Consider the following 102,351-nt stretch of genomic DNA (forward strand, 5'->3'; position numbering starts at 1 on the left):
CATGGTGGGGCACACCTATAATCCCAGCTACTCTGGAGGCTGAGGCAGGAGAAGAGAACTGCTTGAACCATCCCCATGGGGATGGTCACTGTCTGGACACCTACAGGGTGTTCAGGAAAAAAACACGTGGCAAGAGACCTAACCGCAACATGCAGAAGACAGCTACTGAAGGATGCTATTTAAGAGAAGAAAGAGAAGGCCGGGCGCGGTGGCTCACGCCTGTAATCCCAGCACTTTGGGAGGCCGAGGCGGGTGGATCACGAGGTCAAGAGATCGAGACCATCCTGGTCAACATGGTGAAACCCTGTGTCTACAAAAAATACAAAACATTAGCTGGGCATGGTGGCGCGTGCCTGTCATCCCAGCTACTCGGGAGGCTGAGGCAGGAGAATTGCCTGAACCCAGGAGGCGGAGGTTGCGGTGAGCTGAGATCGCGCCATTGCACTCCAGCCTGGGTAACAAGAGTGAAACTCCGTCTCAAAAAACAAAAAAAAAAAAGAGAGAAGAAAGAGGATGTCTCCAAAGGAGATGGAAGGGTTCTAGAAATGCAGAGAACAGAGCTGGCCCCAGGGGTGGGGAGGCCCAGGAAGGCAGATTTCTCCTTAATCACAAGGAAAGAAAGAACAGTTTCTAGCAACAGAGAGGCTCCGGCTTCATGAGCTGCACAGCCTCAGGCCCAGAGCACCTATCACTGAGCGTGTTCCACCGTCCTGCAGGGAGGGAGGCAGGCTGCAGGAGGTTCAGACTCCCCAAAAGAGGAATGCACGGAAGCTTCTTTCCCTGCTGTCCACCTTAGTCAGCTCAGGCTGCCATCATACAATGGCATTGCCAGGTGCAGTAAGGCACACTTGTAATCTCAGCACTTTGGGAGGCTGAAGCAGAAGGATCACTTGAGCCCAGGAGTTCAAGACCAGCCTGGACATCATAGCAAGATCGCATCTCAAAAAAAAAAAAAAAGCCAAGCATGGTGGCACGCACCTGTAGTCCCAGCCACTTGGGATGCTGACACAGGAGGATCCCCTGAGTCCAGGTGTTTGAGGCTGCAGGGAGCCATGATGGTGCCACCGCACCCCAGCCCAGGTGACAAAACAATACCTTGTCCCTAAAATAAATAAATAAATAAAATGCCACAGACTGGGTGTTTAAACAACAGGAATTTATTTCTCATGTTTGTGGAGACGGGGAAGTCCAAGATCCAGACGGCTTCTCACTGTGTCCTCACACAGTAAGAGAGAATGGAAGCAAGTTCCCTGGTATCTCTTCATAGAAGGGCACTAATCCAATCTTGAGGGCCCCACCCTCATGACCTCATCAAATCCCAATCACCTCCGAAAGGCCCCGTTTCCAATACCATCACATTCGGCAGTAGGAATTTGACACACAAATTCTAAGGGGACACAATTCAGTCCCTAGCAAAATGCCCCAATGGGTGTCTGCCTTGCCTCTCATAACTGCTCCCCACACCAGCAAAAGGGGGTTCCAACCTCCATGCTAGCTTCCAAGAGTGATTTATTTATGTTTATTTATTTATTTTTGAGATTGAGTTTTGCTCTTGTCACCCAGGCTGGAATGCAATGGTGCGATCTTGGCTCACTGCGACCTCCGCCTCCTAAGTTCAAGCAATTCTCCTGCCTTAGCCTCCCAAAGTGCTGGGATTACAGGCGTGAGCCACCATGCCCAAATGATTCCAGGGGTTATTAAGGAGACACTGAATGAACCTGTGTGTTGGGATGGAGTTGGGTGTGGGAACAGTGGGAATAAGGCAGCTGGAGTCCCTGGCCTGGGGATACCCCCACCTGTGTTCCTACACACCCGAAGCTGGTGAATGAGGCCCAAAGAACCAGAGCCATAGGCGAAGCAGGTTTTTTCTGCCCAGGGACTGCCCCAGCGTCCTTCCCGCCCCTTCCCAGATAGTGAGGAGAGAACTGCTTCCTTCTTTCAGTCGCTTTTGTTATCAAAACACTTCTTAAGACTGAGATTATTTAATGATTCATGTGTTTTAGCCAACGCACCACTTCTAGCCTTCCCATTGCTCCTGCCTGGTGTTGAGTGGAGGCCGGGGTCTCCCTTCATGGGTGCCTGGGGTGGCTCCGAGGCCCCCACTTGGGCTGCTGACCTAGCCTGTGGCCCAAGGGTCCATCTCTATGTAGAAGTATGGACAGATGGCCGAAACACCCTGACATTTCTTTTTAACTTGTAAAATTTTGGTACAGTGTGTTACATTTCTTAAGACAACAAGAGCTATTGTATCGACCTCTTTTTTTGTAAAAATGAAAGCAAATTTACAGGCATAGAGAGCCGTGCATTTGTATCAGCAGAGCAAAAGGTCTGGGAGAAGGACCACCCAGCCAGCTGCAGGGTTCACCGTCTCAGGGACGAGGATTGGTAAAGGCAGGGTGGGCGACCTCCCGTCCTTAACTGACACATCTGCATCACCGGGAATTCTCCTCACAGGCTCATTTCACACCACGAAGCCTCGTTTTATGTGTTAGAGTTCTCCAGAGAAACAGAGTAGGAGATAGAAATATAGAAACACACACACATATATATTCTACATATGTTTACATATATTTATATGTAGAAGAGAAACAGAACCAGCAGGAGATACAGAGGCACATGCGCACACACATATGTATATATTCTATGCATGTTTACAGAGAATAGAAGCAGAACCTATAGGAGATGTTATATATATAACTACATATATATGTAAATAAATATATAATACATAACTATAACTACATGTAATATATATAACTATATATTATATAGTTATATATAATAGTTAGAACTAGTTATAAATAGATATATAGATATTATAAAATATATAAATGCAGCCAAGTGCAATGGCTCACACCTGTAATCCCAGCACTTTGGGAGGCTGAGGCAGGCAGATCACCTGAGGTCAGGAGTTCGAGACCACCCTGACCAACATGGAAAAACCCTGTCTCTACTAAAAATACAAAATTAGCCAGGCATGGTGGTATATGCCTGTAATCCCAGCTACTCGGGAGGCTGAGGCAGGAGAATTACTTGAACCGGGGAGGTAGAGGTTGCAATGAGCCGAGATCATGCCATTGCACTCCAGCCTGGGCAACACGATCAAAACTCTGTCTCAAAATATATATATATATATAGTCAGGCAAGGTGCTCTTGCCTGTAATCCCAGCACTTTGGGAGGCTGAGTTGGGCGGATCACCCGAGGTCAGGAATTCAAGACCAGTCATGGCCAACAAGGTGAAAACCCATCTCTACTGAAAATACAAAAATTAACCAGATGTGGTGGTGGGCGCCTATAATCCCAGGTACTTGGGAGGCTGAGGCAGGAGAATTGCTTGAACCTGGGAGGCGGAGGTTGCAGTGAGCTGAGATCACACCACTGTACTCCAGCCTGGGCGACAGTGAGACTTGGTCTCAAAATAAATAAATAAATATATACTTACATATGGATATTTCCTATTGGTTCTGTTTCTATTTTATATATAAACATGTATAGAATATATGTGTCTATATGTATAACTATATATGTGCTTATATATTACCACATATAGTTTTATATATTATATGTACCTACCCCATATATATATATATATATATATATATATATATATATATATATAATTTTTTTTTTGAGACACCCAGGCCAGATTGCAGTGGTGTGGTCTCAGCTCACTGAAACCTCTGCCTCCATGGTTCAAACAATTCTTGTGTCTCAGCCTCCTGAGTAGTTGGGATCACAGGTGCACACTTGAACCTGGGAGGCGGAGGTTGCAGTGAGCCGAGATTGTACCACTGCACTCCAGCCTGGGCAACAAGAACAAAACTTTCTCTCTCTCTCTCTCTCTCTCTCTCTATATATATATATATATATATATATATATATATAGCTGGGCACGGTGGCCATCACACATTTTTTAAGATGGAGTTTCGATCTTGTTGCCCAGGCTGGAGAGCAATGGTGCGATCTCAATTCACCGAAACCTCCACCTCTCAGATTCAAGTGATTCTCCTGCCTCAGCCTCCCGAGTAGCTGGGATTCAGGCATGTGCCACCACACCCAGCTAATTTTGTATTTTTAGTAGACACAGGGTTTCTCCATGTTGGTAAAGCTGGTCTCAAACTCTCAACCTCAGGTGATCTGCCCACCTCAGCCTTCCAAAGTGTGGGATTACAGGTATGAGCCACTGTGCCTGGCCTACACACACACAGACACACACACACACACACACACACACACACACACACACACATCCTCTCGCTATATTAGAGAGAGAGATCTCTTAGAAGATACTGGCTTACACAATTATTCATGACGTCTCAGCAAGTTGGAGACCCAGGAGAGCCATGCAGTCAGTTGTTCCAGTCCAAGTGAAGGCCTGAGAGCCAGGAGCCCTGATAGCACAGCTTCCAGCCCGCAGGCCGGAGCTGATGCCCGGCTGCTGCAGTTGGGCAGACTACCCTCTGTCCTAGCCAGCCTTTTGTTCTCTGCCGGTCCTCAGTCGATTGGATGGGCCCACCCACGTTAGAGAGGACAATCCACCTTATCCTACTGATTCCAATGTTAATTTCATCCAGAAATGCCCTCACAGACACACCCAGAATAATGCCTGTCCAAATGTGTGGGCATCATGTAGCCCAGTCAAGTGGACACATAAAATCACCAGCACACTTTAACTTCCAGCTTGGAAGAAATACAGGGAGTAGGGAATGAGTTGAACAATGTCAAGAGCAGCAACAGACCCAGGAGACAGGGATCGGGACATCTGGCCCAGTCCTCTCTTGGGGCACTGTCACCAAAGAGGGGCACACCAGACTAAACCTCAAGGGCACAGCGATCGGACGTAGGACACCGCACCAGAATGCACAAACCAGCTGTAAAGATAATTTTGAGCCTGACCAACACGGCGAAACTGCGTCCCTACTAAAAATTAAAAAAATTAAAATAAATCAGCCAGGTGGCATACACCTATAAGCCCAGCTACTCAGGAGGCTGAGACAAGAGAATCGCTTGAACCTGGGAGGCAGAGGTTGCAGAGCCAAGATCGTGCCACTGCACTCCAGCCTGGGTGACAAAGCAAGACTCTGTCTCAAAAAAAAATTTTTTTTTTTTTTTAGATAATTTTGAGCCTGGCCGGGCGCGGTGGCTCACACCTGTAATCCCAGCACTTTGGGAGGCCGAGGTGGGTGGATCACGAGGTCAAGAGATCGAGACCATCCTGGTCAACATGGTGAAACCCCGTCTCTACTAAACATACAAAAAATTAGCTGGGCATGGTGGCGCACGCCTGTAACCCCAGCTACTCAGGAGGCTGAGGCAGGAGAATCGCCTGAACCCAGGAGGCGGAGGTTACGGTGAGCCGAGATACGCCATTGCACTCCAGCCTGGGTAACAAGAGCGAAACTCCGTCTCAAAAAAAAAAAAAAAAAAAAAAAAAAAGGTAATTTTGAGCCTGGTTCACATGACAAAACCTCATCTCTACTAAAAATACAAAAAAAAAAAAAAATTAGCCAGATGGCACATGCCTGTAATGCCAGCTACTGAGGAGGCTGAGGCAGGAGAATCACTTGAACCCAGGAGGCAGAGGTTGCAGTGAGCTGAGATTGAGCCACTGTACTCCAGCCAGGGTGACAGAGAAGACTCTATCTCAAAGAAAAAAAAAAGTAAGTACAGGCGCAGCTCACACCTGTATTCCCGGCACTTTGGGAGGCCAAGGCAGGTGGATCACCTGAGGTCAGGAGTTCAAGATCATCCTGGCCAACATGGTGAAACACCCTTCTCTATTAAAAATACAAAAATTAGCTGGGCGTGATGATCACACCTGTAGTCCCAATTACTCGGGAGGCTGAGGCGCGAGAATCACTTGAACCTGGGAGGTGGAGGTTGTGGTGAGCTGAGATGGTGCCATTGCACTATATCCTGGGTGACAAGAGCAAAACTACATCACACACACAAAAAAACTTTTGGGTTCACTAAGAACATCTTAACAAAATCTTGTTTTAGATCAACTAAAAATCTAGAAAATGTACATTGCCAGTTGACTAAAGCAGGTTATAACACAGGGCATTTTGTTTTGTTACCACCAGATGAAACCACATGAAGGTCACTCAGTCAGGCTCTTGCCTGTAATCCCAGCACTTTGGGAGGCCAAGGTGGGAGGATCACGTAAGCCAGGAGTTCAAGACCAGGCTAGGCAACATAGCAAGACCCTGTCTCTACAAAGAATTTAAAAATTAGCTGAGTGTGGTGGTGTGCACCTGTGGTCCCTGCTACTTGAGAGGTTGAGGTGGGAGGATTGCTTGAACCCAGGAGGTCAATGCTGCAGTGAGCCATTATCACAGCACTACACTCTAGCCTGGGCAACAGAATGAGAAGCCATCCAAAAAAGAAAGAAGAGAAAGAAAATTGAAAAGGAAAGGAAAGGAGAGAAGGAAGGAAGGGAGGGAGAGAAGAAGGGAGGGAGGGAGGGAGGAAGGAAGGAAGGAAGGGGGATTTTATTTAGGACCGGGCACCGTGGCTCACTCCTGTAATCCCAGCACTTTGAGAGGCCAAGTCGGGCGGATCACCTGAGGTCAGAAGTTTGAGACCAGCATGGCCAACATGGAGAAACCCCATTTCTACTAAAAATACAAATATTAGCCAGGCGTGGTGGCGCATGCCTGTAATCCCAGCTACTGGGGAGGCTGAGGCAGGAGAATCGCTTGAATCCAGGAAGCAGAGGTTTCAGTGATCCGAGCCTGGGCAACAAAAGTGAAACTCTGTCTCAAAAAAAAAAAAAAAAAAAAAAATTAATCAGCATCTCCTAAGAACGATAACATTCTTATATGGCTCCCATCAGCCAGTGATCCAGTCATATAAGATCTCAGCTGGGAAAACTGAACTGAAACAAAACTCCAATATGCAATGCCTGGAAAAAGCTTCGGAGACTTTGCATTGATATTTAAAGGAAAATGGTATCAGTGGTAGAGATGTGAGGTTTCTGTTTATTTTTGCTTGTTTGTATCATCTGCTTTTCTTTAACACATGGCCTGTGTTTCTGTCATTTAAAAAATATATCTTAAAATATCCACATGCATTATAGGTGCTTTTTTTCTCCCTTAATTCTCAAGTCAAAAGAAAAGATGGGCCGGGCAGAGTGGCTTATACCTGTAATCCCAGCACTTGGGAGGCCGAGGTGGGCAGATCACGAGGTCAGGAGATTGAGACTATCCTGGCCAACACAGTGAAACCCCGACTCTACTAAAAATACAAAAAATTAGCTGGGCGTGGTGGCACGCTCTTGTAGTCCCAGCTACTCCAGAGGCTGAGGCAGGAGAATCACTAGAACCTGGGAAGCGGAGGTTGTAGTGAGCCAAGATTGTGCCACTGCACTCCAGCCTGGCGACAGTGAGACTCTGTTTCAAAAAAAAAAAAAAAAATTGCTGGGATGGAGAAAACTGGAAACAACTCAAACATTCATCAACTGATGACCAGGTGCAATGTGACATATCCTTACAATGGAATACTATTGGGCAATAGAAAGGACCCATCCCCAGACAGCTGCTGCAACACGGATGAAACTCAAAGACATGCTCAGGAAAAGAAGATGGACACATAGACCATATATTACATGGAGCATTTCAATGCAATATCCAGAAAAGGCAAAGCTATAAAGACAGACAGTAGATTAATGGTTGTCTGGGTAGGAGTTGTAGCAGAGACTGGAACTTTCTTTTTTTTTTTTTTTTTTTCGAGACAGAGTCTTGCTCTGTCACCCAGGGTGGAGTGCAGTGGCACGATCTTGGCTCACTGCAACCTCCACCTCCCGGTTCAAGTGATTCTCCCACCTCAGTCTCCCAAGTAGCTGGGATTACAGGCGCCTACCATCATGCCAGGCTAAAGTTTGCATTTTTGTACAGATGAGGGTTTCACTATGTTGGCCAGGCTGGTCTTGAACTTCTGACCTCAGGTGCCCCCCACCTCGGACTCCCAAATTGCTGGGATTACAGGCATGAGCCACCACTCCCAGCCAGAGACTGGAACATTTAAATGTGCATGAGAGATAAGATTGGGCAACATAATGAGATTCCGTCTCTACAAAAAATAGAAAAATTAGCTGGGTGTGATTTTTTTTTTTCAGGACATATCAGATATTATAGCTGGGTGTGCTACTACACACTTGTAGTCCCAGCTACTCAGAGGCTGAGTTGGGAGGAATGCTTGAGCCCAGGAGGGTCAAGGCTGCAATGAAACAGAGATTGTGCTACTGCACCCCAGCCTAAACAACAGAGCAAGACCCTGTCTCAGAGAGAGAGAGAGAGAGAGAGATCACATCAGGATGATGAAAATGATTTAAAACTGACTTATGGCGGTGGTGGCACCATAGTAGTTTAGTAAATTGACTATGATGAATGACGTGGCAAAATTGCTATGTTGCACACTTTAAAAGGGTGAATTATGATATGGAAAATATGCCTCGATAATGTTATTTTAAATGTTCACTGGATTAGACCACGTTGACTTATTAATTTATTTATTTATTGGGATGGAGTCTCACTCTGTCACCCAGGCTGCAGTGCAATGGTGTGATCTCGGCTCACTGCAACCTCTGCCTTCTGGATTTAAGTGATTCTCCTGCCTCAGCCTCCTGAGTAGCTGGGATTACAGGCACATGATATCACAACCAGCTAATTTTTGCATTTTTAGCAGGAATGGGGTTTCACCCTGTTGGCCAGGCTGGTCTCAAACTCCTGACCTCAAGTGATCCACCTAACCTGGCCTCTCAAAGTGCTGGGATTAGAGGGTTGAGACACCACATTCGATCTATTTTTTTTTCTTTTCTTTCTTTCTTTCTTTCTTTTTTTTTTTTTTTGAGACAAGGTCTCACTCTGTCACCCAGGCTGAAGCGCAGTGGCATGATCTCAGCTCACTGCAGCCTCAGTCTCCCAGGCTCAAGTAATTCTCCCATCTCAGCGTCCTGCGTAGCTGGGACTACCGGCACACCACCATTCCTGGCTAATTTTTAAATTTCTCATAGAGATAGGGTCTCACTATGTTGTCCAAGCTGGTCTCAAACTCCTGGACTCAAGTGATACTCCCACCTCGGCCTCCCAAAGTGCTGAGATTACAAGAATGAGCCACCACACCCAGCCCTGATTTGTTTGTGTGTGTGTGTGTGTGTGTGTGTGTGTGTGTTCATTCCAAAGAATTTTAAGTTTATCCCTGTGCTGGCCCTGGGATATGAGCGAGACAAACACCACCCCTTCCCAGAGGAATGCACAGCTCAGTCTGGGCAGAGCAAATACATGAGGATTCTAGGGCCAAGAAGAGGGCAGGGATATGATCACATGAGCTTAAGTTATGAGGCCCTATGTGCCTGCTGGAGACAGCATAGTCGTCTCACTCTGTTGCCCACGCTGGGTGCGGTAATGCAATCACAGCTCACTGCAGCCTCAAACTCCTGGGCTCAAGGGATCCTCCCACCTTAGTCTCCCAAATAACTGGGACTACAGGCATAACTGGGACTACAGGCTAGGTAATATTATTATCATCCCTACCTTACAGATCAGAAAACAGAAGCCTAGAAAGACTAAAACTATCACCCAGGGTCGCAGAGCTGGTCAGGAGCAGAGCCCAAAGGTGGACTCAGGGCCTTTACGTCAAAGCCCATGCATTTCAGAGGAACACGGGTCATTCCAACTCCAGAAGGTGTACACAGTTCCGGGTGGTTCAGTGAACGGGGGTGGAATTATATCAATCAGACAGAGGGATGGGGGCCCAGCGCGGTGGCTCACGTCTGTAATCCCAGCATTTTGGGAGGCCGAGGTGGGTGGATCACCTGAGGTCAGGAGTTCGAGACCAGCCTGGCCAACATGGCAAAACCTTGTCTCTACTAAAAATACAAAAATTAGGCTGGATGCAGTGGCCCATGCCTGTAATTCCAGCACTTTGGGAGGCCAAGATGGGTGGATCACAAGGTCAGCAGATTGAGACCATCCTGGCCACTATGGTGAAGTCCCATCTCTACTAAAAATGCAAAAAAAATTAGCTGGGTGTAGCATGTCTGTAATCCCAGCTACTCGGGAGGCTGAGGCACAAGAATGGCTTGAACCCAGGAGGCTGAGGTAGCAGTGAGCTGAGATTACGCCACTGCACTCCAGCCTGGGAGACAGGGAGACTTCATCTCAAAATAAAACAAACAAACAAAAAAAAAACTCAAAGGGACAGGAACTGGAATTTCCCTGAGCCCGCTGGCATCTGTTTTAATGCTTAAAAACTGCATCTTGGGTAACTTCCACCTGGAAAATAGGTACTTTACCAACACCTGTGGCTTGTATTGCTACTTTAACCAGGGGTTCTTTTGTTACCGACTCCCGTTTTTCTTTTTCGTTTTCTTCTTTTCCAGACAGAGTTTCACTCTGTTGCCCAGGCAGGAGTACAATGGCACGACTGTGGATCACTGCAGCCTCAAACTCCTGGGTTTAAGTGATCCTCCTGCCTCAGCCTCCAGAGTAGCTGGGACTACAGGTGCCATGCCACCATGCCCGGCTAATATTTTATTTTTTGTAGAGACAGGGGTCTCACTAATGTTGCTCAGGCTGGTCTCAAACTCCTGGACTCAAGCAGTATGCCCTCCTCAGCCTCCCAAGGTGCTGGGATTACAGGCGTGAGCCACCTCGCTCAGCTGTGACTGCTGTTTTTCTACCTTCACCTGTCTTGTCAGGTCCTCGGGTAAATTCTCATCCTCTGTTTCTCTCTTTGCTGAAACTGATTCTTTCTTGTGTTGAGTAGCCAGAAGGATCCCACATCCCTCCCTCGGGTCCTCCCATTTCTAACCCGTAGTATTGGCCCCATCTAGTGGTTAGATTCGGGAAGTACCCGAGGCTGCCTCTGCCACGCCCCTGGTGAGGCATGGTTTGGGAGAAACGGATGCTTCCTAGCCCTTCTCTCACAGGCAAAAACAGCAACGCTCTTCAGGTGACCAAAGGCCAGATATTCCTGATGTGTGTAAGCTACCCATCTAGAAAACATCTTAACTTTTTCATTTAATTATAAACTATTTCATCGAAGATAGAGGAGAGAACATACTCTCCATCCAGATTTAACAGAAATTACATTTTGCAATATTTACTTCGGATCTTTGTATCTTTTTTTTTTTTTTGAGACAAAGTCTCGCTCTGTTGTCCAAGCTGGAGTGCAGTGGCTCAATCATGGCTCACTGCAGCCTCAAACTCCCGGGCTCAAGCAACCTTCCTACCTGAGCTTCCCCAGTAGCTGGGACTATAGGCACACAACACCACATCCAGCTGCTTTTTGTAATTTTTGTGACATGTGCCTAGTTCTAGCTATTCATGAGGCTGAGGAGGGAGCATAGCTTGAGCCCAGGAGATTGAGGCTGCAGTAAGCCATGATCGTACCACTGCACTCCGGCCTGGGCAACAGAAAGAGACCCTGTCTCTGTCTCTGTCTCTCTCTCTCGCTCTCTCTCTCTGTCTCTCTCTCCTTTTTATTTATTTATTTATTTTTTGAGAGGGGAGGGAGTCTCTCTGTAGTCAAGGCTGGAGTGCAGTGGCACGATCTCAGCTAACTGCAACCTCCGCCTCCCAGGTCCCAGTTCAAACAATTCTCCTTCCTCAACCTCCCAAGTAGCTACAATTACCAGTATGCACCACCATGCCCAGCTAATTTTCATATCTTTAGTAGAGACAGGGTTTCGCCATGTTGGCCAGGCTGGTCTTGAACTCCTGACCTCATGATCTGCCCACCTCCATCTCCCAAAGTCCTGGGATTACAGGAATGAGCCACCATGCCCTGCCGACCCTGTCTCTTGGAAAAAAAAAAAAAAAAGTCCCTAAAGTCCCTATGGATACAACCCATCAACCTCCTCCTCCATCCTTGGACTGGTACCTTGCTGGTGTGGTGTGTGATCCTTTGGACAGCAGATGTTTTTCTTTCCCCACTATGTTTTGCTTTTTTTTTTTTTATTTTTTTGAGATGGAATTTTGCTCTTGGTACCCAGGCTGGAGTGCAATGGTGCAATCTCGGCTCACCGCAACCTCCGCCTCCTGGGTTCAGGCAATTCTCCTGCCTCAGCCTCCTGAGTAGCTGGGATTACAGGCACGCGCCACCATGCCCAGCTAATTTTTGTATTTTTAGTAGAGACGGGGTTTCACCATGTTGACCAGGATGGTCTCAATCTCTTGACCTCGTGATCCACTCCCCTCGGCCTCCCAAAGTGCTGGGATTACAGGCTTGAGCCACCGCGCCCGGCTGTGTTTTGCTTTTTAAGCAGGTTGACAGCCCTTGAGTCCACACCCATTGGGAGGTCAAAGCAGGTGGGCAAGTCTCAGGGTAAAAAGAAGCCAGCTCTGGGATAACCATATTCTGCATAGAGCTCACAGGTGAACAACTGAGCCTTGACTGAAAATAAATAATGGGAAGGTTCCACAGTCTGTAGCAGCATGGCCGGGCTTCAGACCAGTCATTCCCACACCCAGCACTTGGCCATCCAGTTTGTGATGAGTTTGGGGCTGGAGGTGGCACTTGGTAAGGGAACAATAGTGGGAGACCAGAGTAGTATAAACGCACAAGCCCAAAGAACTTTTTCAACAGCAGCAGCAACGTCCTTGGGGTGTATTTCAACAATATTGCACTTACAAAGAATTCTCCACGGGGCAGCAGGAAGAATTCTTATCTCAGGCAAGGTTGGGAGAGCTTGGAGGAATGAAGCTGGAGGGATTGTGAAAGTGAAGCAAGTGCCTGTACTTCCCCCAGCTCATCCCGCTGGACTGTAATTGCTAGAGACTTGCCCCTCTGCCCCCACCCCCTGACCAGATGGGCACCCTGGGAGTTGATGCCAAGTCTTTCTTATTCACTATTGAGTCCCAACACCCGACAAAGAGGAAGCCCCCAGCCACAAGTAGATGGACGATGCATTTCCAGCATGCGCAGGACAGATGATAGTGGCCCAGAGTTCAAGGAGAGAACTTCCTGGAAGTCTTGGCTCCCACACCAGCCACCCCACTATTTTATTTATTTATTTATTTATTTATTTTTGAGACGGATTCTCTGTTGCCCAGGCTGGCATGCAATGGTGCAATCTTGGCTCACTGCAACATCTGCCTCCTAGGTTCAAGCGATTCTCCTGCCTCAGCCTCGTGAGTGGTGTCCGCCAATACTCCCAGCTAATTTTTTGTATTTTTCGTAGAGACGGGGTTTCGCCCTGTTGGCCAGGCTGGTCTCGAACTCCTGACCTCATGATTCGCCCACCTTGGCCTCCCAAAGTGCTGGGATTACAGGTGTGAGTCACTGCGCCTGGCCACTGGCCACCCCCCTTATGATCTCCTGGTTCCTGCACGTCTGTCTCACTGTACTCACATCCCACACCATGGCCGCTTGTTCACTGGTCTGTCTTGAAAGCTCTCTGCTGACAGGCCTCCTCGCTCATCATCTCAAGTGACCTCAGACAACCCCATAAGGCAGGGACAACCATGCCACCAACGAGGAAATGGACCTAGAGGGGTTGGACAACCTGCCCAGGGTCATGTTCATGGTCATGGCAAAGGTGGAATTGAACCCCAGGCAGTGTGCTCCTCCCTGTTGGACTGTTGGGGGAAAGAGAGGCAGGACAGACAGTGGGGTGGAACCCTGTGTGTCCTGGCTCCAGCACTTTTTTTTTTTTGAGACTGAGTCTTGCTCTGCTGCCGGGGCTGGAGCGCAGTGGCATCATCTCGGCTCGCTGCAACCTCCACCTCGAGCGTTCAAGTGATTCTCCTGCCTCAGCCTCCCGAATAGCTGGGATTACAGGCATCTGCCACTATGCCTGGCTAATTTTTTGTATTTTTAGTACAGACAGGGTTTCACCATGTTGGTCAGGCTGGTCTTGAACTCCTGATCTCGTGATTCGCCCACCTTGGCCTCCCAAAGTGCTGGGATTACAGGCGTGAGCCACCGCAGCCATCCTCCAGCACTTTCTGTATGTATGGGAAGTCCCTTGGCGAAGTTATTTCATTTTCTGCATGTCACCTTCTTTGCCTGCACAATGCAGATTTCCACTGCTTCCTCACAGGGTTGCTTTGGATTTCAATGAGATAATGACTGGAACGCTCCCACAGCCTGAGCAAGCATGTCGTAAATAAAATACTATCTAGTAACAGGATTTGTAACAGTATAAAAAGTATACTAATCTACAGTGACAGAACGAGATCGGTGGTTGACAGGGAGGGAATGTGAGGGAGAGAAGAGAGGAAAGGATGACAAGATGGCACGAGGAATCTTCCGGCTGTGGTGAGTATGTTCACAACCTTGTTAGTGGCAATGGTTGCATGGGTGCGTACAAATGTCAAAATGTAGCAAATTGCACTGTTTTTTTCTTTTGAGATGAAATTTCACTCTTGTTGCCCAGGCTGGAATGCAGTGGCACCATCTCAGCTCATCACAACCTCTGCCTCCCAGGTTCAAGTGATTGTCCTAGCTCACTCTCCCACGTAGCTGGGATTACAGGTGCTCGCCACCACGCTCAACTAATTTTTGTATTTTTAGTAGATATGGGGTTTTGCCATGTTGGCCATGCTGGTCTCAAACTCCGGACCTCAGGTGATCCACTTGCCTCGGTCTCCCAAAGTTCAGGGATTAAAGGCTTGAGCCACAGCACCCAGCTGCAAATTGCACACTTGAAATATGTGCAGTTTTTTCTGTGTCAATTATACATCAATAAAGCAGTGTGGGCCAGGTGCGGTGGCTCACATCTATAATTCCAGCACTCTGGGAGGCCAAGGTGGGTGGATCACCTGAGGTCAGAGTTCGAGACCAGCCTGACCAACATAGTGAAATCCTGTCTCTACTAAAAATACAAAATTAGCCTGGTGTGGTGGTACATGCCTGTAATCCCAGCTATGCGGGAGGCTGAGGTAGGAGAATCGCTTGAACTTGAGAGGTAGAAGTTACAGTGAGTCAAGATCATGCCACTGCAGCACTCCAGCCTGGGCAACAAGAGTGAAACTCCAAAAAAAAAAAAAAAAAAAAAAAAAAAAAAAAGCAGTGTGAAAGCACATGTGGTATCCTATGATCTTAAGATTTCATAGAAATAGGGCTGGGCTCAGTGATTCACACCTGTAATCCCAGCACTTTGGGAGCCCGAGGCAGGTAGATCACCTGAGCTCAGGAGTTCAAGACCAGTCTGGGCAATATGGCGAAACCCTGTCTCTACTATAAACTACAAAAATTAGCCAGATGTGGTGACGAGTTCCTGCAGTCCCAACTACCCAGGAGGCTAAGGTGGGAGGATCGATTCAGCCTGGAGGTTAAGGCTGCAGTAAGCAGCCTTGTTTTTTTGGTTTTCTTTTTTTTTAAACAGGCTCTCAAACTCCTGGACTCAAGCAATCCACTCACCGTGGCCCTCCAAAGTATTGGGATTACAGGCATGAGCCACAGCACTCGGCAGAACTGTTGACATTTTAAATAATCTAGGCTTTTGAACTTTTTCTTTTTTTTTTTCTTTTTTTTCCTCCCATCTGGAGGTTACAGATAAGCCCAGCTGCAGGTCCTCAGACCTGCAGCTCACCAGCACCCTCTAGTGCCTCCTTGGTGTGAGCACATGAAGTCTCCTAGCTGTGGGCAGTTTCCCGTCTATCAGCACAAGGACACCTCTCTTTACAGTCCTCAAGTCTGACGCTGGGTGGGAAACCGGTGTGTGGACCCGGGGCGCTGTCTGTGGTCCTGAAAGTCACAATCAGCCACGAAACCAAAATCCAGAGCCCTCTGTCCAGCTGAATCATTCCTCCACGCCTTTCCCGGGCCCTCTTTCCATTGATGATGGCCTTGAGGAGTTCAGCTGGTAGTTTTGAATGTTTTGGATTGACTATTTAAATGTCGCAGGCAACGCTTCTGGAGCAATGATAGAGAGAGTAAACAGAATGGGGAACGAGCGTGAGATCAGTACTATGCTGGCCTTCCAGCAACTCAGGATGACAGCCACCACAGGCTCGGACAATTTATAAAAACCAAATATAGTCTTAAAACAGAATGTAGACGGCCAGGCGTGGTGGCTCACGCCTGTAATCCAAGCACTTTGGAGGCCAAGGCAGGCGGATCACCTGAGGTCGGGAGTTCAAGACCAGCCTGATCAACATGGTGAAACCCCGTCTTTAAAAAATTAAAAAAAAAAAAGAAAGAAAATGTAGACCTAAATACCTGGAATCACCCCCTTGGCAATATTTGTAATAAAAATATTAATATGAGGCCAGGCACAATGGCTTGCCCCTGCAGTCCCAGCACTTTTGGAGGCCGAGGCGGGTAGACCACTTGAAGCCAGGAGTTCAAGACCAGCCTGTGCAACATGGTGAAACCCCATCTCTACTAAAAATACAAAAATTCCCCAGGCATGGTGGCAGGCGCCTGTAATCTCAGTTACTTGGGAGGTTAAAGCATGAGAATTGCTTGGACTCGGGAAGCACAGTTTGCAGTGAGCCAAGATCGCACCACTGCACTCTAGCCTGGATGACAGAGTGAGACTCTGTCCCCCCCAAAAAATAATAATATGAACAGAGTCAACAATTTGAATGGAGTAGTGGACTCAAAAGCCATATTGTTGCTGAAAAAATGGCAGCATTTATTACATGAAGCTTCAAAGTGGTCCTGCAAGAGCTCTGGCATCTAAGGACATCTAAAGAAAATGTGAAACTCCCTGAGCTGCCTGGAGGCCAGTGTTATGGCAACTAATCCAAAGGAAAAGTCACATGTCCTCCCTGCCCTTTTGATTTAAGCAGTCTTCATTGCCCACAGCAATAAATTTCTTTTCTTTTCTTTCTTTTTCTTTTTTCTTTTTTCTTTTTTTTTTAAGACAGAGCCTCCCTCTGTTGTCCAGGCTGGAGGGCAGTGGTGCCATCTCATCTCCTTGCAACCTCCACCTCCTGGGCCAGACCATTCTCCTGCCTCAGCCTCCTGAGTAGCTGGGATTATAGGTGCCCACCACCATGCCCTGCTAATTTTTGTATTTTTAGTAGAGATGGAGTTTCACCATATTGGCCAGACTGGTCTCGAACTCTTGACCTCAAGTAACCCACCCACCATGGCCTCCCAAAGTGCTGGGATTACAGGCATGAGCCACTATGCCTGGCCCACAGCAGTAAATTTTCTAGATATGTTTTGCAGAACTCAAAGAACTGAAAAGGAAGTTATCACTCAAGGGCAAATTATCTTTCTTTTTTTCTTTTATTTTTATTTATTTATTTATTTTTTGAGATGGAATCTCTGTCACCCAGGCTGGAGTGCAGTGGCACGAGTAGGCTCACTGCAACCTCTGCCTCTGGCTTCAAGCAATTCTCCTGCCTCAGCCTCCTGAGTAGCTGGGACTACAGGCACGTGCCACCATGCCTAGCTAATTTTTATAGTAGAGCTAATTTTAGTAGAGCTGGGGTTTTGCCATGTTGGCCAGGCTGGTCTTGAACCCCTGACCTCAGGAGATCCGTTGCCTCAGCCTTCCAAAGTGCTGGGATTATAGGCATGAGTCACCATGCCCAGCCCAAGGGCTAATTATCTTAAGATACTACAAATGTCACCTGTAAATGTGTGAGAATTTTTTAAAAGGTACTATAAATTATACTAACTTTTGTTGATTTGAAATATATGTTGTTGCCGGGCACGGTAGCTCAAGCCTGTAATCCCAGCACTTTGGGAGGCCGAGGCGGGTGGATCACAAGGTCAAGAGATCGAGACCATCCTGGTCAACATGGTGAACCCCATCTCTACTAAAGACACAAAAAATTAGCTGGGCGTGGTGGCACGTGCCTGTAATCCCAGCTACTCAGGAGGCTGAGGCAGGAGAATTGCCTGAACCCAGGAGGCAGAGGTTGCGGTGAGCCGAGATCACGCCATTGCACTCCAGCCTGGGTAACAAGAGCGAAACTCCGTCTCAAACAAAAAACAAAAAAAAAGAAATATATGTTGTTTTGTTTAAAAATATTTGTGTGGTGGTGCACGCCTGTAGTTCCAGCTACTTGAGAGGCTGATGTGGGAGAATAGCTTGAGCCTAGAAGTCGGAGGTTGTAGTGAGCCAAGATTGAGCCACTGCACTCTTCCCAGGCAACAGAGCCAGACCCTGTCTCAAAAATAAAAACTGGAAAAGGAAAAAATTGTTAACTCTTTTAAAAGAGGAGGAATGGGCCAGGCACGGTAGCTCATGCCTGTAATCCCAACACCTTGGAAAGCCAAGATGGGCAGATCACGAGGTCAGGAGATCGAGACCATCCTGGCTAACACAGTGAAACCCTGTCTCTACTCAAAATACAAAAAATTAGTCAGGCATGGCCGGGTGTAGTGGCTTACACCTGTAATCCCAGCACTTCGGAGGGGCTGAGATGGGCAGATCACAAGGTCAGGAGGTTGAGATCAGCCTGGCCCATATGATGAGACCCCATCTCTACTAAAAATACAAAAATTAGCCACACATAGTGGTGGGCTCCTGTAATCCCAGCTACTTGGGAGGTGGATGCAGGAGAATCACTTGAACCCCGGGGGTGGAGTTTGCAGTGAGCCGAGGTCGTGCCACTGCACTCCAGCCTGGGCAACAGAGCAAGACTCTCACTAAGAAAAAAAAAAAAATTAGTTGGGCATAGTCGCATGTGCCTATAATCCCAGATACTCAGGAGGATAAGGCAGGAGAATTGCTTGAATCTGGGAGGCAGAGGTTGCAGTGAGCAGAGACTGTGCCACTGCACACCAGCCTGAGCGACAGAGTGAGACTCAGTCTCAAAAAATAAAATAAAATAGGAGGAACGGGGCACAAAACAATGTGAGGATCGTTACGTAGTTGGCGGGAACGGAGCAATTGCTGGGGCCACCCAGAGCACTCGCTGTGAGGGTCTGAAGGCCCTTTACCCTGCTGCTGTCTTCCCATGCTCCATGGATTTCAGTGGCAAGCTTTGAGATAAATGATCAAATGATAAATCAGGAAAACACCCACACGTTTTTTTTCTTTTTCTTTTTTCTTTTTTTTGGCACCAAATTTTAAAACGTGTGTGTTGAATGAAGAAACCCCCCTCAAAACAAGCTCTGTGTGAGCAACATGGCTGTTTATTCACCTGGGTACAGGTGGGCTAAGGCTGAAAACAGTATTTAACCCCGTTTTGTTTTGTTTTGTTTGAGACAGAGTACTGCTCCTTCCCCAAGGCTGGAGTGCAGTGGTACGATCTCAGCTCACTGCAACCTCTACCTCCTGGGGTTCAAGTGATTCCTCTGCCTCAGCCTCCCAGGTAGCTGGGACTACAGGTGCCCACTACCACACCCAGCTAATTTTGGTATTTTTAGTAGAGGTGGGGTTTTGCCATGTTGGCCAGGCTGGTCCTGAACTCCTGACCTCAGGTGATCCATCCACCTCAGCTTCCCAAAGTGCTGGGATTACAGGCATGAGTCACCGTGCCCGGCTAATACCCACACTTTTAAGGGAACAAAATGTTATCCAAGTAATTAGAGTAGCACAAACTAGGGGCAGAGAGACCCAGGCACAATGACCCCCAGCCCTGGCTCCTTGATCCAAGGTCAACCGTTGAGCTGATCACATCCTCTCTCTGCAAACTTGAAGTTGAACCAAGCGTGCAGGTATGGGAAGCTGCCAAACCTGAACCTCCTGTTGGCAATGCCCCAGCAACAGGGCCCCCAACTCCTGCCACTGAGTCCTACCTGACACCCCCAGGGACCCTGCTCGTCCTGAGATGTTGACCTCATTTTCACATTTTTGAGAGTCACCCTGAGTTCCTCTAACAAGTCCTACAAAAGCCCAAGTCAGGGGCAGCTTCTGTTGCTTGGAAACAAAGAACCTGAACTGATGGAATAATTGGCCACTGAGCGAGTGGGAGATGGACAGCAGGTGCTTAGGGAAATGTGGGGACTGGGGATCGATTACTGAGCCCATGTGGAGAAAATGCAGGGAGGCACCCCGCTTCCCATCACCCATCCAAAGTAACAAAGCAGCTAAGCCAATGTCACCTGGACCTCCCTGGGGACCAACTACCTCCAAGAGATCAGACCCAGCACCCTGGGAAGCTAATGCCTCAGACCAACCAATGGAGGGGTGACAGAGGCCAATATCCCACCACCACCACCACCCAGGGCAGAGCAGTGGCTCCTAATCCAAGTGAGACATCAAAAGCTATTCAAAGTTACCTTCACCGGGCATGGTGGCTCACGGCTGTAATTCCAACAGAGGCTGAAGCAGGAGGATTGCTTGAGCCCAGGAGTTCGAGACCAGCCTGGGCAGCACAATGAGACCCCATCTCTACAAAAAATAAAAACTTAGCTGGGCATGGTGGCACACGCCTATAGTCCCAGTTATTCAGGAGGTTGAGGTGGGAGGATCACTTTTGCCTCTGAGGTTGAAGCGCCGTGAGCCGTGATCACACCACTGCACTCCAGCCTGGGTGACAAGGTGAGAGCCTGTCTCTAAACACACAAACATATCAGTGCGATTTTGGTAAGCTGTAATAATTGGAATGATGACTTGATTCAGAATTTTTTTTGTTTTTCTGAGACAGAGACTCACTTTGTCGTCAGGCTGGAATGCGGTGGCCTGATCTCGGCTCACTGCAACCACTGCCTCTTGGATTCAAGCGATTGTCCTGCCTCAGCCTCCCCAGTAGCTGGGACTACAGGTGTGCACCACCATGCCCAGCTAATTTTTGTATATTTAGTAGAGACGGGGTTTCACCATATTGGGCCAGGATGGTCTCAAACCCCTGACCTCAGGTGATCCGCCTCCCAAAGTCCTGGGATTACAGGTGTGAGTCACCTCCCCTGGCCCATTGTGAGTTTAAATGATCAGAAAAGACTTGATTTTTGCACTTTAAGATAACACTGTTGGCTAGGCACGGTGGCTCATGCCTGTAATCCCAGCACTTTGGGAGGCTGAGGTGGGCAGATCACGAGGTCAAGAGATCGAGACCATCCTGGCCAACGTGGCGAAACCCCATCTCTACTAAAAATACAAAAAAAAAATTAGCCGGGCGTGGTGGCACACACCTGTGGTCCCAGCTACTTGGGAAGCTGAGGCGGAAGAATCGTTTGAACCCAGGAGGCGGAGGTTGCAGTGAGCCGAGATTGTGACATTGCACTCCAGCCTGGCGTCAGAGCAAGACTCCATCTCAAAAAAAAATAAAAAATAAAAAAATAAAGGATAACACTGTTGCATCGCTCTTCTAGTTACTCAGTGGAATCTAGATGTCATAGCAATTGAACCGCCCATCAGCCATGTATCAAACATATGAACAAGTCAGATGCTATGATCTTTTTTGTACTAGAACCCATATTTCCACTCCACTCTCATCAAATGTCATGTGAATGAAAGGTTTTTGTTTGGTTGTTTTTTTGCCTAACAGTCTTATTGATCATACTATCTTATTTCTCTGCAACAGAGATATGTATATCCTACAAATTAAAACCTAATATAGGCCGGGTGCAGCCTAAAACTATAAAACTTAACATAGTTTTTTGGTGACCACAAAGCCCTAAGTACTAAATATTTCTTTTTTTTTTTTTTTTGTGAGATGGAATTTCGCTCTTGTTACCCAGGCTGGAGTGCAATGGCGCAATCTCAGCTCACCACAACCTCCGCCTCCTGGGTTCAAGCAATTCTCCTGCCTCAGCCTTCCGAGTAGCTGGGACTACAGGCGTGCACCTCCATGACCAGCTAATTTTTTGTATTTTTAGTAGAGACGGGGTTTCACCATGTTGACCAGAATGGTCTCGATCTCTTGACCTCGTGATCCACCCACCTCAGCCTCCCAAAGTGTTGGGATTACAGGCGTGGGCCACCGCGCCTGGCCTAAATATTTCTTTTGGATTATTTTTAGTATACAATTGCTCAAAATAACATAAATGGGTTACAAAGTTTTTGTTAGTTTGAGACAGAGTCTTACTCTGCAGCCCAGGCTGGAGTGCAGTGGCATCATCTGGGCTCACTGCAACCTCCACTTCCCTGGTTGAAGTGATTCTCCTGCCTCAGCCTCCTTTTATATTTTTAGTAGAGACAGGGTTTTGCCATGTTGGCTACACTGGTCTCAGACTCCTGGCCTCAAGTGATCTACCTGCCTCAGTCTTCCAAGGTGCTAGGATTATAGGCACAAGCCACCACACCTGGTCAAATTTTTTTTTTTTTAAAGAAATTTATGGTGCTCGCTTCAGTAGCACATATACTAAAAATTGGAACGATACAGAGAAGATTAGCATGGACCCTGCGCAAGGATGACACGCCAATCCATTAAGTGTTCCATATATATATATATATATATTTTTTTTTTAATTATAAATTTAAAAAAAAGAAAGAAAAATAAATTTATGGCTGGGTGCAGTGGCTCACGCCTGTAATCCTAGCACTTTGGGAGGCCGAGGTGGTGGATTGCCTGAGCTCAGGAGTTCGAGACCAGCCTGAGCAACATGGCAAAAACCCATCTTATTTTAAAAAAAAAAGAAAGAAAGAAAGAAAGAAATTTCTTTCTCACAGTTCTGGAGGATGGGGAGCCCAAGATCAAGATGCCAGCAGATTTGGTGCCTGGTGAAAGCTGCCTTCTTGCTGTGTCCTCACAAGGCGGAAAGTGGAAGGGTCTACCTGGTTCCCTCAAGCCTTTTTTTTGAGACAGAATCTCACTCTGTTGCCCAGGCTGGAGTGCGGTGGCATGACATCTGCTCACTGCAACCTCCATCTCCCAGGTTCAACTGATTCTCCTGCTTCAGCCTCCTGAGCAGTTGGGATTACAGGCACCCAACACCACACCCGGCTAATTTTCATATTTTTTAGTAGAGACAGGGTTTCATCATGTTGGCCAGGCTGGTCTTGAACTCCTGGCCTTAAGTGATCCACCTGCCTCCCAAAATGCTGTGATAGATGGTGCCCAGCCCCTCATGCCCTTTTTATAAGGGCATAAATTCCATTAATGAGGGTAGAGCCCTCTTGGCCTAATCACCTCAGAAAAGGCCCCACCTCTTACCACCATCACAGTGGAGCTTGACCATGGCACCAGTCCACTTGTGTCTTGCAGGCATTGTGTGTATTTTGTTTGATGAATATAAGATACTGAGCTTTTGTAATTCCAGATCTAGCTAAACACCACTCATCAAATCCTGCCAGCACCTCAGTATAATCCTTAAAGACAACAAATATTTCCTTTGTGAGCTAAACTGTCTCTCCTGACTTGTGAATTTCACAGGATGGTTGAGAGGGTCAAAGGAGATGATAGTCCCAGCAAATGGATCCTACCGAACTCTTACTGTAGGCAGTGCTAAGTACTCTGCATGCGCCAGCTCACTGGTACCCCAACAACCCCAAGAAGGGACTATTGTGTTCCCCACTTTACAGATAGAGAAACAGAGTTCAGAAGGGTAGCATCACATTTCCAGAGCCACTCAGCTAGGAAGAGAGGGAACAAACCAGGCTGTGATTTACAATTTCAATTTACAATTTCTCCCTCCCAACTTCTGATGCTGCAAAGCCCCTGGAGACAGCAGAGCTGCCCCTGTGTCCCTTGTGGCTGCACCCTCACAAACATGCTGGACTCGCCCAAGGCAGCCTCTCAGTCCTCAGGGCCTGCTGGAGAAGCGTTTCCATTAGACAGCGCAGCACTGGGTGCCAGGCTGCTGGTTACATGGCCTTGGGAGAGGGGCTGGCACAGCCTGCCTTTTTCAGGCAGTGGTGGTGACATTCCTTGTGGTGGGACTTTCCCTGCCCTAGGCTAGCCCTCTTTAGCCTGGAGTATGTGACCCTCTGAGGTAGGCGAAGACTTCCCAAGCGTGCATAAGAGTGGAACACTCTGGCCCTGTCTCTACTAAAAATACAAAAATTAGCTGGGCATGGTGGGACGCACCTGTAATCCCAGCTACTCGGGAGGCTGAGGCAGGAGAATTGCTTGAACCCAGGAGGCGGAGGTTGCGGTGAGCCGAGATCGAACCATTGCATTCCAGCGTGGGTACCAAGAGCAAAACTCTCTCTCTCAAAAAAAAAAAAAAAAAAAAAAAAAAAAGAGTGGATCACTCTAAGGATCCTAATTCTAGAAACAACCTCTTTCCTCCCTGGCCGTGGCACCAGTGGCCCCAGCCGCCCCATGCTCCTTCTCATCTCCCCTTTCTGGAGATGCCCGGAAAGGGAAAAGTCTCTTTGTAATTTCCTCCTGTGGACATATGAAGTAAATGGAAAAGAAAAAGAGAATCTCCATCCATCCTATTAAGAGACAGATTTTCTGGCCAGGCACGGTGGCTCACGCCTGTAATCCCAGCACTTTGGAAGGCTGAGGTGAGTGGATCACCTGAGGTGAGGAGTTTGAGACCAGCCTGATCAATATGGTGAAACCCTGTCTCTACTAAAAATACAAAAATTAGCTGTGCATCATGGCAGGCACCTGTAATCCCATCTACTCAGGAGGCTGAGGCAGGAGAATCAGTTGAACCCTGGAGGTAGAGGTTGCAGTGAGCCAAGATCATGCCACTGCACTCTAGTCTGGGTGACAGGGCAAGACTCCATCTGAAAAAAAAGAGAGAGAGAGAGATACATTTTCCAAACATCTTTAGTTATTTAATTACTTATAAAAAGTTTGTGGGCTAGGTGAAGGGGCTCACATCTGTAACCTCAGCACTTTGGGAGGCTGAGGAAGGAGGATCACTTGAGATCAGGAGTTCAAGACCAGCCTGGCCAACATGGCAAAACCCCGTCTCTACTAAAAATACAAAAAATAGCTGGGCTTTGTGGTGCACATGTGTAATCTCAGCTATTAGGGAGGTTGAGACAGGAGAATTGCTTGAACCTAGGAGGCAGAGGCTGCAGTGAGCAGAGCCCATGCCTCTGCACTCCAGTCTGGGCAACAGAGTGGGCTTCTGTCTCAAAAAAAAAAAAGAGTTTGAGACACTTCCCACGGCCAACTTCTATTCATTTGCCCGCTGTCATTCCTGCCATCCAGCAAGGGGCCTGCCACCTAGCGCTGAATGAAAGAATGGACCGTGGGGTTTGAGTGTGGAAACCTGGGCAGGTCTGTCTTGGTGTCGCTGCATCCCCAGTGCTCAGCCTACGGCCCAGCACGGAGAGCTTATAAACTGTTTCAGGAAGAAGGCAGGCGGAGGGTGGGCAGACGCGAGAAATGCACCAGATAGCTCCCGGGAAGTGAAGGGAGGGATGACAAAGCAAAGCTTGAGGGCTCGGAGAAGCTCTCAAGAAAACAAACTCAGGCATGAGCCCGCGCCTGTAACCCCAGGCTCTGGAAAACCGAGGCGGCTGCAACGCTTGAGGTTAGGAGTTCGAGACCAACCTGGGCCACATGGCGAAACCCCGTCTCTACTAAAAACACAAAAATCAGCCGGACATGGTGGCGCATCCCTGTAGTCCCAGCTACTCGGGAGGCTGAGGCCGGAGAATCGCTTGAATCCGGGAGGCGGTGGCTGCAGCGAGCCGAGATCGTGCCACTGCACTCCAGTCGGGGAGACAGAGCCAGACCCTGTCCCCAAAATTATATATATATATGACGAGAAAAGAAAATAAGAAAGTTTTAAGAAAATTTTTAAAAGAAAGAAAAGGAAAACAAAAGAGTCACCGACACCTTCGAGCCACTTCACAAGGATAATAGCATCGCCCTCCTCTCCGTCCCTCACCAACATGGCCGCCCCCAGGGGGCTAAGCCGGTATGAGGGGCGGAAGTGACGCACAGCGGAAGTCCGTCCTGCCCGTCGGCCAAGGGTCCCCGAGCTCGGCGGCGGCTCTGGGCTGCGGGCTGCCAGGTGCGGGGGGATGTTGCAGGCCGGGCGGCTCCGGGGCGACGCTGCGTTGGCGCTGCTGCTGGCGGCCCGAGTGGTGGCGGCGTTCGAGCCCGTGACCGTGGGTCTCGCCATCGGGGCCGCGTCAGTCATCACTGGCTACCTGACCTACAATGACATCTACTGCCGCTTCGCCGAGTGCTGCCACGAGGAGCGGCCGCTCAACGCTTCGGGTACGCTGCGCGCGAGCGGCGGGTCGGTGCTGCTGGGGGCGCCGGGGCCTCTGTGACCCCTGGCGGGGCGCGGGCGCGCGGAGGGGCGGGCGCGCGGCCTCTAGACGGCGGTGGTCCCGGCTGGAGTGGGCGGGGAGCAGAGGCGGCGGCCCTGGAAACCGTTCCACCGTCCGCGGAAACGCGGTCCGGACTCCAGCCCTGGAAGCAGTGCCTTCGCAACCCGCCTCCAGATCGTGGGCCTCTGCCCAGCGCCTTTCTGAAGTTCCCATTCCTGGGGATCACAGGCTGAAGAAACGGAAAGTAACCGTGGCCGGCCCTTCTGCGCCTTGCCTACCCTATTAGGTGGCTTTTAGACGTGTGGCGTTGCCCACAAAGCCCACCTTGGGCCCCCGGTTTTCCTTCAGGCCAGCAGGGGTGGCTGGGAACAGAAAGCTGTCAGTCGAGCGATGGTTCCTATCTGCATGGATGAGCATTTAGCCTCACTGTCGGACGCCGAAGCGTTAAGGGCCTCCACATTATGCATTTCCTTGAAAGTGGCATCAGTGCGTCAGTGTCGTGCTGGCCCTAGGGTTTGGCAGACACCCTGCGGTGTCCCTGGATAATCGGTGCTTCTCGCTTTGACCAGCTGGGATAGTGCTGCATTGCTGATGCATTGTTAACGTCTGTTTCTCTCTCTGTTCTGGGGCCGTTCCTGCAGCCCTCAAGCTGGATTTGGAGCAGAAGCTGTTTGGACAGCATCTGGCCACGGAAGTGATTCTCAAGGCGCTGACTGGCTTCAGGAACAACAGAAATCCCAAGAAACCACTGACCCTTTCCTTACACGGCTGGGCTGGCACAGGCAAGAATTTTGTCAGTCAAATTGTGGCTGAAAATCTCCACCCAAAAGGTCTGAAGAGTAACTTTGTCCACCTGTTTGTATCGACTCTGCACTTCCCTCATGAGCAGAAGATAAAACTGTACCAGGCAAGAGAACCCGCTATTATCTCGTCCACAGGCCACTGGGACTGGTCTGGGTGACCTGCTCACTAACTCTGGCCTCTGCTTCTCTTTTTTTTGTGTTGCAATAGCTCCCGGCTCCACTGAGTTAAGGCACACTTAGTCCAGGTAGTTACAAAGCTCTCTTACAACCTTTCTCTTACTCGGTTCCAAAACAGTCCAGTGGGGTAGGGCACGTTATTCCCATGAAAAGATGAAGCCAAGGGCCGGGTGTGGTGGCTCACGCCTGTAATCCCAGCACTTTGGGAGGCCAAAGCGGGCAGATCACTTGAGGTCAGGAGTTGAGACCAGCCTGGACAACATGGTGAAACCCCGTCTCTACTAAAAGTACAAAAATTAGCCAGGCGCGGTGGTGGGTGCCTGTAATCCTAGCTACTTCGGCGGCTGAGGCAGGGGAATGGCTTGAATGCAGGAGGCAGAGGTTGCAGTGAGCCAAGATTGCACCACTGCACTCCAACCTGGGCGGCACAGTGGGACTCCCATCTCAAAAAAGAAGAAGATAGATGTGGTCAAGGCTGGGCGCAGTGGCTCATGCCTGTAATCCCAACACTTTGGGAGGCTGAGGTGGGTAGATCACTTGAGGTCAGGAGTTCAAGACCAGCCTGGCTAACATGGCAAAACCCTGTCTCAACTAAAAATACAAAACCAGCTGGGCGTGGTGGACCACATCTGTAATCCCAGCTACTCGGGAGGCTGAGGCAGGAGAATTGCTTGAACCTGGGAAGTGGAGGTTGCAATGAGCTGAGATTGTGCCACTGCACTCCAGCCTGGGCAACAAAGTGAAATTCTGTCTCAAAAAAAAAAAAAAAAAAAAGAAGAGCTGGAGCCTGGAGCCAAGAGAGGCAAGGTGACTTACTCCTTATAATCTTTGTGGCAGAGCGGGAACTTGAACCAAAATCTCCTCGCTCCCAGTAGACATGGTAGCCACCTTCTCCGGTGAGTAAAGGCATTCAGCATCCCCAGCAGTGCAGTTGGTGAGAGGGGCATTCAGTCTTCAGGAATTTCCTTGGGCATGGCTTCATTCAATTCTGCCCACCTCAGCTTTGCCTCTGCGCTCTCTCTGCAATGTAGCCTAGAGGTCTTCTTACTCCTAGACAGCTTTATTTCGTTTGTTCCTCCCATCCTTCACGTCCTTATCATTGTTTTCTTCAAAGGAAGCCTCAAAGAACTGAATCTTGAGACTGTTTCTCCTCTTGAGATCTTCTTTCCACATTTATTTTATATTAAGTTGTCTAGGAGGGTTAGTTCTCATTTAAATGAACGTTGCCCTTGTCAAGGTTAGCATTCCCACTGACAATGTAGCAAAACCCCATCTCTACAAAAAATAAGAAATTAGCCAGGTGTGGTGGCATGCACCTGTAGTCCTAGCTACTTGGGAGGCCAGGGTGGGAGGATCACTTGAGCCTGGGAGGCCGAGGCTACAGTGAAGCATGGTTGTGTCACTGCGGTCCAGTCTGGGTGATAGAGCAAGACTCTATCAAAAAAAAAAATTTCCTCCTGTTAGGTGGGGACTGAAAAAAGAAACAGAAACTTAACTGAACAAGGAAGTCGAAATATTTGCCATCCAAACTGGCATGAGACAGGGAAGACTGCCAAAAGGGAAGGGAGGGCTGGTCCGAAGGTAGTGAGTTATCTCAGTTGATTGTTCATAGTCAGTTACAGATCAAACTCCTTGTTCTACTCTTTCCCCCCTTCTCACTACTGCACTTGACTAGTCTGAAAAAAAAAAAAAAAAAAAAAAAAAAGGCCGGGCGCAGTGGCTCAAGCCTGTAATCCCAGCACTTTGGGAGGCCGAGGCGGGTGGATCACAAGGTCAAGAGATTGAGACCATCCCGGTCAACATAGCGAAGCCCCGTCTCTACTAAAAATACAAAAAATTAGCTGGGCATGGTGGCATGTGCCTGTAATCCCAGCTACTCAGGAGGCTGAGGCGGGAGAATTGCCTGAACCCAGGAGGCGGAGGTTGCGGTGAGCCGAGATCGCGCCATTGCACTCCAGCCTGGGTAACAAGAACAAAACTCCGTCCCAAAAAAAAAAAAAAAAAAGGGAGGATTTTCTTGTTTTCTGCATTCTTTTATAGATCTTCAGAAACAGAATGATAGAGATGGATGAGGGCATGTCTGGGGGAGCTTCATGGTACAGCCTTTCACACTTTTGGGTTGAGGGCTGGCTGCTTGAGTGCCTTTATGTTTGCTTCAGGGAAGCATCTGGAACAGATGCTTTTCATGAACTGTGGTCGAGTCAGCTCCGTTGGTCTGGGGCACCGTGCACTGTGCAGGTCTTCATCCAATTCATTCTTCCTCAGGATGTGTGGCAGTACAGACTTGAGACTGCAATCCAAGACAGATGAAAATTACGGATAGGTTCACAGTGAATGATCAGTATTTATGGATCTGGCTGTGTGGCTCATTCCTATAATCCCAGCACTTTGGGTGGGTGAGGTGGGTGGATCACCTGATGTCAGTAGTTCGAGACCAGCCTGGTCAGCATGGCAAGACCCCGTCTCCACTAAAAATACAAAAATTAGCCAGGTTTGGTGTGGGACGCCTGTAGTCACAGCTATATGGGGGCGCTGAGGCAGGAGAATCGCTTGAACCGGAGAGGTAGAGGTCGCGGTGAGCTGAGATGGTGCTGCTGCACTCCAGGATGGGGGACAGAGCGAGACTGTCTCAAAAAAAAAAAAAAAAAAAAAAAAAAAAATCACAGTTCTTGTACCTCTTACACCTTTAAAGGTTACATTTAATATATTGTTTGAGTTAGGAAAAAGCTTCCCTGCGCTTTAGCACCTGTCTGCCAATTTCTACTTTTTAGAGATGAGGTTTTGGAAAAGCTGCTGCCCAGTGAATGCGGGTGAGGGAGCAGTTCTGTACGCAGCGAGTGGGGTGAGGGTGCAGTTGTGAGAGCCGTGACCTCGACCTCCAGGGCAGGAGGAGCAGACGCGGCCTGTGCGCCTCTCGGTGCACCCTTTGAGCTTCGCGTCCTGTTTGTTCTTTCACGGCCGGTCCAGGTCCAGTTACAGAAGTGGATTCGCGGTAACGTGAGTGCGTGTGCGAACTCTGTTTTCATATTTGACGAGATGGACAAATTGCACCCTGGGATCATTGACGCAATCAAGCCGTTTCTAGACTACTACGAGCAGGTTGACGGAGTGTCTTACCGCAAAGCCATCTTCATCTTCCTCAGGTCAGCAGGAGGTGGTTTCTTGGAGAACGCAAGCACCTCATTCTCTCAGTGATAAAATGAGGTCCTCAGCACCATCAGCACTTTCTTTACCAGGACAGAAGTGCCTGCTGGGCACAAGGCACTTACCTACTGCTTCCCTTCTCCTTTGCTGATCTCAGCATGGCACACAGTGCGGGCAGGGGAAATGAACTAAAGAAATAATCGCTGATAGCAGGTGATTTTAGCCAGGAATGGTGGCATGGGCCTGTAGTCCCAGCTCCTTGGGAAGTTGAGGCAGGAGGATTGGTTGAGCCCAGGAGTTCCAAGTTTGATTGAGCTGTGATCATGCCACTGCACTCCAGCCTGGGGGACACATCGAGACCCCGACTCTAAAAATGAAATTGAAATGAAAGGTAATTTTATTAACTGCACATGTTGGTTTTTAGGATTATAAAGGCCTTATCCCAGCTAGTTGTGAAGAAACATTTTAAGTTCCTTGAGATTAGACACTTTTTTGTCTAGTAGCACTCAGTAAATATTCCTTGATGAAAAATAGATCTTCAGCCAGGCATGTTGGCTCACGCCTGTGATTCCAGCACTTTGGGAGGGTAAGGTGGGCAGATCACTTGAGGTCAGGAGTTCGAGACAGGCCTGGCCCACATGGTGAAACCCGATCTCTACTAAAAGTACAAAAATTAGCTGGGCGTGGTGGCACGCACCTGTAGTCCCAGCTACGCAGGGGGCTAAGGCAGAAGAATCACTTGAATCCAGGAGGTGGAGGTTGCAGTGAGCCAAGATTGCATCACTGCGCTCCAGCCTGGGTGACAGAGTGAGAAGACTCCATCTCAAAAAAAAAAAAGGGCATTGTGGCTCACACCTTCAATCCCAGCACTTTGGGAGGCCGAGGCAGGCGGATCACGAGGTCCAGAGATGGAGACCCTCCTGGCAACATGGTGAAACCCCATCTCTAGTAAAATACAAAAAATTAGTTGGGCATAGTGATGCATGCCTGTAGTCCCAGCTGCTCGGGAGGCTGAGGCAGGGGAATTGCTTGAACCGGGAGGCAGAGGTTGCAGTGAGCCAGGATCGCACCACTGCACTAACGTCAGGTGACGGAGCAAGACTCCATCTCAAAAAAAAAAAAAGATCTTAGAAGGGTTCATTTCTTGGTAGGACACAGAACTCTTAATATGTTATTTTAATCTTTATTTCTCTGGCAAACTCAGCAATGCAGGTGGGGACCTTATAACTAAGACGGCTCTGGACTTTTGGCGGGCTGGAAGAAAGCGGGAAGACATTCAGCTGAAGGACCTGGAACCTGTGCTGTCTGTCGGAGTCTTCAATAATAAACACAGTGAGTCTGCCAGGGTGAAGGAGCTCCTTAACTGCCTGGCAGTGTGCCGTCTTCTCTTTCATTGTTTCACAGAATCCCACAGAAAGCCACAGAATCCCACTGGACTTGCTGGCTTTGCTAAAGTTGGGAATTTTCTTAGGGCATTCTGTTCTAGAAACCAGTGAGTGAGCGTCCAGCTGAGTCTCACACGGGCTTGTTGGACACTGACAGAAAGACTCTCTCAAGGGGCACGGATGTGAGGAACATGCTGAGGGTTGGGATCGGAGCTTGTCCAGGTGGCGGTGGTGGTGGGAAACCCAGCTGTGTCTTGTTCTGCAGGTGGCCTGTGGCACAGTGGACTGATCGACAAAAACCTCATTGATTACTTTATCCCCTTCCTGCCCTTGGAGTACAGACATGTGAAAATGTGTGTGAGGGCCGAGATGAGGTCCCGTGGCTCTGCCATAGATGAAGACATTGTCTCGCGTGTGGCAGACGAAATGACGTTTTTCCCCAAAGATGAGAAGATCTACTCAGACAAGGGCTGCAAGACTGTGCAGTCACGGCTTGACTTCCACTGAGCTCCTATCCAGATGGGGAAGCGGGCAGCCGGGAGGCTCAGCACACCAGAGGCCTTGCCTTTTGGGATAACTCTGAAGACCCTTTGGAGTTTTGCCTGTTTGCACCTTAGACTTTCGTGATATAGAATTTTTTTTTTTTAATTTTTATTTTTTTTTTGAGACAGCGTCTCGCTTTGTCGTCCAAGCTGGAGCGCAGTGGTGCAATCCTCAACTTGCTGCAACCTCCACCTTTCGGTTTGAGTGATTCTCATGCCTCAGCCTCCCGAGTAGCTGGGATTTCAGGCATGAGCCACTTCGCCCAGCGAGGATATAGCATCTTAGAGTTGATTTTGGAAAACACGTGAATCTATGGCGTGTATTTGTCGTTTTTGCAAGATGACAGAAGTCCAGCTGTTCTTTGCAGCTGAGGGTGAACTTTTAAAATCCCCTTCACACTTAATGTACTCACTGACAGAAGTGCCTGGAAACAGCTGTGCATGGCCGGCCCGGCAGTGGTTTCTGACCCAGAGCACCTGCACCTGGGAAGCTGCTGTCAGAACTGAAGGAGTCCAGAGACCTGCTGCAGGCTTGGGGGCGCTGGGTTCCTACCAGCCAAAAACATCCTTTGGCTCTGTTCCGTTCTTTACACAGAGAGAGTTCAATGACTTGAAGTATATTCAGTTTAAAATCGGGGGTGGAGGTGCACACGGTGTCTGACCGGAGGACAGGCCGTGCCCACTGAGCGCTCTTGATCTGGGCTGACCTGTCTGTGTGTGGGGCGGAGCCTCCACCTAAGACCTCTGCAGGTCCCTCCCATCTGTCCATTGCTCTGGCTGCTAATACAACCCTGGTTGTGGAATCCTTCACCATCTCTCAGCTGGTATGAGCCCCAGCCTGCCTTGTGCCACATCTCAGCTTGGCTCACTGCTAGAGTCCCCCCAGCCACATCATCAGAGGTGAATCACAGTGAGACCGTTGGCTTTGGATTTGAGTCCTTGGTTCCCACGGTGAGATACTTAAGACTTCATACTTGGGTCAATCCTCTCACTTAAACGTTGTAGAACCAATTGAAATCCTAGGACGCGCTTATCCTGGAGAGATAACATGGGCCCAGGCTGAACAGTCAGCTTGCAGGTTCTGCATTGCCAAAGAAGTAAGAGCATTGTGTACTAGGAATGCTGGAGTTTTTGAGGATATGTATTTTTTAAATAGTTTTTACTTCTGAATCTTAAATAATGGAAACATAGGACATTGCTTATTTTAAAACGAGGGAAGGGCACAACGTGGAATGATTGTTTATTCCTTTCTCAGACACTCTTAAAACCATTTTTTATTGTTAAATTTGTGGTAATACATGGTCACAGCCGTGGATCAAACAAGATCTGTCTAAAGATGTGGCGGGTCCTGGGTGTCATCTGATGGCACCACCCTCTGTGGCAGCACCAGGCTGGACTGCCCTGATCCCTGGGAAGTGAGACTTAGATTCCGGCCAGTGCGAGTCACTGTATCTCCCATAATCGCAGCACAGCTGCAGACACAATCAGAACAACATGCAGCATTTTTACAAAAAAAAGATGGTAGAATTTGTGACATGGAAATGCCTTATAGTGTGTCACACTTAAGTCTTTAAAAAACACCAAGGTGAGGCTTAACACTTTTTACTACGTATCCTCAAAGTGGAGCTAAGTTATACTTTTCTAACCTGTTGGGCATCTGGTCCAGAGGAGACAAGATTTTCTCTGTTTACAATGATGCAATAAATACGTGTTCGCCACCTTTGGACTGCTGTTGCTGATTTGTAACTTGAAAAGGCCGTGGTTGATCATGACCCCGCCTCCCCACCAGCCTTGTAAGGTGTGGATGGGAGCTTTATTGACCTACTGAATATGAAATAATAAAGCCCAGATTTTATCATGTGAAATGTCACTTGCTAACTTCGTTTTTTTCTAGTTTATTTGGGATCAAAGTTCAGGATGAATTCCAGCAGCACAGCTGTTGAGACTTGCCATAACCTGGACAGGCGGGTGGGCAGTCAGAGTGATACAGAAGCAATATTTACCTTAAATACTGTTACCCCCAAATGGAAGTTAAATTAGCTGATGGATATTTCATCAAAGAGATGGACTTCCAACAAATACTTTCTCCCAAAATTAAGAGGAAATTGAGGTTCTGGTAAAGTATGATTCACCTCTTAACATCCTGAACCTGAGCCCAGGTGAGGAAACCTAACCATGGGGTCTCCCTGCCTGAAACTGGTAAACAAATCTTAGTTACGCTAATCTGATCTCGGTTGATGACACATAACCTGGTATCATCTCACATCAGTGAATAGCTAACACCCTTTCAAAGGATTGAGGATTAGCAGATTTACTAGAAACTTCAAACCCACATCATCATCACCTTACCCACTCCCTTAGGAATTTCTCAACAGAAGGTACTGAATTCCCAGGAGACCAACTTTCTAGGTCTGGTTCTGTCTAATGCAGTTCCTATTCCACCCCACACTGCCTCATCTACAAAGACAGAACCTTCCAAAATTGTCAGGGGACCCCTGTGTTCCCTAATTAGGGACTTCTGATGCCAGGGCCAGTCTTAAAATGAATGATTAGACCTAATCTGTGACTCCCAGGGGCATAGCAGGCTGATTGCAACTCAATACCAAGAACTTTCTAACGTGTGGAGCCATCTTTAGGTGGCCTGGGCTGCCCTAGGGGAACCCCATGCAGGCTGGGGAGCCATAAGACAGGGGGGGTCTTACATAAGACCTGCAGCTCAGGCCACCAACTTGTCTTCTGTGCCTACTGGTAGTCCCTGCAGCACTCTCGCAGCAGCTGCACCCATGTGAGCACAGCCCACGTGCAGGGACACAGGCATGTTGCATAAACAAGGTGTGCTTAGCTTAGTCTATGCGGCCGTTCTTGCTGACATCTCAGCTGTACTTGAACTCCGTGGCTGGGTGTCAGGAGCTCCAAGAACCCCCGATGGAGGGCAACTTCCCAGACCACTGGGTGAGGGGACAGAGGCGTCCTAGGATCCTCAGAGCCCTGTGTGAGACTTCGTTTCATTCCAACCTGGATTGACCTGCTAGGTCTTCACTGGCAGCCTCACCTCATAAGGCCTACACTCTTCAAAAATACAGTCACCAATGACCCACGCAACATTTTATTGTAAAACGGTAGCCATTTGCATTTATAAATAAAGACACAGTTCTCAGCATCCTCAGAAGGAGCAGCTAAGCTTTCTAGGTTTTGAGGATTCCAATTGAACATAACAAAATATGATAAATTAAGATTTAATATGGCAAAATTCACATAATTTAGAATCCAGCAGAGAGCAGATGTGGCTCATTCAGGAATGGATAGTGAAGGGCCACCTTCTGCAACACGAGTGACTGGGAAGTGACAAGCTGCAAATGCTTTTCTAACAATTGTTGACAATGTTGCCAAGATCATTCCCACCGCACCCACTGTTGTGAAGGTTAAAACCCTTGGTGAGGCCATTTCAGCTTTCTCTGCAGTGCCTAAAGGCCTCCTCTTACCTACTTGTCCTTCATCTAAACACTTCATGGCCCCTGGCAGCGCCTGCTGGGACCATCCTGTGCTCCAGCCACATCCCCAGCGATGCCCTCCTGTGGAACCCATGCCATGCACGTGCGCCTGGGCTCATTTGCAGTAAAGATACAGCACAGTATATGTTATGGACGGGAACTTAAAAAACACACACAAGGCCAACAACTCAGAATCTGAGCAGTCTCTCACAATGTTAAAAACCATTTTAAATAAAGTTATCACATTTTCAGTAAAACTTACTCATCCTTCCTTGAAACAGAAACACTTGGAATTAAAACATAATTTTTAAAAAATCATGAGCCCTGCGATGAGTGTGCTGGGAGCTGGCGCCTTCCTTCTCTGAGGGCTCGGGAGGCCGCCTGTCTTCGCCCATGGTCCCAAGGTGGCCTGCAGGCACCAGGGATGGAAACCATGTCTGGAGAATTCCTGTCACATCAAACAGGAAACATTCACTTGAGTCCTCCTCAGGGAAAGGAGCAGGGGGCAGAGGCACTGGAAGGACTGAGTGTGGAGGTTCCTCTCCAACTCCAGGCAGTGACTCTCGCTGTCATTCATGGCTGTCAATCATCGTAGTAATAATCTAACTTGGTGAACACAGTTTTGCAGCCTTTATCCGAGAAAACTCTCTCCTCTTTGGGGAAAAATGTCATCTCCTCAGCCACTCTGCTTACAATGTCTTCATCAATGTCATAGCCTCGGGACTGCATTTCGACTCTGATACACATTTTTAGGTGTTTGTATTCCAGGGGGAGGAAGGGAACAAAATAATCGATGAGGTTCCGGTCAATTAAGCTGCTGTGCCAGAAGCCACCTGGGAAGAAAAAAACAAGGTGTTGTTCATCCACATCCACATCCACCCGCCCGCCCTGTGCATTTTTCCTGGGCTGGCTCACCCACCCTACCCACACACATCTACTGGGGGTCACCCACCTATACACTCACCCTCCCAGCCGTCCCACACTTGTCTTCTGGGGGTCACCCACCCTCCCATCCATTCCACACACATCTACTGGGTGTGCCCTCTCCCTTGTGAAGCTCCGGATCCAATCAGGAGCAGATCTTAACAGGCACCTGCACACTGAGATGCTTCTGTGACAGAGTGGAAAGGGACACCCTCTTTACACTGCATCTGGGGAAGGCCCCCCAAGGTGTGACTTAGAGATCGGAGGTGGGAAAGAAGGTCACGAGCCCAGGGTGCTGGGCCCAGGAATAAGCAGAGATGTGGAGTGGGGAAGGCAGAGTTCCACAGAAAGCAGAAGCAGGAAGAGTTCCAGGAAGGACTCTACCAGCCACACCCCCTTACTTGGGAAAATTTTGACTCTCCTGGAGTTTCAACAGCTGGACCAGCAACAGGGTAGAAGCCTGCTGCCGCTGCCACAGTGCCCAACCCCTAGAGAGCATGTGGGCACCAAGACTAGCTGCGGGAGTGCTGAGCCCACACTGGGCTCTCCATGAAGGCCTGGCCTCGGCCGTGTTTTCTCCCGAGTGAGGACAGGCTCTGCACCTGCCCGGTCTACTACTCCTGCGCTCCTGGAACTCCTGACCCAGGACGCCCACTCCCAGCCCCAGATGACACACACACACACTGCATGGTCCACCAGCCCATGAGTGTCTTCCCGTGAGCTGTTTCCCTTCTGCTCTGCCAGGTAATTTCGGGGCTCAGTCCCCAACCCAAGCTCCTCCTCAATCACTGGGTTAATGCTTTTCATGCCCAACAGTGCTTTGCACACAACTGGTGCTCAATAACTGTGTGGCCGACTCGATAGAGTGGAGTCCGTGGCCAGGGAAGGAACAGAACCAGCCACTGAACAGGAACAAGGGGCGGTCTTGCTATTGTGACTCACGTGGGAGGCTCGTTCTCGGAGGCCTGCTCTGTGCCACGCATGCCCTGGGCCTGGGGACACAGCTGAGGGCAGCTGGCCCTCACGGCTTGACCACTCTAGGGCAGGAGACACCTGACAATTGTGCTAGGAAACAATCTCAGATGGTGCTGGGAGCGGCGAATGCCACACAGAACAGACACGAGGGCGGGAGGTGAGGGCCAGGTGCTCCTGCGAAGCCGGGCTGGGCAGGACCTCAGGGCAGTGCCCAAACAACTACGACCCAGCCACACGGAGCGGGGAGTGTCGGCAGAACAGGTGACCTCAGGCAGCCCTGAGACGTTACAAGCATCTCCTGAGGACTCCCAGGTTTGCCCTCCTAGCCTGAAGGCCGGAGCTCCGCCACTCTGCTCTGATGCCCCAGATGCCATTGCTCACCAAGCTCATCCATCCTTCTTGCTGTCACTTCCTGTCAATAGCAGGGCCACCCTTCCCATCACTCAAGCCAGGTCCTTGGTTCTTCTCTCATTCCCATGTACAATTCTGCAGGTAGTCTTACAGGTTCTACCTTCAGCACACATCCAGAACCCGACCGTGTCTCCACCACCGCTTCCGTGCTCAGCTCCCTGCCCCTGGGACTGTGGGTCTGTCCTCCACCCAGTGGCCAGCAAGGTCCTGTGAAGGCCCCGTCAGATCACAGCACTGCCTGCCCCGGACCCTGCTGCCTCTCTCTTCCACTTCGAATAAAAACCAAGGCTCACATGGCCCACAAGGCTTTCCACGGTCCATATCTCCACCCCAAATCTCACCTCTTCTATCACCTCCTGTTCCCCTCCTGTTTATTCTGGACCAGTCATAGTGACCCAAGCACAGGCCCCCTCAGACCCCTGGAGGTGCTGCTGGCTCTGGGGAATGCTTTCCCTCAGACATCCACTTGGCTCACGGCCCCAGGTCAGCCCAAATGCCACCCTCAAAGTGAGCTTTCCCTGACCACTCTATTAAAGTAGAGCCCAGCCTTACCCTGTACCCCAAAGCCTTTCTTGATTTTTTTCCCCTCTGAGCCCTAAGGAGAAAGATATTTATGTTTATGTGTGTCCATGTGTGATGTGTGCATATGTACTGCATGTATATACACACATGAACACATTAAATACATAAACATATGTATCCCCCACCATCTGATACTCTCTCTTTTCTCTTTCTTCTCATTTCTTTCTTTCTTTTTTATTTTTTTTTGACAGAGTCTTGCTGTGTAGGCAAGCTGGGGTGCAATGGCATGGTCTCACCTCACTGCAGCCTTCACCTCCCAGGTTCAAGCGATTCTCCTACCTTGGCCTCCTGAGTAGCTGGGATTACAGGCACTCGCCACCACACCCTGCTAATTTTTGTATTTTTTTTTTTTTTTTTTTTTTTGAGACGGAGTTTCGCTCTTGTTACCCAGGCTGGAGTGCAATGACATGACCTTGGCTCACCGCAACCTCCGCCTCCCGGGTTCAGGCAATTCTCCTGCCTCAGCCTCCTGAGTAGCTGGGATTACAGGATTACAGGCACGGGCCACCACGCCCAGCTAATTTTTTGTATTTTTAGTAGAGACGGGGTTTCACCATGTTGACTAGGATGGTCTCGATCTCTTGACCTAGTGATCTGCCCGCCTCAGCCTCCCAAAGTGCTGGAATTATAGGCGTGAGCCACTGCGCCTGGCTACTTTTTGTATTTTTCTTAGAGACGCGGTTACAACGTGTTGGCCCAGGCTGATCTTGAACTCCTGACCTCATGATCCGCCTGCCTTGACTTCCCAAAGTGCTGGAATTACAGGCATGAGCCACTGCACCTGGCCCATTTTCTTTCTTTCTTATCACTAGGATGTAAGATCTATAAGGGCAAGAATTTCTTTTATTTTCTCTGAGATGGACTCTTACTTTTGTTGCCCAGGCTGGAGTGCAATGGCACAATCTCAGCTCACTGCATCCTCTGCCTCCCAGGTTCAAGCGATTCTCCAGCCTTAGCCTCCCGAGTAGCTGGGATTACAGGCATGTGCCACCATGCCGGACTAATTTTTGTATTTTTAGTAGAGATGGGGTTTCTCCATGTTGGTCAGGCTGTTCTTGAACTCCCAACCTCAGGTGATCCACACACTTTGGCCTCCCAAAGTGCTGGGATTACAGGTGTGAGCCACTGCACCTGGCCTAAGGGCAAGAATTCCCGCGTTTGTTCATGGCTATCCCCAGTCCTAGGTACGATTCCTGGAACCTACCAGATTCTCCACATACGTTTGCCGAATGAGTGTTCAGCCATCTACCCGACGCCACAGTCAGTCTGTGGGCCAGGGCTGCCCGACTCTCAAGTCTGCACTCCTGAATGCCCTGTAACCTCCACTGTGTGGGTTCTAGGTCACTGGCCTCATCCACCTCAGCATTAGGCTACGGTTTCTGCTGCATGTGTGCATGTTTTTTGGCAAGCCAAGAAACTGTCCAGCATGTTACAAAATACTTGTCTTGCCTCAGTAGTACTCCGCTTGCACAAACTGACATAGAGTGCCCCATGCTGTTCACTAACTGTAGTATGAACTTCCTGGCAAGTCTGTTTCAAATGTGCCCTTCTGTTCTGTCATCTCCAGAACCTGAGGAGCAAAGACTTGAATAGCCCTGTACAACTCACAAGTCTCAGCTAGTGAGTCAGCCTCCATCAAGCTGGCTTTACACCTCCCTGGGTTCAAGGTCAAAGGTCTAAGATTCCCAGGCTGCCTGGCCTTGGGCAAGCTGCCATATATCTTTGAGTCTCAGTCTACCCTACAAGATATGGGGAAGACTGAGTGAAATCCACAGGCACAGTGTTTCACACGGCACCCAGTACAAAGTAAGGGTCCGGCCATGACTTGGCTGTTGCCCTTGGGCAATGCAGAGAAAGGGAGTAACTAACAGGTCATCCCTCCCCTTGCGCTGCCCACGGCAGCCTTCCTTGCTCAACCACTGGCTGTTTCTTCTACAAAGAAAATCATGTAGCTAAAGGCCGGGCGTGGTGGCTCAAGCCTGTAATCCCAGCACTTTGGGAGGCCGAGGCGGGTGGATCACTAGGTCGAGAGATCGAGACCATCCTGGTCAACATGGTGAAACCCCGTCTCTACTAAAAATACAAAAAACTAGCTGGGCATGGTGGCGTGTGCCTGTAATCCCAGCTACTCAGGAGGCTGAGGCAGGAGAATTGCCTGAACCCAGGAGGCGGAGGTTGTGGTGAGCCGAGATTGCGCCATTGCACTCCAGCCTGGGTAACGAGAGCAAAACTCCGTCTCAAAAAAAAAAAAAGGGAGTGGGGAACTAATCTTCAAGATCTCAATGATCAGTAATTTTCCTCATTACTTAAAATAGCAGGCCAGGTGTGGTAGCCCATGCCTGTAATTCCAGCACTTTGGGAGGCTGAGACGGGAGGATAACCTGAGTCCAGGAAGTCAAGACCAGCCTGGGCAACACAGGAAGACCCCGTCTCTACAAAAAGAGAGACAGCAGCACAAGCCTGTGGGTCCACTTACGTGGGTGGCTAAGGCTGGAGGTTTGCTTGAGCCTAAGAGGTCAAGACTCCAGTGAGCTGAGATCACACCATTGCACTCCAGCCTGAGTGACAGACCAAGATCCTGTCTCAAAAGATAAGCTGGGCGCAGTGGCTCAAGCCTATAATCCCAGCACTTTGGGAGGCCAAGGCAGGCAGATCACCTGAGGTCGAGAGTTCAAGACCAGCATGGCCAACATGATAAAACCCCGTTTCTACTAAAAATATAAATATTAGCAGGGTATGGTGGTATGCACCTGTAATCCCAGCTAAAAGGGAGACTGAGGCACAAGAATTGCTTGAACACGGAAGCCAGAGGTTGCAGTGAGCCGAGATCATGCCACTGCACTCCAGTCTGGGCAACAGTGAAACTGTCTCCAAAAAAATAAAAATAAAACAGCACTTTTCAAACATCAGTGTTCATTAAAGTTACCTGGAGTTTGTCAACAAAGATTCCCCTCGTGAGTTCTGACTCGGAAGGGAACTGAGAATCGACATTTCTACCCAGCTCCCGGGTGATGGTGACGGTGATCCTAGCACTTTCACAATTAGGGTGCAGGATTAGGAACCAGATGGAACTGGTGGTGGACAGCCCTACTCACTGTTTTTGTTATTGAAAACCGACACAGACAAGGCGTGTTCAATGTCTTTGAGCTTGATGTCTTCCCTCTGCTTTCCACTCCTCCAGAAATCTAAAGCCACATCTGTGATCCTTTCTGCTCCAGCATTGCTGCAAAACAGTTCCAGTGGGTAAGGACGGGGTTTTCTCCCAGAGCTCAGAGGCTCAGGCTCGGGGCCCATCCATCATGTCCTAGACCTGACCTTACCTGAGAAATATGAAGATGGCTTTCTGGTAGGAGACTCCATCTACCAGGTCGTAGTAGTCAAGGAAAGGCTTGATGGCATCTATGAGACCTGCATGCATCTTATCCATTTCATCGAATATGAAGATGGACCTCGCACAGGCGCTCACGTTGCCTCGAATCCACAACTGTAACTGGTCCTGAAGAAGAGGAAAAAGCCAACAAAAAGTTCTCAGCCAGGGCCATTGGGCAGCTCCTTCTACCACTGATAGCCACAGCTTCACTTACAGACCACTGTGCCCTCAGCACCAAGAACTTCACGTGTGCAAAATCTTCTCTGTTTCTAACATCCCCATGGAGTGGGCACTCTCATACGCATTTCACAGATGAGGAAACTGAGGCACAGAGAAAGCTATTCCACTTGCCCAAGACTGTAAAATGAGTACGTGGCAGAGCTGGGACCTGAACGCAGTCCTGCCTGACACCAAAGCCTGACACTTTGATTCCTGCGCTGCAAGACACCACATGGATGCTGAGAGCTGCGGCTCTTTTGTCACCAAAGAGGTCATGTGGGATGTCAGGAGGATACTGATCTTTATTTAAAAAGGGGGTGGGGCTGGGCGTGGTGGCTCACACCTGTAATCCCAGAACTTCTGGAGGCTGAGGCAGGTGGATCAGTTGAGGTCAGGGGTTCGAGACCAGCCTGGCCAACATGGTAAAAGCCCCTCTATTAAAAATACAAAAATTAGCTGGGCATGGTGGCAGGCACCTGTAATCCCAGGTACTCCAGAGGCTGAGGCTTGAGAATCGCTTAAACCCAGGAGGCAGAGGTTGTAGTGAGCCGAGATTGCCGCGCTGCACTGCAGCCTGGGTGACAGAGCAAGACTCCATCTCAGAAAATGAAAATAAAAAATACATAAAATAAACAAGGATTCACTCAGACCTGTTAAGCTCCAGCAGCCAAGCTTTTCCCACTCTGGTGACCTAATTTATACGTGATAATAGGAAACATGTACTGAGCACTCACTATGGGCATGGCAATATTCTAAGCGCTGTTCATTCATATACATATATATATATATATATATATATATATTTTTTTTTTTTTTTTCTAAAAAACAGGGTTTCACCATGTTGGTCAGGCTGGTCTTGAACTCCCAACCCCAGGTGATCCACCCGCCTTGTCCTCCAAAGTGCTTAGATTACAGGCGTGAGCCACCGCGCCCAGCCCATATATATATTTTTTGAGACAGAGTCTCACTCTGTTGCCCAGGCTGGAGTGCAGTGGTGTGATCTTGGCTCACTGCAACCTCCGCCTCCCAGGTTCAAGTGATTCCCTTCCCTCAGCCTCCTGAGTAGCTGTGATTACAAGCAGCTGCCACCACACCCAACTAATTTTTCTATTTTTGTAGAGATGGGGTTTCACCATGTTGGCCAGGCTGGTCTTGAACTCTTGACCTCAAATGATCCCCCTGCCTTGGCCTCACAAAGTGCTGGAATTACAAGCATGAGCCACCATACCTGGCCTGTTCATTAAACATTCTACTGCGACCTCCTAAAATCCATCACAGTAGTTACTGTTGTGCTCCTTTTACAAATGAGGAAACTGAGGCACAAACAAGTGAAGTAACTTGCCCAAAGACACAGTTATTCTTAGTGAAGCCTCAGTTCTAAGATGACCAACTCATCCTGATTTGTCTAGAACGGTTCCTGTTTGTTTGGGACAGGACCTCACTGTCGCCCAGGCCAGAGTGCAGTCGCTCTGTGCTCACTGCAGCCTCAACCTGCCAGGTTCAAGCCATCCTTCTGCCTCAGTCCCCCTGGGACTACAGGTGCGTGCCACCACGCCTGAATAGATTTTCTGGATTTTTTTAGTAGAGATGGGGTTTTACCATGTTGCCCAAGCTGGTCTAGAACTCCTGAGCTCAAGTCATAAGCCTGTTTCAGCTTCCCATAGTGCTAGAATTATAGGGGTGAGCCACCACATCCGTAGAACATTCCCATTTTAGTACAGAACCACTGAACAGTGGGGTGACACACCTGCTCACCCAGACAGAAGGGAAAAATGTGTCTGGGCGCAGTGGCTCATGCCTGTAATCCCAGCACTTTCGGAGGCTGAGACAGGCAGATCACCTGAGGTTAGGAATGCGAGACCAGCCTGACCAACATGGAGAAACCTCATCTCTACTTAAAAATACAAAATTAGCCGGGCATGACGGTGCATGCCTGTAATCCCAGCTACTCAGGAGGCTGAGGCAGGAGAATCACTAGAACCCAGGAGGCGGAGGTTGTGGTGAGCCTAGATTGCGCCACTGCACTCCAGCCTGAGTAACAAGAGTGAGACTCAATATTAAAAAAAAAAAAAAAAAAAAAAGAGAAAAAGAAAAATGTGTCCACACTTTTCCTATGAAGAGTCAGGGATAAATAACTGATTGCAGCCGGGTGCAGTGGCTCATGCCTATAATCCCAGCACTTTGGGAGGCCGAGGCAGGTGGATCACCTGAGGTCAGGAGTTCAGGACCAGCCTGGCCAACATGGTGAAACCCCATCTCTACTAAAAATACAAAAATTATCTGAGTATGGTGGTAGGCGCCAGTAATCCCAGCTACTTGAGGCTGAGGCAGAAAAGCTTGAACGCAGGAGGCAGAGTTTTTGGTGAGCCAAGATCGCACCACTGCACTCCAACCTGAACAACACAAGATCTCAGTCTCAAATAAAATAAATTAAAAACTGATTGTTTTGCCCATCTTGCAGGTCTGTTACAAGGATCATAAGGCAACAGTTAACATCTGTTTGTAACATGCACCAGGCACATGTTACACACTTGACAGAACTCCCTAGATTGTTACAAACAATGCTTTAAGTCAGAACCTATGTCTCGGATCAGGCAACTTTCCCAAGACTATGGAGCTAGGAAAGTTAAGACTCAAATCCAGGCGTGTCTGCTGCCAAAGCCCAAGCTGCTAATCAGTGAGTTCAACCATAAAAGCAGTTTGCGGCTGGGTGAGGTAGCTCACGCCTATAATCCTAGCATTCTGGGAGGCTGAGGTGAGCGGATCACTTGAGGTCAAGAGTTCAAGACCAGCCTGGCCAACATGGGGAAACTCTGTCTCTACTAAAAATACAAATATTAGCTGGGTGTGGTGGTGCACATCTGTAGTCACAGCTACTTGGAAGGATAAGGCAGGAGAATTACCTAAACCCAGAAGGCGGAGGTTGCAGTGAGTCAAGATGGCATCACTGCACTCCAGCCTGGACAACAGAGTGAGACCCTGTCTCAAAGAAAAAAAAAAGCAGTTTGGAGGCAGTAGGTTCTTTCAACAAACTTAGGACTTGCTACATGTTTCCTCTTTCACAAAATAAATGAGATGTGTCTGGGCATGGTGGTTCATGCCTGTAATCCCAGCGCTTTGAGAGGCCGAGGCGGGCAGATCACGTGAGGTCAGGAGTTCGAGGCCACACTGGTCAACTTGCCAAAACTCCATCTCCACTAAAAATACAAAAATTAGCTGGGTATGGTGGCACATTCCTGTAATCCCAGCTACTCAGGAGGCTGAGGTAAGAGAATTGCTTCAACCGGGAGGTGGAGGTTGCAATGAGCTGAGATCACCCCACTGCACTCCAGCCTGGGCGACAAGAATGAAACTCCGTTTCACGCCCAAAAAAAGAAAACAAAAAGAAAGAAAAGGAGTGAGAGGTGATGATCTCTAAGATGGATCTGATCACGTCCGCCTCTAAAATTCCATGACCGTACATACTCACTGGACCTGTTTCCAAAACCCACCACAATGTAGCTTTGATGGTGTTAACTGCAAACTCTCTGTAATTTCTACACCTTTCAAAAGGGGAACTGAGACGTGAACCATTTTCAGGACTCATTCATTTCAACACAGAATTCCCAAATCTCATCCCACAACAAAGAGATCCCAAACTCCACGACATCCAGGAAAGGGTCCCAAACTTCCATCCTTGCCTTGTACAAGGTGATGTTTGAGGCATGTGGAAAGTGCAGTGTGGCCACAAACAGGTGGACATAGTCACTGTTGAGACCACCCTCGTAAATATTCTCCGCGATGATCTTGCTGACGAAATTTTTGCCGGTGCCCGTCCACCCATGCAGGGAAAGGGTGAGAGGTTTCTTGGGCTTTGGGTTGTTTATGAAACCAAATACAGCATTTAAGATGATTTTCTTTGCAAGATGCTGTCCAAAGAGCTTGTTGTCCAGATCCTTCTGCAGCGCTGGAAAGACAAAGGCAATCAGGAGTGGGGAAGAAACAGTGGCAAAATGTAGCCACATCTACAGCTCGTGAGAAAGCCAGCAGAGCCGCCTAGGCGCTCAAGCACCTTGGGAAACCTCGAGTACTGTACTGCGGGCTGTAAGCTCCTGGCCCAGTGGGGACGGCGGTCCAGGGAGCTCTCCCTTTGCTGGTCCTGTCTATTCTAAAGCCCGGGCCCGGTTCCTTCCCGAAAAGCGCCTCGGTGCCAATGCCACAGCCACCAGTTTGCACCCCTAACTCCCGCGCTGCTCCTCCCACCCCAAGGCAGAGCGAGGAAAGGAAGCAGTTCGGCCGCTCCTGCCGGCCCCGGAAGAGTCCTCACCACCCTCCCTGTCTCCCGCTAGGCTAGAAAAGAGGCAGAACCCTCTTCAGAGGGAGGTTACCACCGGATCCCGCCGTGCCCAGCTTGGCGCAATCTGCAGCCCGGCCCCTCAGGTCACCGACTGAAGTCCGGCCCGTCTGTGGTCGTGGCCAAGGAGCCAGGCCTCACCCTGCAGGCGGGCCGCTCGGCTTCCGGGGTTCGGCCCCCGTGGACGCAGCTCTGCCCAGGCCCGGCCGTCCTGGGATTTGACCCCGATCCCGGCCTGGCCCTAGTGCCATCCCCCATCCCCCAGCCTCCATCCCCCGGTCCCGGCCTGGCCCTAGTGCCATCGCCCAGCCCCAGCCTCCAGCCCCCTCCCCATCCTACCCTCCCGGCTGAGGCTCCGCTTCTGGCCGCAGCACTCGGCGAAGAGGCAGTAGAGACGCGGGTAGATGTAGCCGGTGAGGACGCCGGCCAGGGCCAGTCCCAGGCTGATGGGCTCCACCGCCTGCACCACGGACGGCGCCAGCAGCAGCAGGCCCAGCGCGGCCCGGCCCAGCTTCATACCCGGACCCGCGCCGCCCTGCGCGTTCTGGCGCTAACCGCGCACTAGTGCCGCCGCCAGACCCGCGCTTCCGGTTCCTCCTGCGGCGGAGGCCATCTTTCTTCAGGGCAGCCCTCCTACCGACCCCGGCGGCCGCCATCTTTGTTCGGGACAAAGCCTTGTTTTGCTTCCGGAAGGTCTGTTCTGCACAGCCCCTGTCGGCCACGTGTTTTTGTTTGTTTGAAGTAATCGACGTTATTTTTGCGGGCGTGGTGGCTCATGCCTGTAATCCCAGCCCTTTGGGAGGCTGAGGCGGGTGGATCACCTGAGATCAGGAATTCCAGACCAGCCTGACCAACATGGTGAAACCACGTCTCTACTAAAGATATAAAAGTAGCCGGTGTGGTGGTGTGCATCTGTAGTTCCAGCCACTGGGGAGGCTGATGCATAAGAATCGCTTGAACCTGGGAGGCGGAGGTTGCAGTGAGCTGAGATTGCACCACTGCATTCCAGCCTGGGTGACAGAGTGAGTCTCTGTTCCCTCCCCGCCAAAAAAGTAATGGACTTTAGTTTTTAGAACAGTTTTGCAGAATAATTGAGAAAATAGTACAGAGTTCCCATGTGCCACCCCTCCCTGCAATTTCCCGTTATTAAAATCTTAAATTAGGCCGGGCACGGTGGCTCAAGCCTGTAATCCCAGCACTTTGGGAGGCCGAGGAGGGTGAATCACGACGTCAAGAGATCGAGACCATCCTGGTCAACATGGTGAAACCCCGTCTCTACTGAAAATGCAAAAAATTAGCTGGGCATGGTGGCGCGTGCCTGTAATCCCAGCTACTCAGGAGGCTGAGGCAGGAGAATTGCCTGAACCCAGGAGGCGGAGGTTGCGGTGAGCCGAGATCGCGCCATTGCACTCCAGCCTGGGCAACAAGAGTGAAACTCCGTCTCAGAAAAAAAAAAAAAAAAAAATCCTAAATTGTTAGTGTGCTACATTTGTTACAATTAATGAAGCACTGTTGTTATGTTAACTAAAGTGTACAGTTTATTCGGATTTCCTTCCTTTTACTGAATGCCTTTTTCCGCTCCAGGTTTCTGTTGAAAAACCCGCGCTTTGAATGAAGAGACCTTCCAAACAGGCTTTGTGTGAGCAACGTGGCTGTTTATTCACCTGGGTGCAGGTGGGCTAAGGCCGAAAAGGGCATTAGCAAAGGGCAGTGGGATAGAAGTTGGTTTTATAGGTTTGGGTTGTTTTTGAGGGGGTCGGGGGTGTGCAGAGTAAGTTCAGTTACAGTGGTGGGGGGTAGGGGCAAGGGAGTATACATGACCACAAGTTCAGTTACAATGGCAGGGTTGGGTGAGAGGTATTTACATTATCATAAGAACAGTTAAGATGGCAGGGTTGGGTGAGGGGCTTGTCCGGGGAAGCTCTGCTGCGGGGCGATCAGGGACAATGGCGAACGCAGGCTGCGGGTGGGAGGAATCAGCCAAGGCGAGCAGGACTTGAGACTTTCAGACTCCAGGCTTGCATATGGAGACCTGGCAGTTTCCGTTCAGGATACCACATTACATTTAGTTGTCATGTCTTAGACTCTTGTTAGTGGCAGTGTCTCAGCCTTTTATTTTTATTTATTTATTTTTAATCTGTATTGCAGTGGTGTGGTCTCAGCTCACTGTAACCTCCGGCTCCCAGGTTCAAGTGATTCTCCTGCCTCAGCCTCCGGAGTAGCTGGGATTACCGACACACACCACCATGCCCGGCTAAGTTTTGGATTTTTAGTAGATGCGGGGTTTCATCATGTTCACCAGGCTGGTCTTGATCTCCTGACCTCGTGATCCACTCACCTTGGTCTCCCAAAGGGCTGGGATTACAGGTGTGAGCCACCGTGTCTGGCCTCTGCCTTTTATTTTTGATGACCTTGACAGTTTGAGGAGTACTGGCCAAATCTTTGGTAGGCTGGCCCTCTATTGGAATCTGATGTTTTTCTCAGGATTCAACTAGTGTTACGGGGTTTTGGAAGGACAATCACAGAGGTAAAGTGCTATGCTCAACTTATCCTACCAAGGGAGGGTTCTTACCGTCAACATTACTTATCACTGTTGGCGCTGACTTGATCACTTGACTGGCGTAGTGTTTGTCAAGTCTCCCCACTGTACGCTTACTCTTCTCCCCTCCCCTCTATTCTGTACTCTTTGGAAGGACATCCCCCATGTGTGGGAAGAGATGGCCAGGGGCAGACCTGTGTTACTTACAGTTAAATGATTGCAAGCTTGCTTTGCTTTTTATACACTGAGATTTGCGCCATGGATCACATCCAAACTATGGTGCAGTTAAAATAAAAGTGAGATCAAGCGGTAACAGGAGGCCTGTGGTAAAGACCATCTGAGAGCGCCCTAGAACCCCGGAACACTGCGGTGTGGCTGCAGAGCAGGAAAAACTGCTTTGGTCACACATATCTTCCCAACATAGAGTTTGTTTAAGGATCTTGTAAAGGGAGCTTATGCAAAACACTCTGGGAAGGAAATGCAACATCTGCTCTTAAGACTCGGGAGGGTCTTCGCAGATGGGTGCTAGTAAGGCCGGAAAGCCTTGTAAGGCAGAGACACCAGAACGCCACAGGCTGTATGTTCTCAGAATATGGAGCAATTCCAATTGCTCTGTGTCCACAATGCTGGGGAGATAAAAGCCTCTTGATGCATTGGGTGTGGTCAGACCTTATGGTGCCTTATCTGCTGCACCTCTCTTGCCAAAACACCTGGATAGACAATGGGTGGTAAAGTCTGTGTCCTTAGTTAGCATGCTGTTGAATGCTGCAGACATGTGCCCTTCCTCCAGCTGTCTTCCTCAACCCCCCTCCCCACAACCTGCAATATTAACAAGATACCTCATAAAAGCACTTGGAGCCCAGAGCTCGATGCCAACACAGATCACCCCATGAGAGTGCGTTGGACCCCTGCTTTAAAATTCTATCCTTGTGTCTTTATTTCTCATTCCCTTGTCACTGCCGGGACACGGGGCACCCACGCACAGGGTTGGGCTGGTTCCCAACATCACAGATGAGAGAACTGAGGCCAAGAGTGAAAAGGATCTGTCCAAGGCTACAATTAGTAAGCCGTGAGCTGGGCTCAGATCTGACTCCTGGGCCAAACCACTGTAACCACAATTCTTGCTCTAGCCCCCCAGAAGTCAGCCGATCTGCTCTGTCCTCTTCCAGACCCATGTGGATGCCTCAGGAAAAATGAGGGCGTATGTAAGAAGCTACTTGACAGTTAGCAGGTTGCCGCATGTCCATGACTTTTGAAATGAATGAGAAAATCCGTCTTGGTAATTCAGCTTGACATTTGCACTACACAAACCCTGAGCTTTGACAACATTCCCTGACGTTCTTATGAGGAAACACAATACAAACAGTAAGGTTGGACTCATTTTGTATTTAATAATTAAATTCTAATAGTAATAAGAAACATAGTTTTTGCTTTTTCTTTTTTAATGAAAACAAGTAATTTTGTAAAGGTCAGAAAACACCAGTATCCTTCTCATCTCATCCTAGATTTTTCTGTCAGCTGGACCCACTGTAATCAATGGAGGCAGCATTTCTGACCCCATCCCAGATATGTGAAAGCAGAAGACATGATGCATATATAATGATAATGAAAGCACAATCTAAAGGGTATTATCACACCCTGAACACAGTTTCTTCCTGACCCAGAGCAAGTATTAAGAGAAAGTCAATATATTTAAAAACAAGATTTAATAATGCTCACAAGAATAAGAGTTTGCCCCCAGGTGGAAAATTACATACGGTTTTGTTTCCAAAAGTTATAAATTTCGTGCTTGAAAAATCCAGCAGGTAAGCAGAAGGACTAATAGAGTCTGTTTCCAGAACTGTCTGCTGGCAAATGAGCACGCTGTGTCCAGGAAGCCATTTCTCAAGAGGGGGTGTAGGGAGAGGAAAGCAATATTTACAACCCACTCTGCACAGCTCAGTACCTCCTATTCATCTTCTTGAACTTCTCATAATGATAGTCATCAGTTGCCTTCTCGTTAGCAGGACGCTTACGGTTAGGAGGGGACCCTGAGAAGGAAAGAACAGGAAAGGTGGTTTGCTCTACTGGAGCCCACGGCTGGACTTGACTCCACGCAGGGAAGGACAACTGCTTGTTTCCTTCCCCACAGGAGCCCCAGCGCCTAACCCAGTGAACAGAGTAGGACCTCAGTAGATACCTTTATTCTTTTTTTTTTTTTTTGGAGACCGAGTCTTGCCCTGTTGCCCAGGCTAGAGTGGAATGGCACGATCTCAGCTCACCGCAACCTCCACCTCCCAGGTTCAAGTGATTCTCCTGCCTCAGCCTCCCGAGTAGCTGGGATTACAAGCACCTGCCACCATGCCCGGCTGATTTTTATAGTTTTAGTAGCGACGCGGTCTCACCACGTTGGCCAGGCTGGTCTCAAACTTCTGACATCAGGTGATCTGCCTGCCTCAGTCTCCCAAAGTGTTGGGATTACAGGCGTGAGCCACTGCGCCAGGCTGATACTTTTTTTTTTTTGAGACGGAGTCTTGCTCTGTTGCCCAGGTTGGAGTGCAGTGGCGCAATGGAGTGCAGTGAAACTGAAGCCTCAGTCTCCCGGGTTCAAGCAATTCTCCTGCTTCAGCCTTACAAGTAGCTGGGATTACAGGCATGTGCCACCATAGTTGGCTAATTTTTTTTATTTTTAGTAGAGATGGGGTTTCACTATGTTGGCCAAGCTGGTCTTGAACTCCTGACCTCAGGTGACCCACCCACCTCAGCCTCCCAAAGTGCTGGGATTATAGGTGTGAGCCACTGCGCCCGGCCGATACCTTTTTTTCCTTTTTTTAAAAAAAGATGTGGTCTCACTCTGTCACCCAGGCTGCAGTGCAGTGGTCCAATCATAGTTCACTGCAGACTTGAACTCTTAAGTCTCAAGTGATCCTCCTACCCTAGCTTCCCCAGCAGCTGAGACTACAAGTGTATGCTGCCGCACCCAGCTATGAGTAGCTTTTAATTTATTTGTCCTTATTGAAATTTTCTAACTTCTTGAGTCTCTGCTGTGCTTGAGAATATGAGACAGTATGCTTGATAGCAAATTCTCAGAGCAATCCTAAGAGGTAGGTTCTATTAGGATTCCCATTTTATAGATGAGGAAACTGAGGCTTAGAAAGGGGAAGGCACATAGTCATGGGCCAGATGCCTCAGCTCCAATGCCAAGTTCTGCCCTGCCCCCGCTGCACCCTGCCTCCATGGGCCCCCCACAGCACTGAGCACTCCAGGCAGCCCTGATGTCTTTGCTGCACTCACGCTCAGGCTCTGGCTTCTCCGTGTCGCCTACTCTCAAGGGCCGGGCTTTGGGCTCTTCTTTGTTTCTCCGTATGGGCGCGTTGAGCTCCTCATGATAAACTGAACCAAACGAGACCAGGGGACACGTCAGACAGAACATGAGGTTCCTAGGGAACTCAACCCAAACGGGAGCGGGGGCAAGACTGCTCTCCCCGAGGGGCTTACATCTGTTGTGCTGCACGTAATTCACAGCCATGTTGGTAGGCACGAAGGAGGTCTCGCTGTCTTTCTTCTTGTTCTGCTGCTCTGCCAGCAGACGGGCCTTGGCATCCTCCGTGGAAATGATATTTTTTATTTTAGCACTATAGGGAGAAAGAAAACCACACCACTTGTAAGATCATAGAAATAAGCATTGAGGCTGGCACCCCAGCCACATGGTAAGAAAATCATGTGTCCTGGGGCACAGCTCTCCAGTTTACCAAGCGCACCTGTAGTCCCATTCTTTTTTTTTTTTTTTTTTTTTTTTTTTTTTTTGAGACGGAGTTTCGCTCTTGTTACCCAGGCTGGAGTGCAATGGCGTGATCTCGGCTCACCGCAACCTCCACCTCCTGGGTTCAGGCAATTCTCCTGCCTCAGCCTCCTGAGTAGCTGGGATTACAGGCACGCGCCACCATGCCCAGCTAATTTATTGTATTTTTTTTAGTAGAGACGGGGTTTCACCATGTTGACCAGGATGGTCTCGATCTCTTGACCTCGTGATCCACCCGCCTTGGCCTCCCAAAGTGCTGGGATTACAGGCTGAGCCGCCGCACCCGGCCTGTCATCCCATTCTCACACCATCAGAGAACCAGAGTTACTCTGCTCTTCTGATCAAGAGCAAATTGAGCTTCAGAGGAGTAAAATGCCTTAGGAATTTTGGGTAAAGATCACTTTACCTCTATGATCTTCCTTCCAAAACCCCGCAACACTAGTCTCATCCTGAGAAAAACGTCAAATTCCAATAGAGGGCCAGCCTACCAAAGATTTGGTTGGGACTCCTCAAACCATCAAGGTCATCAAAAACTTTTTCTGGCTCAAAGTTTGCCAGGCCAGAAAAGAGCCCAGAAGCCTCCCAGCTTTTGATTGTACTAAAAGATGATTCTGACAATTGCACTTCTCCCATGACAATCCCCTTTTAAAGTAGGTATTTTGTAGTTAAAACGAAAGAAGGATCATGGAGAAAAGGGATGGATGAGCCTTTAACATGGCTCCTGCTAGAAGAAAACAGGAGAATAAAGGGCCGGATCCAGCGGAACAGCTGTCAACAGAGGCTAAAGAATCACGTTTGCTTTCAGCAGTCAGGGACCCTTACTACTCTGACCAAGCCTTCGGCGAAACTTCTAACAACCACCTGCCAGAGACACTCTCGTTTGTATTTGTAGGATTCTAAGGACACAGATAAGAACATGGGGTTTCACTACATTGCCCAGGATAGTCTTGAACTCCTGGGCTCAAATGATCCTCCCACCTTGGCCTCCCAAAGAGCTAGGATAACAGGCACAAGTCACCATGTCTAGCCTTTTTTTTTTTTTTAAGACAGGATCTTGCTCTGTCACCCAGACTGGTGTGCAGTGGTTCAATCATGGCTCACTGTAGCCTCAACTCCGAGCTCAAGTGAGAGCCCAGCTAATTTTTAAATATTTTTATAGAGACAGGGGTCTTGCCATGTTTCTTAGGCTGGTCTCTAGCTCCTGGCCTCGTGTGATCCTCCTGCCTTGGCCTCCCAAGTGCTGGGATTATAGGCATGAGCCACCACACCTGTCCCCCATAACTTTTAACTGGAAAGCCTGTGTCTTCTGTCTAGGGGGTCTGAAACATACTCGATGCCCAGGTCCACCTCAGGAATGCCACTCAGCATCTGGTTGGAAAGCATCTCCTCAGTTTTCTTTGCTGAGGAAACGCGGATATTTTCTGGAAGTTCATAAAGACAGTCCTCTGCATTCTTTGGCTTCACTTTCTGCTCCTCGTGTTCCACGATTCCTTTCCTCTTCTTTAGCTCTGTCTCAATGTACTTCATCCTGAAGTAGAAACCCACACGCATCAGGGAGGGGTGGGAAACACATACCAGGTGCCCTCTAAATAACTGGTCCCCAACACTGTCCCACAGACCAGTGACAGTCCATGGAGAAACAAGAAAAATAAATAAATAACCCGAGTTTTTTTTCATCAAGTTAGAAATCTTCCACTTAAAGGAGCACCAGCCTATGAGATTATGTCCTATTAATCTATTAGTGTTATGATGTATGAGATTCTTTGAAGACAGAAAGATGATAGTTGCCAATGCCTTGTTGGCAGAAATAAAAAGTGGGCAAGCCTATGTTTTCGCCTTGCAATGTTTTGGGGAAATATTACTAGTCATAGAACCACCTTTGGAAAGAACTTTTTTTGGGGGGAAGGAGATAAAGTTTCACTCTTGTTGCCCAGGCTGGAGTGCGCAATGGGGCAATCTCAGCTCACCACAACCTCCGCCTCCTGGGTTCAAGCAATTCTCCTGCCCTAGCATCCCAAGCAGCTGTGATTACAGGTGCCTGCCACAACACCTGGCTAATTTTGTTTTTAGTAGAGACGGGGTTTCTCCATGTTGGTCATGCTGGTCTCGAACTCCTGAACTCAGGTGATCTGCCTGCCTCGGCCTCCCAAAGTGCTGGGATTACAGGCATGAGCCACCATACCCAGCCTGAAAAGAACTTTTAAGAGGTTTTCAAGGTTCTTAAGCTGGGCGGTAGAAAGAGAGGGGCCAACTTAGACGTCTTCTAGAAAATTCTAGAAATGTCACCTGTGACTAAATATCTTGGACTGACTGGAGTCTAGCCCCAGTTGCTCACGGCCAAACAGACTGACACTTACATGTCTGCATCCTCATCCCTTCGGTTGGTTTCTGCGGAAAACGACGTCCCCAGGTGCAGGTCCTCCTCTTCACTGATCCTGAAGGGAGAGAACAATGAGGCAGAGCTTTCAAGTCACAAGTCAGTGAGGCTGAGTCTTGCGTTCTATGAAAACAAAGACACAACAGGAATTTATATCATATTTATGGTTGGCAAAAGAAAACTTGCTATAGTATAACATGTAAATAAAAGAAACTCTAGAAATATATGCAAACAAATGGTTGGCTGCTATTGATACCTCCAAAGATTGAGTGGATAGTCATACTTACGTACCCATGGGGGATTGGTTCTAGCACCCCTCAAGGATACCAAAATCTGCGGCTAGTGAAGATCCTCATATAAAATAGTGTAACCTCTGCATCTAACCTATGCACATTCTCCCATCTACTTTAAATCATCTATAGATTATTTATAATACCTAATAAATTGTAAATGCTATATAGCTGTCACAAAATAAAAAAACACAGTGTACTTTTATTTTTTAAACTTTTGAATTATTTGAATGTATTATTTTTTGAGATGGCATTTTGCTCTTGTTGCCCAGGCTGTCGTGCAATAGCGTGACCTTGGCTCACTGCAACCTCTGGCTCCTGGATTCGAGTGATTCTCTTCCCTCAGCCTCCTGAGTAGCTGAAACTACAGGTGCATGCCACCTTGCCCAGCTAATTATTATTTTTTTAATAATTTTTTTTTTAAGATGGGGTTTTACCATATTGGTCAGGCTGGTCTTGAACTCCTGACCTCAGCTGATCTGCCCACCTCAGCCTCCCAAAGTGCTGGGATTACAGGTGTGAGCCACCGCGCCCATTTTTTTTTTTTTTTTTTTTAAAGATGGGGTTTCACCATGATGGCCAGGCTGTTCTTGAACTACTGACCTCAGGTGATCCACCCACCTCGGCATCCCAAAGTGCTAGGATTACAGGTGTGAGCCACCACACCTGGCCAATTTTTTATTTTTATTTTTTAAAGACGGGGTTTCACCATGTTGGTGAGGCTGGTCTTGAACTCCTGACCTCAGGTGATCCGCCCGCCTTGGCTTCCAAAGTGCTTGGATCACAGGCATGAGCCATTACACCTGGCCTCGCCCAGCTAATTTTTTGTATTTTTAGTAGAGACAAGGTTTCACCGTGTTGGCCAGGATAGTCTCAATCTCCTGACCTCATGATCCACCTGCCTCAGCCTCCCAAAGTGCTGGGATTACAGGCGTGAGCCACGGCGCTCGGCTGAATGTTTTGTTTGTTTGTTTGTTTGTTTGTTTGTTTGTTTATTTATTTATTTATTTATTTATTTATTTATTTTTGAGACGGAGTCTTGCTCTGTCACCCAGGCTGGAGTACAGTGGCGTGATCTGGGCTCACTGCAACCTCCGCCTCCTGAGTTCAAGCAATTCTACTGCCTCAGCCTCTCGAATAGGTGGGATTACAGGCGCCTGCCACCCCACTAACATATATATATTTATTTATGTATAAGTGTATATATATTTATAAGTATATATTAATATATAGGATATATATATAATATATATATATATTTTTTTTTTGGGGGGGACAAAGTCTTGCTCTGTTGCCCAGGCTGGAGTGCAGTGGCGCCATCTCAGCTCACAACCTCCATCTCCCGGGTTCAAGCTATTCTCCTGCCTCAGCCTCCCGAGTAGCTGGGACTACAGGTGCGCACCACCATACCCGGCTAATTTAGATACAGGGTTTCACCATATTGGCCAGGCTGGTCTTGAACACCTGACCTCATGATCCACCTACCTCAGCCTCCCAAAGAGCTGAGATTACAGGCATGAGCCACCATGCCTGGCTAATTTTTATATTTTTAATAGAGACAGGGTTTCACCATTTTGGCCAGACTGGTCTCAAACTCCCAACCTCAGGTAATCAGCCCACTTCAGTTCCCCAAAGTGCTGGCATTATAGGCTTGAGCCACTGCAGCTGGTCTGTATGTATTATTTTTGTAATTGTGTTTTTATATGAAACTCCCCCATGGGTTCACTTATTTTACTTTTTTGAGACAGGGTCTTTCTCTGGAGTGCAGTGGTGTGATCACAGTTCACTCAACCTCCCTGGCCCAAGCGACTCTCCCACTTTAGCTTCCTGAGTAGCTGGGACTACAGGTGAATGCCACCACACCCAGATTTTTTTTTTTTTTGTAGAGACAGGGGTCTCATTATGTTGCCCAGGCTGGTCTTGAACTCCGGGTCTCAAGCTATCATCCTGCCTCAGCCTCCCGAAGTGTTGGGATTACAGGCATGAGTCATCATGTCTACAATACACTTTTACAAAAGGAGTCTACCAACGGCTCTAGGTTAACTTTTAAAGAGTTTTTGCTTTCTTTTGTTTTGAAAGAACATACCCTTTGCAAAGCATAAAACCTGCTTCAAGATGTCCCACTAACACTGCTGCTACAGGCCCCAGCTCTCTGAGGGAACCCAGACCCAGGCAGCGGCTAAAGGTGAGTTTGTGTATCAGCCTGTCCTGCACTTACTTATCTTTGCCCCTTTCCTTCAGTTTCTTCATATCCACCATACCACCTGTCTTCATCTGAAAAGGATCATCCTGTGGAAAGCAAACACAGTGAAGAGGAAGCATCTAAATAAATGGTAGTGGAATATACTTTTTAAAAGCACAACCACTCACTGAGGAGCACTGCAGGGAGGGCGGCCATTAAACCCTGGGAAGACCCTGTAACTTACCACTAGAGTGGTCTCTTCCTGCACCTTCTCTCCCACCAGCAGGGCCACAGCACTGAGCAAAACCAAAAAAGGAGAGGGAGAGAGAGAAATGGCATCATTCAGAGATAAGCAAGAACCCTCTCAAGTTTGTGAATTGCAGCATTTGAGGGATTTGAGGGGTGGGCAGGCAAGCCAGCTGGAAGAGCCTATAAGCATAAAACAGGGCTCAACAATCACCACAGATGATGGAAGAAGGGTGGGCTGGTGGCAAAGCAGTGCACTTTCCCACAAGGCCATTTGGCATTATCTTGGCCCGGAAATCTCATGGAAAGTGCAGCTAAAGATATTAAAGAGAATATCCACTCCAGCCTTATTTGATAGTGAAAATTTACAAAATCACCTACCTGTCCCAAAATAGAGAATTTGTTAACAAATTATGATACACACGTCTGGTAGAATATTATGCAGCCATTAAAAAGGTTTTCTGAAAAATATTCCACAATATGGGTGAATGCCCACAATGTCATAATGAGTTGAAAAGAGCAGGGAATAAAAGTACTTAGAAAGTTGTTCACAATCTGAGAGAGTGAGAGAGAAAACAAATTGGAAAGAGTATTAAAATTAACACCAGTGCATTCTTGGGTGGTTTTGCAAGAAAAAAAATATGTTAACACTGGTTATTGGCCGGGCGCGGTGGCTCAAGCCTGTAATCCCAGCACTTTGGGAGGCCAAGGCGGGTGGATCACGAGGTCGAGAGATCGAGACCATCCTGGTCAACATGGTGAAACCCCGTCTCTACTAAAAATACAAAAAAATTAGCTGGGCATGGTGGCTCGTGCCTGTAATTCCAGCTACTCAGGAGGCTGAGGCAGGAGAATTGCCTGAACCCAGGAGGCGGAGGTTGCGGTGAGCCGAGATCGCGCCATTGCACTCCAGCCTGGGTAACAAGAGCGAAACTCCGTCTCAAAAAAAAAAAAAAAAAAAAAAAAAAAAAAAAAAAAAAAAACACTGGTTATTTCTGGATGGGAGAATTACAGGCGCTTTTTATTGTATTGACTATACTTTCCTAAATTATCCAAACTCTTAACGATCGATATGCATCTCACAATTAATTGGTTTTAATAAAAAATGCGAGTTAGTGACCTGTTTCTGTACCTCTGGAGCACACCCCAAGACTACACAGCTTAGGGCATATCCTGGTTAAACATTTGCAAAGAACGCTGTTCTCCTCTTTGGGCAGTGGAAGGTGTATACTGTGTCAAGAGAAAAACCTACGTCTCTGGAGATAGCTGTGACAGCGACCCCAGCGCGGGTGCGTCTGTCGTCCCCGCCTCCTCCTCCTCCTTCCCCTCCCCCCGTGGTACCCACCTCACCCCGTTGGGCCTCTTCCTCAAGTTCTGTACCTCTCTGGTCTCTTCCAGTTTTAATCTTAAAAAATAAAAAAAAGAATAAGAAGCAAAGCACAGGCTGAGTGACTCCCCGCGGAATCCAAAGCCAACAGAGCCAGCAAGGCACCTTCGAGGGCATCCCAGCCCGGCTGCTGAGCCACCACCACAGGGGTCCAGAGGACGACCTTGTGCCTAGACCCACCGGGAGTCAGAGCCACTGCGCATCCCAGAAGCATGTCGCCCAACTGTGCGGGCTTGGGGCGGCGGCCTCACTCCTTCAGCCTTAATTTCTGCGTCCGCAGAAGGAACAACAGCCCCGGCTCAGTTAACAATGTCAGCGAAGCGCCCGGCCGGTGGCGACTCCCCCAAGCAAGTCTATCTCCTCCAGGATCATAGGAGCCCCGCCCCAAACGCACCGAACCTCCTCTGAGTCCTGCTCATCTTCCTCTGACTCCGAGTCGCCCCGGCGGCGACGGAAAATCTTCCCGATGACCGGCATGTTGACAACGACCCAGCGGCCCAGCCGCCGCGCCGCCACACCGCGGCCCGGGCTGCTTCCGGCGCGCCGCAGCACTGTCAGAGCGCCAGCCCCCTGGCCCCGCCCCCAGCCGGGCGTTCCCCGCCCTCGGCACGTACCGCCGCGTGGCCACGCCCCCTCCCCCCTGGCGTCAGCCTCTTCCGATTGGACAGCAGAGGAAAGGAGGTGGGGCGTCGCCGGACGGCCCCACAACTCTGTGCGGCGCGGCGGAGGGGGCGCGCTTGACTGACAGGAGGCGGTGGCGCGGTTGCGAGCGCAGGTGAGTTCCGGGCCGCCACCGGCCGCTTCTGTGGGCCGGGCCTCTCCCAGTTTGGGCGACCCCAGCCCAGCCCCGGGCTGACAGGGCCTGGCCTCGCCAGGTGCGCCAGACGCCGCGGCCAGGTGAGCCCGGGAACCCCGGCCGCGGCCGCCCCTCTCCCCTCCTCGGGCCGGCGTCCAGGGGGTCCTCAGGGCCCCGGCACCCTACTCTGAGCCCCCTGGGGGCTCGTGCCTTGTCCAGAACCCTGGCCGCCCCCGCTCTCATTTCTGCCGGGGCTTCACCTAGCGTTGAAAGCATCCGCGTGGCGTCTCGCGGCTGGGGCGCTGACTTTTCTTTCCTCGGGCTCTGAGCCCTGACGTGCATTTTTTTCTTTAGGAACAAAAGATGACCACTTCCCTGCGGTGCTGAGTTAGAGTCCCAGCGCCGACAGCCCCGCAAATAATGGCCTCCAGCTTCTCCGCGAGGAGAGGCGCGTCTGGTGTTTTGAAGCCACGCAGGAGGGTTTGAGGCCGGGGAGGCTCCTCCTCAGTGCTTGCCGGCCACCCCTCTGCACCTTCGTGGGTCTCATTTTCCTCCTTTGGTCAGGAGGTCTGTCGCGCTACCCTCCGCCCCTTCCACCCCGAAGAGGCAGTGAGGATAAAGTTTATTTGAAAATGGGTATCAGCGGCCGGGCGCGGTGGCTCAGCCTGTAATCCCAGCACTTTGGGAGGCCGAGGCGGGTGGATCACGAGGTCGAGAGATCGAGACCATCCCGGTCAACATGGTGAAACCCCGTCTCTACTAAAAAAAATACAAAAAATTAGCTGGGCATGGTGGTGCGTGCCTGTAATCCCAGCTACTCCGGAGGCTGAGGCAGGAGAATTGCCTGAACCCAGGAGGCGGAGGTTGCGGTGAGCCGAGATCGCGCCATTGCACTCCAGCCTGGGGTAACAAGAGCGAAACTCCGTCTCAAAAAAAAAAAAAAAGAAAATGGGTATCAGCAAACGCTTAGGAAATACCAACATGCATAAATAATGGCTTCTAGGACTTTTAAGAACCTCTTAAGCAACAGTAGTTTTCCTTTTCTCGCTATCATCCCTTTGAGAACTACCTCTTATGAACCAGTTTCTATGTGGCAGGCCTTGGGCTAAGCATAATCTCATTGAATTCTCCCAGCAATCCTTTGAGGTAGATTGTTTTTCGTTCTACAAATGAGAATGCGGAGCCTCGGAGGGGCAGTGCGCGCCTCAAGTTACACAACTAGGAGGTGGATCAGGAATTGGTTGCAGGTCTGTGTCTGCCGCACGGTTTGCACAGGGCCTGGCACAGAAGGAGTGCTGCAGGTGTTTGCTGCTGCAGCTGCTGTTACATCTCATTGGCAGGGGGGAAGGGGCGATGGGGACTGTTTGGGGTTCCCTCCCCTGGAAGACCACTCTGAAGCAGGGCAGCATTTCTGGAATGCCTTGTGTTTTCTCTGGCACAGTCTCCGCTGAGATTGTTCTTCTCTTCTTTGGACTGGAAAAAATAGACTCACGACTTCCTGCAGCAGCCTTTTATCTTTAGTCAGAAGCCATATATTAAAGTCTCAAAGTCTTGCCCTCTGCAGACTGGTTCAGCCAAAGCCAGATGCACGTGCACTCACTGGACGTGGAGTCTCTGTCAGATGATAGAGACTCCTTGGGCATTGCTGCAGGAGCCCAGGGAGTCAGCGTCTGCAGCTCTCACGCTCTCTGAGGTGGCTCAGAATCTGCCCATCCAGCAGCCCATCCACCAGGGGTTACCGGACACCACTAAGGAAAGGGCAAGAAGGCCAGGGGCATTTCTGGGCCCTCCTCATCTGTAGTCCCAGGATACAGATGAGCTGCCCACACCCTTGCTCCATGAGGCCAGAGTACCCAGTGACACCCACCACCTGTGCTGTGGCAGATCTGATTGAGTGCTGTGTAGCAAAAGGAATGCTGAAAAAGTGGCAGCTATGAATCTGGCAGTAAGTGGCTTTGCGGAGAGACTGCAGCCCAAGTCTTGCTGGGTCCTTTTTTGTTTTGTTTTGTTTGAGATGTAGTCTTGCTCTGTTGCCAGGCTGGAATGCAGTGGCGCAATCTCTGCTCACTGCAACCTCCACCTCCTGGGTTCAAGCAATTCTTCTGCCTCAGCCTCCCGAGTAGTTGGGATTGCAGGTGCACATCACCACACCAGCCTTATTTTTGCATTTTTAGTAGAGACGGGGTTTCACCGTGTTGGCCAGGATGATCTTAATCTCCTGAGTTCGTGATCCACCTGCCTCAGCCTCCCAAAGTTCTGGTATTACAGGTGTGAGCCACCTCGCCTGGCCCTTGCTGGGCCCTTTTAAGGGTAGGGTGAGACTGCCTCTCAAAAAGACCCTCCCAGAAATACAGGTTCTATGCAGTTCCAAGACAAGTCCTAGATCTTAGTCTCGTTTGGGAGTTCAGTTGTTTGTACAGATGCAAGCTAGATTTGAGTTGGTTTCCTAGTTCCTTTCTGGAGCCAGATGAAATGTTCGCTCATTTCAGGGTTCAGGGAGCATTCATGTCTGGGTGGATTTGGGATCCAGCAGCGTGATACAGTTCACAGCCCAGCTACAGTCAGGATTCAATAAATGCATTTATTGGATCAATGTATTCAACAGATACTTAGCATTTACTATATGAAGCAGGTGCTGTTCTAGGTGCTTGAAATAAATCAGTGAGCAGAAGACACAAAAGATCCCTGATTTAGTTGAGTGTATGTTCTGGTAATAAAGTATGTAAAGTATGTTAGAAGATGATAAGTGCTATGGAAAAGTAAAAAATAGAGCAAGGCAAGGGAATTGCCTCCAGGAGGGAGGGAGAGTGGAGCTGCAAATTAAAACTAGCGCATTCTGGTTTGTGATTTGGCTGGGAAGTGACAGACACAGCAGTGGATGGACTGATAGTCCTTGGGTTCCAGTCGCTGCTGATTTTAAGGGTCTGTAAGCTTGAACTTTATTTTACATAAGCTTGAATGTTTTTTTCAAAAGCTTTTATTTAGAATGTACACCTTGAACTCAGGTCCTGATTATGGGGTATTTAACAGTGATGAAAGAGCCAGGCTTTTCTTAGCTTTTCACCTTAACAAGACAAACAAATATTCAGCTAGTTCTTACTAGCATGAAAGAAGGACACTTGGAGAAGCCATGCGAGTTGACAACAATTTTTCTTTTTCTTTTTTTTTTTTTGAAACAGTGTCTCTCTCTGTCACCCAGGCTGGAGTGCAGTGGCTCAATCCTGGCTCACAGCAACCTCTGCCTCCTGGGTTCAAGTGATTCTTTTGTCTCAGCCTCCCAAGTAGCTAGGACTACAGGCGCCTGTCGCCGTACCTGATTAATTTTTGTATTTTAGTAGAGATGGGGTTTCACCCTGTTGGCCAGGTTGGTCTCGAACTCCTGGTCTCAGGTGATCTGCCAGCCTCAGCCTCTCAAAGTGCTGGGATTACAGGCATGAGCCACTGCTCCCGGCCTAGAAACGTTCCTGTTGATGGAATCATATATTTGTTTCCCAAACCTGCTGTAACAAAGTACCATAGACTAGATGGCTTAAACAACAGAGACTTATTTTCTCACAGTTCTGGAGGATGGAAGTCTCAGATCAAGGTAAAGACAGGTTTGGTTCTGCTGAAGGACCTTTCCTTGGCCTGCAGATGGCTGTCTTCTCGCTGTGTAGTGACTTGGTGTTTCTTCTCTGTGTATCCACGTTTCTCATCTCATAAAGATATCGGTAAGATTAGATTAAGGCCTGCCCTCAGATCTTATTTTAACTTAATTACCTGTTTTAAAGACATTATCTTCAAATCTGATTACATTCTGAGGTACTGGTGGTTAGAACTTTAGCATATGAATGGGGAGAAAGAATAATTCAGTCTATAACAAATACTGTTCTGTAATAGGTAGTCTGTACTCAGATGTGCTGGTTATCCCGGTGATGTTCTTTGTGGCATCCCCCAACTTGATCCATGATCCAGTTTTATCATGTCTCTTAGTGTCTTGCCTGGAACAGTCAAGCCTTGTCTCATTCTTGGTGGAGAAAGGGAATCTTCAAGTTGCAAGGAAGCAGAAGTGCTGAGCAGGAATGAGGGTTCAGGAGCACAGGCTGCCCCAGGACAGGAAAACTGTTGAAGGATTTGCTTTTGTCCATGAAGTTGCCTTTCCTGGCTTTTTCTTTGATGTCAAAAGCACCAGGAGGTGAGCTTGGATCTTAAGTGCACTAGGACTCCATGAATGAGTCACCTGCTGTGTGTCTGACTCCATCACCGTGGCACCTGTTTGTTGCTGGGCTGGTTGGCCTGCAGAGCCCTGAGTGGCCTTATGGAGGGCACCCTTCTGAGTGACTTTGCACATGGGACTTCCGTTCCTACCAATTTCAGTGCCCTAATGTATAAAACAGCCAGTGACACAAATTATAATAGTAAATATTTTTGAGCATTCTTGTCATGCAAATCAATAGAAAATCTGAGCTACCCAGAAAGTCATTAAACAGTGGTTACTGTGCATTGGGTCACTTCATCTTCTCAGGAACCCTCAATGCTGTCACTGTCCCCATTTTATGGATGTGGAGACTGGGTGATGTATTTATCTAAAGTCACAGACTTGCAAGGGGCAGAGTGAGGTGCTGAACCCAGGGCTACTTGTCTCTGTAATTTCCTTCCATAGTGACAGTCACCTCCTAAGATAATGTATGTACAGCAGCTGACCCTCAGTGAGTGTAGGAAAAGGTGGTGCTGGTGGTGATTATCACCTCCCTAGTGTCTGCTTGCAAGTACCCTGAGGTTGAAGTATGGGACTCTGTGCCCCACAGGAGCACGGCCTGTGCCTGGCTGTTTCCCAGGACCCCAGGTCACTATTCTTGAGGAGGTTACACGGTCAGTATTGGTTGGGTACCAAAAGAAAGCAAAATGATAACTTTCAAACAGCTGAGATGTGCACCTGCTTGTCGACCCACGTGCTTCAGATATTTTAGGTCCTGTGTGTGTGGGATTTTTTTTTTTTTTTTTTTTTTTTTTTGAGATGGGGTCTCTAGTGTCGACCATGCTGGAGTGCAGTAGCGTGATCTTGGCTCATTGTAACCTCTGCCTCCTGGGTTCAAGCTGTTCTCCTGCCTCAGCCTCCTGAGTAGCTGGAACGACTGGCATGCACCACCACACCTGGCTGATTTTTGTATTTTTAGTAGAGACAGGGTTTCACCATGTTGGTCAGCCTGGTCTTAAACTCCTGACCTCGTGATCCGCCTGCCTCGGTCTCCCCAAAGTACTGGGATTACATGCGTGAGTCCCTGTGCACAGCCCTGTGTGTGTAATGTTAAGTACCCAGTGTTTTCCATACTACTGCTCTTTCCCTTTGTATAAACGATTTTAACCATTAATTTTAAAAATGTTTCTATGTTGCATATACTCATATACTGCTGATAGGCAGATAAATTTATATAATCTAAAGGGAAGCTTGTCAGTATCTATGTGAAGCCTTCAAAGCACACATTTTGACCTAGTAATTCTTTTGGTCAAAGATGTAGGCTGGGCGTGGTGGCTTACACCTGTACTCCCAGCACTTAGGGAGGCCGAGGTAATCCGATCACTTGAGGTCAGGAGTTTGAGATTAGCCTGACCAATGCAGTGAAACCTTGTCTCTACTAAAAATACAAAAATTACCTGGGTGTAATGGTGGGTGCCTGTCATCCCAGCTACTCGAGAAGCTCAGGCAGGAGAAACGCTTGAACCCTGGAGGCAGAGGTTGCAGTGAGCTGAGATCATGCCACTGCACTCCAACCTAGGTGACAGACTAAGACTCTGTCTCAACAACAACAGCAACAACAAACAGGCTATGTGTGTGTGCAGCCAATCACACCTGTGATCCCAGGACTTGGGAAGCTAAGGCGAGCGGATCACTTGAGGTCAGGAGTTCAAGACCAGCCTGGGCAACGTGGTAAAACCTTATCTCTACCAAAAATACAAAAATTAGCCAGCCTCATAAACTGGTTTCTAAATAAATAAATAATAAATAGGTAAAAAACACAAAAATACAAAAAAACACGTTGTTGAGTGCACGTCTTGACCTGAGTGAGTCACGTGGAGAGGTGTGTTTGGGAGCCATCCAGGTAGCAGCTGTGGGGACTTCTGGGACCACTCAGATGCTGCTGCCCCTTCTCTGAAAACAACCCTGTGTAGGCTCAGGGCCATGCCTGGCACAGGGGCCTGGAGAACTACAGGGGACAGAGGGTCTGTCACCTATGGTGCCCTCGGGAATTGGGAAAAGCACCATACCTAGGAAGCCGATATGCACTCTTCCTATTTCTTATTTTGGAAACTTTAAAAACCATTAAAAGTAACCAATCTTGGTGTTCTTTTTTTTTTTTTTTTTTTTTTTTTTTTTTGTTTATAGGAGCAGAGATTTTATATGCGAAATAAAGAAAGGAAAACAGCTCTGTCTCTAGTGAGAGTGAGGGGACTGCAGAGAGGAACAGCATTTGTTGTTTTGGATGTTGGTTTTTTAGAGATGGGGCCTTGCTCTGTTGCCCAGGCTGTAGTGCAGTGCCACTGTCCTAGCTCACTGCAGCTCTGAGCTTAAGGGATCCCCCCTCCTCAGCTTCCCAGAAGCACTAGGATTACAGATGTGAGCCACTGTGACTGGCGTTATTAGATTATTAGATTAGAATGATGACAGCACAGTCATTCGGGAAGCAAGTATAGGAAGAAAAAAGGCAACACTAGTTCATTGTAGAAAATGTAGACAAGCAAGCCAGGCGCGGTGGCTCACGCCTGTAATCCCAGCACTTTGGGAGGCCGAGGGGAGTGGATCACGAGGTCAAGAGATCGAGACCATCCTGGTCAACATAGTGAAACCCCGTCTCTACTAAAAATACAAAAAATTAGCTGGGCATGGTGGCACATGCCTGTAATCCCAGCTACTTAGGAGGCTGAGGCAGGAGAATTGCCTGAACCCAAGAGGCAGAGGTTGCGGTGAGCCGAGATCGCGCCATTGCACTCTAGCCTGGGTAACAAGAGCGAAACTCCGTCTCAAAAAAAAAAAAAAAAAAGAAAAAGAAAATGTAGACAAGCAAAAGGAAATAAAAATCACTTGGCTCTATCCTCCAGAAGTGATAATAGCATCCTTTCCTTAGGCCCAAAACACAACGTTATTTCACCAAAATAAGAGTTTATTATAATAAGAGTTCTTTCCCCCTCCCCTTGACAGGGCTTTGCTGTATTACCGAGGCTGGAATGTGGTGGCGCCATCATAGCTCACTGCAGCCTTGTACTGACTATAATAAGAGTCCACCCCCAACCCCGGCCCACCCCAACATGGCCTTGCTATGCTGCCCAGGCTGGAATGCGGTGGCGCCACCATAGCTCACTGCAGCCTCGTACTGCTGGGTGCAAGCTACCTCTCGTCTCGGCTTCCCCAGTAGCTGGGACTACAGGTACGTGCCACCATGCCCACCTAAGTTTTAATTTTTTTCTGGAGATGGGGTTTCACTGTGTTGCCCAGGCTGATCTCAAACTCCTGGGCTCAAGCAATCCTCCTGCCTTGACCTCCAGAAGTTCTGGAATTACAGGCATGAGCCATGCAACAGGGCCTAATAGTGTTTTGTAACTGTATTTTTGAACCATTCAGCAAATACTTTCTGAGAAGTTACTGTCTTCTTTTTTTTTTTTTGAGATGGAATTTTGCTCTTGTCACCCTAGTACCTGGGATTACAAGCACCCGCCACCGCACCCAGCTAAGTTTTGTGTTTTTAGCAGAGATGAGATTTCACCATGTTGGTCAGGCTGATCTTGAACTCCTGACTTCAAGTGACCACCCACTTTGGCCTCCCAAAGTGTTGGGATTTCAGGCGTGAGCCACCGCACCCAGCCTGACTTGTTTTACTGAGCAGATGTCTTTAAGGGTCATCTGTGTTGTAGCATGTGTCAGAATTTCCTTTTGTGGGCGGAATCATATTTCATTGTAGGGATATATCATATTTTGTCTGTTCATTTATCGATGGGCACTTAGTTTGCATTGTCTTTTGGCTGCTGCAGTAATGCAGCTGTGAACATGGGTGCACAGATATTTCTTTGAGTTGCTGCTTTTAGTGCTTTTGGGTGTATACCCAGATGTGGATTGCTCAATAGTGTGGTACTATTTTACAGTTCTTGGGGGACTCCCATACTGCATTCTGCAGCAACTGTACCATTTTACATTCCCACCAACAGTGCACAGGGCTCCAATTTATCCACATCTTCGCCAACACTTGTTTTTAGAGTCTCGATCTGTTGCCTAGACTGAAGTGCAGTGGGTGATCTCAACTCACTGCAAAACCCGCACCCTGCAGCTCACAGTGTAGGACTAGTGCCAGCTCAGGGAACATGGCCTCAGCAGAAACAGTGAAAAAAACCGAAACACCTGGCTTCAAGTGAGGAGGTCTGGAATTTGGAATCTTGAACCTGTCATTGTCATGTGACTGTTTTAAATGGTAGCTTCTAACTGCCTCTGCCTCTTTGAGAGTCCACATCTGGGAGATGGTGGCCTGCCAGTGAAGTGTGGGTAGTGGCAATGTGTGGATGAACCCATTTGTGCCTATGGCCTGGGTTTGCTGAACACTTGAGGGTTGGGGGTTCTCAGGGAATCCCTGAGAGATCAAAGGATGATCTGAGGGTCCTGGTGGCATGCGTGGAAGGGGCTGGGCTTCCCTGTGCAGAAGGTTGATAGGTTGTGGCGGCCTGAGTAGACAATAGAGAGGCCCCGCCGTCCCCTCCAGCAGACCTGTGAAGGTTTCCTCCTAGGGATCACCAAGGTAATGCCCCAGCAGTGACTGGTGGAGGCCAGCACTCCCTAGGAGGGGCTGCCTTGTTGTCAGCTCCTCCCGGGCCTTGGTCAGCTATTCCAGGAGTGATGTGGATTCACAGGGAGGAGTTCTAGCCTGTGGACATCCTGAATATCCCAAAATCCACTTGTTCCTCCCAGGAGGAATGCTGGGCCCTTTGTAGCTTCTAGTTGGTGGTAAGAGTGATTTTAAAATAACGGAACTGGCTGGGCACAGTGACTCACACCTGTTATCCCAGCACTTTGGGAGGCCCAAGGTGGGAGAATTACTTGAGCCTAGGAGCTGAAGGCCAGCCGGACAACAAAGCAAGACCCTGTCTCTACAAAAAATTTTAAAGAAATTAGCTGGGTGTGGTAGTGCACACCTATAGTCCCAGCTACTTAGGAAGTTGTGGTGGGAGGATCACTTGGGCCTGGAAGGCCAAGGTTGCAGTGAGCTGTGATCACACTACTGCACTCCAGCCTGGGCAACAGAATAAGACCCTGACTCAAAAATAGTAGTAACAGAGCCGTGTGAAACGCCCTGGTTCATCCCCCAGGCTCTTTGCCAGAGGCCTCTGCTCACTCCAGACAGCTGACGCCCATCAAGGATGCGCATGCCGGCCGCTTCCTGCAGGCTTTGCTTCACCCGGAGGTAAGCCCATGGCCTCCTCTCAGGTGTGTCCCTTCAGCATGGACTCAGGAGGACACATGGCTTTTTCTCTTTAGGTGAAATCATGGAATTGTGATTATGGGTTTGTTTTTTTTTTAAGTTCTTATCTCTTAGAAAAATACACAGATGAAATGTGATGGCCTGTGTATCTGGGATTTGCTGCAAAAGCAAGAGGAAGCAGGAGGTTGAGATGAAGCAAGACTGGCCATGAGTTGTTAATTGATGAGTCTAGGTACATGGACACATGGAAGTGTGTTAAACAGTTCCGTCGACTTTTTGTCTTTACCCTTGTCTTCAATGTGCCAGTAAGTTCTGCCTGCTTTTGCACATTTACACTTTTTTTTTTTTTTTTGCCCCCTCATGTCGGTGACGAGCATATTTACACTTTCTGTAAGTTAGAAAGCAACTGAGCAGGCCCTTAGGGTCTGAGCAACTTGAGTTTCAGCTTTAGTGTCAACAGTCCTGTGAGTCCTTGGACAAGAAGGAGCCTCTGTTTCTTAGACTGTGATATGGGGCTAATCACAGCTGCCTCAGCCATCGCTGGGCTGGGAGAGTTTTTCATACATGAATGCACGAAAAGCACTTAGCTTAGTATCTGATACCCAATCAGTGCTAGTAACTCATGCACTGGCTGAGAATCTGGCCAGTTGACCCCAGCTGACCATTTGGAACAGGGAAGGGCATGTAAGGAGGAATCTGGGGTCCGCCTCTGAGATCAGGTGGGCACACATGTGGCTTCTGCCTTCGTTTTTGTTCTGTTTTTAAAACCCATGCAGTCCCAATGGGTTCTGCCTTTGGGTAAAACAGTCTTGGCTCCAGTTACAGCTTGGGTTGGTTTGGACCTTATTTGGCAACAGTTTGGAGCTATAATCAGCAGTCAGATTCCTGGATGTGATTCTGCTAAAATACTGTAGGTGAAGGATTTATTTAGTTACTCATTTTTAAATGCTTTCTTTTGAAATAATTATAGATTCACAGACACTTGCAAAAAGTGTACCCTAAGGTCCTTTGTACTTTCACCCAGTTTCCGCTAATGGTAAAAGAAACACATACTTTTTTTTTTCTTGCTCTCCCCCCCACGCACCTTTTTTTTTTTTTTTTTTTTTTTTGAGACAGAGTTTCGCTCTTGTTACCCAGGCTGGAGTGCAATGGCGCGATCTCTACTCACCACAACCTCTGCCTCCCGGGTTCAGGCAATTCTCCTGCCTCAGCCTCCTCAGTAGCTCAGATTACAGGCATGTGCCACCATGCCCAGCTAATTTTTTGTATCTTTAATAGAGACGGGGTTTCACCATGTTGACCAGGAGGGTCTCGATGTGTTGACCTCGTGATCCACCCGCCTCGGCCTCCCAAAGTGCTGGGATTACAGGCTTGAGCCACCGCGCCCAGCCCTTCTTTTTTTTTTTTTTTTTTAAGATAAGGTCTTGCTCTGTAACTCAGGCAGGAGTGCAGTGGCATGGTCATGGCTCACTGCAGCCTTGAACTCCTGGGCTCAAGCAGTCTCCTACCTGAGCCTCTCAAGTAGCTGGGACTATAGGCATGCACCACCATCCCAGCTAGTAATACATCTTAGTATGTCTGTAGAACAATCAGTAAAGTGACATTGGCTTAATCCATGGAGCTTTTCCAGTTTCACTAGTTCTGCAGGCACTGGTATATGTTCAGTTCTTCGAACTTCTAGCACACGTGTAGATCCATGTGACCACCCGGCAATCAAGATACAGAGCTGCTCAGCACCGCCACAGCACTCCCTTGAGTGAAGCATTTATTTTCTAAGACTGAAATCTCCCCGCTGCCCACCCCCAATGCTGGGAAAGATGTTTGCTACATGTCAGCAGTGATTTATGTTACTTTGTGCTTTCTTGTTTGAGTTTTGTTTCTATGATGAAAATGTATCAGTTAAACAAAAGCAACAGAGCTTTTTTTTCATCTTGAAACCCATCACCCAGATGCACCACTGTTGAGTTTTGGCAAACAGGATTTATTTATTTACTCATTCATAAATGCTTCCAGACTGCTTTTTTTTTTTTTTTTTTTTTTGAGACGGAGTTTTGCTCTTGTTACCCAGGCTGGAGTACAATGGCGCGATCTCGGCTCACCGCAACCTCCGCCTCCTGGGTTCAGGCAATTCTCCTGCCTCAGCCTCCTGAGTAGCTGGGATTACAGGCACGAGCCATCATGCCCAGCTAATTTTTTGTATTTTTAGTAGAGACGGGGTTTCACCATGTTGACCAGGATGGTCTCAATCTCTTGACCTCGTGATCCACCTGCCTCAGCTTCCCAAAGTGCTGGGATTACAGGCTTGAGCCACCGTGCCTGGCCAGAGCTTTATTTTCATCTTGAAACCCATTACCCAGCTGCACCACTGTTGAGTTTTGGCAAACAGGATTTATTTGTTTCCTCATTTGTAAATGCTTCCAGACTGCTTTCTAGGTTGTTCTCCGGCCTTTCTCTCCGACTTCCTCCATGCTCTCAGAAGACATTCTCTGGAGGCAGTGCTGCATGGCCTGTCTCCATGGTGGTCTGGTGTTCAAGCCCCACTCCCTGTGGGGCTCCCACAAGAAGTGGGATAAGTGGCCTGCCAGCACTTGGGCTCCCAGAAACTCTTGAGAAGACCAGAGTCAACATCTGCTGCTTGCCGTTTTGAAACCCAGCCTTTCTACACTGCCCCTCCTCTGCCTGCATCCTTGGATGGACACGGATTTGGCCTCCTTCTAACAAAATATCCATGGTTTTAGATTGTCTGGTGTGCAGCTCCCTGCATGCAGGCAGGACTCCCATGTCTTTCCTGCCAATAATTCTGATCATGATACCTGCCACGTGCCCTGGGCTTTTCCTGTATCAGGTACTATGCCAGGCATTTGACAGACATTGTCTCCATGAATCCTAGGAGCAGCCCATTGGGAAAAGTGTTACCTTCTTAGATAAGGGAAGTGATGCTCAGAGGGGTTAAGCAACTTCCCCAGGTTACCAGCTGGTTTGTGGCAGACCAGGACTTAAGGGCACAGTCATGTACTTAACCACTCACCTCCCCACCTCCTGTCAGCACTGGCTGCCATTAACCCAGGATTGCTTGTGTCTTCTCATAGGTGAGCCCAGGCCAGGATGGGGGACTCCAGGGACCTTTGCCCTCACCTTGACTCCATAGGGGAGGTGACCAAAGAGGACTTGCTGCTCAAATCTAAGGTAAAGGGTCAGACCTTAGGGGCCAGGGCCCACACCCAGGGCCACCTCTTTCCTGGGGTGTGGACATTTCTGAAGGAGTGGAAAAACTGGCTCCCTGACAGTCTGCGCTCAGCCTTCTGTGTAAATGGAAATGCTGGCATCTGCTTGGGAGGCCACCTTCTGGGGCTCTGTCCTAATAGCCATTAATTACAGTTTATACCAGGCCATTTGGGAACCACTAATGCTCTCTGTCCATTAGTAGTTGGGGCAGGTGCACACAGTCTCTCCAAAGCAGGGAGTGAAAGCTGCTTTCAGAATCCAGGAGTGTTTTTGCAAATGTAGCCTGAGGAGAGCTTGGGGAGGCCTGGGCAGGAAGCTGGGCCTCCTCTGGGGGTGGGAGGATGCATTACCATCCTTTTCATGTAGTTAAAGTTCTTGAAAAGGTAATACTTGAACGTGGTTAAAATGAAACAGTATAAAAAGATAAATGTCAAGAAGTCCTTCTTTCACCCCTGTGCCCACCCTCCCCAGCCCATCCTCAGGTAACCACTTATTCTCTTCTGTATCTTTTCAGAGTTTCTTTATGTGAATATAAGCAGATAAACTCATTTTAAGTTTTGCCCTTTCTTAAAGATGGCATACCATCCTCTCTGTCTTGAAACTTGCTTTGTTTACATGACAGTGTATCCTGGAGCTCTTTGGACATCAGTGCATAGAGACAGCTTTCTCATTTGTTACCTTGAAGCTGCATTATATTTTATCATGTGGCCACAGTGACTGATGCACTGTGGATAGACACCTGGACCTTTTGCAACCTCTTGCCAGTAAAAAGATGCTGTGATGAATGGCCTTGTAGAAAAGTCAGTGCAAGGCCAGGCGTAGTGGCTAACACTTGTAATCCTAGCACTTTGGAGGCCAAGGTGGGCAGATCACTCTGAGGTCGGGAGTTCAAGACCAGCCTGACCAACATGGTGAAACCCCGTCTTTAAAAGAAAAAAGAAAAAAAAGAAAAGTCAGTGCATCCATGGGCAGAACTGCAGGCAGGCATGTTCCCAGGAGTGGAATTCCTGGGCATGTTGGCACCTAATGCTGCTCCTGTGGCCTCACTGTACCAGCAGGTCCTTGGTGGCCTTTGGCCTTAGCTGGTTTCATCATGGGGCCTGACATGGGAGCAGTTCTTCATAGTGTCTATAGCTGCTTTTGAAGTGACATTGCCTCTTGCAGCGTGAAGTGGGGCAGAGTGAGGCCCGGGTGTATTTGCACTCTCTGATGCTGGGTTTCTCTCCGCTTCTTAGGGAATCTGAGAGCAGGGACAGGATGAAGCAGGTGGGAGAAGGGAGGTGTAGAGCACAGGAAGGTTTGCATTGGGACTGGCAGCCGTTCAGAAACCTGTTAGTGCCTCTACGGCAGAGACTGGGCATGTTTGGGGTGCTCTGGGCCTGTGTGTCAGAGAGCACAACTTCAGTTTCTCTCTGGGTATCCAGAAAGTTACAAAAGAAAACCAGCATTGTTCTAAAATACTCATAAAGGGCAAAGATATAAGCAGGTATTTCCCAGTGAAGGAGATGGAAATGACAAACTTTTGAAAAAAGATGGCTGACCTCACTCTCGTTCTTATGGACATTACTAATGAAACGGGATGATAACCATTTTACAGATGGACGGTAGAAGACTGATCCCACTCATAACTGACAGTTAGGGAGAATATGAGCCACTCACATTGTGGTAGGGCTGGGAGTTACTGTAACTTTTAGGGAAGCAATTCTGCTTCTGGGAATTTATCCCTTAGAATGTAGTCACAGTTATAAAGATATGATACAGCAGTAATTTACTGAGCATTATTTGTAAAAGGGAAAAACTGATGCCACCTGAATATTGCTCAAGAAGGGAACTGATTGCATGGCTGTGTCCAGAGTGTGCCATTATCACAGAGGAGATGCAGTCTTTATGTATAAGCTTGGGTGATGCTAAAAGGAGATACAGGTACATTACAGAGAAATATGTATTAGGTGATCTTATTTTTACTAAAAGTCAACCCTTCAAGATCTAGGAATCCATATTTTGTATAAGATCAATGTACAGAGGGAAATATTTCATATCATATACGGCAAGTAGATGTCACCTGAATTGTTATAGTAAGCGTTCGATACTTTTATAAATTAAATAACTGAAATGGAAAGAAAAACCTGAGAAGAGAGGGTGAATTGTGAAATCAAAAAGTCACAAGAGAGATGACAAATTCAGGAAGGTCCAGGGTGGCAGCTTTGATTTTTGCTAAGCAGGCTGATCTCCTGGCACCCCCAGCATCCTCCATGAGAGACCCTATACCATGGAGTGCAGATCTTAGCTTCGTCTATGGGATGAGCTGCTTCACTTTAATCCCTTGTTCAGGCTTTCAAACCCTGCTGGAATCTGGGTGTAGTGAGCCAACATGGCCACCGTGGGGAAAGCCAGGCTTTCTTGATGGGAGATTTGTTGACCTCACTGCACTGGGGTCCAGGCTTCTTGGCTTCACCTGCTGATCTTGCTCTGTGACAAGGGTGTAACCTCTCTTGAGTCCCCATTTCTCATCAGTGAAAGGGGGATGTTGATGGGCCCTACAACAGAGACTGGAGGGGATTATGTGATGTTTGTGTAAAGAACTCAGCTGGAGGCCAGGTGTGGTGGCTCACACCTATAATCCCAGCACTTTGAGAGGCCTAGGTGGGTGGATGATCTGAGGTCAGTAGTGTGAGACCAGCCTGGCCAATATGGTGAAATCCTGTTTGTACTGAAAAATACAAAATTAGCTGAGTGTGGTGGTGCACACCTGTAGTCTCAGCTAATCAGGAGGCTGAGGCAGGACAATTGCTTGAACCCAGGAGGTGGAGGTTGCAATTAGCCAAGATCTCACCACTGCCTTTCAGCCTGGGTGACAGATTAAGACTCTGTCTCAAAAAAGAATTCAGCTGGAGGCCTGGCTTGTTGTAATCCCTCTTCAAGGGTCCACTCCCACCATGGTGGAGCCTGATACTGTAGCTGCTATTGACCAGCACCCGTAGTTCCTCTCACAGCTGATGGAAGCACAATAGATGCTGTAGGGCCTCAGCTGGGAGCTGCTGTTACAGAAATGCAGGTACAGTTATTTGGGGCACAACTTAAGTTGCTGTAATAAAGAGTCCCTGAAATAGAGTGGCTTAAATGAGATAGAAGTTTCTGTTTCTCTCACAGAACAGACCAGAGGTAGGTAGGACTGGTAGGGTGCCTCTGCCATTCTCAACATGGGGCTTTTATCTCCGAGAACAAGGTGGTTGCTTCAGCTTTTGCCATCACAGCTGCATTCCAGCCAATTGTAAGAGGAGAAGGAGCAAGGGTAGCACAGAGCTCAGAAGAGGCACACATCATTTTTGCTGTCATCTCATTGACTAGAACTGAGCCATGTGATCATGGAAGCTGGAAAACATCATCTGCAGCAGGCAAGCTGTGTGCTCAGCTCAAATCCATGCATCCGCTTATTAAAGCAAGGAGGAGAAAGGATACAAATAGACACAGAGCAGGCTCTGTCGCCCAGACCCCCAGAAACTGGGTGTTTCCTTTGCTTTGCCAGGTCCTTGAACTCTTCATTTATACCAGGCCCTTTGGACTCACAGGGGTTGGTAAAACAGGCCATCCCTCTTTCACAGAGCCCTGGTCTAATGGGCAGAAAGGCTGAAATAATTCAGTGCAAGGAAGGAAGAGTGGAAGGAATAGTAAAAGAGCATGTTAACAAATTTCTTACATGATTTTATTTTCCAAGATTAGGTTATAGACAGTAAAATAAAATGTTGATTATGTTTTTACAGGCCCATGATAGAATTCAAACAGTAACGTGTAAAGGGCTCCCCTGGGAGCCTAATTTGGACAGGTAGTCTGGGTAAGGCCTTCCAGGGCCAGGGCTCGACACTGAGATCTTTTCAGTGAGTGTCAGCCAGGTGGGGCCTCCAGGCAGGAGCAGCCCCAGAGCTCAGCCCCTCATGGGCTCCTTATACCTGCTCTTTCTCTCTCCTCTCAACTCACACAGGGAACCTGTCAGTCGTGTGGGGTCACCGGACCAAACCTGTGGGCCTGTCTCCAGGTAAGAGATCCTTGTGGGTATTGGAGGTATGGAGCTGCTTCTAGACTCTGGGCTGGGAACTTCCATCCCTGGTGGGCACTGCCAGGAACCTTGGGCAGGGGCACAGGGCCCCAGAGTCAGCAAATCCTAGGCCGGCCATTCTGCCAGCCATTAAAAATGACAGGAGAACAAAACAGGTTGGAGAAGGCTCTGGACCGAAGGCTCTCGTCTTCAAAGGACACATAATTCTAGCTTGGCATGTATATGTGAGAGTCGACGTGGGCGTCTTGGTGTTGAGGCCTGGCACTGCTGCTTAGTAGCATCTCTCCCTGGGCCAGTCTCATTTTTTCCCTGAACCTTCATTTCCCATCAATAAGAACAGGGATGCAACACTGACAGCAGACAGCTGTCCCCGCCTCATGGGGTTAGGGTGGAACTGGACAAGACAGGTGCCTGTGGCCGACCTGGAGACGGCACCCAGGAGAAGCTGGAAGGGTTTGGATGATTACTGGTTGCTAAAAGGAGTAAAAGTAGGTGTATGAAAACATGACAGTTTCCCTTGAGTGGTAGAATTACGGGTAATTTTCATTTTTTTTCTCTGTAGTATTTAAAAAATGTTTGCAAGTATATATTTTTACGGTCATACTAAAAATGACTGTTACTTAAAATTTCTTAAAAAAAGCAAAAAAAAAAAAACAACCCAGGAGTAGAAACAACAAAGACAGCCTCAGCAGGTGAAGACATCTAGTCAGTCTTTGCAGAAGCACAGGGGCCCCGGTGGGACTCTGGCCTTTTCTGCTCTGGCCTGTCACTCAGCACAAAGTAGATGGCAAGACACTGGGTATCCAGGGGGCAGCAAGGAGTGCCAGATGTTATCTCCTGGGCTGTTAAAAGTGCAGGACGTGGTCCTCCCTCATAGGAGCCACAGTCCCCTCAGACAGATGTGGGATCCTGTTGCAGAACATGGTATGTGCTTTCTGAGTCAACCACATGGTAAAGATCCAGTTGATTCCACCGTCTTCCCAAAAGGTCCTCACCAGCCTGTGCAGTGCTGATTCTGTAGAGAAGCCTTGGCCATTGGCTACTGGCTGGCATGGAGGCCCACAGTGGAGGCACTGAGTGGGCCTTGGAGGATTGGTAGACCTGGGATAGGAGAGTACGAGGGCAAAGGTAGCGTCTTCAGGGACATGTAGGCCCTGCTGTGGGGCCCTGGGTCGGTACTGGGCTCACACTACCTGTGCACCTTGCTTCAAACACCTGGTACCCATTCAGCACCCCCCACTAGAAAATGGCTGTGAGGCCTAGCATCCCCACCAAAAACGTAGGTCCCAATAACTGCCCCCCTTCCACATAGGGTTTTCCTGGAGGGAAAGGATCTGGGTTCCGAGCAGCCAGTCCTCATCTGGACCCCACCTGGGCTTCTTGCTGGAGACCTGCAGCCCAGGACATACTGCTCATTTCATGCAGGACAGTAACAGTGTTTGTGAATTTTTATAGAAAAGACTTCAGAAACATGCAATATCTTGTTTTTGTTTACCACCCATCACTACTCAACAGAACTTCAGGTGAACAAACCCACAGGCCTATGTTGCTTTGAGATGGCAGAGCCTCAATCCCTTGTGGGCCCTGTTCAGGAGAGGTCGGGGCACTGGCTTTGGGCTGGAACCAGAGACACTATGTTGACACCATCCTTTCGGCAAGCTCCAGTCCACTCTCCTCCCCTCTGTCTACAGGTTGCCTGCCCCTATGTTGGCTGTGGAGAATCCTCTGCTGACCACAGCACAATTCACGCACAGGTGAGTGTGGTGGCTGAGAGCGTGGGCCCTACAGATGGCCTGGGGTTCAAACTCCAACTCCACCTTCCTGCTCTGGGCCTAAATGGCTGGGGCGATAAATGATGTCATACTAGCATGGCTTCTGCAAAGAAGCAAGTGATGATGCAGGTAAAAACATTTTGCACCTGCACCACTTGATAAACAGCAGCCCTCAGGGTCCTGACCCAGGGGTAAGCGAAATTCAAGCATCCAGCCTCTGTCCTGACAGGGCCACTTACTGAGAGGCTGGGGAGTGGAGCAGCCATCACAGGTTGGGGCACCTGTCAGGCCAGAGTACTCTGGACCTTGTTTTGGATATTACCCTCTAGACAAAAAAGCACAACTTGACCGTGAACCTGACCACGTTCCGGCTATGGTGTTATGCCTGTGAGAAGGAGGTATTCCTGGAGCAGCAGCTGGTGGCCCCTCCTCCGGGCTCCTTCTCCAAGTTCTCTGAACAGGTAACCTGTGTGGTGGGCTCTGTTTGGTTGTTGGCAACACTGTGTTGAGGATGGGGCGGTGTGACCTGAGCATCCGTGGAGCATGGGTCAGTAGGTCTCAGAGGTGTCTGTTCCTGGGTCAGTATGTTTTCAGGTGACTTTGAGGAGCTCACATCCACACATGTTCACTGAGCCCACTCTTTGCCAAGGCGTGAGTGAGGCCCTGACGGTGCAGAGGTGACTGAGAGTAGGGCCTCCCTTGGGAGCTCAGGGGCCATGGGGTGGCCCTACAGAGTACAGAGGTTGGGTGGGCCCAGGGCCGTGGGGTGAGTGTAGACCCTTCCATGCCTTATGGAGAGGGTTGATGAGGTCACAGATGGCCTGTGGCCATCCCAGATGTGAAACCATTCCTAAGGGAATTCCAGGTAGTTGCTACAGCACACTTTTCTATGGGAAATGCCCAGAAACCACCTTGGTAACATCAACCAGAGAATGGGCCTTTCATCAGCAGTGCTGTGCAACCTTAGAGGTGGCGGGTCACCAGGCCCACACCCTGGAGGTCCCAGCCCCAAGCCTGTCCTCAGGGAATGGTCAGTCACCCTGGATGGCAGAGCTACCAGCTAGAGGAGAAGACAGGACGTGTGTGTGCAGCATCTGCATGGCTGTCTCCTCCATATTTTTAAATTTTAGTTTAGTTTAGTTTAGTTTTAGTTTTTGAGATCAAGTCTTGCTCTGTCGCCCAGGCTGGAGTGCAGTGGTGCAATCTCAGCTCACTGCAACCTCTCTGCCTCCTGAATTCAAGTGATTCTCCTGCTTCAGCTTCCTGAGTAGCTGAGTTTAAAGGTGCCTGCCACCATGCCTGGCTAATTTTTATTTTTAGTAGAGTCGGGGTTTCACCATGTTGTCCAGGCTGCTCTTGAACTCCTGACCTTAAGTGATCTGCCTGCTTTGGCCTCCCAAAGTGCTGGGATTACAAGCGTGAGCCACTGCACCCAGCCTGTTCTGTTTAGACAGTCACATGATAGGGCTCAATAAGTGCTTATTGAATGCATCTGTGAACTTGGTAGATGTTTATGAATTTTTGTAGAAGAGGCTTTAAAACAGTATATGCAATATCTTGTTTTTGTTGTGCATATGTATTAACAGTTAAATATCTGTATAATACAGGCCGGGTGCGGTGGCTCACACCTGTAATACCAGCCTTTTGGAAGGCTGAGCAGGAGGATCACTTGAGCCCAGAAGTTTGAGACCAGCCTGGGCAGCATAGTGAGACCCTGTCTCTACAGAAAATCAAATGAGCCAGGCGTGGTGGCATGTGCTTGTCCCAGCGACTTGGGAGGCTGAGGTGGGAGGATCACTGGAGCCAAGGAGTTCAAGGTTGCAGTGAGCTGTAGTCGTGCTACTGCACTCCAGCCTGGGTGACAGAACAAGACTCCATCTCTTAAAAAAAGTCTACATAGGCTGGGCGCAGTGGCTCACACATGTAATCCTAGCACTTTGGGGGGATCACTGGAGCCCAGGAGTTTGAGACCAGCCTGGGCAAGATGGTGAGATGCCATCGCTACAAAATATAAAAATGTTAGCTGGGTGCTGTGGCATGCACCTGTAGTCTCAACTACTGAGCAGGATGAGGTGGGAGGATCCCTTGAGCCCAGAAGTTGGGAGTCAGCAGTGAGCTCTGATTGTGCCACTGCATTCCAGCCTGGATGACAAAGCAAGACTCTGTCTAAAAAAACACACGCACACACAAACCAAGGAGTTCCCAGGGAAAGGCCACCAGTCCTCTCTTTTCACAGTGCCTTCTGTGCAGATAGACTGACTCAGCCCAGTGGAGGCTTCGGGGCAGTGGGGCTGTATTTCCAGCCCTTGGGAGACACCTGGGCCTCTGACCCCAGCTCCTCTGTTCCCCAGTTTCCTCATTTTGGGTCTTTAACACAGGACTCCCCACCACCCTCCCACCCTCTGAAAGCTGTTCCTATTGCGGTGGCCGACGAAGGAGAGTCCGAGTCAGAGGATGATGACCTGAAACCGCGAGGTAATGGCCCCCCCACAGCAGGGGAAGCGGATGGGCCAGCTGGGGGCCTCACCGGGAGGCTGGAAAGTACCACAGTCTTGTCTCTATTTGCACCTGCTATCTGGGCAAGGAAGGGTGGGGTGATGGATGAGCCACGTAGCATGGTGGCTTCCCCCAGCCAGTGTTCTGGAGAGCCAGCCATTTTGTTCCCTCCCCAAGTTGTGTGACCCTGGGCAGGCAGGCCCCTCTGCTATATGGCCTGGACAGAGGGCCTGGCTGGGCAGAGGAGCAGAGCAGCTCATCTGTTTAAAATGCTCAGGTCATTGCCACAGTTGTGAGCAGGAAGCATGTTAATTTACTGGGAAGATTCCTGGGGTGGAGCACTTCCACCATGTCCTCTTCCTGGGTCCTGGGCAGTTGAGAGCCACAGCTTTGTGCCAGTGTGAATTGCAAGGTGTCGTTGGCAGGGCGGGGTGCTCACCTGCTCCTCCCCATCGTGTTTGTTTGCCAGGCCTCACGGGCATGAAGAACGTCGGGAACTCCTGCTACATGAACGCAGCCCTGCAGGCCCTGTCCAATTGGTAGGCCGACGCTTTGTCAGAGAGCCGAGAGCTGTCCTTGGCAAAGCCCTGGAAACAGTATCAGTAGCACCCCCAGGCAGTTGCCCACAAACACATGCTTAGGACGCACAGCCAAATCCCTAAAAACACCCAGGCCCTTTGACCCAGCAATCCCTGCAGTGGGCACGTATCCTGAGGAGATAACCAGAGATGCTGGGGAGGTTGGACATGCTAGGAGACTCTGCGCTCTGTTGTTAATTGGAAGCGATTTAAAGGCCCATCTGCAAGGGAATATAAATGCTCATAGCCCAGCCTTGCAGCAAGTGCAGGAAAAACGGCACAAGACAACGTGCATGGAAACAAGAAGGGGTTCAGAATCTGGTGAGTCGGGGGAGAAAAGGAGGTTATAAGGCATTGCATGGTACAATCCCATCTTAGGGGAAAAATGCAATTTCCCATTAAGGATAGGCTCTCAGCTCCATGAGGCCAGGGATGTCTCCTGTGCCGGCCATGCTTCTCCTACACAGTGGAGATTAGAGATGGCAGTATATGTATTCAGGAAGGAGAGAGGGAATGGGTACAGATGCACAGACAGGTCCGGAAGGCTACGTTCCAAAATGTTCCTAGTAACCTCAGGTGGCAGAATGAAGGTCAATTATTGTTAATAATTGACCACACCCAAACTGGGCACAGTGGCTCATGCCTGTAATCCAAACACTTTGGGAGACTGAGGAAGGAAGGAGATTGAGACCAGCCTGGCTAACAAGGTGAAACCCCATCTCTACTAAAATTACAAAAAATTAGCTGAGCGTGGTGGCACGTGCCTGTAGTCCCAGCTACTTGGAAGGCTGAGGCAGGATAGTCGCTTGAACCCAGGAAGTGGAGGTTGCAGTGAGCCAAGATCACGCCATAGCACTCCATCCTGGGCAAGAGAGTGAGACTCTGTCTCAAATAAAATAAAATAAAATGAAATAATTGACCACACCCGGGCTCACCTCTTTAAAAGCCCTGTTTTGGCTGGGTACAGTGGCTCATACCTGTAATCGCAGCACTTTGGGAGGCCACAGCAGGTGGATCGCCTGAGGTAGGAGTTCACCAGCCTGGCCAACATGGGGAAACCTCATCTCTACTGGAAATACAAAAATGTTAGCTTGGCGTGGTGGCATATGCCTTTAATCCCAGCTACTCTGTAGGCTTAGGCAGGAGAATCACTTGAACCCAGGAGGTGGAGGTTGCAATGAGCCAAGATTGTACTACTGAACTCCACTCTGAGCGACAGAGTGAGACTGTCTCAAAATAAAATAAGATAAAGTAAAAATGCCCTGTTTCTAGATACAGCCACACTCTCAGGTACTGGGGGTTAGGGCTTCACAGATTAATTCTGGAGAATACAATTTTGCCCATAACTGATAGGATCCTTCTAGTCATCTTCAGATGTTTCTGGGTCCAGGTCCACTGGGTTCTCTGTGCGAGCACTCACGGCTCCCCACTACACAGCCCTTTCTAAACCATGTCATGTCCCTCATTTGCTCTCCTGACCTGGTTCTCTCTCCCCTGCCCCCAGCCCTCCACTGACTCAGTTCTTCTTGGAGTGTGGAGGCCTGGTGCGCACTGACAAGAAGCCAGCCCTGTGCAAGAGCTACCAGAAGCTGGTCTCTGAAGTCTGGCACAAGAAACGGTGAGTCATTGCATCCCTAGCCTCGGGCGGTGTGTGGGGCAGGGGTTTCCTGTCAGTACCCAAGATTGAGCACTTCCTGTGGATTCAGCCCCCAGCGAGCACTTGCCTCACTTTGTCCCGGGTAATTCTTGCAGCAAGCCTGTGGGGTGGAAGTTGCATCCAATCCTGTTGTACAAATAGGGAAACTGAGGTGCGGAGAGCTTTAAGTGTCTTGCTCAAGGTCATAGCACCTGCGAAAGGTGAGCTAGAATTTGACCTGCTGTTGACCCTAGCCGGCAGCCACAGGTAGGCGTCTTTGCCAAAAGACATGGTGACCTGGCCTGAGCCACAACTGTGTGTGTGGGAGGAGGTGTGGGGCAGCGGGGCGCAGACTGGATGGAGCTTCTGGCACAGAATGAAATGAATTGAAAGACCAGAGCCTGGGATTTGACCTGTTTCTCCAGGAAAAGTCAAAGTTGGGAATAATTAAAAATGAGCACATAGAAATACATATTACATGTAGAAGCAGATTACAAACCAGCGTGGGACCGGGCATGGTGGCTCATGCCTGTAATTCCAGCACTTTGGGAGGCCAAGGCCAGCAGATCACAGGTCAGGAGTTCAAGACCAGCCTAACCAATATGGTGAAAAACGTGGTCTCTACAAAAAATACAAAAATCAGCCGAGCATGGTGGCGGGTGCCTGTAGTCCCAGCCACTCAGGAGGCTGAGGCAGGAGAATAGCTTGAACCCAGGAGGTGAAGGTTACAGTGAGCCTAGATTGTGCCACTGCACTCCAGCCTGGGCAACAGAGTGAGACTCTGTCTCAGAAAAACAAAAAAAAAAACAACCCAGCATGGTACAGTATAATTCTGCCTGTGTCAGAAGCCAACTATAAGTGTATATCTGTATGTAGTTTTATGTATGCATCTGTAGTTTCACAGAACAATCCGGAAATCTAATGATAAGTATCTGGTGCCATTAGTGGTGGTGCTTTTCTCCTGTACTTTTCTGAAATTTTAAATTTGTCAGTAATGAACACTGAAACGAGAAAACCACAGTGTTTTAGAACAAAAACAAATCATGTTCAGGCGAGTTTGTCGTGTGCCAGCAGGAAGTGGTGCCATCTTACTTGAGCTCTTTGCTTAATTGAGGCAGCTATGACTTGACATTTTCTTCTTGTCTGTAGAGATGTGTGATCCTCTTGGGGCTCCTGGCTGGGTAGGCGCCTCCCCAAATGTCAGGAAACGCCTCAGTCTGGTCCAGCCTGAACATAGAAATATGTTCAGGCCAGCTGCCTGCTTCTCTTGGGAATGAGCAGCTTAAGGCAGCCTCCCTGTACTAATGGGTTTGGCCTTCCTACAGGCCAAGCTACGTGGTCCCCACCAGTCTGTCTCATGGGATCAAGTTGGTCAACCCAATGTTCCGAGGCTATGCTCAGCAGGTAAGCCATCTGAGCTTCCCAGGGGACACCCAAGGCTGTGACCCACTAGGCCTGGCTTTGATGCCAAAACCAGAGTGGACAATTGCAATGGCAGCTGAGCACTGGTTGGTAGGTCTCATGGACCAGGCCGTCACTCCTAAGCCCTTCATATGTGTGGGGACAGTGGTGCCTCCCAGCAACCTGCTGATACTTAACCCCACTTCACAGATGGGCAGACTGAGGTTCACGGGGCCGAGTCATTTGCACAGGCCATACAGCTGGCAAATGGTGGAAGGGAATTCTTTTTTGGGGGGGCAGGGTACAGGGTCTCACTGTCATCCAGGCTGGAGTGCAGTGGTGCAGTCATGGCTTACTGCAGCCCTGACCTCCCGGGCTGAAGCAGCCCTTCCGCCTCAGGCTCCTAAAGTGCTACAATAATCGGCATGAGTCACTGCACGCAGCGGAGGGGAGATTTGAACCTGGGCAGCCTTGCTGCAGGGCCTGTGACCCTCTGCATTGCACCCGAAACGGCACGGGGTTTCACTTCCCCAAACCACAGGCGAAATTGCACTTTTATTGAAGCAAAAATTTTGATTAAGAATTTTTTTTTTTTTTGACCTAGAGAGCCCCTTTGAAACCAACTACGTTTTTCTATTGTATAAAATCGTTAGACCAAGACACAGAGTGCAGCCATGTGTACGCCTCAGCCCTGGGCTGATGGCTTCTGCCCTCTAGCCTCCTGCCCCAGATGGCCCATGGCAGAGCTGGACCTGGCTGGGTCCCCTCTTTTGCTGCCTGAATGCGGGCCATGGATGGAGTGGCAGTCATGTGGGGACACTTCCGCCCTCTCCTTTGCCCTCTGCCTGCGAGCTCAGCGCAGGGAGGGAAAAAGGCGGTACCACATTCAGCCCAGTGACCTTTCACCCTACAGAAGAGGCAGTGGAGGTGGGCAGGGAGCTGGCAGGACAAGGGAGTGTGATGCCAAAAAGGAGGGCTTACCTGAGTCCTGCCCCGAGCCATGCCACCCACAGGCCAGGCCGCCTGTGTGACTCACCCTTCCGCTGGCTCCCCCTGCTTGCTCCCTCCCTGTGCCGGCCCCCACATATTCTCACTCCCTGTCTCACCTTCCCACAGACCTGGGCATGACTCAGATTAAACTTCCCCTGCAGGCAGTCCCAGGGTGAGGGCTGTGGGGCCTTTGGCTACTGTTTGAGAGGCTCAGCACTGCCTGGACACTTCTCATTTTTGGGGAGTGATAGTCATCCACAATGACTAACATTCCTTGTGCACCATTTAAGTGGCCACAACTTAGTCCTCGCAGAACTCTCACCAAGTGGGCAGCGTTGTCACCCCCATGTTACAGGTAAAGAGCTGAGGCTGAGAGAGGTTACTCCCCTCACTCATGTCACATAGCACATCCTGGCAGAGATGGCATTCAGGCCTAGCTGAGCCCATCCCTCAGCACAGCGCTGCCCCAGGTCTGTGCAAGGTGTCCTGCCGGTTCTCAGCTCTGGGTCAGGATGCTGTTACAGAGGGCCATGCGCTGCTACAGGACTCCACCTGGACTCCAGCAGAAGCATCCCTTCCTCTGGTTCTACGACGTAATGCAGAGGACGTTTCTGAGGCTGAACTGTAGAGGCAGCTGTGGGACCCTCTAAAGGGCCAAAGGATGCTTTCATGCCTCCACATGGATTGAGATTTTGGCAAGGAACACAGTACTTTTGTTGAAAGGAAGAACCAGAGAGAGAAGTAGATGGTGTATTGAAAGCCTATTCTTGAAAGAGCCCTTGATCATGCCTGCCACAGGTCACGTGTCCCCTCCCTGATGCAACATAAGCTAATGGTTCATTCCTCTGATCTTGGAATCTGACACTGCCTTGGGGAGTCCCACTCAAACCCCCCTTCCCTGCACATGAGCGGAGAGAGCCGGGCTCCTCTCTCCAGATGTGTGACACAAGGCTGGCTCTGGCTGCTATGTGACCGCTGCCTCCTGGGGGTCAGGGCCTGGGCTGGGGGCTACTTATAACATCCAGGTCAGGGACTGCTGGGGCTGATTTGGGCCTGGAACCCAGGTCCTTCTCCATTGCCCAGCACCATTCGAGCACCCCTCAGCTGCTGGAGTCTGCTGCCGCCACCGCTTTCTGACCTCCCAGTGCACCTGGTGAGCACACAGCTCTCAGTGGGGCTCACTGGGCACCTCTGCCTGAGCCCCTGCTGCCTTGGCTTCCTGCTGTGCTGGTGACCCAGTCACAGAGTGGTCAGGACAAAATGGTCATTGCTGTGATTTGAGACCCAGGCAGCCTGCAGGGGCAGCTTAGTCTGAGTCATGCCCAGGTCTGTGGGAAGGTAAGACAGGGGTCGAGAATATGTGGGGGCTGGCACAGGGACTGAGGGAACGGGGAGCCAGAGGAAAGGTGGAGCACGCAGGCAGCCTGGCCTGTGGGTGGCATGGCTCGGGGCAGGACTCAGGTGAGCCCTCCTTTTTGGCATCACACTCCCTTGTCCTTCTGCCAGCTCCCTGCCCACCTCCACTACCTCTTCTGTAGGGTGAAATGTACCTGGCTGAATGTGGTACTGCCTTTCTCCTTCCCTGCACTGAGCTCTCAGCAGAGGCAGGCAATTCTGAGCATGAGCCGAGAGTTGCATGGACCTAGGTGCATACCTGGCTCTGCCACTTAATAGCTGTGTGTCCTAGTGGGAGTCCTTTAGCCTCTCTGAGCCTCAGCATCATCCACAGAATGGGATTAGGACAGACCACCCTGGGAGGCCACTGTGGGGGTAAGCAGCTCCTCTGCAGGGGGCACCCATGAGGCCCTTCTAGATGGAGGCTGGCGCACTCTCATCAGCTGCAGGGTGTTGCAGGCTGCTTCCTCCTGCCTCCAGGAGAGCCCTGTTGACACAACTCCGGGTTCTAGGACACCCAAGAGTTCCTTCGCTGCCTGATGGACCAGCTGCACGAGGAGCTCAAGGAGCCAGCAGTGGCCACGGTGGCACTGATGGAGGCACGGGACTCAGACTCAAGTGACACGGATGAGAAACGGGAGGGTGATCGGAGCCCGTCAGAAGACGAGTTCTTGTCCTGTGATTCAAGCAGCGACCGGGGTGAGGGTGACGGGCAGGGTCGTGGCGGGGGCGGCTCGCAGGCAGAGACAGAGCTGCTAATCCCAGAAGAGGCGGGCAGAGCCATCTCCGAGAAGGAACGGATGAAGGACCGCAAGTTCTCCTGGGGCCAGCAGCGCACAAACTCAGAGCAAGTGGATGAGGACGCCGATGTGGACACTGCCATGGCTGCCCTTGATGACCAGCCTGAGGAGGCCCAGCCCCCATCATCACGGTCCACCAGCCCCTGCCGGACGCCAGGTATCAGCTGGCCAGGGGCTTCGGGAGGAATGTCAGCCTGTGGCCCGATACCTACTGGGTGCTGAGTACTGACGTGCAGTAGCCCCTGGGGGATAGGTTCTTCAACTAGACTCAAATGACAGTTGGGAAGTCAGCTTCCAGGGGACTAAGTGATTCACCCAGGTTCCCCCAAGCTAATAAGGCTGGAACCCCATTCACAGCCCTCTCCTGGAGCCCCGTGCCTTCAGCGAGAAATGGAGTGGACAGCTCTGCTCTGGCCTGTGTGCTGGGGCCTGGAGTGGGCATGTGACACAGGAGACACATTGGGTTCAGGCCTTCGTCCCTTTAGGAGGGGCTGGCAGGCCCTCTTCCTGCCCACTTATGGAGCTGGTGTGGCTGTCTTGGCCCAGCAAGTTCCCCTCTCTGCCTCCAGAGCCGGACAATGATGCCCACCTGCGAAGCTCCTCTCGCCCCTGCAGCCCCATCCATCACCACGAGGGCCATGCCAAGCTGTCCAGCAGCCCTCCCCGTGCAAGCCCCGTGAGGATGGCACCGTCGTATGTGCTCAAGAAAGGTTCGGGGGGCAGAGGGGAGGGTCGGTCAGCTTAGGGCTGGGAGTTCAGACTGTGCCCGTGGCTGCCTTTCTCATGGCTCCCTTGTGACTGACGGCCAGGCTATGGGCTCCTCTCAGGCACAGCTCTGAGACACCAGTGTGGGGAGCCCCATTTTGCAGAGAATGACATGGAGACACGAGGAGGTGAATTGCTTACCAGTCACATGACTCACAGATGCCACTGCACATCCTGGCAAAGGAAGCCCCAGTGCCTGCACCTTGCCCCGGCCAGGCTGGTGGAGGCTGGGCTAGTCCTGCGTTGTGTCTCCAGCCCAGGTCTCGAGTGCCGGCAGCCGGAGGCGGAAGGAGCAGTGCTACCGCAGCGTCATCTCTGACATCTTCGACGGCTCCATCCTCAGCCTCGTGCAGTGTCTCACTTGTGACCGGGTGGGTGCCCCAGGGATGGAGGAGCTGGGCCTGGCTGCCAGCGGCCTTGGCAGCTCTTGCCCTGACTGAGTGCAGGGTGGGCTCTCCATGGGTGCTCCCTGCTTTTGTTGAGGCGAGGGCCCTTCCTGCGTGGATCCCATGTCTCTGGCCTGGGGAGCAGGCCCTCTGCCTCTCACCTGCGGGCTGGGGGTTGGGGTGCAGGTGCAGGTGCAGACGTTGCCAGAGGGCAGGCGCCAGACTGACCTTCAACCCCACAGGTGTCCACCACGGTGGAGACGTTCCAGGACCTATCACTGCCCATTCCTGGCAAGGAGGACCTGGCCAAACTCCACTCAGCCATCTACCAGAACGTGCCCGCCAAGCCGGGCGCCTGTGGAGACAGCTATGCCACCCAGGGCTGGCTGGCCTTCATTGTGGAGTACATCCGACGGTGCGCCCACCTTGCCACTAGTGGGTGACATGGGCCGGGCCTGGTCCTGGTTTTCCTGGGTGGGAGATACTACACAGCCAAGTCCATGCAGTTGAGGGACCAGGAAGGTCCTGGAAGGAACTGGAAGCCGAAGGCTGCAGAGGAGTTGGCTTAATAAGCAGGGGATTTCTTGGCTACTTTCAAGAGGCCAGGATTGGATGTTCCCTTGGAGCTGGAGGGCAATGACAGCAGGGAGGTGACCATGTGGCAGGTTGAAGGGAGGGCAGCAGCAGGACACAGGCCTGGTGGGCAGGAAGGGCAGCAGCTTTCCCCAGGCCTCCTCACTTGCCCAAGGCCATGGACCTATACCGCCCCAAGGAGGGGGCAGCATGATCATGGCCCCATCACAGATGAGGGCCACGCTTGGGAAGAGGTGATGTCACTTGGCCCAGGACATGGAGGGGTCTGGCTCCAGGCCTCTGCCCCGACCCACCGTGCCCGGCTGCCTCTCTGGGTCTCAGGTCTGACAACTCAGCCAGAGTCCCCTCAGTTCTTGTTTTCGCCCAGGCCCTGGCAGCAACTGCACTCTTTTCTTCTTCTCTGTAGGTTTGTGGTATCCTGTACCCCCAGCTGGTTTTGGGGGCCTGTCGTCACCCTGGAAGACTGCCTTGCTGCCTTCTTTGCCGCTGATGAGCTGAAGGGTGAGTGGCCTGGCTGGCAAGGGTGCGGGAGATGGGGAGTTGAAGGGACAGGGGTATGCAGACCCCTGCAGGCCAGCATGCAGCTCAGGACTTTGCCTCCAAGGTTGAACCCATCAGATTCCCACTCCCTCTGCCAGCCAGGCTGGGCCGGGGCCACAGGCCCTCCCACCCCGACCATCTTGTAGCTCTTGGGTGTTTACTTATTTTATTTTACCAATTTGGTGGGCAAAAATGATATTGTACGTTAATTTTGCATTTTCTTGATTACTGATGAGTTTCTACATTTTTTGTTAAATATACTGACTATTTGTATTTATTTAAACATTGCCCATGCCTGTTCTTCCCCTTTTTCTCAGTTGGCTATTTGGCATTTAAACCTTTGGTGAAAATTTCAATTTTCAATTGTGGTAAAATACACAGAATTTAAAATTTACCACCATAATCATTTGCAATGCTATTTTGAGCAGAAAGTGCACAGTTCATTAGTGTTAAATACATTCACATGGTGGTACAGCCCATCCTCCCCATTCATCTCCAGAACTTTTTCATCTTGCAAGCCTGAAACTCAGCATCCTTGAAATAGCTTCTGGTGCCCCTCCCAGCCCCTGGCAACCTCCGCATTTGAGTCTCTGTGAATATGACTACTCTGAGGACCTCGTATAAGTGGAATTAGACAGTACTTGCCGTGGCAGTACTGTGACTGACGGCTTTTACTGAGCAGGACGTCCTTAAGGGTCATATGCATTGCAGTGTGTGTCCAAAGGTCCTGCCTTTTTTAGGCTGATAATTGTTCCGTTGTATGGGTGGCTGGGGTCATTCTGCTCATTCGTTCATCCATCAGTGGCCGCGGGCTGCTTCCATTTTAACTGTTGTGCGTATGTTGCACCCCTCTCTTTTTTCATCCCTTTGGGTATATGTGCATTTTTAATTTATTGAGGAGCCACCCTACTGTGGCCAGCCCATTTCACATTCCCGCCAGTGACACACAAGAGTTCCAGTTTCTCCACATCCTTGCCCACACTTATTTTCTGTTTACTTTTTTGATGGGAATCAGCCTCATGGGTGTGAGGTGGTGTCTCATTGTGGTTTTGTGGTGTTGTTTTGGTTTTTTTGAGATGGAGTCTTGCCCTTGTTGCTCAGGCTGTAGTGCAGTGATGTGATCTTGGCTCACTGCAGCCTCCACCTCCCAGGTTCGAGCGATTCTCCTGCCTCAGCCTCTCGAGTAGCTGAGACTACAGGTGCCTGCCACCATGCCTGACTAATTTTTTTTTTTTTTTTTTTTTTGAGACGGAGTTTCGCTCTTGTTACCCAGGCTGGAGTGCAATGGCGCGATCTCGGCTCACCACAACCTCCGCCTCCTGGGTTCAAGCAATTCTCCTGCCTCAGCCTCCTGAGTAGCTGGGATTACAGGCTCGTGCCACCATGCCCAGCTAATGTTTTGTATTTTTAGTAGAGACGGGGTTTCACCATGTTGACCAGGATGGTCTCGATTTCCCGACCTTGTGATCCACCCGCCTCGGCCTCCCAAAGTGCTGGGATTACAGGCTTGAGCCACCGCGCCCGGCCAATGTTTGTATTTTTAGTAGAGACGGGGTTTCACCATATTGACCGGGCTGATCTCAAACTCCTGACCTTGTGATCTGCCCGCCTCCCAAAGTGCTGGGATTACAGGCATGAACCACTGCGCCTGGCCTCATAGTGGGTTTTTTTGTGTGTTGTTTTATTTTGTTTTTGAGACAGAGTCTCTCTCTCGTCACCTAGGCTAGAGTGCAATGGTGTGATCTTGGCTCATTACAACCTCTGTCTCCTGGGTTCAAGCAATCCTCCTGCCTCAGCTTCCCGCCTCCCTAGTAGCTGGGATTACAGGCATGCACTACCATACCCACCTAATTTTTCTATTTTTGGTAGCCCAGGATTTCACTATGTTGACCAGGCTGGTCTGGAACTCCTGACCTCAGGTGATCCACCCGCTTCAGTCTCCCAAAGTGCTCATTGTGGTTTTGATTTGCATTTCCTAATGAGTAGTGATGTTGTATGTCTTTCCACGTGCTTGCTGGCCATTTGTAAATCTTTGGAAAAACGTCTATGTGAGTCCTTTGCCTGTTTTGTTTTTTGTTGTTAGTTATAGGAGGTTTTTTTTTTTTTCTTGAGACAGAGTCTCACTCTGTCACCCGGGCTGGAGTGCAGTGATACGATCTCAGCTCCCTGCAACCTCCTCCCTCTGCCCCTCAGGTTTGAACAATTCGTCTGCCTCAGCCTCCTGAGTGGCTATGATTACAGGCGCACACAATTTTTTTTGTATTTTTGTATTTTGTATTTTTGGTAGAAACAGAGTTTCACTATGTTGACCAGGCTGGTCTCAAACTCCTGACCTCAGGTGTTCCGCCTGCCTCGGCCTCCCAAAGTGCTAGGGTTACAGGCATGAGCCACCACACCCAGCCAGGTTTTATTTCTTAAGCAGAAATAGTTTTTCTGCTCCCCCATTTCCCATCCCTGCTAACTTCTGACCCTTGTTTTAATGTCCTAGGTGACAACATGTACAGCTGTGAGCGGTGTAAGAAGTAAGAGCCTTTCCAGCCTTTTCCCTGACTGCCCGTTTCTGTGCTCTGCATACTCCCCTTGGGTTCTTGCAGAGAGACCACCTCCCATCCTGCCCTCTTGGAAGGGAGCCGGGTGGAGGGCTGTTCCCCTTCGCCCTGCCCCTGACTGTGGCTCGTGCTTCCTTCCCAGGTTGCGGAACGGAGTGAAGTACTGCAAAGTCCTCCGGTTGCCTGAGGTGAGGGGCGGCCTTGGCAGCCTCCTCCTCAGCTATCTTGAGGTGCACACTAGCACATACCGCGTGGGGGCTGACCCTGCTCCACTGCTCAGGAGCTTCTGTGCTGCAGGGACCATGGAGATTCCATAGCTTTGGCTGAGAAACCTCTGGGAAGGGTGGGCATGGGACACATTTTTCTGACTTTGACTTGGTGCCCTCTCTCGGTGCCTCAGCACATATGTGGTCTAATGTGTTGTGTGAGGGCCCAATGGGAGGCAGGTGTGTGGGACACTGCGGCCCCTCCCCCAGTGAGACAGGTGTGGCCCCTGCCGGCTGCAGAGTGGCCAGAGGAGAGCTGGCCTGGCCGGGGCTATTGTCTTGGCCTTTCTGAGGAGTGACATCTGAGTGAGGCCTGGAGAGTATAGGCTGGTGTCAGCATCAAGACGGGAAGGCGCAGAAGGAGCAGACAAAACCCCACTGCAGGAGCAGGCCTGTCCGCACCAAGGAAGGCATGCGTGGCTGGAGCAGAGAGGAGGGCCTCGGGCGAGGGGGCGCAGGATGGGGCTGTGCTGCCTCGGGGAAGCTTTGTGGCTTCTCAAAGGCAGTGCTGACAGAACCAGTAAACTTGATGGCCCAGTCCAGCTGTCAGGGTCCAGTTCTCAGCAGTGGACCTGGGAGTGATCGGTGTGACTTAGAGCACGCCCGGTCTGGCCCCTATGTGGAACTCTTGGATTTGTTCCAATGGATTCAGCTTGCATGATCCCATCACGTGGCCTGGGCCCGCGGGCAAGGCTGCAAGGGTCCACGTCGTTTCTGCCTAGATGACTGCTGCTCTCTTTCCCCACAGATCCTGTGCATTCACCTGAAGCGCTTTCGGCACGAGGTGATGTACTCGTTCAAGATCAACAGCCACGTCTCCTTCCCTCTCGAGGGGCTCGACCTTCGGCCCTTCCTTGCCAAGGAGTGCACATCCCAGATCACCACCTACGACCTCCTCTCGGTCATCTGCCACCACGGCACGGCAGGCAGTGAGTCGCATCCCCTCCCCCACCATCCCCATCTGCTGGGTTCCCCGTGACCCTTCTGCTCTGCCACCACAGGTGGGCACTACATCGCCTACTGCCAGAACGTGATCAACGGGCAGTGGTATGAGTTCGACGACCAATATGTCACGGAGGTCCACGAGACTGTGGTGCAGAATGCCGAGGGCTACGTGCTCTTCTACAGGTGGGCACCAGGCCTGGCCTGGCGGGGAAGCCTCACCACCCCTGTCCCCTGGGACCTGTGGGCCTTCTGCCTGTGTGTAGGGGACAGCGCCTGGAAGGGTTTTGAGCCAGGGAAGTAAGGACTTGAATTGTTAAGAAAGAGCCCTCTGGCTGCTGTGGGGAACCCAAGAAGGCAGCTTGGGACCTTCTCTAGGGCCCTGGCTGGTGTCACGGGCTGGCTGCTCACATGTCGAGGACCCCTGAGGGACCCAGGAGGTGGTAGACAGGGCCAGTAGCTCCAGGTGCACTGGGATGAGGGGCTCTGCATGTATCTGGACATGGCAACCATCAGGCACAGCTCCTTGCCTTTTCCTCATCCCGCAGGAAGAGCAGCGAGGAGGCTGTGCGGGAGCGGCAGCAGGTGGTATCCCTGGCCGCCATGCGGGAGCCCAGCCTGCTGCGGTTCTACGTGTCCCGAGAGTGGCTCAACAAGTTCAACACGTTCGCGGAGCCGGGGCCCATCACCAACCAGACCTTCCTCTGCTCCCATGGAGGTGAGGCGCCTCCCTGTGGTGGGAGAGCAGGGTGGGTGGGCGGCCGAGCCCCAGCTTCCCTCCCTGTACCTGCTTCCCAGGCATCCCACCCAACAAATACCACTACATCGACGACCTGGTGGTCATCCTGCCGCAGAACGTCTGGGAGCACCTGTACAACAGGTGAGAGCCTGGGAGGCTGTCCCACCTTCGTCCTGTCTGGGGCCCTGCTGGCAGGAAAGGAGAGGAGGGCAGGGAAGGAATGCTGCCAGGACCCCATGCTGGGCACCCACGCCTGGCTGGCCTCCGCTCAGGCAGCACAGAGCTGCCTTCACTTATCTCATGGAGAATGACACACGTTGTCTGTGGGAACCCATTTGGATTCTTCCAGTCACAAGGGACAGGAAACTGGCTGAAGCACAGCCAAGTGCATTGGCCCATCAGCCCCTCAGCCTTGGAGCAGGGCCTCCTGGGGGCTGTGGGCGCTGCTCCCTTGTGGGCTCCGTGGTGCTCACAGGGTGGTGAAGAAGACAGAGGTGCACGCAGGCCTGTGGCAGGCGTGAGGGGGAAGTGGAAGGCAGTGATTGCTCTCCCCTCACCGGTCCCGCCTCAGACCGTGTCTCTCTCTCCCCCCACCCTGGGCAGATTTGGGGGTGGCCCCGCCGTGAACCACCTGTACGTGTGCTCCATCTGCCAGGTGGAGATCGAGGCACTGGCCAAGCGCAGGAGGATTGAGATCGACACCTTCATCAAGGTGTGTGCGGCGGGGCAGCTCTGCCAGCCTCTGCCTAGGGCGGCTGGGGGCTTGGGGACAAAAGAGCCCTGTGTAGTCCCTGAGGAAGTTTGCAAGGAGTCTTCTGAGGCTAGGCGTGGTAGCTCACACCTGTAATCCCAACACTTTGGGAGGCTGAGTTGGGCAGACTTGAGGTCAGGAGTTCGAGACCAGCCTGGCCAACATGGTGAAACCCCATCTGTACTAAAAATACAAAAATTAGCCAGGCATGGTGGTGCATGCCTGTAGTCCCAGCTACTCAGTAGGCTGAGGCAGGAGAATTGCTTGAACCTGGGAGGCAGAGGTTGCAGTGAGCTGAAATTGTGCCACTGCACTTAGCCTGGGCAACAGAGTGAGACTCCATCTCAAAAAAAAAAAAAAAAAAAAAAAAAAGGAAAGAAAGGCGTCTTCTGCAGGGAACTAGATGGCCAGGTGTCTAAGAGACTTTTCCTGGTGGGAGGGTTGGCTTGAGTAAGTGAAGGCTCAGCTTTGGCTGTGTTACTTTGGGCCGAACCATTCTGTATTGTGGGACTGTCCTATGCATGGTAGGATGTTTGGCAGCATCCTTGGCCTCTACCAACTAGTGCCAGTGACAACAAAAATGACCTCCAGACATTGCCAAGGGTCCCCTGGGGTGCAGTGTACCCTCCGTGCTCCGGGTGAGAACCACTGGGCTCTCCAACTGCCTGAGATAAGCAGGAAGTGAAAAGCAAGGTGCAAAACAGGACTCGCGTGTGAGTGTGTTTAGAAGAGGGGCTTCTGCAAGGGAGCTGAGTGCACGTGAGGCTCCTGGCACACTCCTTCCCTGCCACGCTGCTTCTAACGGGCAGGACATGCTGTATTCACAGGGAGGGCCGGATGAGAGACACTGAGGAACGCCCGTGCTTTGTGGCCTCCAGGAAGGGATTCTGTTGGCCGGGCGCTGTGGCTCATGCCTGTGATCCCAGCAATTTGGGAGGCTGAGGCAGGAGGATCACTTGAGCCCAGAAGTTCAAGACCAACCTGGCCAACATGGTGAAACCCCATCTTTACAAAAAATACAAAAACTAGCCGGGTGTGTTGGTGCACGCCTGTAGTCCCTGCTACCTGCAGGGCTGAGTGAGGTGGAAGGATCACCTAAGCCTGGGAGGTCGAGGCTGCAGTGAGTGGTGATCGTACCACTGTACCGCAGCCTGGGCAATATAGTGAGCCTCTGTCTCAAAACAAAAAAAAAATGCTGTCAGGGCTGGGCATAGTGGTGTGCACCTGTGGTCCAGCCTCCTCAGGAGGCTGTGGTGGGAGGATGGATCACTTGAGCCCAGGCGGTCAAGGCTGCAGTGAGCCATGATTTGTGCTGCTGTGCTCCCACCTGGGTACAGAGAGAGACCACCATTGAAAAAAAGAAAGAAAGAAAATGCTTCTGTCAGAAGGAGAGCTGCTCTGAGCAGATAGGAACATTTTATTCCACAGGGAGAAGCAGCATCTCCCTTGTGGTCTCAATTGGGTCAGTTATTGAAGAGAGTCCCCAGAATGTTACCGCAGTCCTCTCTCAGTGATGGGTGTGTTTATTTTGTTTGAGCATGTCTGGGGGTTCTGATTTTTCACCTTGAGTATCTGATGTTTTTGTAAGAGTCTTGGGCGAGGGACTGGGGCGGGGGCCTTTGGGAAATCCCTGCTGAAGGTGAATAGAGGCTGACCTGCCCCGTATCCTCTCCTGACCCTGCTGGCCGGCCCAGCTGAACAAGGCCTTCCAGGCTGAGGAGTCGCCGGGCGTCATCTACTGCATCAGCATGCAGTGGTTCCGGGAGTGGGAGGCCTTCGTCAAGGGGAAGGACAACGGTGAGCTGAGGGGGGCCTGGCTCTTTCCCACTGTGGGGGCCTCCTGGGAGATGGGATGCTGGCAGGGGAAGGCCAGCACACAGGGGCTTCTGCAGGCCCTGGGCCTGCCCTCTGGGTGCCACCCATCCAGCGTGAGGAGAGAGCGTTGGGCTCTACCAGTCCCCAGCGGGGATCACTGTCCCTCCCCAGAGGCTCGCCTCCCTGGCATGCCCAGCAAGCTGCTCCACCCACCTGCAAGGCTCTTTCCTCAGAATATGTTGTCCGAAATGACGGATTTGTTGGCTGACCCCTTGAATTTATAGAGGTAGAGACAGGCGCCATCACGAGGAAGCTCCCAGGGCCTCCATGTCCCTAGTGCAGAACAACCCAAGCCATGGATTGCCCATGGCTCAGGGCTCCAGCAGGGTGGGCAGAGCCCGTTGTTCTGCTTGTGGGACCCTTTGTGTGGAGCCCGAGCACCCACGTGTGCTTGGGAAAGGGAAAGTCTCACTGCCATACTGCTTGTCGGGGAAGGTGCCAGGACCACTCTGAGGCCTCTCTGGTGTTCGCTGAGGCCTTCAGGGCGGCTGTGGTTGAAAATGTAACTACAGAGTCCCTACCCTGGCCTGGACGCTTGCCTTCTACCAGCTGTGACCTGAATGGTTACTTCACCTGCTCAGGCCTCGGCTCTGTCTCCATAAACCTCTGTCTTGTTCTGTGGTTGCCGAGGCTAAATGAGACAGCTGGGCGCAGGGGAAGGGGCACAGTGAGTAGCAGCTGCCAACAGAGATAAGGGTGTGGCCCCCCACCCCAGCTCCTCCCGCTAGCACAAACTATCTCGTGTGTCCTAGAAATTCCCTCTGCTGGGTCCTCAGACTGCTGCAGAGGAGCACTGGGTGGCCCAGGCGCCTGGCTCCCTTAGAGACTCCATGCTGACCCCAGGACTGGGTGGCCTCAATTGGGATGGCTCTGCTGCTGTGGCGGGTGGAGGGCGTGGAGGGGCTGAACTCCAGTCCACTTCGTCTTCCAGAGCCCCCGGGGCCCATTGACAACAGCAGGATCGCACAGATCAAAGGAAGTGGCCATGTCCAGCTGAAGCAGGGTGAGTCCCCTGGGGCCAGCCAGACTCCCCTCTGCCCCTCCTGGTTGCCAGGCTGCTGCCCAGTCCTGCCCTTCAGGAGCCCCCTTGCCACCTGTCTTAGAGCCAGGCTGAGACGTCCACTTGAGTCCAGGCCCAGGCGGCTGAGAGGTGGCCCACGGGGCTCGGTCTCTGCTTGTGTCCTCCAGGCCCCACCTCTCCGCCTGCCTGCCTTGCTGTTCCTGTCAGCCCCATCCCCAGGAACAGAGGACACAGACGGAGACGGGTTCTCAGGGATGGGCGTTCCTCTGGGAGATCCTTGTTTCCATCTGACAGCTTTGCATAGAAGTCCTGGTTGCCCTCTCCCCGATTCAGGTCCTGGGCCTCAGGAGCCCTCACTGCCCAGGCTGGTGGCCTCCTCGAGGCAGCGAGGGTGAGCCCAGGGGTGCCTCTCGTGCCCTGCAGGAGCTGACTATGGGCAGATTTCGGAGGAGACCTGGACCTACCTGAACAGCCTGTACGGGGGCGGCCCCGAGATCGCCATCCGCCAGAGCGTGGTGCAGCAGCCGCCGGCCCCAGAGAGCCTGCACGGGGAGCAGAAGATTGAAGCCGAGACTCGGGCCGTGTGACTTGCTGGGCCGGTCTGTAAGTTGCCCGGCTGCTCCCTCCACAGCACTCTGGGTCCTCTCCTCCCTCTCCAGGGATCTCGTGTGTCCCCTTGAGCATCTGAAGACCAGGTCCCTGACGGCACCTTCTGGAGGCTGTGGGAGGCCCTGCATGCAGCCCGGCCCCCCCTGCTGAGTGCCCTTGTCCCCACAGCCCTGTGTGCCCCACCCGCAGAGGGCGTGTTTATGCCCAGAAGAGTGGCCGGGCCGCTGCAGAGCCCCGCTGTGTAAAGAGGCAGTAAAGTTGGTTTGGTTCGCAGTGAGGAATGCTGCGACCAGAAAATACAAGCACTTCAGGCTTGTTCAAACGACCAGGACTCTGTGATGTTACTTTGGGTGTTTGTCCTGGCAGTGCCCCTGCCAGTCACTGTCATCATTGTGTCCCCTACAACTGCCCTGTCGCTAGCTCAGCCCAGCTTTATCCCTGGAGCCCAGTGCCACCCGCCTCAGTCAGAGGCTTTGACCTAGGACAGAGTCGGGGAGAAGCTGCCAGGGAGAAGCAGCTGCTTCCACTCGGCCCAGACTGACGACTTGAAGGGAGCTGCTCAGAGCTGGTGAGCGCAGCCAGAAGCCCCTGCCAGTGAGGAGCTCACAGGGCCTCCCTGATGGTCCCCGCACCCTTGCCTCTCCTGGTCGTCACCAGAAAGACCCTGAAGTCTCAGGCTGCTCTTAGCACTTTTCCTGCAGACTGAAGACTGGACTCATTGGTGATTGGAGTACCACCAGGAGGAGAGGTTGGATTTCCACCAGTGGGGAATGTTTCTGGAGGCAGCTGGTCCCCTGCACTGCGTCCTGCTGAGCCTGCCACCTGGATGGACTGTAATTTGCCTCGAAGTTCAGCGGTTCATCTTCACGGGAAATTTGCCGAGCCCCCACCAGGGACCTGGATGATGAAACAGGGATACCTCACAGCGCCGCCACTTGCTGCGGAGGCAGCTTCCCAGGCCGACACCAGGGAAGGCAGACTTTCCCTGCCTCCCAGCTCCAGCAGTGCAGAGCCGGTGTGCAAGGGGCAGCGCTCAGGCGAATCCTGGGAAGTGGCCTCTGGATGCTGAGTGGAGAAACCCACTGAGCACAGCAAGGCACCAAAGCCCCTGGAGGAACCACGAGGGTGAGAGGTGCCGCCGTCGTTAGGGTCAAAGCAGGCAGGGCGTGGGTGGGGAAGGGGCTCTGGGACCAGGCCCCCCTCACAACTGTGGTCATCAGTCTCTAGAAGCAGATGCTGGTGGAAATTCTAGCAGGTGGTTCCGGCAGAGGCCCCGAGGCCTCACTTTTCAGATTTTCTCTCCCAGATCCTGCTCCCTCCCTGCTGAGCCTGGGGTTCCCTGGCATCGGCCCCAAAGCCACTGCTGCAGCCAGAGGCCACAGGCCATGCTATGGTGACACAGTGAGGCTGCTGTGCAGGCTGTGATCTGACCCCACGTCTGCGCTGTCTAGTGTGTGTTCAGAATGTCAGAATAAACAGAACAAACATTCCCACGGCCGCACTGTCGTCTCTCCTTCTCTGAGGTTAATTCTGTTACTGGAGGGAAGGTGAGCCTCTGTGCCATGGGGACAGCCTGCCGAGCCCTGGGGCTCATATTGCAGGTCACCAGGCCCGGGAAGGGGCTTTCCATGTGGCTTTCTGAAACCAGAGACCACCTGGAGGCTGCAGAGGCGAGCGGAAGAGGAGACCCAGTTGCTTTGAAGGCCCATCGTGTCTCCTTTACTGGAATCAGCCCCAGTCTCAGAGAAGTAGGACCAGATATGGCCAGTGGTTGAGGCCAGCACATCCCACAGGCACTCCCCCTCTGGCCACTCAGGCAGGCTCGGGCAGGTGGCTACAGAGTGACCATGAGCAGGGGTTCCCTCCCCTTTGCACACCGGTCCTGGGTGCTCAGTGATGCTGGCGCTCAGCAGCCTCAGTTTTTTGCTGGGGCTTCTTTTGGGGGAGATAAGAACTTGAGATTTTTTTTTTTTTAGAACTTGAGATTTTTATATCAGCATTTATTTGTGAAATCCCATTGCTGCAGGAAAAAGGGGTTCTGATCCAGACCCCAAGAGAGGGTTCTTGGATCACGCACAGGAAGAAACTCAAGGTGAGTCTCAGAGTTTACTGAGGAGTTGACCGAAAGCTGCTCAGGTACAGAGGAGAGCATCCTCAGAAAGCAAGTGGAGGGCTGCCCATCCGTTTTCACCTCCTCTCACGTAGGGTCTTGGCTGTTGAAAAGCTACGCCGTGTCTGTCAGGTGGGCTGAGAGCCTGACACAGTGGATTGCTCTGTTGATTTGAAGAAAGCCGTCCTTGGCATCTTAGTGCGTAAGCGCATCAGAGCCTGACTGTGCCCATCTTCAAGCACGCACTGTGGTGTGGTGTCCGAACCCTCTCTGTCCTAGGAATGTGTCTTTGTGGGCGTTACGTAGCTGCTTCCTCAGACGTAAACATTCGAGGTTGTGACAGGTCCGGACTGTGCCTCGCTAGTTTTCAGGTGGAGCTGAACTCCTAGGCTCCTGCCTCCCTACCATGATCGAATATGAGCGCACAGAAGCATTTTAGCATATGCAAGGCTAACATGGTGACAAGGACCCAAGATGGGACATTGCCAGTTCCGTGGAAAGCCCCCGGGCCCTCCCAGGTCGGCCGCCGTGCCCCGCCCCAGAGGTAGCTCATTGGATGCAGCTCCCTCATCCCTCCTTTTTTTTTTTTTTTTTTAATAGCTGAAAAAAGCTTCATTTTTAAATTGAGGTTTCTGACTATGCCTGTGCCTTTAACACCTGCCCAGCAACTTTCTGCTCCTTGATGAGGAAAGCACACTTGATCCTGTCCAAACACATTCACACGGAGGCACCAGAGGCCTTGCTGACGGGTTTTTTTGTTTGTACACAGGGTCTCGCCTTGTTGCCCAGGCTGGCCTCGAACTCCTGGGCTCAAGTGATCCTTCTGCTTCAGCCTCCCAAAGTCCTGGGATGACGGGTGTGAGCCACCACACCCGGCCGCTTGCTGACATGCTTTTGGTCTTGGACAGTCTCACAGGCACGTTAGGTCTCACGGCACAAACCCCTCGAAGTCAGCCCAGCCCACGCCACGTGTAGACTTTGGCCCTCTCCCAATCTTGGTATAAAGGTAAACGTTTCTTTTCCCAGGGGTTCAGGATGGCCTAGCGTTGCTAGAGGCTGCATTCTAGGGAAGGCTGTGATGGTTTGTGAAATTCTGGGAAAGCCTGTGACAGTTTGTGAAACTGGACCATGCTGAGTGCCTGAGAACAGCGTCCCCAGAAAAGGAAAAGGCAACCCTGGTCTTCATGGTTACATGTATGTGGGAATCTCTAAGCAGTATTTTTGGCTTTGCTCACATTTGAACGTTAGCTACATGTCAATGTGATTGATGTTTAACATGGAAAATGAGAATGAAAGAGCTTTGTCTGGAAGATAGGAGGTTTGGAGACAGTTCTTGCATTACAGGAAGGTGAGCTAGAAGTAGGTACCAATTTGCCCCAAAACGTTTCCTTATATCTTCCTTTAAAATACCTGGCTTTCAAGGAGTTCAGTCAAACTTAGATGCTGGAATCTGTAGTCTGTGGTTGATTACTTAG

General features: G+C 50.2%; 4 protein-coding genes, 1 long non-coding RNA gene and 1 other non-coding gene across 12 annotated transcripts; 4 read left to right on the forward strand and 2 right to left on the reverse strand.

Annotated features, from left to right (window-relative positions):
• The first annotated feature begins 22,137 nt into the window (after positions 1 to 22,137).
• On the forward strand, positions 22,138 to 22,245 carry LOC120366437 (U6 spliceosomal RNA). The gene has a single exon (XR_005581104.1). It is a non-coding gene; the product is annotated as a U6 spliceosomal RNA (small nuclear RNA).
• Positions 22,246 to 25,661: 3,416 nt separating this feature from the next.
• On the forward strand, positions 25,662 to 32,160 carry TOR1B (torsin family 1 member B). The gene is made up of 5 exons (XM_039474930.2): positions 25,662 to 25,932; positions 26,630 to 26,895; positions 29,936 to 30,111; positions 31,317 to 31,444; positions 31,763 to 32,160. The coding sequence occupies exons 1-5, from the start codon at positions 25,734 to 25,736 to the stop codon at positions 32,002 to 32,004; spliced, it is 1,011 nt and encodes a 336-aa protein (XP_039330864.1). The 5' UTR covers positions 25,662 to 25,733; the 3' UTR covers positions 32,005 to 32,160.
• A 2,969-nt stretch (positions 32,161 to 35,129) lies between these two features.
• On the reverse strand, positions 35,130 to 46,923 carry TOR1A (torsin family 1 member A). The gene is made up of 5 exons (XM_003940009.4): positions 46,684 to 46,923; positions 45,692 to 45,957; positions 41,743 to 41,918; positions 41,518 to 41,645; positions 35,130 to 36,363 (listed from the first exon to the last, which is right to left on the reverse strand). The coding sequence occupies exons 1-5, from the start codon at positions 46,859 to 46,861 to the stop codon at positions 36,113 to 36,115; spliced, it is 999 nt and encodes a 332-aa protein (XP_003940058.1). The 5' UTR covers positions 46,862 to 46,923; the 3' UTR covers positions 35,130 to 36,112.
• LOC141583788 (uncharacterized) lies at positions 46,923 to 50,229 on the forward strand. Its single transcript, XR_012516684.1, has 3 exons — positions 46,923 to 47,037; positions 47,929 to 48,018; positions 48,493 to 50,229. It is a non-coding gene; the product is annotated as an uncharacterized LOC141583788 (long non-coding RNA).
• A 20-nt stretch (positions 50,230 to 50,249) lies between these two features.
• Positions 50,250 to 59,711, reverse strand: C2H9orf78 (chromosome 2 C9orf78 homolog). 2 transcript variants are annotated; one of them, XM_039475172.2, is made up of 9 exons: positions 59,541 to 59,711; positions 59,105 to 59,164; positions 57,758 to 57,809; positions 57,550 to 57,620; positions 55,022 to 55,099; positions 53,995 to 54,192; positions 52,361 to 52,497; positions 52,157 to 52,255; positions 50,250 to 50,913 (listed from the first exon to the last, which is right to left on the reverse strand). In XM_039475172.2, exons 1-9 carry the CDS (start codon positions 59,621 to 59,623, stop codon positions 50,822 to 50,824), a joined length of 870 nt encoding a protein of 289 aa, XP_039331106.1. In that variant the 5' UTR covers positions 59,624 to 59,711; the 3' UTR covers positions 50,250 to 50,821. The 2 variants fall into 2 exon arrangements, with proteins under 2 accessions (XP_039331106.1, XP_039331107.1); XM_039475173.2 differs by lacking the exon at positions 59,105 to 59,164.
• A 122-nt stretch (positions 59,712 to 59,833) lies between these two features.
• USP20 (ubiquitin specific peptidase 20) lies at positions 59,834 to 100,256 on the forward strand. 6 transcript variants are annotated; one of them, XM_074395457.1, is made up of 26 exons: positions 59,843 to 59,921; positions 69,270 to 69,364; positions 69,483 to 69,614; positions 72,472 to 72,568; positions 76,587 to 76,640; positions 78,353 to 78,415; positions 78,763 to 78,894; positions 80,812 to 80,908; positions 81,399 to 81,468; positions 83,012 to 83,125; positions 84,469 to 84,547; positions 87,442 to 87,886; positions 88,299 to 88,439; positions 88,750 to 88,865; positions 89,123 to 89,295; positions 89,881 to 89,975; positions 92,503 to 92,536; positions 92,706 to 92,751; positions 93,578 to 93,758; positions 93,831 to 93,957; positions 94,320 to 94,489; positions 94,570 to 94,651; positions 95,114 to 95,222; positions 96,956 to 97,058; positions 98,068 to 98,139; positions 98,581 to 100,256. In XM_074395457.1, exons 4-26 carry the CDS (start codon positions 72,488 to 72,490, stop codon positions 98,742 to 98,744), a joined length of 2,748 nt encoding a protein of 915 aa, XP_074251558.1. In that variant the 5' UTR covers positions 59,843 to 59,921; positions 69,270 to 69,364; positions 69,483 to 69,614; positions 72,472 to 72,487; the 3' UTR covers positions 98,745 to 100,256. The 6 variants fall into 6 exon arrangements, with proteins under 6 accessions (XP_039331103.1, XP_074251558.1, XP_039331104.1 ...); XM_039475170.2 differs by lacking the exon at positions 69,483 to 69,614 and having other exon boundaries at positions 98,581 to 98,760; positions 98,935 to 100,256; XM_039475168.2 differs by lacking the exon at positions 69,483 to 69,614.
• The last annotated feature ends 2,095 nt before the right edge of the window (positions 100,257 to 102,351 follow it).

The sequence above is a fragment of the Saimiri boliviensis genome, chromosome 2 (genome assembly GCF_048565385.1).
Source record: "Saimiri boliviensis isolate mSaiBol1 chromosome 2, mSaiBol1.pri, whole genome shotgun sequence".
NCBI lineage: Eukaryota > Metazoa > Chordata > Mammalia > Primates > Cebidae > Saimiri > Saimiri boliviensis.

Coding starts and splice junctions, on each gene's coding strand:
- C2H9orf78 (XM_039475172.2), bottom strand. CDS start 59,623: ATGCCGGTCATCGGGAAGATTTTCCGTCGCCGCCGGGGCGACTCGGAG. Junction 52,256..52,360: donor TTACGTGCAGCACAACAGAT/GTAAGCCCCTCG, acceptor CGTTTGGTTCAG/TTTATCATGAGGAGCTCAAC. Junction 50,914..52,156: donor GGAGAAGCCAGAGCCTGAGC/GTGAGTGCAGCA, acceptor TTTCCTTCTCAG/GGTCCCCTCCTAACCGTAAG.
- TOR1A (XM_003940009.4), bottom strand. CDS start 46,861: ATGAAGCTGGGCCGGGCCGCGCTGGGCCTGCTGCTGCTGGCGCCGTCC. Junction 45,958..46,683: donor GCGGAGCCTCAGCCGGGAGG/GTAGGATGGGGA, acceptor TTGTCTTTCCAG/CGCTGCAGAAGGATCTGGAC. Junction 36,364..41,517: donor GGTTTTCAATAACAAAAACA/GTGAGTAGGGCT, acceptor TTTTCTTCCCAG/GTGGCTTCTGGCACAGCAGC.
- USP20 (XM_039475169.2), top strand. CDS start 72,488: ATGGGGGACTCCAGGGACCTTTGCCCTCACCTTGACTCCATAGGGGAG. Junction 78,895..80,811: donor TCTCCAAGTTCTCTGAACAG/GTAACCTGTGTG, acceptor TCTTTAACACAG/GACTCCCCACCACCCTCCCA. Junction 88,440..88,749: donor GTCGTATGTGCTCAAGAAAG/GTTCGGGGGGCA, acceptor TTGTGTCTCCAG/CCCAGGTCTCGAGTGCCGGC.
- TOR1B (XM_039474930.2), top strand. CDS start 25,734: ATGTTGCAGGCCGGGCGGCTCCGGGGCGACGCTGCGTTGGCGCTGCTG. Junction 30,112..31,316: donor GCCATCTTCATCTTCCTCAG/GTCAGCAGGAGG, acceptor TGGCAAACTCAG/CAATGCAGGTGGGGACCTTA. Junction 31,445..31,762: donor AGTCTTCAATAATAAACACA/GTGAGTCTGCCA, acceptor CTTGTTCTGCAG/GTGGCCTGTGGCACAGTGGA.